The sequence below is a fragment of the Dermacentor andersoni genome, chromosome 3 (genome assembly GCF_023375885.2).
Source record: "Dermacentor andersoni chromosome 3, qqDerAnde1_hic_scaffold, whole genome shotgun sequence".
Lineage (NCBI taxonomy): Eukaryota > Metazoa > Arthropoda > Arachnida > Ixodida > Ixodidae > Dermacentor > Dermacentor andersoni.
In genome coordinates this window covers 157715588-157859766 of record NC_092816.1, presented here as the reverse complement: position 1 = coordinate 157859766, position 144179 = coordinate 157715588, and the positions used below count along the sequence as shown (strand labels likewise).

The following is a 144179-nucleotide window of genomic DNA, read 5'->3' as shown; positions in this document are numbered from 1 at the left end:
AAATCTCTGACCACGACTTCTGAGCGGAAGGAGATATATCCAAACGAATCTTAAACCTTTCGTCGGCGTTATTTTTGCGTCATCAAACACATTAAGAGAGTTTGTGTGTTGTGAGCGAGGCATAAGGTGGTTAGATCTTCCGTCACAAAACAGTGAACCGATCCCCGAGACTTATGTATATCTACCCACTACTGGGAACTCGTCCAGCCTTTGGACTCCACAGAAATAAGTCCAATTCTAATCCTTTCCCATACTCTATCAATCACAATGCGCTGTTTTCGGTGTTAAAAAACTGCTCGGCCCCACTAAACGCAGGGGTAATGAGTGCAGCTGCGACGCACCGATAACTGAATGCAGCTACCGTAAAACGTAAAGCACTTTGAAGCTGTTATAATCATGAGGTGTGGCGAGCAATTGGGGAAAGAAAACAATGGTGCCAGCGCTAAAATTCACAGAATGTATTCCTAAAATCAAAGACCTTATCGGGGGTGGAATATAAGGAAAGGTCGGCGGTATCGGAGTCCCATGGTAAAACCACAAATGTGGCACTGCAGGGTGATATAAATAAGGCCTCATTTGAACTCAGAGAAGTACAGAGCGAAATTACGTTCGATGAAATAGACAGAATACGCATGAAAAGAATGCGGTGGCTGAGGTGCGCCTTCCTTCGCACCACAAAATCGTGCATGCAAATGGTGGAAGAGGTGAAGAATGTTGGCAAACAAGCACAGGCTAATGGAAATCTGATAAAATCACGCAGTCAGCAAAATGAAAGTCAGATAAACAGAGACGGTGGCGAGGGTGCAACGGATGGGAAGGAAGTACATGCAAATTTACAAATAAAACAAGTTTCGCCCGTTACAATTGCGCCGACTGCTCCCCCAGCACGCAAATTCAAATTTCGTTTATCGCCTCTTCTCTCATCGGTCCGACCTCGCGCTCGCTTGCCTTGCAGCGCGTGTTATACCGGTGGTTGTGTTGCCACGATGCCAATTCGTACACGGTATTTTTGTGTTGTGAAGTGCCACAACAGCCTCTCAAACACGAGCCGCTGAGTCAAACTCGTCAGGCTGAACTACGTGTTTCAGGGGAAACTCAGACACGATTGAGGCAGGCGTTGCGAGCCGTGCAACAGTAAAATCGAGCTCTTTTCTGTTCGCATGCCTTCTTTTTATCCATGTGGTGCGTTAAATTGAGTGGCCATTACATATACAGCGATAAACCTTAGTGAGGTTTCTACTTGCGGGCGCACTCGCTCTATGCTGGCCGCTTTCAGGAAGAAGCCTGCTGCCGGTCTTGCTGATGAGAAACATTGTCATCACTGAGTGCACAATATGGACTTTTGGAAACGCTGTATGCAATAGCGTGTTCTGGCAGCAACTAAAAAGGCAAATCTCAAGGACGTTCTCTAGGAATTCCACCCGCAGTCCGCAAGTGTCTCAGGCGGGCGGGCGTCGAACCGACAGTAGTACCACTTTTCACAATTGGTAATTATGCACTGTTTGTCATTAAACACTTTAATTAACCTATTTTATAAGCCATTGCGAGATTTTGCTCTAGCATTTGACGGTAACTGTCGCCAAAACAAGGATAATTTCTCTTTCTTTTAAATGTGGCCTTCATCTATGTGATGTTAAGTGTTTTTGAGATGTGCGCAAGACTCCGACAACGAGCTGCATAACGTTTGCTTTTTCTAAAACGCGCAACGACGTCACAATCGTAAACAGAAATGTATGTGATGCACATTCCTTTTTAAAGTACTTTCGCGCGGTGAAACGTGCGGTCACTAGTCTATCAAGCCATTGAAATCGGTTGCACAAAACATGGCGCGTATGTATTGAGGAAAACTAGCAGAAAAAAAAAGGATATAATTTGTAAACAAACGCTCCTACCGAAAACTGAATGGCACTCAGCGCCACAGGATTTCGTTAGCAGGCTTCACATTCTAAACAAATAAACAGTACTTGCTTTTGTTTCGCACGTTTCTAAGCGCAGTGGCTTCCTTTGAATTTCTATCGGAAAGACAAACAGTAGACCTTTTTCATTCACGCATCTCTAAGCACGGTGGCTTCTGTTGCATTGAACTGGCGCATTCCTAAAACTCAATGTTTCAAAATGTCTTGCGGATTATGTGTGAAACGTATTTGGCATTTGAAAAGGCGTTTTATGTCAACATTTTGTTTCACGCTCTAGATGACAGGTACAGCAGACGCTCACCTTTATTGATATTCCGCCCCCTTCGCCCCCAAAAATAAAGAAAAGGTATTCTGCGTGGGACAGCTTCTGGAGAATGGCACTGCCGTGCACATATTGCCGTTCCCAAACCAGTTGACACGCTGCCGTTACGAAAATGTATTTCTCAGCGCGTTCCGTAAATAGAGAGGTTTAGCTTTGTCCGGTATTCCGGTAAAACGCAGGTGGACGGGGCGTCGGGGCGTTGGAGCGGAGGCGTAAACGTGAGCGGTCTGCACGGCCACCTGGTGGCGCAGTGCTCAAGCAGACAGAAACAGCTAATATTGCAGTAACCCAGTGTATTTTACTTTGTTGCGGGTGTAAATTTTTGGCAGCAACGCGATTGCGCCTGCGTTTTACTGGAATACCAGACAAGCTAAACCTCTCTAATGCTTCGTTGCGCGCCGCCGCCACGAGCAATGAGCTCGAGCAACGAGACACCGCAGGTGCGCTGCTGTTCAACAACGCGTGCGCCACGAGCAACTAAACAGAGGGCAACGAGGGCGAATAACTAGAGACAGAGCAGGGGCCCTGCCGTTTAACATATAGCGCGAACACCGCAAGCAACTTTAGAGAAAGCAGGCGCACTGCGGTTCAACATACAGCACAAGGGCCACTAGCAACAATCCGAAGGAATGAGAGAGAATATGTGCCCTGCCGTTCGACTGCGCAAGCGCCACGAGCAACTAGACAGAAAGAGAAACATGGGACAACACAACGCACGCATTGCAGTTTAACATCGCGAACGCCTCGAGCAACTATGGAAAGTGCAGGCGCGCTGGTGTTGAACATACAGCGCGAGGGCCACGAGCAACAACAGGGTACGCGCGCTACAGTTAAATAGCAGTGCAGGTACTGTGATCAACTAGAGCGAGAGCATGGGAGGTATTCTGTAAGAGTCCACCTAGGGGACATGTCCATTTCATCCTGCGGTTGAAGTGCTGATTGGCAGTGGCGCCTGGTTGCTGCGGACGCGCAGCCCAGCCCAGCCAATCAGAACTTAAACTGCAGACAAAATGGACATGTCCAATAGGTGGACTCTTACAGAATACTTTCCCAAGTGCACTACCACTCAACATGCAATCCGAGCGCCACGAGCAACTTGAGAGAGAGAAGCTGCGCCACCGCTCAACATGCACACGAGGGCCACGATGAACTAGTGAGAGAGAACAGGTGCGCTACCGCTCAACATGCAACACGAGGGCCACGACCAAGTAAAGAGAGCAGATGCGCCCCCGCTCAACATGCCCCGCGACCGCCACGATCAACTAGAGATAGAGAGAGAGGGCAGGTACGCTACCGCTCAATAGGGAACACGAGGAGCACGATCAACTAGACAGAGAGCAGGTGCGCCACCCCTGAATATGCCACGCTAGGGCCACGATCAACTAGAGAAAGAGCAGGTGCGCTACCGCTCAACATGCAACACGAGGGCCACGATCAATTAGAGAGAGCAGGCGTGCTACTGCTCAACATGCAACGCATGGGTCACGATGAACTAGAGAGAAAGAGAGCAGGTGCGCTACCGCTCGGCATGCAACCTGAGGGCCACGATCAACTAGAGAGAGACCAGTTGCGCCACTGCTCAACATGGAACGCGATGGCCACAAGGCCACGATCCACTAGAAAGAGAGAACCGGTGCGCCACAACTCAATATGCAATACAAGGGCTACAATCAGCTAGAAAGAGAGAGCAAGCACGCTCACGTTCAGCATAGAACGCGAAAGCCACAAGCAACGAGCACGAGCAACGCAAGAGAGCACTGTGCTGCCGTTTAACAGGGCGAGCGCCACGACCAACCAACAAGAGCGCAAGCGCCATGAGCAACTAGAGAGAGGTGCGCTGCCGTTCAACATACAGCGCGAGGGCCACTAGCTACGAGGAAGAGGACGCGCGCTGACGTTCAACATCGCGAGCGCCACGAGAAACTAAGGAGAGTGAAGGCGCGCTACCATTCAACCTACAGCATGAAGGCCATGAGCATCGACCCTGAGCAACTAGGTTTTGGAATCTATAGTTGTGTGTAGTGGCATGTGGCGTCCTGCATTGTTGCATATATTTGTGCACATTTCTTGCTTCTACTTCGACCTGTAAAAATTATTCCCGCCTTACCACTTTGCCATTCACGAATAGCGTGATGACTGGCGTGGTTTTTCACAGAGCCATGCATGTAGACAAATGATCGCCGTTCTGGAAAGCTCATGACCATTCCTTTGAAATTATCATTTACTTGACTGTTGACAGCATTAGTACTTTAGCTTTATGTGATGGTACCGATATAATTATGCTATTTTGCTAATCTTTGCTATTTTTAATGGTATAGAGAGTTTTGGAATTCTAGGAATAAATAATTCGCAGCTTTGCCCGAAATTCAAGGCATCGACTGTAAAAGCAAATTAGTGGAGAGCCATGCGAAGTGAAGCTATTAGTTTTATCGGACGTGAAAGTGGTAAACGTAGACATACTAACTAAATTTGCAAACATTGTATCATCCTCGCACAAGCAAACATGAAGACGTCTCACCAAATGACCGCGTAAACTCTGTCAAAACGCTGCAGTGAGGAAACGCGGCAGCTGCAGCGAGCGAATTAACCTTTGTGCTGCCGCTCGCATTAACGCGAACAACGCCGCGGAAACATAGTGCAGCCCGGACGCTGTACACCTCGCAGATGACTTTAAAGGTGCAGCGGACCCGCCGGGCGCGCGCGGCTGCCCGGGCCGCCCAAAGTAGAACTCGCCCCCACTCTCTACACTCCTCGAAGCCTTGCGCGCGACGGAATGCGGCGCGCTTCCTCTTCGCGTTTGTCCGCTGCGTGCGCGAGACTGAGGCGATCGCCGGCTCAACCTTGCGCGCTTTCACTCGCACATACAACAATCGGCGCGCGGCGACGATTTTATCGCCCTTGGGCTTGATACGGAACCCTACGGCGGCGCCGACGGTGACGGCAGAAATGCGCCTGGAGTGTCCTTATAATTGCTATCGCAATTAAGCCAGGATATTATAACTTACTGCAACTAACACAGTCCATGCATTGTAGCTGCAATGGTTTGTCGACTGGAATAAAATTGTCTCCGACGTCTAAGTTCCAGATATGACTATCGCATATTCATGGCTAAAACTAGCCTCTGTTGCACAAGGCCAAAAACATTACTTCTTTTCATTCTAAGCTCGTAACGTGCAGTGAAACATCGCCGGGATTACCTTATAGGGACCACGTGCGGTAAGACCCTTAGAATCATATAGTCAAAAGTACAGTCGATGGCTTTTTTTCACCATGGATGGTTCGACAGTAGCTCAAATATCGATAGTACTATCGACAGTTTTCCATCACTACTGTGGACAAGGGCGTTTCTTAATTTAATCTTGAGAAGAATGCAGCCTCAGTGACTGCGAATTAGGTCGGCGGTTCCTGTGCTTTGGCCACCGAGGTCATCAGCGCCTGTGAAAATTAAAATTTCGGGAGCCACGTTGTGGCATTGTGGACAACACTAGTGCGATCTGTGCGCCCAGGTCGACATGGGTGAGATGAGCATGGCCAGCCAGACGGCGTTCGCCTACGTCTTCTTCGTGTCCAAGGCGCGCGAGACGGACCAGGGACTGGCGAACATGTACAAGTACGCCATGGACGTGCTCATGGCGTGCGCTCTCACGTGGACGTTCCTGCCCGAGGATGTCGTGCCACCTTCCAGCTACGGAGCGGCCGTTTTCGTTCATTGCGCCGTCGTGACGGCCGAGGTGCAGCGGCTGCACTACATGCCCCGGCCAGCGCCAGGCGCCAGGGTCCGCATGCGCTTCTTCATGTGAAGCCCGCAGCTTCACTCCGATTGCTCTCTGTATTGTCAAGCATTAATTATCAATATCGTCTCGTCTTTTAGCGAATCTAATAATGAAATATGAGCATTTGATAAAATCAACACCTGTGTGCTGTTCGTTCAGAGCAATATGACTGCCTCTAACCTCCTCCGGTTCGTTCACAGTATCCTTCCAAGGTCAACAAACTGATTAAATGCGGCAATGTGGGAAAGTCACGTTGCTCGTGTTCTTCTATAAATAATATAAGCCTTTGGTCGATACATTCTATTGTTTCTTAGTTTTTTGTTTCCCAGGCACTTTGCGGTAGGTGGGTTCCTTCCACGCCTCTTTTGAGGTCGCTGTAAAAACACATGCGTGGCCGATGGTGCAATTCAACGTCTGACCTCCAGAAGAGGATCTCATTGCTCTACTCATGAGGCCACGATCGTTGTTTTTGTTTTCTTTATTGGCGGTTTTGAGAAAACAAAACCGATTGCAACGGTGAAAACGAGTCAACCTGTCTTTGGCTCACACGGCAGAAATAAACTGTTTTCAATACAGCCAAATCATCAAGCACCATAATCTAGGCTCTTCGCAGCTAAAGCTACACAGTAGCTATTTAAGATTCTACTGCGTTTATGATCGTCCCAGGTCAAAAAGATTTAACGTTTCATTACCGTAGTGAAAATATCATTGCCATTTTACCATAGACCGCATGCCATAGGCACAGCAGTGTACAATTGTATAACAGGTATTCATTGATGACGTCACAATTATTTGTTTCTCTCGCTTTCGCACTCTCAGTACCTTTGTAGAACCCAACAATCAGCATGTCGTAAGTTCGCGTCCAATGGCCGTCGTCGAAATCGTGCCGTCCCCATACCACGATAGTTGTCACTGTCGTCTGACTGCTGTCGTCGCAGACAGGCTCGCCTAAGCCAAATAGCGGCTCGCCTTACACAAACACGTTGGTCTACCTGGCAGCACTCTGCGTAACCTCGAACAAAACCGGGTAGCCACCTATCTGCAAACTGCTTAGCATAACATCGATACCCACAGTGCGTGGGTCCTTGGTCCTGCACATCATCTTTGTCTTTGTTGCTTTTTGAAGACAAGACCTTCTGTGGCGAGATCTCCTGAGGCAATTTGAGGCTTCCTATATTGCATGTAGGAGAAGGAAAATGCTCCAAAATGAAACTGGGAACGAAACATACTCACCAAGTTATTGTAGGGCTACGTATTCATCCGTAATGTTGAGTGATTACGGAAACGAGATCAAAATTTAGCACAGATGCTCTCGTTGAAACTTGGCGTGCCTGAAAGCTGAACCGAAAGTGTGGCTTTATTTAATAAAAAATGCGCGCCGATCCTGGACACAATTCCGTCTAAAAATGTGGGCCGCTTTCGCAAGGTAGTGCAGTCTAAAAAGAAAGAACTAAATGTGAAGGAAAATAAAGCGTAACATGTTCTATGTAAGAGTAAGATGGCAAGAAAGAAACACAAGGTCTTATGGGGGAGCCTCTGTTCGCACCCGAATAACAGACATGGAAAAACTTGGAACAACAGAACACATGGACAGTGGCAGCAGCCACGATACACGGTGAACTCTTATTGCTTGAATAAAGAAGCATTGTGTTTTCGACGTTTTCTTTCTTACGTTTTTTTTCTTATTGAGAACAAATGGTGATTAATGAATTCAGGAGACCTGTACAGTTCCAAGGCGCGTGCTGCAATTGAGGTACTGTTTGGTAAGTGTACGCCGATCTGCACTAAAGTACAATTTTTATAAACAACTTCTTTTTCACTGCCCTTATGAAAATGAACGAGTTTCTGTCGAGAACATTATGTGTTCCGAATGTAACATCAGACATTCATAAGAAATGCATCGTCTAATGTTTTTTGGCATCACAAGTACACCAGAGACTCAAATGACAAAGCACCTTATGATTTCTGATGAGAAGAGTATACAGCTTTTTTGTGTTATTTGTAATGTCAAAGTACATCATATATGAATGTGTACGATGCTAAGTCGGGAAAAATTCTTCGTAATGCGATAGCATTAAATGGCTCATGTGGCAGAAAATCCGGCCTTGTCGGTTTGAGCACACGATGTACAAAGAGGTTAGAAACTCTCAACCTTTCATGGGAGTCGAACACACGACCTTTGGTGTTGATTAAATGCACAGTTAATTAAGACAGTTATTTAAGATATAGCTAATTAATGCACTCGAACCCACCACCCGTAGTGGAAGTCGCACCCTCGACCTTTGGTGTTAATGAAGGCGATGTTAATTTAAGAAGCAGTTAATTATATAGTTAATTAAGGCACTCGAACCCACGACCTTTGGTGTTAATGAAGGCGATGTTAAGGCACTGTTAGGATAGTTACTTAAGGCTCCTGAACCCACGACCTTTGTTAATAAAGACGGTGCTAATTAAGGCACGTTTAATTAAGATATAGCAATTAAGTCACTCGAACCCATCACCTTGGGTTAGAATCGAACCCATGACCTTTGTTATGAATGAAGGCCATCTTAATTAAGGTATTGTTAATTATATAGTCAATTAGGACACTCGGACCCACGTCTTTTGTTGTTAAAGGTGATGTTAATTAAGGCACATTTAATTAATATATAGTTAAAACACTTGAACCCATGATCTTGTGTGGGAGTCGTGCCCACGATCTTTGGTGTTATTGAAGGTGGTATTAATTAATGTACAATTACGATATACTTAAAGCACTCGGACCCATGACTATAGGTGGGAGTCGAAGATATGACCACTGGTGTTAATTAAGACGATGTTAATTAAGGTACAGTTAATTAGTATATGGTTAATTAAGGCACTCGGACCCTTGGCCTTTGATGGGAGTGGTTCAGATTCATCGTTGGGAGCAGTCTAAGAGGCAAAGGGAGCGTTAGAAATGCTGCTTCCATTTACACCAAAGATCCCGGGGTTGCCGAAAAGGTGGCGATTGCTCTGACACTAATTGATTCAAGAAGAGTTTTGGTGTTTAGTGACTCGCGATCTGCGATTAAAGCCTTCTCGGGAGGACTTGTTGCGGAACCGGCTAACAGACTGCTGCAGGGTAGAAATATCACTTCGAATACAGTTACTTGGTTCCCGGCGCACATGGGGACAGTGGAGGAAGCCCCGCGTAACCTCAACGAGGTGGCGCACAGGGAGGCACGAGGAGTAGTGTGCCGTGTTCTCCCTGAAGGGGCTGAATCTCCCACTCCTGAATACAGGGACCAACTGTTAACCTACAACGAAATCGCACAGCACTATTACTTAGGGCGCAGGGCATTCCCCCTGCCACATTCTAAATTAAATAAGGCACAGGCGGTTACATTAAGGCTTCTGCAGACACGAACGTACCCTAACCCGGTCATTATGAATGAAAGTAATCCGGACTGCGGGGTTTCAGTCTATTGCAGTAAGTGTGGGGGTTTGCTCAATTTAGAACACATGCTTTGGCGCTGCTTGGCGTTGGCCGGTGATGGTTCTCGAGGTGAACAGTGGTGGCAGCGGATGCTGCACAGCGAAGTACTGGCGGACCAACTCAGGGCTGTCCAGGTGGTCCGTGTGACGGCAGAGGGGCTCGGCCTCTCTGTACCGACGTGGAAGCGGCCCGCATCAGTCCCAGACTGATCCCTCAGGACCTAAATAAAGTTCTTCATACCATACCATATAACACAGCGGGAGCGCCGAGTACTCTGGAAACGATTTAGATTTATCAGGGCTAGGCGCAAAACAGCGACGTCAATTTCTTTTCTCTTTAAAGAGCACTGTGAGTTCGTGTTACCCGGTTATCACATTTGGTAAACAGTGCAAACATATAGTGTATGCCTTGTTCTGCGTAGTTTGATTTCTCGGCTGTGTTACTTGTCTTTAAGTGGCAACCGACAATTGTGCAGATTGACATGATCATGACAAGGAAAACTGCGCGCAAGCGGCAGCGTCTATTTGCTGGAACGCACTGTAGTACTTGGTTGCAAGCGCATCGTACGCCAGCGCACATTCCTGGGACATACCACATAGGACAAATGCACGCTACCGAGACATGTCGGGTTTTCGAGGAATCATCGTTGGTCGCACGATCAACACAGAAGGCACGGAGGACAGGAGTGCAACCCGCGCACCTAAAACACAATAACACGAAAGCAAGATACGGACGACAGGGGTGTAAGCTGCGCCACACGAGCAGATGTGATGCTTTCCGTCTGACACTGTTGCAACGGGCACTGAAACATCGCCCACTGCACATGTGTCCCTCGGAGATCGCGTCAACGATGTCTGAGGCTATACAGTTGATGTTAACGACAGCAGGAAGTTATTTAAAATGAAGTGATCGCGCAGGTAGCATGGGCAGGAGCGAAATACGTAATTCACGGGCTTTAAGAGAGGTAAGCGAAGTGCAAATCGTTCTAATACCGCTACAGCGACGGCTTTCTATAGGGATAACATTTTCTGATCTCGAAGGCTATGCTTTTGCTGGCTGTATATAGCAGAAGCGACTCAAAATTGAAAATGCGTCATAGAATTTCTTTCTATGCTAAGCTATAGCTTACAATATAGACTTATCTGTCGTTCTGTTTGTCTTACAACAGCTATGCGCAGTTAGGCAGCCGCACAAGTCCTCAGATGACGCTGACCGAGGCATTGGCTGGTCCCGGTACCCAAATAAAAGTTATGTCCCTCCTGGGAGGGTTTTTCAGTAGAATGTGGAGGGCTTCTTCCGAGATTCTCCCTTTGTTAAAATTTCGAATAGCTAATTTGTTATCGCATAATATTACTCCCGCTTTTGTACCCGCGCAAGCGAGCGGGTACCGGCCCATGAAGAAGTCCCAGGCAACGAAGCCGCTCACGAGCTCGCCCGAGCACTCTACCACCGGGCAACTCTAGAGCAGCCAGTTCCAGGGATCAAAGATAGCATCATAACGTACAGGGAAATTGTCGATCACTACAAAGCAGAAAGAAGAATCTTTCCGCCTCCGCATCGGTCTCTATCTCTGGAGGACGCTCGCATTTGGCGACGCCTCCAGGGAAACATTTATACATCACCACATTGGATCTACTTAAAGGGAAGCTGAAACACTTTTCGAAAAAAAAAAAATTAGTTCTCTGCGGCATTCTACAGTTTTGAGTCTCCTGAACACGAATATCTGGTTCAAAAAGGGCGGAAACAAACGCAAGCGGCTGTTTTTCCAAGAAAACGCGCACCAGCGCCTCAGGGCATCGCGCGAACGCCGCTGTTGCCCGTGATTGGTCGGGGCCGCTGTGACGTCTTTCGCGGCAGTCTCCGGTCGGCGCCGCCGTTTCAGAGCGTAGCCAGCGTAGCACCAGTAGCACGCTGTTCTGTTCTGGCTTCATAGCTGAGTTGTAAGCATTATGGAACGTTGTCGCTGTCTCGGACAGCTTGTATTTTCGCCCTACATGTTCGAACCGACAGCCGATACGGAAAACGATGGCGGCAACGGCGGCAACGACGATGTTGAGCGTGCCAACAGCGAGAGCGATGTGTGCACCTTCTCGCGCGTTGGAAATCTTAGCTGGTACGTATGTATTTATTTTTTCATGTAGCTGCAGGTTCCAATGCCGGGAGAAAAAATGCGCGAAGTGCCACTGGGAACTTGCTGCTGGAAGAATGCTGAAGCTCTAACTTCTCATTAGATTGTAAACACGGGTGCGATTCCGCGATGTCAAGCACCTTGCCGCTGCTTGTCTAAAGTAGTCCCGTGGTTTTTTGAGTGTTGATACACGATCGCGAACATAAGTGCCGCGTTTCAAAGTGCGCACATGCAGTGCTGCGGGGCACAGTCATGGAAGTTGCTTATCATACAAATCCAGAGATGGCCAGAGGTATTATGTGTACAATATTCATACTATGGTTCGACGACTTTGCGATTGTGGCTCGATCAAGAATCGGTATGCGTGTTCCATGCTAGTGTTGACATAAAGATATTAGGCAGTTTTAGCACCGCCGTGTGGTAAACGCAATAACTGCAACCGTACGTCGAATGTCACCAGGCAAGCCTATACTCCATTGCATACCTCAGGTGCAACGCTGTGGAAGCTACGCACGAAGTCCGGTCACCAAAATTTATTACTGCGCGCGTTTCCGTCTATGCTTCGCAGCGTGCCAGCGGCGTTTGCTTGCGCGAGCATGCACGTGAAGCTGCCGCCACGGGCTGCAAATAAAAAATACCGAAAAGAAAATTGATTTAAAAGAACGTGTTAGCAGCCGTATAAGTACACGGATTGTTTCTATGGGTAAATTCTTTCTTTTTTTCATTCAGAACTGAGCTTATATATGGAAACTTTTCTCAAAAATCGGGTCAAGAAACACCGAACTTTTTCTAAGTGCGAACGCAGCCACTGCAAAAAGTATCTCAAGCCTCCACAGCGTTGCACCTGATGTATCAAACGGAGTACAGCAACGCTAGCAACAACGCGTTTCCGCATTTGTCGTAAGGCTATCCGGCTACGCTAAAACTGTGTTACCAGACGTTAACGGCTGCGAATGTTCGCATTTCTCGAGTGCATCAATGTGGGCCTAATCAGGCTTTCATTAAACTAGGTGCACCTGCATGTGCTGCGTATTGATGGAAGATGAAGAGCACAGCACAGTTGATTTCATCGGCACGAACTTATCTCTCCTCACCGCACGGACCCACTGCGCTGCAAGCTTCTTGTCCTTCGGGAACCTGGGAAACACCACATCGTCTCGCCCGCCTGTGTTCGCGCAGCCGCATGCTGCACAGAACGAGGGCATGTTGGGCGCCCTTGGCTGTAGGCACTCACGCAGCACAGAAGGAAAGAACAGTTTACGAAAATCGCAAAAGAAAGCAAACGTGAGCGGCGGCGGCGGCAGATCTCTCATAGCGTCGTTCAGTAAAGCGCAGGACGGAAAGAGGCATGCCAGCACATGCCAGCACGCCGGTCCGGCAGCTCGGTCCCCGCCAGTGACGTCACTCTCGCCGGTTCTCTCCTCTGGCAAGAACCTCACCCGGCGCTCCGGGAAGCGATGGGGGCGTGTCCACGGGGGTGATTTAGAAAGCGATTTCCGCCACTTATGTTAATAAAACGAAGAAAAAAATTACGGAAACGTAAATTATTAGGGCTGTTCTTCCCAATCCCAGCAATTCATGGAAATTGAAAACCGTTTCAGCTTCCCTTTGAAGTCATGAAAGAAAATCTAGAATTGTTATGTGAACAAACATTCATGTAATGCGCTGCTGCTGCTGCTGCGTGCGTGTACGAAAGTTTGCTCTGTTGAAGGGGTCCCTGTTATCATGCCATTCATCAGTGACTTCGAATTTGTGCTCTGTTGCCTGCCTGCACCAGTGCAGCCATTGTTTTCGTGACTGTTTTACATGCACCTTGCATGTGTTCACGATGTGACAGTCTTATTGTGTCACAGATATAAGTTAACACATAATTCTCTTTTTAGTGGTGAAGCCGTGACCCCCTACAGTGTCCACATAACCCGTGGCCATGGCTGCAGCAGCACGGCGTGTAAACTGGATGGACATGTCAGGTATGCATTATGTGTACGTGTTCACAAAAGTAGGATCTCGGTATTATTAGTGGATAAGTTTATCGACATATTACTTAATGCAGCTTGCTAAATAGGCTAAATATTTATACAGCTTTATTCCACTTGCTGCTTACTTGTGTTTGTAGACATTATGCACACATTATCTTGTTCAGTTAAAACTACACCTCACATGTCCTGACGTTTAGTATTTTTCTCGCATCAATTGCTTGGCTACTAGTTAAATTTTATTTTCGCTTATTGCACAGTATATTTTATTTCTATTTTGGTTTTATTTGCTTGGAACTGTTTCCTATGCTGTAGCATATATATCCATACTTTCCGTTCTGCTTTTGCTACACATGTGCCCTTTTTGTCCATGTAAAAATTTGAAGTGTAGTGTACCATGTATGTCACAGGTCTAAGCACGCGGTGTGCATACCATTGTTTAACATATATATTTACAATTACTTCTGTCTTGTCCTCAGAATAACTGCCACTGGCAAATACACATTTTATGAGCTCGAATTTCTTGAAATGAAATAGGAAGGCCAGTATTCATTGTGCTGCAGTTACTGAAGTAGTGAGGTGTTTCCTGGTAAGCTTGCTGTATTTTCTCTCACTTTCTTCATATTCTTTGCAAGCTGCCCCCATTCATGCTACTAGGCATTGTAGCAGTTGTGAGTGTGTCTACTGCAGCAATGTCGCAGCTAGTTTGCACACACTACAGGGTGCTAACAGATACCCATCACTGTTCTTGTGCATTTCTGAGAACCAGCCATGTCCACTCGGCGAAAGTTCTAGTGTCAATTTGAATTTGCCGGTCAGTTCATGTAACTTTTCAGGACAAAATTTAACAAGCGAGGGAAGGGAGACCATACAACATGACCTCGGCTAACAACTGACTGTTTAAGTTGATGGAAGGATTAGAGAAAATAGCTCTGGATGTGCGCTTGTATTGTGTACAAGTTACTTATAGAGGGGGGGTGGGGCATAAGTTGTAATACGAAGGCATAAAATGGCGCTAAACGGTGTTTGGATAAAAAAAGCAAGTAAATAGGTACACACTAATTTATATCCCTTGTAATCTAGAAAGGCCGACTTCATGCGTTGATAATGGGGGCTGGCTCACACTTATTGTTATTTATGTGGTGTGCCTGACTGATTTGTCTTGCCAATTTTCAACCATGGGTGAAAACAGATAAACAGTCCTAATCCGGCCTGAGACCCCATTGCGGATATGTGTGGCCAAGTCTGACGAGCATACTGGTCTTTTGAGTGAAATATACTGATCTCGTACGTACATATTTAGGCACCAGCCAGTCTGCCCTATGTACATTGGACCAGATGTGAAAGGAATACAGTACACTGCCTCTGACACGTACTGGACTAATTTGGTGCTATCATTAACCAAGCAAACCTCGCTTGCCTCCTTGCCTTTCTCAATTCAGTTGTGAACTGTTGTGCATATGCTTCCTACTTTATTTTCGCTGTAAATATATGTGCATAGCAGTCTACAAATGAATTGACAAAGGCACCCAGGCATTGGAGAATTGCTTAGATACCCAAAATTTGTCTCGTATCTGTTAGGGGTAGTGTAGTCTATTCTTTTGACCACGTACATATTTGGTCCATTGTATATCGGGCATGCAGACTAGCCGGTGCCTCAGCATGCGCCTAGGAGAGCACCATAATTCACTCAAAGGACCAGAAGTGAGGCGTGCAGACAGGACACAGGACACGCGTCATTTCTTTTTTGCGTAATGAATCCTTACCAGCAAGCTCAGCTGTCTGTCGTACAAAGGACCAGTGTGCCCGTCCCATTTGACCATGCATTGACACGACAAGCTGTGCACTGGATTTAGATTGTTCATCAGTTTTGTTCGCCTATGGCAACCGATTGATACAACAAAATCAGTGAGGAACACCACATCTAAATATGGGACGTGTGTCAGTCAACGCTCATTATGATTGCATGACAAAGAGGAATACTCTCTAATGACATGGAATAGCAATCACCATACTTAATTATTAAATTCTTTTTATGCAAGTTTGTTTATCATGCTTCTATGCATTTGTTGTTCAATTTGTGCCCTCCCTCTGAAACAGCGCTCGGGTGAAAACGATAAAGAAAACCAGACATGGTGTAGTGTATTTTTTAATTGGGGTTTATGCCATCATACCGGCGGCCAACACAGGCATGACAGTAGGCTTGAAATGTACGAGAACTATGCCAGTAGCTGATGCAAATATTCTATAACAACTGGCACTTGGTTTTCTCAAGGATGCATTGGATTGCCCGTACACGAGCACTCCCGTGCTCATTTCCATCCCTAGTAATCAGATAGTGAGATTTTCAAATTCACGCTAGCAGTCCACAGACTGGTGCCCTTTGTCAAGCAGAAACCGATACAGTCGAAGTAGTTCACAACATGTACACACGTCACAGCCGATCCACGTTGCACGTTGGTACAGCCAAGAGCGATTTCTGCTTACTGTAGTTACTGCTGCACCCATAGGCCACGCATTGGTTCCTCAACAACTTTGTGTGAAGCGACATGACATAAATTTTTCGCAGAACTAGCTATAACATCCCCAGATCGTTCAGCAGCAAGTGATACAGCATGTATTTCTGTGGTTGATTGCCAAGTTTTTTTAAATTTTCTGTCGCTTCTACACCATGCAGGGTACACGTGCAATCTCTCCAAGACAACGATCCTCCACCTCAAGAACAGCTTCTCCTCAATGATAAGTAGCGAGATTAAATAAAAGGAAAATATCACATCCGTAACCAGACTGATACTGTGTTTTCCTTTCATTTAACCTCCTTCTGCATGTAAGGAAGCATTAATATGCCCAATTATTGTTTTTACTAAATTTGTTTCGTTGAGTAATGTCTAACATGCAGCATATGTACGGGCGCACGTACATGTCAAAAGTGCTGCATCTTCGCTGGACATACATACATGCATACAGGCTGCATGTATCAAGCACCAAAGACAGTCACGCACAGGTAAGATTTTAAATAAGGTCTGACTGCCATTGGGACACATCAGAAAATGTTACCAGACGTGGTGGCCAATTTCGTTATTGCACTGCTATGAGCACCAGCAGTCTAATATATAAGCTCATTAGAGATTCATTAGGAAGACATGAGAAAGTCACCAGAAAACTAGTTTGAAGCGCACATTAGCAAGCCATTTCATGTGCACAAGAACAATACTCATCAATAATTCAACAGAAAGACGGTGGCCAATATGTTTTCTGATTGGAATACACCAGAAAATTCCAAAGAAACTCATCAGAAAGTCTAATGGCTGTGATGTCAAAACTCATAAGACTTTCGTGTAAAACTCATCTTATATTTTCTTAAGGGTAATTTATTCACTGCCAGCATTGCAAAGTCTGTTATAGGATGGGGCTTCTAAAATGCGCAACGTACAAATGCTGACGTCAATAGCACAATACCACTAACCTCTGCGATTCGTGAACAAAAGGCAAGAAGTGCAGGCAATTGCCAATTACCAAGTATTACCGATTTCGTTTAGCATGATTTTAAAGCGGCCCAAACAAATTATTTTTAATAACAAAATTATTAACGGTTATTAAAAATAAATTTAGTATCGATTCTGCCTGTAGCTAACACCCTCATCTTTTCGATATATACGACACCGACAAACAAATGCAATAATCCCACAATTATCCTGTAGCGATAATGTCAGTATTGATTTCTTCCCTGAGGAATGAAGATAATTTCTTGCTGCATGCACTCTAGCTTATTACATCTGCATTTGTGTCTATACTCCTTGGAAGCGTTTTCTAAAGCAAATTTGAAATTCTGCTTCAGTATACTTCTTTGGTAGCCACTTGGACCTGCAGAAATCGCGTGTATCTTTTTTCTTCAAATAAACGCAAGAAATTGCCATCTTTCCTGGCGATATTTGCGAGAAAGTTTAATTCTACTAGCGCATCAGAGTAGTCTACACAATGAGTTTCAGCAACTTGTCACGGATTGGCGTTCTTTATTTATATTGGCCCCTAAAACAAAGAAATTCGAATATATCGCAGCGTGAAAGGGACGGTTCCAGCTGCTCATCCTGACTTATACTAGAATGGCGGTGGGGCAAGGGCTAATGCGCAACACGTCGTTGAGCAGTAAGGACATATTCCTGCTGGAAGAGCAAACGTTTTTTAAGATGCATTAGTGATCCCAGACATGACGCATTTTTGAGGGTAGGGGACGGGGAAACAGTATATTTCGGCGAGAAAGAAAAACGCAGCAGTAGGCAGCTGTCAAAAACCGTTTTGTTTTTCTTACTTTTCTTTTTTAAAGGGCGGGCCGGTAATTTGTTAGATCTCTGGCAAAAAAATACGACATACCTTTGTTCACAACTTGACGCATTCAAATGAGGAGCAGCGTTTACATATCCATAGTCAACATAAACCATTGAGGCTTCGATCGCTCATATTCCTTAGTTAATTACTGGATCAAGCTCCCGGCGTTGTGCACATGTCATGTTGCTTCTCAGTTTAAAAAACTGTGAAAAGTTCTGCTCCAGAACGTTCACAATACAATGCAATACAAATTTCACTTACTCTCTGTGAGTCACTTATCGACTTTGCATCCTTTTTCGCTCGAAAGATGTTTGAATGGAACGCGAAATCATGCCTTTGTGGTGGGCCAGGGCTATTTATAGTTAGGGCGCCCCGACAGCAGCGCCGGGCTCGGTATCGAGGCGCCCTATTTGTAGTCCTCATGACCTGGCACCTACCGTTAGTTGGCCGAGCTCTAGAATCGACGACGCTGGCAAACCCAAACAAGATACTTTTTTCCTGTTATAGGACGCTTTGTCAAAATTAGGGCATAGGACGTCGTCATGGTGCTCGCCTCCGCAGTTCACACAAAAAAGAAGACTAGCAGCTCTGATATTATGCCCTTCTATAGCCTAAGCTGTTTCTGTCTCCTGACACCTGCCGCTGGCTTGCCTTCCTGCCGTACAAGCTTACTTGCTTTCAAGGACGTTTTTAAAAATTAAATTATGGGGTTTTACGTGCCAAAATCTCTTTCTGATTATGAGGCACTCGTAGCGGAAATTTCGACCGCCTTGGGTTCTTTAACGTGCACCTAAATCTAAGTACATACGTGTTTTCGCATTTCGCCTCCATCGAAATGCGGCCGCCGTGGCAGGGATTCGATCCCGCGACCTCGTGCTCAGCAGCCCAACACCACAAGGGCATTTTTAAAGACAAACGGAGACGTAACATGTTGAGTACCAAGTTGTTTCTTTTCTAGTCATTATAGCCATGACGACCGGAGCAGAAAAAATATAGCAAGCTCCTACTTGCTAATGCACAAACCCCGTAATCTGCTCTTTGAAAATCAGCTTGATGGGCGTTACCACCAAGTATCACATGCCGCCTCACAACAATAATTTGTTACATTAAAATGCGAAGAGTTTAAAACGGTCAAACGCCGTCAATGCAATCTTGAGGTCAATGCAATGCAAATGCTCAATGCAACCTTCAGGAAGTGATACTTCATGATGACTGAAACTCTGGCAGTCACTGTTCATTTTATTATTTTCTTTTTTATTTAATATACCTTCGGGGCCCTATGGCATTAGAGAGGGGAGTGATTACGAAGTAGTTAAGGACAAAGAAGTGTGGTGAGTTCTGGTAATTTATTAATTCTCCTGATTATACAATTTTAGCTAAGGATAGGATAGGATACGGATAACTTTAATGAAGTGCCGGCAAACGACTGTCTAACGCGTCGTGACGCTGGCCAAGTGTCGACCCGGGGTTATACCCTACTCTGCGCTAGCCCAGTTGGGCCCGTTAGTAGTGGGTCATGTGGCTTGTGCTTTTGGAGCGCACCCCGGGCCTGCTGGACGGCCCATAGTTGTGAGTCCTTGTCTGCAGACTGCAGTGCACCTTGAAGTTCGGGCGTGTAAGTCCTGGAGGTAGCCGCAGTCGGGAACCTGGCACAGTCCCACATGATGTGCGAAATGTTCTGCGAAAAAGTATTTTATCGGTGATGGCTACAATACTTGAGGGAAGGTAGTTCCATTCCTGAGATGTACGGGGAATGAAAGATTGAAAGAAAGACTTCATGTAACATGAATCAACTCTTGCCTTACTGCGATGATCGACGCATCTTGAAATGTGATGAGGCTGCACAATGAAGTCGCTGTGAAATGTGGTGTGATGAAAAATTTTATCGAATAGTGAAAGACGGGCGACATTACGGCGGTTAGCAAGTTGAATAAGTGCAAGGTTAGTTTTCATTGAGGTTATACTCGCAGTACAGTTATAATTAGAAAGAATGAAACGTGTAATTTTTTATTAGTTCAGGTGAAGTACTAAGATTAACGCGACTGGGATCCCATACTGCAGGTGCATATTCAAGTTTCTAACATATTACAGCTTTGTAAAGCTGTGCTCTTAACGTAGACAATGCTTTGGAAAAGTTGCACCATAAGTACCCAAGCATATGATTGTAGCAGAGCTGCCATCGACGCGGCATTACCCGCCGTGGTTGCTCAGTGGCTATGGTGTTGGGCTGCTGAGCACGAGGTCGCGGGATCGTATCCCGGCCGCGGCGGCCGCATTTCGATGGGGGCGAAATGCGAAAACACCCGTGTGCTTAGATTTAGGAGCACGTTAAAGAACCCCAGGTGGTCGAAATTTCCGGAGTCCTCCACTACGGCGTGCCTCATAATCAGAAAGTGGTTTTGGCACGTAAAAACCCCATAATTTTTTTTATCGACGCGGCATCGTGACCTGTGACGTCACGCTCTTGTTCTAATATATGCCAGCGTCACACCGGCAATAAAAGTTACTCTTCACCGACAACCGACCTGCTTGCATGGTGGCAGCGGTCCCTAAGGCATGTCGACGCCAGCGTCCCTTCTTCCACCGCTGAAGCCTTTGGACAAATCAGGCAACGCTTGGCGTGGATGGCAAACTTGGAAGAGTGAGTTTACGTTGTTTTCTACTGCCACTCAGCTGAGTAAACAGTGCAAAGATGTGCAGGCAGCCAATTTGCTAGTAACTATTGGTGAAGAGGCTAGAAAGGCGTACAACACGTTCAAGGTTGAAGCAGGAGAAGACGAAACAATGTCGACATCTTGTTACAGAAAGATGAGGATTTCTACAAGCCTGAACCAAATGTAACCTTTCAGGAATTCCGTTTCGGATCAAGAAACCAAAAGGAAGGCGAGAGCTTCAGTGAATGGTTGACCGAACGGCGTATGGTAGCTGAAAAATGCGAATTTGAAGCGCTAGAAGACCGCATGCCGCGCAGCCGTGTTATTCTGGGCACTCGAGACAAGAATTTGCAGCAAAAGTCGATCGCTGAAAACCCTTCATATCAGAAGACTGTCAATAACTGTCGCGACCATGAGCAAGGAAAAGAGCAGTTTCGCGAGATAAGCGAAGCAGCCGCAAGCGCTCAGGAAACGAGAGTTCATAGAGTAGCAAGTAACAGAAACGTCTGCAGTAAATGCGGTTACCAGACATATCGCAGCGGAATATGCCCTGCAAACGGGAAGACTTGCAAAAAGTGCGGCAGGTGGAACCATTTTGCCAAGTATGCAACACGCCGCCGCCATCACGAGACGCGGTTCATAGACGCAGAGATTTGCGTGAGTTGCGTGAAGAAGCAGACGAGGACTATTTCTTGGAAACTTTAACGGTGCATACCATAACAACAGACGACTAGAATGCGACGGTTCATATTGAAGCAATGACGTGCAGATTAGACACGGTCGCAAACTGCTGCGTTTTTTCGAAACGAGACGTTGAGACGCTACCAGATAAGCCAACAGAATCCTGCCGGGTCACGCTTACGGCATTTTTTGGAAACAAAACTGCATCGCATGAAAAAGTACGGCTGTTACTTTCAGCGAACAACAAATCCTACGAAGAAACATTTTTCATTGTAGAGCATTCATTGTAGAATTCGTCTTGATCGGGGACTTCAACCCAGGACTACCGCCTTTCCGGGGCAGCCGCTCTACCATCTGAGCTAACGAGGATGGCAGGGCGAAAGGGCATTTGTCAACAACTTGAAGCAAAGGCAAGAGTTTGACGTAATAGCTGTGCTTAAGCCCGTAAGGTGGAGAGAAGTAGTTATTAAAGGGAAAATGAGACATCCACCCAAGCGTAAACATTTCAGCAATTTGGTACGTTTGGGTGGATGTCTCATTTTCCCTTTATTAACTACTACTCAGTTCTGCGGAAGGCGGCAAGGTGCAATTACGTCAAACTTGGGTCATGAAAAAGTTAACTAGTTTGATGTTAGCAGACCAACATCTCGGATGTTGCAAAGTATTCAATAAACAGAACATCTAGGAAGGCTCCGCAAAGCGAGTATTTAGAAAATGCTATCATGAAAACCATCCATCTAAATGAAACGACGCCCTCGAGTGTTTTAAATCACGTCTTTTATTTTATGTACTTTTTAATGAAATAATCAGTGTAACATTTATTTGTTGCCAGAATTCAGCCCGCTTAGACATGTAACCTCACATGTGCGTTTGACGGCAGTCGGAACAGAGATTTCGGGAGAATTATTTAGGCGAACACTTCTGCGTTCGTCAAAAAACTTGTTTTGAAGTCTTGCAGGTGGCTGAGGTACAGCTTGAGCATTGCGATATCTTCAAGGACAAGGAGGCTGAAAAAGGTGAAATTAAGACAACCTAAGAAGGAGTCAATCAGCTTGCATTAACAACCGTCTCCTTTTTTGCATATAACTCAAATTATTTTATTTGTCAATTTATTGACAAAAGCGGTTGTACTTTTCAATCAATTATATACTGAGAAATCCCCCGGGCAAGCAGTCATTTTTTCAACTTGTGACAACAGGCAGGACAATGCCTTCGTAAGCATTATGGAGGTCACTTTATTGTATTAGTCATGAGAATAATTATGTGCATTTGAAGACAGTTGAGCAAGGACTTCAATCTTGCAAAATGCTCTATAAAGAAGGAGCCGGAAATTTACATAGATTTCACAATTAACGTCTATCACGGATATGATTAGTTTACGTTAATGGCAGTCTCCTGCTGTTGTCCTTCGCGCGCGTTATTCTAGGTAATAAATTTTAGGACAATAGCCATTGTACCATTGAAACCATCAATAAATCGTCGCCTAAGCGAGTATTGCCATTCCTCGTGACTTGTGATAGCATCCACGACGAAGCCCTATGGAAGCGTTATGAATGTTGCTTTTCGAATCAATCACAGGAACAATAAACTCGCTTTTTTTTAATGTTCGAGAAAATGCTTGGTAACATTTTCTTTGGAATGCTAAGCAGAGGAAACATGTACGAGGAGATGTTTGGAGTCAGTTCCTGAGAAAGGTTCATTTAAATGATCATCAGGGAAACAGCAAGCCATGCTAAAGCAATCTTCTAATTTGTATATCACTCCATGTATTCGAGGCATCAAGTTCGATCACAATAGTCATTGTACTGTTCAATAGCTGACACGATCGCTGCGCCAGTAGACAGAATTACAACTTTAGTCTCAGCAGCCAGCCATTGCTGAGCTCAGCCCGCTGATTCATCTTCGCTGGAATAGATCCGGCCCAGCCTGAGATCGTGCACTTCACGTCAGATGCAGCTGCGTCTGCTTGCCGAAACGCCGAATCGCTTCATCGTCTCTCTCATGCAGTTGGGCCTGAATTCCAGCTGTCGCTTTTTCACTTGAGAGATCCAGGAGACGCTTGATAGGAGCTCGGCCTGCTTCTCCAGCGCGAAGGGTCGTCAGGCAATAGAGAAACGAATAACCAGACTGGACCCTCCCATAGAGCCCAGCGGTCGAATTGGCTGCTGCGCACCAAGCAGCCGATGTAAACAACTTAACCACACTTCCGGTTGCTGTTTTGGGCGCGCGCAGTTTGAACGCTGGCTAATACGTCTAACGCCGGCTGCGCTGATAGGCGCGGTATTTGTTTTTGGCGGCACGAGCATCGAGTGACCCTCTTGTTTCCTGCGCAGCACTTCCGGTCCACCTCCTGAGGCGACCAGGGAGGAAATTCAAAATAAATCAGAAAAACAGTACAATACAAAATTGATGGGTTTCGCTATATATATGATGTCAGAGCATAAGTATCGTTACAAGTTGAGTTACTGAAGCGTCTCGACTGATTAGAATTAATTAGAAAGCAGCGAGACAACAGGATACAAAATAAATCTGAAAAAAATAGCAAATGATAGTATACACTGTAAACGAAAATAAACCCACCTGGGAGTTTTTAAGAGGTGATGTGCCCTAAAACCTCCCCTCCTCAAATATTTACTCCGATGTATGGGAGCAAAACAGCGCCATTCCCTCGTTTCACTCCGCTGGCTAGCTGCGGGAGTATTAAGGCGACATGACGCGATTTTACTCCGCTTAAAAATCTTGTTCTCCCGTGAAACTCCGACAGGGAGTTTTAAAAAGCTCCCCTCCGCCGGTACAGGTTGGTCATGTGGCGCTTCCCATGAGGCTGTGCGCCTCGCCAGCGACGGGGCGCGTTCAGCGGAGCGGGCAGTGCTCATGGCTGACGGTTTTTTTACGTGTGTGAAGTGTCGTTCCGTGACAGCGTTTCGTCAATTTGTGTCCCGTATTTCCTTCCAGAAAGTGTTATAGGCATGCCTGAAGCTCACTGTATCTCAGCATCAAGTACATTAGCTGTGATCACTTTGCTGACAACGATGATTGCAAGAGCCACGTTTTCAAGTGCGGAAAAAGGCTTAGGTATACCTCGAAGCTGCTCACTGGCTCGTGATGTCGGCTCACGTTCTGGCTGTGTTTTCGTGCTGCGTCACCCTGTCTTGTGTTCTTCAGTGCGTGAAATGCGACTTCTATGTCCTTTTGAGTACATGCTGACAACGTCCAGTGTAGTGTTTGAAAGGACCGCGTAGCAATGGCAACAGCAGCCACTGTTCGAGCGACGACATCCGTGCTAGTCGCGCATGAATGGCGTAACCCAAGTTCGTTGCGGTGCTGTGTTGCCAGTGAGAAAGACCGGAGTGCAAGCAACTGTTTTTATGTGTCTGTGAACGGATATCTTCGCCCGAAGAAAAACGGTAGGACATAAGTATGCGTACTGAAAATAAAGCTTCTTATTGAGCGATGTGAATCGAATTGTTATTGCGCATATAGGTTTTGGTCACGTCGTTGCTTCCGATATTGCATTAACATTACGCTCTATCCGAGACACTGATTTAGACGCATGCCTGCTGGCTCCGAGTTTAGGGATTCACTCGACAGATCAGCGATGTAGCTCCTTTTCGCAACCGAGACAGATTGCTTGGACGCACAGAAAGTAGTGCGGTGTATAAAACGTATGACTGCGCATTTTTCGGTGTTACGTCGGCTGCTGCGGGTCATGCTCACACGTAATAATTTCTTGCTACGCTACCACTACATCGCAAAAATTTAATTTTGCTATGCAGCCCATGCACTTACATTTTTCTTGCTTACTGTAACTAACGCACTACTTTTTGGCCGCGAATGCCGGCAGTGTGCGAAGTCGCTTCAGCACTCACAGAATGGTATGATAATTTTGAAAAATTACGCGGGCAATTAATTACCAACTAATTACCAACGGGCAATGGAACCCAATATGTCAAAACTGCACAAATCAAACATTGGCTACCGAAAATCACATTCTTTGGGGGTGCGAGGGCTTACGCCCACCCAGGTCGCTCCTGCCAGCTCCCTCACAACAGACGTGGGAAGAGCTGCTCAGAACGCCGGATGAAAAAGCATAAAAAGCCCTCGTTGCCTGGGGCGAAACGGTCGCTCCTCGTGAGGGGCCATTCTAGGACTTGGGCCTGCCAGATCACAACTGAGCAGAGTCTCAATAAAGTTGTTACCACCACCCCCACCACCAATAACTTTTTCTTCCTCACTATTTTGAATTAACAGTTTTGTGTTGATTAAGGTATTCTGTTAATTCCAGAGAGGCAGATCTCGTATGAACGAGCATGTGAGTCGTAATTCTGAAAACAGCACAGCTGCTCCCTAGGCGGTTTCGAGGCACACAGTATCGTGGCTATATATATTGGCACCGTTGCTTCTTGAGTATCGCGTGTACGTGGGATGTCTTTCAAATTTCTGCATTGGGCGTTTCTGAAATGTTTATGTATGTCGTGATATATGTGCTTTCATTGACTTGTTTCGTCGAATTTGACGCGGTCTCGTGTACATATTTCGAAATTTGACCAGCAGCCTCTGCATGTAAACATGTTCGTGCAAACTCACGCGATGCCTCTTTTTATACTCCCGTTGCACCTCGAAAAAACTCTGTCAATTGCAAAGCAAAAAATAAAGAAAAGACAGAAAAAAAACTCCCATAATTCCACGCAATAATTCCGCTCTTACGGAGTAAAAATTCTACTCCGATCATACGGAGCATAATAAACTCCGAACCGGGGGGTCGCTAGAGTAGAAGCAGTATACTCCCACCTCGGAGTGATTTCCGTTTACAGTGTACAGTACAACATTCATGGGTTTCATAATAGGTGTGATATCGGAGCATAAGTTTAGTTACAAGTTGACTTCCTGAAGTTTCTGGAATAATTAGAACGAATTGTAAATCACTGATTACAGCACACCAAAGCACAGAATCGTAGACCCGCCACGTGAGCACGACTTTGACAAAATTCCTGGAAACCCGTAACTAGAAAGCGGAAGTAATGGCGTCAGCAAAGGCGTCACACACATGACGGTGGAATGATACTTGGGAGGCTAATTAAAGAAAAACAGTTGCCTCCGAGTTCGGTTCGTGCGTTGCGTTCGCCTAAAGTTAAACTACAGAACAGCGACGCCGAAGTGCGAGTGCCACTAAAATAAACCTTAGTCAAAGATTAGAGTCGACTACCATTTTTTTTTACTTCTCAACCACGCACTGTCTTGATGCGAAATTGTTATTGTTTATTTGGTAAAATAAATACGATTGCGAGCTATCTTTACTCGGTTTCATCGCAATGCGCGATTTCATAAAGTAGACACAAGACAACTTGTGAAATGAGGAAACGTTTATTTTGCTTTATAAGAATGCTCGCTCCGGGATTTTTGTGCGTTGTTTCATTATTCTAGCGCAAGATAAGCAGCAGCAGCAGCAGTTCACGTACGAAGCTCCTTCGGACGGAATGAGCTGTTAAAACCAGTAATATTAGCATGTGTCGTTTTTGGCGACTGTACCATGTAGGTAACTCCGTATAGAGGCGAATCCTGCGAAACTGGTGAATGGGCGACATTACGAACAAAGGCAATTCGCTTTTATACAAGCATGTCGTAGAAAACACCTGACGCATTCCAAACAATACCATACCTAAAATTTGACGAAGACATGCGATTTTCCAAGCATTGCTTCACTCCCAGGCCTTATTTACTGCTTTTTAGAAGCACAAATACGCGAGTGACTGAGAGTTTTCGACACAACTTGGCCTCAGCCGACGCGATGGGACGCCACGTATACACAGGTGGACGCTACGCAGGCCCCTGACCAGATGCTCTCCCAATACTTTCTATGCGCACTGAAGACAAATGCGTGAGTGCGAAGCATGTTTACAGTCGCTCAGAAGATGGAATTTTCGAGGTACAAGTTCCTGATTTTTGAGCTCCTCGGCGTTAACTTTCGCGCATTATGCCAGCGCAAGCAACACGCTCCCATGTTGTCGCTCCAGCCAATCGCTCGCCGTATTTTCGACAAGCGTCAGCACCGGAAAAAGTTAAATGTTGTTAAGGGAGGCCGACGGTGCGTAAAAAGCGTCACAAGCTTGTCCCCGTAAGGATCAGTCAACGCAAAGCTAGCTTCGCCACATCAGCTGATCTGTCTTTCGCTCCGACATGTTTTCTGCTAACAAAGTCACACTGGCCGGCGCGACCAGCATGTCCACAAAGTACCGAAATAAGTTCCAATAGTGTTGGAGTCATAGAAAGATTCACTTACTTCGCCCAGTAAGATATACTAGGCGCCAAACTAACTGCATCACAGTCGTCGACCTGTCAATCGTCAACTGCTTCACAGCTACCACTGCGTCCAGCGTGCCCTGATAGTACCAAAATAAGCTATAATGTTGTTGGGGGTCGTACAAAGCGTCACAAGCATGTCCCACTAAAATTCAGTACGCACCAAACTAATTGCGCCACAGCGGCCCAGCTGTTTCTCGCTAACTACTTCACAGCAACTGCTGCGGCCACTCAGCGCTAAGCCTAAATTCCTTGAAATGCAGCGCAAATATGAAACAAAATTTCTCACCTTGCTGGGGTGAAAGGTGTCAGGAGTGCCATGTCAAAGTGAAGCAGGAACGCAAAAAGAAAAAAGAATAAAAATAGGCCTGTCCGGCGCACGCAGCACAGTCACTGTGTAAGCTGGAAGAGCGGCTCCAAAGGTGCCCCATTTTCGGCACCACGCACGACGGAGTTTTCGCGGCGAATTCTCTTCGCCAGAGATGGTGAGACCTGTCCTTGTAAGACGAGCAATTGTGCTTCCGAAAGCAGCATGTGTGTGACGATAAACGCAAGACGACGGCTTGGGGTCCGCAGATATCGGTTGACGACGAAGAAAGCTGCTTGACTGCGACGACGATTGCATGAGGAAGAAAACATTCCACCGATGACATGACAACGATGGCGACGAAGATGGCATGACGGGCCGCCGGGCTTGGCCTCTTGCTTACTGATGCAAAACACGAGGCAATAAACCAACCCAGGTATTGTACACCTACCCACTGCAAAGTCACCGCAAAACGACAGGTTTTGCATTAGGAACTACAAGCAAGCAAAACCTATTTGGTGCCCGCCGAGCACTCAGACCTGTGTCGACATCCCAAAGCCCGATGGCGATCCCTTGACATTAGTGCCGAAGGACATGCCCTCAGAAGTCAGGTGTCCGCCACGCGATCTAGGAGGCCATGTGTATAAGTGTGCTCGCTGATCATCTGCACCCGAGAAAAGGCACGGGGCTCCCATTGCTACGCCGAGACTTCGACGTATACGTCGGCGTTGCGAGGCAGTGCAAGCGCAACAATGTGCAGCTGCTGCTTTAAGTGCGACTTAGAAAAGTCAACTCCATTGGTCTGCGTGTGTCCTTCAGGGTGGCTTCGTGCAGCCATGGTGCTGCGCTGCCGATCACGACGTGGCGGCTTCGATTTGCTTCGCGGCCGCAACAGTCTATTGACGCTACCACACGCTCACGTTACCTTGCTGCTAAATGGGAATGGCAAAATTATCAATGAGTGATTATCTTTTCTTTATTTCTCTAACGGTCGCACCGGTACCGCTGCTAGGCAAGGTACCATAGCGACAAGTGTGCTTTGTAAAATCGCTGCACCCTTCAGTGGTGACCGCTTCGCATATGCTATAGGCTACGAATGCAAATTCTTATGGTGTGCTCTTACGACAAACAAACCAATAAACAAACAAAAAAATTAATCGGCTCAGAATTGCGGTCACGCGGTCTCGCGACTGTGTTAAACAAGGCCTTCTTTTTCTTCTGTAAAGTGCACGTGATTTTTGTTGAAGTATCTGTCGTGGTTTCATCTCGAGTTGACGTGTCGTACTGTCAACGTATATTCAATCGCGATCATTTTCCGAATCAATACCGATGCGTTTTTCTGTTGCGGCTCACCACAACTTGTAACAATAGCTTTATTTTTACTCCAAGATGTACATTTTGGATTAATGCATCCTTAAAAAACAAACAGAACGATTACATGTTGAAGATTTTATGTATTGCGGCTTAACAGGCTTAACAGGCGTTTTAATTCATGACGATAGCACATGGGAGGATCTAATTGCGAGTCCGTTTCTTGAAGAAATTGCAGTAACTACTGTATATCTGCCGCGGTGGTATGAGCCATGGTGTTGCGCTGCTATATAAGCATGAGGTCGAGGGATCAAACCCCGACAGCGGCTACCCCGTTTCGACGGCTGTGAAATGCAAGAATGCCCGTGTCCTGTGCATTGGGGACACGTTAAAGATTTAGCGGTGGTAAAAATAAACCAGAAGTCGCCCCCTACGTCATAATCAAACCGTGGTTTTGGCACGTAAAACCCCGCAATTCAGTTAAATTCAGTAACGACGGCAAAGGCCACAGTTAGCTAGGAAAGAGAGCCTGTTTCAGCAAAAAATACACAAAGAAGCCCCAAGTAGTCGAAACACATTCTAAAGCACCGCAAACCGGTTTATACGCATTACCACACCCATAAAACATCATTATGCAAAGTAATCCAGCGATGAAAGTTGCCGTGGCTCGACCTGACATTGCACTTGAGGATTGCAGCCCATGCGGCACCCTTGTTACCTGCAGTCACATGTGGCAGTTTTGCGTCACTGTGTTCAGGGGCTGTTAAGTGTCTGCGTCGTCACGTGCGATTTCGCGCGAAGAGAGGGCATGAGAGAGGGAACGGACGGGAAAAGCTAATGGCAGCAAAGCGGCTGGCAAAGCGGATGGGAGAATCAGCTGGTCAGCTGTCGAGATAAATAAGAGAAGTTTAGAGCACTCGTAAAAAAAAAGCAGGGAGGATATCGATTGAGCAAGCATATAGTTACAAGAATATCAAGCTGTACGATATAGAAATTAAACTTTTTGTTGTGACAGACAAGATCAAGCATAGACAGAGAAAATTTTAGGCAGGAATATGCATGGTAATAACATGAACTATACGGCAGGCGACTATTTGGCGTAGCCTCGTATCAAAGGCGATGCCAGCGCGCTTGCTTCCCCATTTCGACACGTTGCATCGTAAAACCTGTTTTACAGCGAAGCTATTTATGCGGACCCTGAGCCGTCGTTGTGGGACTTCGCTCAAACTATCCTCATCAGCAGTGGCTGGAGCCTCGTGGTCTTCTGCCGCAGCTGGCTCGTTGCCCATCCCTCGGGGCTATAGCGCGAACGCGCTCGTGCCACTGCTCCCGCGTTCATCGTCGTCCTCGTCTTCTTCCACAGATGGCTCCGATGCCGCTCGTTATCCCAGCATAGGATTTCAGTTCTCTTCTGTAGTCGTAATGGGGAGGCCGCGTTTACGGGGTATGTCTTACTTGACGGACATATTTAATATTCAAGCACAAGGCTGTGATTCTGAAATGTAAACTCCGTCATATGCCGTCAACACAAGAGCCAGGAATGCAAGACTCAATGTCTACAGACAAAGCACTGCAAGCGGATCAGGCACACCGAGCGGCGCAGACACAAGAGACAATTCAAGATCAGTGGTAGAAGAGACAACACAAGACCAAGCAAATACAACATTGCACACGAAATGAATGAAAAACACTGCGGTGAGTTGTATTTCACGCCAAACCACGCTCTCATTACTCGAGCGAAAAAAAAAAAAGGGGGGGGGGGGGTCAGAGCAACATGCACACGAAAAACAACCACGGCAAAACACAGACAGAAAAGTCACGCGCAAAAAAAAAAAAAAAGCGGCACACTTGGAGAACCGCAAAAAAAAAAAAGCATTCCTAAAGCACGCCCACCACGCGAACCACGCACAAGCGAAAATGAGGCGAAAGAATGGTGAAACAAAAGATTTACAACATAGACTGCATGCGAACTATGGCCCACATGGTGTAACACTCGGTGTAGCTAGCACAGCTTCGATGATCGACAATCTTCACGGACTGGAAGGGGCGGTCACTTACTGCATATTGTTGTTATACCGCTCTAACGTGTCTGTCTTTTTCCTTTAATACAATGAAGTCCGCAGCACCGCCGCCAGTAGGCAGGGTCCTCAGCCGGACTTGTGCTTCGTAAAATCGCTACGCTCGATGGTGGAGGCCGCTTCGCTTATGGTGCGGTCTACAGGCGAAAGATTTGATGGTGTGTATCGTGGCACCAATCACGACCGATCTCAGTCACGTGGTGTAAACCCCGACGCTTTCAAAAGCCCGAAAATACCGGCCGATAATATTTCCAGCATTTCTGCTTACGTCAGCACAAGTCATAAAGAAATTTTACTGTACAGCTTTTTAGCCTGGTGTCGTGAAGTGGCCCGGCCTTTGGCACTGTTGAAATCGAATAAGGTGCCGTGCCTATCGAAGTTCTTCCTTGGTCGTTTCAAGAAACGTTTTACGTATTACATGTATATGAGTCGATGAGAACGACGGTCGCTGTTTACCTGGTGTATTGTTCTGGCCATTAGCAACGGCAGCTGAATGACTTGTGTCTTCTTGCGCAGAACGACCAGCGCGTGCAGCTTGTCTAGTCTTGGCTAATGTACATTCACTGTCCTCTGCATTGGACCGTGAAACTTACTGATTTTCGTAGTTTGTTGTAGCAATGCTCGTCTTTGCTGAGATGTGTCTCGTGCGCGACGACCACGCTGCGCTTCGGCTCCTTTTTGTGTCCGCCATATTTTTTGACGCGACGAGTGTACGGTTGGGTTCACCGGAGAATAAAGAGGGTGGACTCCGGGGACCCTCCTGACATATCCTCCGAGGCCTGCCGCGTGCACCTCAACGCCGACAAAACTGAGTGCGCAGTTTTTTCCTCCCCATTTGCCTTCGATTTGCAGGGTAGGAAACTCAACAGACCCTTCCACCTGTCTCTCTTGTCCCCAGTAAGATGACGTCAGTCCGACTTGGCATTAGCGGCGGTTGCACTACAGTATGTCAATTTTCAGTATCCTTGTTTATATGACAGTGACCCACGATCTGTTCCTTGCATTTCCTGTGGCAAGGACGAGAACGGCGGTTTGGCACAGCTGGGTGTGCCTATCGAAATGGCTGTGCCAGGTGGTCGTGTCGACAGCGGCATATGCAAGGGGGTCCAAACAACAGTCTGAGGATACCCAAGCTTTTCTTACGAGTTGCGAATGCTAAAGGATAAATATCCAATTGAATGCGGCTGAGCGTTCCTTCGAATCATGAACTTCTTGCGTGAAAGCGAGCGCGATGAGACGCTTGGCGCGTTTTGATTTGGGTTTAACCGAGGTGCAGTAAGAACGCAGGCGAGAGCTCGTGCAGACAAAGAACGCGCAGATACCCCAGGCTTCCCAGAGCGATAATGAGGTTGACGTGGCGTCGTGGCCATGTCCTCCCCCTTCACGGCACACCTGGCGCACTGGCACACCTGGCAGGTGTCCCTATGGCCCGCTCTGCTATATCGAGGCGCGCTCGTAAGGTGGCGTCACCGCCAATCGGAATTTACGGGCCGTTTCTTTGATGCAGATGACAGACTGCAGCCTTTTCTCTCAGTGTGTCATTTGACACTTTCGCCTTAGAGAAAGAAATCTAACAAGAGGGGACAATCGGCGAAAAGTGGGAACGGGAAGTACGTCATACCATAGTATTAACGCCGACCGTTTGCGGCCGCGAGCATCGAAAAAAAGGGGAATGTGAAATGAGGTTAACAGAAATTGTTTTATTTCTTATAGTCTTTCCCGGCAAAACTAAAAATATCTGCGCATAAATTAAACTTTGCGGCTTACTTCCGTTGCCTAGCGACAGGCGAATCGGCGAATGACGAGCCAGGTGCATGCGTCATTCGTCAGACATACTGCCGCAGCGAGCGAGACAGGCTGCGCGTTCGGTCACCCGTATGCCTGTTTTTTCTATTTTCGGATTTAGCCTGGTTTGGTGGGCTCCCGGCGAATTCAAGCGGTCCTTCTGAAGTTCGACATGGCACCTATGCACCATTGGACTACGGCAAGGTGAGAAATTTTGTTCGACAGTCTGCGACGCATTTCAAGCACTCACGCTTACGGTACGGCACCTAGGCTGCACTTGTAACGCAGTTAACGGAAAAGAGCGAGGCCGTCGCGGCGCAGTTAATTTGAATTAATGAATCGTACTGGGAGATGTTTGCGATGCTTTCTATGAGCCCCAATATTATTTCAACTGATGTCAGTTGGTTTTGGGCGCGCTAGTCGCACAGGGTGCTGTGACGCAGTTTCGCGTGTTCTGAATTTTACTGCGACAAGTTTTGGCACTTTCCGTGACCGCCAACATTATTGTAACTAATTTTGTTACTTTTTGGTGTACCTTTCGAGCGCACTGGGCGCGCCTGGCGCTGTGACGCGGTTAGCGAAAAGCAGCTCGGCCGCGGTGCGCAGTTTCGCGCTTTAATGCAACGACAAGACAAGTTCATGGCGCTTTCCCTGACGCCCAACATTGTTGAAAATTATTTTCGCTACTTTTTTTGTTACTTATGAGGCACGCTCACCGCGCCTGTCGTGACGCGGCGAAAAGCAGCTCGATCGCGGTGACAAAGTTAGTTTGGCGTGTGCAGAATGTTACTGCGACAACTTTGTGGCAATTTTTATGTCATTTCAACAATGTAAGCCTTCTTTCGGTACTCACGCTTGTTGAAAACGCGACTAGCAATTGTCAAGAGTGATAATACGGGAGTGTGTTGCTTCCACTGGCAGAACGCGCAAGAGGTAACGCCAATAACTATAGTAACTCGAAAATTCTGTCTTCTGAACGGCACCCACGCATTTGTCTTGAGTGCGAGTAGAAGGAATTCTGCAAGCGTCCAGCACGATCTGGTTCAGACCCTGTGTTGTGGCCACCTCTGTGTATTGGTAGTTTACTATCGCGTCGGATGCAGCCAAATTCGCGACGAGCGCCGTAGCCTGTGTATTCGTGCTATTAAGGTGCAGGGAATAAGGCCTTGGAAAAAGGGAATGCTTGAAATTAGAATGTTTTTCTGGTATGTGCGGTATTGTTGCGGATGAGCCGGGTATATTGTACGCCGTGTGTGTAAATACGAACTCCTTTTGTTTATAATGCCACCCATTCACCACTTTCGCACGCTTCGCCGCTACACGCATTATCCTTACATGTTAATTCCAAAATAGCACTTGCTTGTAATTTAATTTTTTCAGCTGACGTCGTCTGGTGGAACTTCCTGAGGAAACTACTGCTGCTTACCTGGCGCCACAACGTGTGATGAATGCACAAAAAGCCCGCAACGGGCATTTATAAAGAATAAAATAAACATTTCCTCATTTCAGAAGGCGTCTTGCGTCTATATGAAATTGCACGTGGCACATATTCGATGGAGGGTTGTGAAGATCGTTCGCAATCAACTTGTGGGGGACCAGGTGGGCCGGATGGTCCGCCCGGTCTCGAACAAGCCCGGGGGGTTACGATGCAAAGACGCCTTGCGGTTGGCGCATGCATTTGTAACCAGTCGAGTCCTTTACTCGGCTCCATACCTCCACCTACGCAAACTTGACGAGAATGCACTCGAAGTCATTCTCCGTAAAATCTACAAGCGTGCCCTCGACCTCCCGGTCAGTACCTCCAACCTGCGCCTCCTGGGCCTGGGGATGGTGAACACCTTTAAAGAGCTGCGAGAGGCACGCTTGATGAACCAATACACGAAACTCTCTAAAACGCCGTCGGGTCGCCGTCTCCTTGCCCGACTACACATCCATCATTCAATACATACGGAAGAGCACGTACATATCCCATCACAGTGGAGGTATGCCCTGCACGTGTGCCCTCTTCCGGTCAACATGACACGAGAGGACCATAGTGGCAGACGCCTCGCGCGGGCGGAAGCCTTGGCTCGCCACTACGGACACAAACACGGAGTCTTCTACGTGGACGCCTCCGGCCCGTACCATGGGGGTTGGTACACGGCCGCAGTCGTCCACCAAAACACAGCAGTAAATGGACTCACTTTCCGTGCACACATTACACACGCGGAGGTGGTTGCCATCGCGCTAGCCGCCGCAGATAAACACTCGCGGGTCATCATCACCGACTCGAGGGGCGCTTGCCGCAATATTGAGCAGGGGCACATACCGTACCTTGCCTACGAAATTTTGCAAAACAGCGACTATCTCGGTGCCCCCTCGCACCGTACGATTATCTGGACTCCCGCTCACACGGGCCTCGAAGGAAACGAGACGGCCGATGCCGTCGCCCGCGCGCTCACTTTCCGGGCATCACCTTCGTCCCCCACCGATCCGGACCCCGAACCCAATCCCGCCTATACTTTCAAAGAGATCGTTCAGCTCTACCAATCTGGCCATGCCATCTATGCCAAGCCCTGTAAGGGCCTCACAAAGGCGGAGGAGCGCATTCTCCTTCGCCTTTATACCAAAACTCCGCTGTGCCCGGCAGCCTTAAAATACTTTGACCCCGCTTGCACGGGGGAGTGCCAGAACTGTGAGGAAAAGTCCTCAGACATTTTCCACATGGTATGGGCATGTCAAAAAGCCCCAAATCTAACCCCCCTACCCAACCCTCCCCGGGAGGACTGGGAGGCAGCCCTGGTCGGCTGCTCGGACCTGACGGCCCAACGGGCCTTGGTCGAGCGGGCCCCGGCGGCGGCCGACGCCAATGGGCTCCCGTAAGGGGGAGCCCACCTAGTGTTGATGCAAAACCTCTCTAAATAAATGTTTTTGAGACAGACAGACAGCGCTAACGAACGCTCGACACCGTGTCGATTGCGCGTCTCTCGCCGGAATAGCAGCTCGTCGTGTACGCCTGAGCGTCTGTACAGAGTGGCAACACGGCGGCGCCCTTGTGGTTGCCGATGTCAGTGAATGAGTGCTATGGGCAGGTTTTTCTCTAGAGTTGCTTATACTAACTCGATAAAGGAAGTTATTGGTAACCTGCATGGTATGACGGGCAGTGGAAAGGTTCCTACTAATACAACAAAGCTTTACCACACAAAGGTGCGCCGACCTCGGTAAACGCGGTCATTCGCACTCAAGCGACACATTGACAAGCATGGTTGAACGCTTTCCCGTAGAGAGGGAGTGCCGTCGACTCTGGAAATCGCGCTGCCACATAGGTCACATGAAGAATATCTCTTAATGCTTTGGCCTACGTAGCGATGGCGGAGAGCAAGCTCTCAGCACGAAATAATAATTAAAAAAAATAATAATATGGGAGTGTGCTGGCTCCAGAGGCCAAGGAAAACACTGACAATAGAGAAGCCAGGGAGGCCTTGCTCCAGAGCGAGGCTGAAGACGACCAGCGTCGAGCAATCCGCCTGGCCGTTGAGGCCGTGAAGACTCACCGTCCTCAACGCGCGTGGTCTGCTTCGTCCTCCCCCCCTACCTATGTATAGGTTAAGAGGCGGGCACCCCAGCTCGGTGGAATGATAAAGTTATCAATCAATGAATCACTCGGCATGAAATCGATATTGAAATCAAACTTGTGATCACGACGAATATTTACGCGTTTCTTGCATTTCCTCAAAAAATTATTAATTTCATTCGCATTAGGTTGCCGCAATTACTGAGCATAATTTTTTTCAGTTACACTGATATCATCTTCGTCTCAATCGGTCATCTATTGCACGCGCCGTTTCAGCTACGTGGCTGCAATAGAAGAAGAAGACCTCACTCAAAGAGCGCACTCCCACAATCTGCTAGAGCAAGAATACGCACGAAAAATATGCTTCCTCGCACCACAGAAGAAAGGAGCAAGAAGCTGCGCGCTTCTCGAACGCAGTCACCGGCTTCGATCACAAGCGACATATCTCGTTCCTCGAGTTCCTCGGGCAAGATCAAAGCAAAACGGAAGATCCCCAGCGGTGACATTCAAGATGGGACTGAGACTTCCCCCCAGGAATCGGTTCCACTCGCAGGCACGACCACCACCGCGGCTAACCCGGCAGCAGTCGCTGGCACGAGCGAACCTACGAAAGGCAAGGGAAGGTTATCGTCCTTCGGTGACGAGCAGCGGAAAGCGTCTGACGCCGCTGCACATCGTGACGGTTCCACCAACGGCGGTCCGCCAGATCCCACTGCCACCGCGTCACTGTCACCATCTTTCTCGAAACAACCCCTGAAGACCGATGGCCTGCCACCAGGGCTGCCAGCCGTCCAAGGTGACCGCCATTTGCTTGCACGCGAGCGCGACTCGTCGCAGCTCGAGTCTTCATCGCAGCCCGCTGCCGCCGCCGCTGCCGAGAGTACTCCCCACGCTTCGCATCGGACTTGGGTCAAGGAACAAGACGGGAGTTCTTCGCAGCTACTTTCTGCACAGTCCACTAGATCTCCACTGCATCAGGCCAGCGACGCGAATGTGACGGAGTGACGCCCGAATTTACCTGACACCGGCAGCAAGGCGACAATGTCTGTCGCTACGCCTTCAAGTACTAGCCCAGGCGCCACCGCCAAGCTGGTCGCTCCTGACACAGCGGAGCACGGACAGTATTCTAAATCACGTTACTCGCGAAGCTTGTCGGGGCCACGTGATCCGAGGCTTGAGCACCGAGCTTCCCTCTCGTCTTTCCTTCACCTGCTCAAAGAACAGCAGCCCAGGGGGTTTTCGTCCAAAGGTTTCGAATGCGACGTGAGTAGCCTCGCTTAGTTCAGTCGTACTAACGTGGCCGTTTCTGTTTCTCAGCGTGAATCCCACTACACGCGCGCGATACTAAATACGATGATAGTTACAGGGTAGTGAGAAAGCATAGCCTTTATAAAGGAAACACAAGAGTGCAAGTCACTGCGTGCCGGGAAATTGACGCGCGAGAAACTTTTACGGGTGCCGAAACTCAACCGCGTTAAACAGATCACCGTTAAAGTCTTGCTAGAAGGATGCAAGAAAGGCCCTCTCTTAAGTCACTCATACCGAATATATTGCTATAAAGTAAACTGTCTCTGTAAAAACCATCCTTAATAAGGAATGAATTTATATAACGTCTTCCCATTATTTACCTTTATTTAGCCAGAAGAGCTGCCGGTACTAGTAATTAACGCAAGCACGTACCTTTCGGCTCTTGTATTCGAGGATTGTCAACGTGATGATTATATAGTGTGGTATAGTGAATTCAGTGTCACTTCCGGTATGCACCGACTACAACGCCCGAAGCGGCGATGAAGCTACAGGAAAACGCTGCTGGCGCACCTGGTCCCGGCCCTATAGATGCCTGCTCAGTATGCAACAAAGAGGAGTTCTAAATTAAATTATGGGGTTTTTACGTGCCAAAACCGCTTCCTGATTATAAGGCACGCCGTAGTGGAGGACTCCGCAAATGTCGACCACCTGGGGTTCTTTAACGTGCACCTAAATCTAAGCACACGGGTGTTTTCTAAATTAAATTATGGGGTTTTTACGTGCCAAAACCGCTTCCTGATTATAAGGCACGCCGTAGTGGAGGACTCCGCAAATGTCGACCACCTGGGGTTCTTTAACGTGCACCTAAATCTAAGCACACGGGTGTTTTCTAAATTAAATTATGGGGTTTTTACGTGCCAAAACCGCTTCCTGATTATAAGGCACGCCGTAGTGGAGGACTCCGCAAATGTCGACCACCTGGGGTTCTTTAACGTGCACCTAAATCTAAGCACACGGGTGTTTTCGCATTTCGCCTGCATCGAAATGCGGCCGCCGTGGGCGGGATTCGAACCCGCGACCTCGTGCTCGGCAGCCCAACACCGTAGCCACTGAGCAACCACGGCGGGTAAAGAGGAGTTCTACTTCGTTCTTTAGAGCCTGCACTCGCTAGTATGCTCTTCCGGAGCGTCTCGACTGCCCACGCCGGCTACGACATAACATTTAGCAGGCGTAAATAAGACGCAAACACGCATAAATATTCCTCCGTTTGTGCGTGAGCGTGCGTGTCCGCGTATAAGTGTGTGTGTGTGTGTGTGTGTGTGTGTGTGTGTGTGTGTGTGCGCGCGCGCGCGTGTGTGTGTGTGTGTGCGCGCGCGCGCGCGTGTGTGTGTGTGTGTGTGTGTGTGTGTGTGTGTGTGTGTGTGTGTGTGTGTGTGTGTGTGTGTGTGTGTGTGTGTGTGTGTGTGTGTGTGTGTGTTTACCTTGCTGTCTTTTGCACTATCGCTGAGCGGTCTGCCTTACGCACTCGCGGAAAGGTTGGCGTTACCATACATTGCTTCCACTCTGTATGCTTTTAATGCGAAGAATTCTTCGCCAACCGCACCAACTCATGAACACACCCCGGATATTGTGTTCATGGGAGGTTTATTTGGGCATATCGAGTTTGATGTACTGCGGAGCGCAGAGAAAGAGGCAGATGTCCGCAATGATCGAGCAGCTAGGCGAGCCCTGTTTATGTCTAACCCTCAGCATATATGCCCGAGCTGCATTTATAAGCGCCTGCTCGAATTCTTCGAGAGAGTCGAAGAGCCGGTCGAGGCGTGCCTTCTCAGGGCCACTGCCATAGTCAGGTACCCGCGACATGCTTCGCAAAACTTTGATTCCCATACGCGGTGTATATTACGCGCGCACTAGATGCGGACGCGCAAGTATCCAAACAACAATTTGGCTTATAAAATATGCAGCCTTATGTGCAACGAACTCACGCAGTCTTTAGGAGGGATTTACCGATTTTATCAATCATATCTGGGTGAATACAAGGTTTAGTTTATTGTGACCCTAATAATCATGGCCTCAGACCCCGAGCTGCAAAATCTCTAAGCGTCACACACCGGCGTCCTACAGTCACAAGGCACAAGACGCCCGCCAGACATTTCACCTCGTCACGATGTCGGCTGACGCTAGACAGGCGAAAAGGAAGCACGCGTCAGACAAGTAGGCATACTCTAGTACGTTGGACATAGGCATACAAGGAAATTGCGCCCCTCTAATTGGTCCTTTACGTTTGTTGCTTGCCGAGTATAAATTAGAATGCACCCCCAAATCAGTGGCCGTTGCTCGCCTTCTGATCGAAGTTGAATCCCTCAACTGAGGCCACAAGCAGGCAGTGGGCTCCTGACGCTATAGTTGGCATGGCATGACAGCGTATGGCGCCTTTGTACCACAGTGCGGCATTCCTACCTCAATAAAGGATCCTCCTGCACTAAGCTCTACGCAGACCCTGCTACAACAACAAAGTGACGAGATAGCTTAGGCCTTGTGCAGACACAGCTCTTTAACTGGAGCATTTTTCGACCTGCAAGTATATCAATATACAGAAGTGCTTGTGCGTAATGTTTGAATTGATGTAACCAAAAAAAAAATAAGATTTTCAGCTTTAAAAAGCATTTTATGCCTCCGACATCAATGAGCGCTAAGCGTTTAAGACCTTTGAGTAAGCAAAGAAAGCCTAGTTAGCTTTTTTTTTTTCGTTCACATTTAATGTCGCCCCACTGACGTGTTTCTTCACTTAGCTGGTTAAACCACTGGGGTTGCCTTTTACTAAATGCACATTTTTCTTTTTTTAATTTATAGACATCTGTTTTTCTTTTTCTCTCTCGCTCTCTCTCTTTGCAAGAAATTCGCATCTGGTAATGCAAATATTAATTCATTACCAGGAGAGACCATTATAGTCATTGTTCAAAATCATAGAGTGCTACTTTGGACGAAGACAAACAAAAGGGTACACAAGGTCAAGCGCCGACTTTAAACCTGGGAATCCGAATTGCATAATGCAAACAAATAAGGAAGGGATCCGAAAGAAGCGCTGCACAGATCCAAAACTAGATAAAACATTGCATTCTGTTGCCTAAATTTTATTCGCACGCTCCCTCCGAAACGACAGCTCTTTCAGAGATAAATTACTACATGGTTTGCTTGCACATGGTTAGCCTTCCTGCGCAATATGGGCTGCTTTAATGATACCACAACTGAGTTGATCATGATGTTTGCTTATAAGATTCATTTGTTCAAACAAAGATGAGCAAAGAAAAATGGATAACACTTATTTACCATCGTACAAATGGTAATTTTGCTCGCCCAGGCAGTCATTTATATTTTTATACACATTCCCATGCGGCCTTACACGTAACAGCTACAACAGCGAAATGGGATCTAATGTCCAAGTTCCCTTGCACATTTCGAGTAACGAAGCCGATGGCTGATAGAACATGATACGGTTTTAACGCAATAGCGTTAAGGAGCTCGTGTCGCAGAAAATCCGGTGTCGGCGGCGTCGGTGGCGTTGGCCATGAGTGAAAAACCCTGGAAGGCAATTCATAAATAAAAAACTTGCAAGATGGGCTGGGTGGGAATCGAACCAGGGTCTCCGTAGTGTACACGGAGACGCTACCACTCAGCCATGAGTTCGATTGTTCAAAGAGGGACAAAATCGCGTCTAGTGAATGCGGTGTTGCCTTAGAAACGTGCCGTAGAAAGTTATACTGCCGTGCATATCGGTAATTATGAGCATGTAAAATACAGAAGTCGCAGTTAAACGAGTAGCGAAGTAGGTTTCCGCTACATTTCTTCGGCGCTTCGCGCACATGCAGCGCCCTCTTGCGGCAAACACAGAAGACCGCCTCCTCGCAATGTACGGCGCTGCCCCGACAGATGGCGCGCCACTCACCCACTTCTCTCCTCCGTCTCGTTTGAGCGCATTGGGGCCGTGCGGGCACCTGTTCGACGATGCCCCAATAAGCCTTCGTTTGATAAGATTTCTCGCTCTCTCCCCTTCCAACTTCTAGTGTGCGTCACTGGAACCCTCATGTTTATTTCTTTTGTAATGTAACAAGTCTTTCTCGAGATATATGAAAAAGATTTTGCACTCATGCACGAGTACCTGCCTCCTTTATTTAGCAAGGAATAGGACGCATGTGAAGAATCACTGATTCTTGGTCATTCTGTCGCGCTTCGCTTTCAACTTTATTTGCGTTTTGCTTCCCAGCAACGGTTCTTACTTATCCTGTGCATAGCTTGTGCTGCACAATTAAGCGGAATTTGTGGTTATTTTGCCGCTTCGATGCGACAAAGCTGCGCATTAAAACTACAAGCTCCAAGATGATTACTCGAATGGCGCCTTCATTTCAGCGCTGACAACTAACATAGATCCCGGCCACGGCGGCTGCATTTAGATGGCGGCGAAATGGGAAAACGCCCGTGTACTTAGATTTTGGTGCACGCTAAAGAACCCCAGGTGTTCGAAATTTCCGAAGTCCCCCACTACGGCGTGCCTCATCATCAGAAAGTGGTTTTGGCACGTAAAACCCAATAATAATTATTATTAACTAACATAGATCAAGGATCCCCGACCCATACAGTCACCTGCAGCTGTACTGTGAAACTTAGGGTAAAAACACATCTACGGGCATTGAGTAATCGCCCCAGATTTCCAGAAGAAGGATGTATATATTTTTCGAAATCTCGTTTTTTTTCCCCCACCGTACAACGAAATCGCAATGCCTATGCCATCAGGTGACAGAGTTCAACTGCGACTTTATATAAGTATGTATGGCGTAACTTATTTCTGGTATGTCTCGCCATGTCAGTTTCATATGCCTTGTAGGTGCTTCTCCTAATGTAGACAGCTGTATCTAGAATTGAAGTCTCGGGTTTTACGCGCTAAAACCATGATTCGATTAAGGAGCACGTGAAGTGGGGACTTGAGAATCATTTAGACCTCCAGGGAATCTCTAACGTGCTCCCAACGCACGGGACACGTACGCTTTTGCATTTCGCCTCCATCAAAATGTGGCCGCAGCGCCGCGATTCGATCCCACGACCTAGTCTTAAGCAGCGCGACATTATATCCGCTAAGCTACCGCGGTGGCTAATACAGAGCGTTCAAGATACGGTTTCCAAGTGTTATTGCACTACTGTGAAGCAAGACTATATAGGACCAGTCATACACACCGAGTGACGATGAATTTTAACACGAATAACAAAACAGCCATGGAGGTTTTTTTTGTTCAGTAAGTAGACTACCCAAATGAACTATTGTTACTTCTCTTTTCTATTGTTCTCGCTGCAGGCAAGGCGTGTTTCTGGTCTCGTGGTCACGGTAGCAGGGGTGCCGATAACCAAACGACAAGTCGTCGTTACCACCATCTTCGTATTTTTCATCACAATCGCGTCAATTATCGTTGCGATCATGTTCATGCGAAAAAACCGGTCTGTGCCTTCCGAGCCGCTGTGCGAGACTGAAGACTGTTTGCGTCACAGCTATCGTCTTTTCGGCAATTTAAACCGCAGTCTCGATCCATGCGACAACTTCAGCGCCTACGTCTGCTCTGCGTGGTCGCCTCCCCAGGGCTACCTCGAACACTCCAACTCGGCTATGGATGACGTACGCAAGTCGTGGTTCCCAAGATTCAATGACGTGCTACGTCAGGGGTCGAAGATCATTCGCGCCGGCCTCAAGCCACTAGCCATGTACTCGTCTTGCATGGGCGACCGCTCAGAGTACGGCTCTAACGTGGAGATATTCTGGAACTTTTTGAACGAATGCAGGCTCACTTGGCCGGAAAAATCGGAGCCAGGTAGCGCCTCTGCTCTCGAAGTACTGATGACGCTGGCGCTCAAGTGGCAGGTCCCGCTCTTCTTTCAAGTGAGGGCACTGCGCTTAGAATCTGCGCCAAACTGGCGGATCACTATGGATCCTGGTTCCCTTATACCCCTGATGTACCAACATCACCTCACGGTTAAACATTCAGGGGGATACGATAAGTACTGGGCCACGTTCTACTTCATCTTGAGCGGCAAGCACGACGGTTCTGCTGTAAACAAGACACTCATAGACTCAGCACTAACGATGGAAGGTGATGTCTATAGGAGACTCTTGACAAACATGCGGCCGGCCGTCGTGCATCCAGTGCTGGCGACAATCGCCGACATCGGAGCGCACACGCCGTTGGTGGACTCCGAGCAGTGGCTTCACGCCTTCAGGCAGTCCAAGCTCGAGCCTGAGGTGGAACATAGCGACCAGGTTCTCTTAAGCGACGCGGGCTTTTTTCGGGCATTCGCAGACGTGATGGCATCGTACAAAGACCCCGAACTGTTGTCTCTGATAGCCTGGTCTTTCGTGCAGCTGTTTTCTCCCGCGGTGGACTACAGGCTCCTGGAGAACCGCTACGACCAGGGCGTCACGATATATCGGCCGTACTTTTGCGAGCGATTCGTGGAGACCCCTTACCGCTTCCTGGTGATAGCGCTCGGCTCTGTGGCGCTCTTCACGCGAGATGAGCGTTTGACCGTCAGCGCCTGCTTCGACAGCCTCGTCTCGGCCGCAGTGGACATGCTGAACGCTTCGGAATGGCTGGACGCCGAGAGCCGGCAGCTCGCCGCCGAGAAGCTGTCATCCACGCGCCTCAAGCTGTGGCCCCCAGCGAAGCACCTGGAAAGCGATGCGCTCGACAGCCTGTACAAAGATTTTCCCAGCGCCGAGTCGTCCTTCGCGGAGTACTGGGTCAAGTCAAGCCGCTGCGCCGCTGACATCTACCGTCCGCGCCCCGGCATCGATGTCTGGGGCTATACAGTAAACTACGCATTGCCGTATCTAATCTACGACGCGGCAAGCAACTCAGTGAAGGTGGCCGTCGGCGCTGTGACCAAGCCTCTTTACTACGCTGGCGGCACAAAAGCAATGTTGTACGGCGGGCTGGGTTTTTCTATGGCACTGCAACTGGTCGCCTCCTTGGACAGTCAAGGGATCAGATGGCATCCCAACGGCACGTTCGGCGACTCTTTTCTATCGCAGTGAGTGCGTTGAAAAAATTTAAGGCCACTTTTTCGGTCCATTCGTGATGGCCGCAATGTAGCCTCATAACACGCTCTGGTTATATATGACAAATTATTTACTTTCACACTAGCTTCAGCCACTTGTGTGACAGAATCAATGAGTTCGAGTTGCACAACATTGCAATGTTGTGCACCGCACTAGTTAAAACTTTAGTCTCATGTAGTGTTTATCTTCATGCACTACGCTGTTCGCAAGTGATACCACAATCCAAACATTTTATCTATAAGCACACTTTAAGCTTCCGGCTGTGCAATGGCACCGGAACTAAAACGATGTTTGATGAAGAAAAAGTTGAAAAAACGTGGTGATGTGAGAATTAAAATCTACTTTATTAAGTTCATAGAAAAAAAAACAACGTGCAGATAAATGTACAAAAGGACATATGAGAGCACTAGGCTGTTAGGCGACTTCTGTCCAAGGTTACAAACAGTGTGGTGACCTAACTAAAACAGGATTATGACCGCAGTAAACGTAGTTTCATTAAAAGAGGAAGATCAAAGCTAAATGTACAAATATATGAGACGGAAACGCCATACAAGGAACATTATTCTAAAAGAGATGAATGATTAGTACGTAAGAACACAATCATTTTTTTAAAGTACCAAACCAAGTGATGATTGGTGTTTCTTATATCTTGGTTGAGCGTTCCAATTAGATATAGCAGAGAAATATGCGGTAAGTCGACCACGATTATTCCGTATTACAAATAGTAGCAAATTTCCATCTGACGCAAATCTAGTAGGATTTGTGTTAAGAAGATCAGCTACTACAAGATGCACTTGATCGTATAAGATGATTCAATGACTTGAACACGATAATGACGAGACGACATTTAAATAAACTAGAGATTGCGATTATATCAGAACTACGAAGCAATGAAGAGCCACTGCTGCGATGTGAACTTAGCGTTATTATTCTAATGGCTTTGTTTTGTATGTGCTGTATAGGGAATAAATTATTTAGGTAAGTGTTGCCCCATGTTGTGATACAATGATTTATGTAACTTTATGTGAATTAAGGCCGTAGTGTTAAAAGAGTGACCGGCTCTGGGTAAAATTTTAGTGCGATATCTAGTTTACTTCTGATAAAGTTAGAATGAATGAATGAATGAATTTTTATTTTCCATTGAACAATGAAGGATGGTGAAGAAGAAGCCACAAAGAGACGTATTGAGAGCCCTTAACCGCTTGGCGAAATATGGGAGCGATAAAGGGCAGCAAACATACACACCCAATGAAAGAAAAGGCTAATAATAAAAAGGACAATAAAGGCATAACTACATGGCATCATGCGAACACATGCGATAAACACCTCTGACGTGTGTAAATTGTAAATTCATAAATTTATACGGTATGCTGTGCAAATTTATCAACAAGAGCCAAGTAATGACAATGACAACATAAGATTGCAAGTTTAACAATGCTTCAACATTTTAAAGAAATCAAATAGGGGATTTCACATAACGATATCTTGACAAAGCACTCGAAACTGTTAGTATAAACTTATGTAAAGAAATTACTTAATAAATAATGGAGCAAAATCCGACAGTTTAAGCACTGAAATACCACAAAGATGTAAATAACAAAGGCATCATAGCCAAAAATAACGTACAGCGCGAAGGACAAGGACTGCGATATACGACATGCACAGCGCTGTACTTCAAACAATATTTTATTGCGTTGCCACATCGTGTGCCTATATTCAAGAAAGGGCATGCGCAGAAAATGTGAGACTGTCACATGGGGTGTTCTAACAGCAAGTCACTGAACTAAGAGCGTGGTCACCTGAAAAAAATAAAATAATGCATTAGCATTTCTATCTGTTTAGATAAGTGACTTCACCAGGTGTCAGCGCGACAGAGGGGGCACAAACGCAATTACTACCAAGTTTTCTGATAAAATCAGCTTCCACAATTTCCCGGTTGAGCTGTGAGCTGTGTCTCGCTAAAACTTTAGTATCTTCAAAGACTGGCACGCAGCCGCAGTCCCGGCAATGGATGCTCAAGTGGCCTTGTACAGTGCTGTGGACGTTATTACAGTGCTCTCTTAGTCGATCGTTTAAGCAGGTGCCTGTCTGTCCAACATACTTCCTGCCGCAAGACAGCAGAATCTGGTAGACTACATTCGTTGTGCACGTCACAAAACGTTTTCTGTGCCCGACAGAACAACTCTGATGCGATTTTGGCGCGTTTACACGCTTACAGAGCCTTGCCAATTTTTCCGGGGCTGAGAAAACGACTGTGATTCCTGCACGCTGACCAATTTTCTTTAGCCTATGGGAGACATCATGCACATACGGTAGCACTGCAGACCTGCGTCTTTCAGCCCGCTGGTTCCCTGATTGAGCATTGAATCACAATGATTCAATGATTATATATTTAATGAATCGTCTGAAATCGGCTCCCAAAGGCAGGTAATAAGTGTAGGTGTAAAGCAGTGATCTTGTAACGTGCGCCCAACAAACCGCGGCTATCGAGGTCGGTTATTGAACCTGTGACATGACTTTGAGGAGCGGACGACCCTTGCGCTGCTCTATTCACGGATTCTTGTCCGAAATAGTACGCAACAAATTCCAGGCGTGTTCGCTCAGCCGGTCGCCACGACTTCTCTACAGGCGTGGGGGAGAATACGAAGAAGTGCGTAAAATTACCGTCGTAACAATACTTCAGCGGCTTTGAAAATAGTAAAAAACATTGCTGATCTGTTAACGAGCCTCCTGTAGACATGTGCGCCAAATATTCTTTCACTGTATGCAGCAGGGGAACTTACAACGTCGTGTCAACAGCATTGAGCAGTCCCTTGCTCTCGCATCCGCAATCATCGTTCTCGAACGCAGTTGGTCCACCAACGCTATTTGTGCTGATTTATGGACTGCAATAACATTCCGAGTAATGCATAACTTCTAATCTTTAGTAAATCAATGAAAAATATATACGTCTGCGTTTTCAAAAAGGCGCAGATAAAAATTATTTCGTCTTTGCACTACGCGTAGCTGCGTCTGCTGCGCGTGGCCTCACACATGGCAGCGGTGTGCTGCATAGCGTAATATTACGCGGCCGCCAGAATGTGCCACGACGAGCCCTTTCGCCATCGTGACACTTAGCTTTTTTCATCGGTCCTTTTTGCTATCTTGCCTTCTCCGCTTTTTAGCTGGCAGCACGCTAGCGGAGACAAAAAGAGAGAGAAAGCCAGGTATCGGTGAGATAACTGCGCTTATAGGTGAAGGATTCGAAAAAAATTTGAGTCATGAGATTTGTGCGACGACGCACCATAATAGTTAGGTCATTTTATTATTAGTTAGAAAAGTGTTTCATGGCCCCTCTAATCTAAGATTTGCAGTGTTGCCTGGGCTTAAATGTGTCTTAGTGCGCTTGCCTTTGCACGAACCGTAAATCATAGCAAGCATAAAGCAAGCAATCCGTACAACCCAAGACAATATCAAAATCTTTGTGGGGACAGGGGCCATACTATTTCATCTGGGCGTTCCGTCCGGTGACAGCGTTCTGTCCACCAACGAGTTTTTGTCCGTGACCGTGACGTTAATCCCTCGATTCACTTTCAGCGATTCGGCGAAGGGCTTCGAAGAACGGGACGGCTGCCTGGCCAAGAGCCAGAGGTACGTCGGTGTAAACGCCGAGCACAACCAGAGCGGAACCGGAAAAATAGCCAGCGTCTTCCCCGAGATCCCCGCTGTCGAGGTGGCCTATGCGGCTTACCGCCACTCGTTGATCGATGGTAATGACGAAGTGCCGCGGGGCATTCCTGGTGGTCTCTCGGGCGATCAGGTGTTCTTCATGACCTTGTGCTACATGACGTGCACGTTGCCCGGAGCCGTCGGTCCGCAAACTGTGGACTGCAACAAGGCCGTGCGCAGTTCGGAGTCCTTTGCTCGGGCATTCCGCTGCCCCCTGGGGTCGCCGATGAACCCAAGGAGGAGGTGCACCATTTTCACATGATATAGGGACGTGCGCGCGACTGAAGCGGCTCGGCGGTCGCTCCCTGCTCGTGTACACGTATTTAATACGCATCGTGCACACAAGCAAGATTGAAACCGGATAGGGTTTTCTGCATAGTCGAGCAGTCCTTATCGAAGGCAACAATTAGGCTGATAGTTTTTCCGGGCCGTTGGTCGTCGCTGGGAAACATTAGTACATGGCTTGGAGCTTTTTTGTGTAGTTGAAGCTATTGTGTCGCTTTCTTTTGTGCCTTGAATAAGCGATCCTTTATTTTATCCCTACCTGCCGTGTTTGTGTTCTGTTCATGACTGTACACAGCGCATGCCTTTTGGTAACGCAAGCATTGAGAACTCGGACCATATGTAATTTTGCGTCCTTACTTGCGAAGTACTTTTGTGTTCATTATTTATTTGTAATCAGTTCACTGTGCTTTTCCGAGGTCTTGCTGAACCGGACGTAACGTTTTTGTCTTTTCTGCGGTCGTCACCTGAGTTCAATATTACGGTTTCACACCGACATCGCTCATGTGTGCATGCGTAAACACGTTTAATTGCCTGGTGACAGAGGCCCTGACTGACAGACCTTCGTGCACTGTCATAAACGCACTGCTGGTGTCCGCCGAGTGGTGCTTTGTATGTGCTGAAGTTTTCTGAACGGAACCATCACGTTCAATATACCTTGTTAAGAGCATTAATTCTCACCCTAATATGCAATGCATGCTGTGAAGAGTTATGCAGAGGGAACTGTCGCAAATTAAGATCGGAGACAGTGGATCACGCATTGACTATTTGCCTGCTTTCCTTTGAGTGGATACGCATGCTCAGTGTTTGTGGTTCAAATCGCTTGCCACGCCCTTCTTGTATTTATTTAACATGCTAAATCTGGCATAGATGATTTCAAATTGTACTATATAGATGGGAACCCAGGCTGCTTTTATCCGCTTTCCGTTTGTATGTCCAGGTAGGATAAACGAGCTTTCTCTGAAAAGAGCATTTGTGTCTGTTCAGTGGAGCTGCAGTTGCTCAGTCAAGCTAAATATTTAGCCTGGAATACTTACAAGCTTCTTGGAAGCATTGCATAGTGACAACTAACTCAAATGTTTTTCCTTCTACAGAGCCGTTGCGTTAGGTCGTAATATACGGGTTAGAAAAAAAGTTGGGTAGGCTGTACCAGGGACGCAGCCGCAGTACTGCGGAGTGAGTGTACGTACTAAGGTACAGAAATGACGTAAGCAAGTACACAAGCTAACATTTATTCGTGCATTAATAAACGTGCATGCTTAACTGACGTTACAGCTATAATGGGGGTCTCGCTGTCTTATTTTGCAACTGCGCTCGTTCACTATTCGCAGTGGGTACGTTTTCTCGCAGTGTGTGCTTGGTCACAAGGTCACAGAAATGACTCGCCTACAGGTGACGTTCGCGACTGTCCTGCGCTGCTCGAGCCCACTTCAGTCGTAGACAGCTGCGGTTCCTGCGCTTAACTCAATCTCAGTTTGATTGCGCCTCCCACGGCCATTTACACGTTGCGATAAGGTCTAAGGGAGTTAGGTATCCCTCTGTATTGCTTCCCGAGTTTCTTCTTCACGTGATTGTGTACCTAGGTGGCCGAACGCACAGGTCGCCATATCCGAGCAAGCGTGAAATTTCTGCAAAATATTCCGAATTTGTAGGAGAAGTATGAGCACAGGTTTGCGTTCCATGGTTTAGATTGGAATGGCGAGCTCGCTCAATCTCTACCACGCCTGCTCAGGTGGACAAACGTACTGCCCTGCTATGTCTCTGGACGACAAGCGAGAGGCTTATTTCGCTCCAAATCCGCTACCGGGGGTAAAGAAAACGGCGCCATCTGCGCACGCGACCAAAGCATGATTGAGTAATGGTTTCCTTTCCCTGCACTACAATACGAAGGTAGGAGCGTAGATAGTACGGTTGCAAAGTGATAAGCAATAATATTATAAATGTTTTCGTTACGTGCGGCTTTAGCAACAGATCCCTTGCGCTGAGCCAGGTGAAGGACCTTTCACGTCGGTCAGCAAAAGCGTCAGCGCACCTCTTGCAAGTATGAACACCAACCCGTAAACACGTATCGGGAATATAAAAAAAAAGAAAACGGAGTCTATGACAACTTTGCTTCTGTTTCCGACTTTTATCTCTACCTTCCCAAAAAATTGTACAGATATTTGCCATTGCGGTGAAAAAATGTGTGTAGCAGTAAGTTTAGAATCTTTTTCGTGTCATTTGCTCCCGATCAAGAATAAACGACGTTAAAAATTAAGGTTTCCTCAGTTTAATGCTGATCTGGTGTATACATGCTTGAAAGGGTAGCTTTACTTGCATATCATTCTAGAATAAACTTTGTTCAAAAAAGCCAGAGGACTCCCAAGCATTTCTTATGAGTTGTGAATGCCAAATCATTTATGGCCAACTGAACGCCGCGGAGCTGCCCTTGAAGCAGCTGTGCTGCGAGTAATCTGCCATAGCGGTACGTGCTGCCCGAGCCACCAGGCAGCAGTAGCCTGCGATGCCAGCGCGCAAAGCCCCGGACGTCCTGAGCGGCGAGAGACCAAAGAAGCAGCAGCGGCCACCAAATCCGACAGGCGCGCGCTGCAGCTAAGCTGAGAGAGGATGAGAGAGAGGCAGAGATACGATCTGTGCGCCTGCTTCGGAGAAGGAGACGGCGGCACCTGCACGCGCGCGTCACGTGACTGTCTCGCCGATGAAAACCTGGATCGCCCCGCTGCGTCGCGTCGCCATAAGTGCTCCGTCGCGGAGCGCTGGCGACGGAGCGTCGTGAAAATGCTCCCGCCCCCGTCGCAACACCTGGCGCGCTAGTGTTGCCGCATGTGTTAAAATAATTAAATTATGGGATTTTACGTGCCAAAACCACTTTCTGATTATGAGGCACGCCGTAGTGGAGGACTCTGGAAATTTTGACCATCTGGGGTTCTTTAACGTGCACCTAAATGTAAGTACACGGGTGTTTTCGCATTTCGCCCCATCGAAATGCGGCCGCCGTGGCCGGGACTCCATACCGCGACCTCGTGCTTAGCAGTCCAACACCATAGCCATTAAGCAACCATGGCGGGTGCATGTGTTCCGGTTCGGCCACTACGACGAGGCACGCACGTGACGTGGCATTGCAGCCAATGGGAATTTAAGTGCCGTTTCGATGCTACAGACGCCGGCTTTTTCTCTCAATGGTCCAATCGATGCTTCTCGCACCAGAAAGTCGGCAGAACACATCTCACGATGACTGCCGACGGTAATACGTTAGCATTCAATTAATATAGACACACAACGTATTGGGACCGTCAAGCCTAGTTATCTGCGAGACATGTACTACTGAGGGCTTCTTTAAGAATACTCGGCTCCATCAAGCGCCGCCACCGCGAAGCCTGTGGTGGCATTGGAAATGCGTGGCTCACGGGTGCGTGTGAATGCTGAGAAACGAGTCGTGAGCAACCGGTATGCTCCCTCGCACTTCAGTTTTTACAGGCTGTGCCATCTTATGGCACTGCCTAGAATTCCGCGCCTGGCCTCCGAGATGTCAAGCGCGGCGCGCCATACGATAAGCTTGGCGCGCCAGTGAGGACAAGCGAGAGCAATTGTTCCCTCGATTAGCCGAACACTCAGCGATACATAACCAGTGACCCAAATTGTCGCGAAGTTCATTGAAGAGTGACACATGGCCAGTGCCTTCATGGCTCAGCTCGCTAAAGCGCTGGCGTGAAAGGCCTTCCCCTAAAAAGCGGGACATACCCAATGTACTTGCACCGCAGCCTGATGATGCGTCGAGTTGCTGTCCATGAGGATTTGTTATGACGTTGCTTTGGTGTCGCATAGCATCGCATATATATTTAAGCGATCTTTTTCGTGATTGCGGAGCGGCACACATCTACTGGCACATAGCCATTGACCCAACACGGCATAAAAAGAGGCTGATTGCAGACTAGCACATACCTTGAGGCACATACCAAGAGCTCTAACTCGGCTTCAAGGAGTTTCTTCTGACAGCGGTCCGTGCCCAGTCCTGCATCTACAGTCACCCATGTCCGCGTGAAAGAGCTTCGTGAAGAGACGCCGATGTACACATTGCTGCATACTCATTGACACAGGTTGGCCCGGTGGTTGGTTTCGAACCCTGTTACTTAGGGTAGGTAGCGGGAAAACATAGATAGATAGATAGATAGATAGATAGATAGATAGATAGATAGATAGATAGATAGATAGATAGATAGATAGATAGATAGATAGATAGATAGATAGATAGATAGATAGATAGATAGATAGATAGATAGATAGATAGATAGATAGCCCAAGAGAAGCGCGTCAAGTACCCAAAAAAATGCTAACGCATTAAAAGTTCTGGCATAACCCATCTCAGGATGAATGTCGGCGGAAATGCCATTAGCATTTATGCAATGCAGCGACACACCGCGTGGCGGACGCCGAAACACTTATGCAGCTGGGATTTTATCTCGCGCTTGCAACTGCACAGGCTGTGCCAGCTAGTGGCTCAACCACGTAGTCCACGAGTATGCCACCGAGCACCGAAGAAATTTTAAAGGATTTTTCCAATAGCCGCCAAGAATAAGCATAGAACAGCCGCACACATGCTGTGGCACACATCGCGTTACTTAAGTTGGCTTCGAAAATATTATTGAAGAGTGGCACAGACGGGGGGGCACATTCCTAGTAATAAAAGATAGTACCAAAGAGCGGCACAGATCAAGGAACACGTATCTAGTGATCCAAGTTGTCATTAGAGAAGCTCGTTGAAAAGAGGGGCATGCCCAGTATCAAACAGCGACCCTTTATCATCAGCCTATTCTGTGTACAGTGCAGGACGAACGACTCAACCAGCGATCTCAAGTTACCCCTGCGTTACTCTAGCTGATTACACCTTGCGCCTGCAAGTTTACAAATTTCATCAATGCACAATTTTCGGCCGTTTGCGCAGCTTCCGTTTCAGTAGGCTTTTAATACGGTAGCATTGATCGGTCCCTTCATCCACTTTCCGGGGGCTATGGATGCATCTGTGTCTATCTATCTGTTGATATCTATGTACGCTTATTTGTACGTAAGCGTTTCCCCGCCTGCTTAGGTAACTGGGTAGCTCGTGGTTGAACGGGCAGCGCATCGGGCTGCTGTACCGAGATAAGAGGGTCTGAAAGCAACGATCCGACCAAGTTGTGTCACTGTGTATGTGACAATGTGTACATAGGTGTCAACCTACAACCAATTCTTTCACGTCGTTACGGGTCACTGTAGATGCGGGATATGGTAGATACCACTGTTCCAAGAAACTCCTTGACTGCTGAATTTCAGCAATGGGTATACGCCATTGCGATAACGTGCCGAGAACAACGTGGCGAATGAGCTACGTTCCTAAGAGTGGTGTGAAAGACGCGGCAGAAAGCACTCTTCAAGAGTATGCTGGTACAACAACTTTGTGTGCCATCTCTTCTCAAAATAAGGCATTTGAGGACAAAGTGCGCAGCAGGGCGAAGAGAGCAAATGCCTGTGCTCTAAACTTCCGTCGAAACCCTCGTCAGCACGACAAGCAAAGCTCGCGGGCTGCGGGCCCAAGCTTCAAGACTGCAGCGACGATCCTGCCTGTGGTCGGCTCCTGGTGACATGGCGCTGAAGGCACTCTCCTCCTGAGACTCCTTGGTCGAGCTGTGGACGATCCTAAAGAAGCAAGCTGCGACTGATCCTCACACGACCGACGCTCTGCAGTTGCACCAGAACGTATGTCAAGTAAGTGTGACCCGTCACGGACCTTAGTATTTCGTATAGTTGTTTACTTGTCTGAGAACATGGAGAGCTGTATGACCGTTCTTTGCTGGGCACGAGGTCGCGGGATCGAATCCCGGCCACGGGGGCCGCATTTCAATGGGGGCGAAATGTGAAAACACGCCTGTAATTAGATTTAGGTGCACGTTAAAGAACCTCAGGTGGTCGAAATTTCCGGAGTCCTCCACTACGGCTTGCCTCATAATTAGAAAGTGGTTTTGGCACGTAAAACCCCAGAATATAATTTTTTTAATGACCGTTCTTGTTGGCCTTTAGTTTATTTGATGGATTGTTTTGCTTATGTTTCGTTAACAATCGCCTTCGTTGTTTATTTATTTTTCCCATTCTGGATTCGCCTCAGTGATGCCCAAAACAATTGCAATCACGCAACTGTGAATACACTCCCGGGCAAACAACCGCGCGGTAATCTAAGCAAACCGGATGTGCCGCATGTCGCATAGCAAGGCGTGATAGATAGATATACCTAAATATATACGGGAATTTTCGCTCACGGGGACGCCGACGGCGACACTCGATTTCCTGTGACAGGGGGCCCTGAACGCTGTCGAGTTAACGTCTGACTTTTTCTGGCGTGTCATCGGTTTAGCCATATTGGAGAAATTCTGCACAGATCGCCCCAAAAACTTTCGGACAGCTTTCTTTTTTTTTCCTTAGGCTGGACGTTTTCTGTGAATCTTGATGTACCCCACAATTGTTGGTGACGTGGCCAAGAAGTAAAAGATTTGGTAAGCAAACCGCCACTTCTCTATTTTCAGAGTAAATTGTTAAGATTGAATTGCCTCCAACACAATCTCTATTCTGTTCAGCCATTCGTCAAAGTTTGTTGCGAAGATAGTTCAGCACAATGCGTTGGCGGGCTAGTTGGTCCGAATCCACGAATACTTTGTTTAGCGCGAAACAATAGACACAAGTCCTGTTGTCTTTCCTGTGTCTGTTGTTTTGTGCTAAACAAAGTATTCATTGATGTGAAGACATCGACGTCAATTATATAGAGGAGGCACGTCTTAAGGCTTCCCAGCATAGTGTCCACAACCGTCTCGAAAATGGCTCGCGCGGACCAAACTACCTGGCCTAATGAAAGCAGTCTTTTCTTTCATTATTTCATCGACTTCAATTTGCCAACGTACGCCCTATAGGTCCACTGAGGAGGCATATTTAGCATGATGGTGCTGTTAGAAGGTGTCGTCGATGGTTGGTAGCGGATAGACGTGTTTCTTATAATGCTGCTCAGCCGACTGTAATCAATGAAGAATTTTGTCATTCCATCCTTCTTCTAGTGTAATGCCGAGGAGCTCTGTGGTGGTTGAATGTCGCCATTGCGCAGCATTTGTTCGACTTGCTCTGTGACATCCCCGCGTTCTTGTCTAGAGACTCGATAAGAGCTTCGGCGGACAAATTGCGTGCAGTTGTCGGTGAAACTGCGGTTCTTAGCAATTGTCATTTCCTTGATTTTAGACGAAGAATGAAAGCCATTTCAATGCGTGTCATTCTTTGGCTAGCACTCGAGGCAATTTTCTGCTCCGTTCCGCTCACGTTTTGTTTCATGTCCGAAAATACCTATGCCGCCATGTAGGCTTCAACGGGTGAACTACTGTCAATACACAAACTTCTGTACGCCTACCGCCACCTACTTATAGCCGCACAATACTCCGACTTAATATTTTCTCAGGCAGGGTGGGAGTCAACTTTGTACATGTATTTGCCCAGACTTTGTCCTCGATATGGCTTCGTGACTTTGTAAACTGATCATGTTAAAAAAGCATATCAATTAATTAGGAGCCACTAAAATTCCAAGGACATCCGAGTACTTCTTATTAGTTGTGAATGCGAAAACAATGTCAAATTGAATGCCATTGAGTGGTTCATCGAGTTTTGCGCAGCGAGTAACGTTTTCCAGTTTCGCTGCAGGATATGTTATGGAGTTTTGTGAATAAATAACGTTGGCTGTAGGCAGTAATCATTTGGGCGGTATTGCTGAGAAATCAAGGACGCCACATGCCACCGACGTCCGGCGCGACGAGAGACCAAGGGAAGAGCAGCGGCTATTAACGGGGCAGCCACGCAACGCCCCGCGGCGTCGCGTCGCCGTATCTGCTGCGTTAACGCGCGCTGCTGCAGTGGCGCCACGGCGATGCATTCTTCCGTTACGGAACACCTGACGCGCGATCGCGGCAGCAGTTGTTCCGTTTCGCACACTCTCCTCCAGTCACCTACTTTTGTCTCGCCACAGACAACGAGCTGACGTGGATGCCGGCTACTAAGGCCCTCAGCACCAAGGGGCACCGAATACATGAAGCTGTGGATCGACTCCTGCAGAAAGGCCGAGGATGCTCCATGAAGTGGGCCCTGCGCCTAAACAATCCTGCAGCAACGTCCTCCTTCTTATATGCCCTGCGCACTTACACATGTCAGGACAGGTCAACGGGAGGACTTGCATAGGACGGCCATCACAAATGTCCTGGAGCTTCCTAGGAACTCCTTGATCGCCGCAGCACAGGCTGAGGCTGATTAATGGCCATTTTCACTCCTCATGCTGTAGCGAGGACTGTGGCACATTGACAGGCTGCACAGCACACCAGGCGGCTAAGCTTTTCTCACCCGGCTCCGCAGATTACAAGCTTCATAATGGGCACCCTTTGCGGCCTTTATAAGGAGTTAGTTCCCCGAATACCTACGGTAGCCGCTCTTCCTGCTCCCCGTCAACAGCCTCCTGATGTTCTACCTCAAAGGGATGGATAGACAAACAAAGAACGCCACCTGCAGCCCTGCAGCAGGCGTGCCAGGGCACCAACTTCAGTTCACAGATGGCTCGGTCCTCCTAATCTAGTCAGCAGCGCCTGCACGAATAGTTACAGCCCACGGCTGCCACAGGCAGTGCCGATTTTCTTCTGCAGCGAGCCCCACTGCAACTAAGCTTGCGGGGCTGCATCTGGCTGCCGACCTCCTTGCTGAGGATCCTCCCCAGCAGGCGGTGGCGGTGTTTTGCGAAACTAAGCTTGCGGGGCTGCATCTGGCTGCCGACCTCCTTGCTGAGGATCCTCCCCAGCAGGCGGTGGCGGTGTTTTGCGAAACTAAGCCTCCAGGCCCTCATCAACCGGCGACGGACAGGTGGCCTCTTACGTCGGGAAAGCGGTAACGATGGGGCGGACAACTACGCCAAAGCTGTCCACCACAATGGAGTCCCGGTTACGAAAGCGGTAGAGGCCTCGGACTACACGAGACATCAACTACGGTGCCTGCTCACTTCCATCCACCCGAAGCCTCGCGTGGCTGGTGCCAGAGTTCCCAAGCCGCTTCCAGAGAATGGCCTCTCTAGAAGAGACCGTTCCACGCTCCTGCGCTGCCAAACTGGCTGCACATGGATTGCGGCCCTGCTGTGTACCACGTCGACTGCCTGCGAGAGGTGCAGGGGCCCCGAGACTCTGGAGCACCTTGTTTGTGCCTGTTCATCTTTGCCGCAGGAGTGCTCCGTACAGACGTCACGGCTCTCCCGCAACAGAGACTGATCGCTATTCCCAGTGCGTCCCCTGCTTCCTGGGATGCGAAGCTTCCTGGAGCTTGTACATTCAAATTGCATCGCTACATTGTGAGCGCCCACTACAACGCTGGCCCATTTTCTCTTCTGCACATGACGTGCGAGCGTCATGTGCAGGCTCTTCTGCACAGGCTCTTCTGCACATGACGTGCGAGCGTAGCCATCACAAAAATTCACGCTCAAGCGGTAGCCATGAGCGCAGCCATGTTCGACAACGCTATTTATTAGCATCCGTAAAGATTACGAACGTTATACCGACGTCACACATACACTTCCAATCATGATCGAGGCCGATCTGCATCAAGCTTAGTCCGGATCAGGTGTTGCTACACGGTCATTTGCGATCGGAATCCTGCGGGATCCGGATCTGGGCGATCGAGATCGCAGGTTGACGTCTGCGCCCTCTCGCGCAATATACTGAAAGCGCTAAATACAAGTAGTGAAGGCAGCTCACTAAAAAAAAGTATGAAAATATTTTACCACCAATAATAAGCCGCAAAATTGAAATATTGTGCGAATTTAGCCATATTTTAAATCTGAAATTGCAGTCAATACGTTATGCAGTTCCGAGAGTTGCTGACGATTAGTAGACAATAATTCGATCCGGATCACTAGGGCCGTGTAGCGGCGACCATTCTTGATCTCAATCAAGAAATCCTATCCGGGTCGGCCCCGATTGTGATCAGACGTGCACGTGTGATACCGGTACCAAACTAGCGAACTAACGTACCTAATCATAGCGCACGTAACGCACAGAAACGCAATAACCTTCGGAGCATGCGCAGTCAGTACGACGCTATTTCTTAATGTACGTAATGTGTTTAGGTTTGCTTGCGAACGCTATTCTAAAACTGTCTAATGACTTTCCACGCTATGGTCATGTAATGACTTTCCACGCTATGATCATATAACTTCTGCTCATTCAGAATGCAGCGATTCTTGGAGCTCATCACTCATCTCGACGCCTGCTGGTGCCCCATGTGGTTCACATGAGAATGAGCTTGACCCACATTCACATTTATTCAATTCTCTCAAAAAAGAAACGTGGTGCAAATAGATAACCGCGATGTCGTAACTGTAGAGAACGGTTTGTCTCAGCTATTTATGACTCAGCTTGCCTTTCTACTCGTTGCCTCTATATCCGTGCTTGTTTTTTGATACTCTCGCGTAAAAAACCAAGTCACACACTTAAAGCTTTACTGCCGATCTATTATCGTTCATTCTAAATAACTGAGGGAAGGCGACAAGTTCTGAGCACGTGCTGGGGCGAGTTCGTTATGCATGATTACAACGAAGGCGCCAAATAAAACAACGGCCGAAGGAAGGAGACACGGCGCTTACGTGGTTGTCTCGTGTCTCCTTCCTTCGTCCGTTGTTTTATTTGGCGCCTTCGTTGTGACTACTTCTGAGAGAATATGCGTTTTCATTTGCTAATAAGCGCCCTGCGAATTTGGACCCATTTACAAGCACTTGCTGCGTCTTCTCGGTGAATCACCCTCCCTAGAAAAAAAAGGTGGAATCTTTTGAAGGGACATATTCCAATGCCTGTCTATTTATTTTTCCCGGTTGCAGCCCTTGAGCGGCTAACAAGTGTTAAAGTTATCTCCAAGCTCAAGACGCGCTCTCCTGTATCGGAAGTTTCGTGAGTGTTATGGCTCGTTCTCTGTGATCTTTGTGTTGACGCCAAGCCTTCCATTGTCAGATTGCGTGCGTGACGAGGATAGTGGTGTACATTTTAGAACTAACGCCACCAGCAGCGATTACGTTATCAGGTTCAATGAGTCATGTAGAATCAGCCGATGCATCTTGTCCGGGGATCAGATTTCGACGATCGACGCACGTTCGCCTCACTATCGTTCTGCCGAGTGTAACATTTTTTGTAACTCGCCGTAAGTTTTGTAACTCGCCGTTGTGCCGTGGTCGAATTCACCGTCAAGACAATGGGAGATCTGGTTGAGGTGCTTTTATGTTCATGTGCCGTATTCACCCCATTAAAGGCGGTGAATTTTGAAACAAACTGCGGTGCGCGAATTCCGGAGCCAACGCCAAGGTCGCCCCGCGTCATCGAGCTAGCACCAGACTACTAAACTTGCCCTCTGAGCACGGGCGCCTGCCAGATACGATCAGGAGGACCATGATCAAGTCATAAGCCACGGTGACGGACCAGCTTCGGCAGCAGCTATCTGCCTTCGACAACACAGGTACCAACCAACCCTCCACGAATCACTGTTTGAAGACAAGGAAAGCTTACTGGAAATATGTGAAAGCATCACTACCTTCAACATATGGAAGTCTGCGGCATGTACACTTCTGCTTTCAAGACGCTCCCAGGAAGTAATTCGAGAATCATGAATGCACCCTGAAAACGGGGGTGCTTTTCTGTAGAGATGGCTTGCCTCTATCGACACGCTGACTGAGACATGTTCACTGATGCGGGGCGTGAAAACAGACCTCTTTGCAGGATTAATAGACAACCCAGCCAAGACGTTTCCAGAATTTACGACCAAACCCACAGCCATGCAGAACACACTGGAAATACCCACAAAGCAATGTAACCGCCAGGTGCTCTCCCGAAGGCCGACAGCCAAGCACTACTATGCTTCGACGGCAGCCAAGAGACAATCAGAACCATTGTGCGCAAAGAACCGCGCAAGATGTTTCGCTCATTGCCGCCTCAGGTGGCCTCAGTTATTGACATTGTCAAAGACGAACTTCACCGTTCACTGGGAGTTTCCGAGGTACAGCCCGAATCGCCACAGCCCCTGCCAGAAACGATGATCGACGCTGCCGACGCCCACCGTCACGTTCCGCCGCCGCGCTAGCGCCAGTGTGGTAAAACCCCGCAATTACGTCACCAGCCGCCGCCACCAGCCTGCCCGCCTGTGAGACCACGCGGCGACCTGACAAATTTGGACGTTTGGGGTGTAGCCAGCGCCAACCGTACGCTGTTGGAACCCGTGGCCGGTCTGTTAGTCGTTATCCGGAACACTGAACGCAACTGATGAAGGCGCGAATGCTGTTCGTCAAAATTCCAAAGATCCTCAAACAGCAACGCTTATGTTGCAATATATACTATGTGCACGTCGCAGCAATGAAACACCACCAGCCACACGAAGATCTCAAGGAAAGAACACGCCGCGTAAAGATGATGCGACTACGATAGGTAACAACAACGGGACAATATGACGCAGCTCTGACCCTAGCACGCGACCTAAATCCAATGCAAACCAAGGAACCACCGGCCTCGACGTGCTTCTCGACTACCACGAAGTCACTGCCCTTTTAGACATTGGAGAATACTTCAGTCATCAGTGGATCCTTAAACGCCAAGTTGAAGAAACTCAAGACTGCATGAAACGGCCCTCAAATCCGAGCTGCTGAAGTCACTTATTAAGCCGCAATCTGCATGACCAAACTGACAGTGCATGACCGGATTTACCCTGTGACCGCCCTAATTCTGCAACAATGCTCGCGAGACATAGGTCTTGGTATGGATTTCCTGAGTCAACATGACACAGTCATCGACCTAAAGTTCAGGTCGATTATGCATGCTGTCCACAGAGCAAGCGATACCATCGGACAAAGTTTTCAATCACCATGGCTTGAGTGTACTTCAAGTCGGTGTCCCGCCACGCGCCAACACCATGATTTCCGGTGCAGGAGCAGCCTAAGACATGGAAGTCATCGTTGAGAACGGCCATCACCTGCATGGAGCGGGATATTGGTGTCACAAGAAGCAGCGTTGAGTTTCACGGAGGAAAAGCGCAGGTAATGATGGCGAACCTCAGCCAGAAGTATAATCACGTGAATGAGGGCACGAATATCGCATACATGGCTGCTGTTAGCAATAGATTTGTCCTCTCATAGTTTGCCCACCTACCTCCATGGTCCAAGTTGCTGAACCAGCTTTCCATAATAATCCGAGTATCCTCAGGTGCAATCAAGAACAGCTTAGAGGCCTCCTCAAGCCGTAAAAAGATGCTTTTTGTCGTCATCGATCAACGACAAGACGACCGAGACGAGGATGCCTTCCTTGGAACAATAAGAGCCGATTATTTCGCCGATCGAGCCCGGCGAACGGACGCGACTTCGTCCCAAGGGTGTTAAGGCGCGGATTGTCATCGTTTTGCATACGAAACGACGTGCTGGTGAAGCACTTGTGCCCAATCCGTGCCAACTCTTTTCTCGTTTTGCTATGAACACTGCGGTCAGATATTCTGCAAGCCGTTCATGACAATCTAACCACAGGGCACCTAGGTTTAACCCTTAATCTCTCAAAGGTAATGGAGAGGTATTAGTGACCACACCTTGCAGCCAACGTCGCTCATTACCTCACGACCTGCCGGAACTGTCAGCGATTCCCGACACCATACAAGGCCGGCAAGATTGCTACAGCCTATTCAATCTCTTTGCAAGCCGTTCTAGCAGATGTCGAAGTACTTATTGATGTGCTTTCTAGCGTCAACATCTGGAAACAAGCGCGTCGTCGTGGCCACCGACTACATTACCCATTACCACGAAAGGAAAGCCCTGCCCAAAGGCAGTGCGAAGGAAGTAGCTAAATTCTTCGTCGATGACACCGTGCTACGATATGATGCCCCAGAAAACTTCATCGCCGACAGAGGAGCGGCTTTTACAAGGCAGCTTACTGAAGGCGTTCTGCAATCTATAGCTAGGCAAGCCACCGCAGAGCAACTGCCTACCACCTGCAAATGAATGGACTCGTGGAACTCCGGAATTAGACGCTAGCCGAAATTGTTATTCATGTACGTCGACATCCAACAAAAGACGTGGGATGCCGTCCTTCTGTACGTGACCTTCGCCCAGAACTCGATAGTCTAAGGTACAGCGCAGATGAAGCCATTCAAACTAGATTGTGGAAAAAATTTAGCCGGCGACGCTCAGCGCCATGCTGCCGCCCGTCACCGACGAAGGCAATGTCGACGTCGCCGCCTATCTCCAGGGTGTCGCGAAGCTCAACAGCTTGCCTTCTTGAGCTTCAATCCTTTGCGAAAGATGCACAGCAGCCACTACAACCCTTGGCGACGTTATATGGGCTATACTAGCCTGGCGACCACGTTTGAGTTTCGATCACCAAACGGTGGGCGTGAACTGCGTGAAAAGCTAGGTCGACGTTATTTCGGATCATTCAAGATCCTCCGACGCAGTGGCGTATTGGAATAGTAGGCCGTGCAGGACGGCCTTACGCAATCACAGCGGCTGCACGCGCGACCTGAAGTCGTCCACGTAGTGCGTCTTAAGCCATTCTACGTGCGCTGACGAACTTTGGAACTCTATTTTTTTTTTCAGGTGACCAATCAGAACCACGAACCACTGTTATTTCGCACGCCTGCATTTGGACATTCGTTCACTTCTTAAAATTTACTTCACTTCTTAAAAGCGTCTTACACTTACTTTTAGAACCTTTACAGCAAGCTCGTATTCTATAGTTCGGATCGTTCAATATAAGACCTTCTACTATTACATGGCTTAGTTTTCAAGAAGGATACTTTGAAGTGGCCTACGTCTGCGCCTCTCGCACTGAGTCACATCTAAAACACACTAGCTAGGCCACTTCCACCGTCTGCAACTTCGCAGAGAAGCGCCTTCGAGATTCACTTCCACTAACCGTTCGGTGATACAACCGATAGTGACAGACAAAGCCAAATTCGCTGTTCTTTTTAATTTGCAAACTAGGCAAGAAAGAACGCGAACTGTTACACTGAACGACCTCGGCTACAATATGCAACCTGTCTGCGAAATTCTAGGAAGGACAGAGCTGCGGCAAGCACATACGTTTTTTTCTGAGGTTTTAGGAGAAAGACGCAAGTCCCTGTGTAAGACACTTGCCGACGGCGCTTCGAGTAACAAACTACTCAAAAGATGCTCACCTACATGATCTTCCAAACTTTGAAGTGCGATGAGTGGGTTTTTACATGCTCATATAGGAAACATTCAATCAGCTAGCGCATCACTTGCTGACCAGAGACAACAAAACCCTGGCGCCCCTCAGAACGCGCATGCAAACACGTGGCGGCAGCAGACGACAGCGGAGCCGGCGCATCTTTATCCGGTATGCCGCTAGAGACGTGATCGACTCTCTGAAAAGGTCCATTACAGAAATACGCGATATCGTCTATTCATAGCAGAGCAACGGGAAACAAATTTTCGTTCTTACATTATTCGGTTGTGGCCAGCAGCACTCGAGAGGAGAATTTTCGCTCTAGCCGAATCGCACTTTAAAGGTTGAGGCAAGGTCAAGGCATAAGAAGGACAAACGGCGAGCACTAAGAGTTTGCAGATACCTGTATTGCTGCAATGCTGAAGAAGAGTAGACAAAGACACGTTTGATTGCAAGAAAGTGCGGATGTCTAAATGTAGCGCGTAATAGCCAAGTTACCTTGAAATAAAATGTAAGTAATCAGAATCTTACAGGAAAACGGAACCGTAAGATTTAGGATCGCTAAGCACAAGATAACAAAAGCTTTGACAACTGTAATTGCTCCCAATTACGTAGCATATTAGGTTGCCTTGATCATAAAATGCTACTGATAAAAATCTGACATAGCAGATGATATTTCCGTCTTCATTTCTCGCGCAGTGGAAGAGGTTAAACATAAAAATGATATGAAAGGCAAAAGCGCCGAGACCAGGGAAGCACTGCTATCAAAAGCACGCACGAAGACGCAAATTCGTACAATATACAATGGAAGTTATAGCATGGAAGCAGACAGGCCGTGAACCTTTTAGTAACACTGGCTTCTTCTCACGGCAAAGTGGCACTGTCAACGCCAGATAGAAAGCACTCTGTAAATATCTCGCTATGGATACAGAAAAAAACTGTAAGAAAGCACAATGATTGCACTCCACGAAAACTGCGCCTGCCTCGTCATGGAGGGCAAACAAAGCTTGGCACTGCAATGAATTTCAAATGGTTTCCGACAAACGGTTGATAAGGGGCGCGTATCGGCAAGGCTAGACATCAGATAAAGATGCAGCTATGGTGACGCCAGTGGTATTACGCACTGTAGGCAGCAGCCAGTTTTTCACTTCTCCTAAAACGGCCGGTCTGACTGAACGGTGGCTGTACCATCTCCCATACTGAATCACCGGATACCCAGCACACAACGCATCCAACCTGGAAAGCCATCCGTGGTCGCAGGCTCACATCACAAGCGCAGAGGAAGGTGAATCGTAAACTGCTGCCACCCTGAAGCGGATGAATGCTACTTTCAGCAATCCCTTTACAACAACTAAAAGTTAGGTCGTGATTTATTGCGCATTATCCAGTTGTCACAGCGGTAGCAATGCCAAAATGGTGAAGAGCTCAGTTCTACATTTGGAGTCAGGGTTATCTTTCTTTGCAGGGAATCTTGATGGCAGTACAAAGGACGCCTCTGCGAACAGCTATGGAAAGTCGTCCTTAGACTACGAGGCCAGAAGAGACCTTAGGGTCGCGGAAGCTGGCGCGTTCCAACGACACGATATTATCGCTTGCGCGGTGCCTTTCTACTCTACTCCAACAGGGCGAATGCTGCACGCGCTGTCAGAAAACAAAAGGCCAATGGCGCTCGTAGATCACAGCGAACAGAAGCCGGCGTGAACAAGCTGCTATACCCAAATGCCGACGGCCAGTCCTCTACCAACAGAACGGCGCAGCTGGGCAAGCTTGAATGCCGTCTCGCTTCGGTGTCTCTTAGTTTGCTTATGTCCGAGCAAGGCTCCGTTTCGCTACTAGCAGCGGTCGACCACCTTCAAACCAATGCCCGCCTACCATCTTCAACAACACTGTCCTTTCGTTCGTCACCTAACGCCGACTCTGGGCAAGGAGGTCATGCCGCTGAACAGTGCCGACCTCAGGAATGCCGGCCGCTCAGAACGCATGGTAACAAATGTCAACAGTTCCAACTCCTTCCAGGCGCCGGCAGTGTACCGTGCACTTCACCACAAAATAGTTGCCGGTTTTATCCTCACGGCAACTTGAAATCTGGCACGCCATCCATAGCAGAACGTTGGCATGCAGCTCCGACCATTACAAATTCTCAAATAACTAAGCAAGAAGAGCCTGTCAAGGATGTCCGACATTGTCCGTCGGCCGACATCATTTCGTCTGACTCACGTGCAGCAACACGGGATGTGCTGCAAAAGAGGTGCTACTCTGCTTCGCACCAAAGCCATTTGTACGATGTGATTACACCCGCGTCTTCTTCTCTAACATGGATGCCTGATCGTTTAGCCATCAGGGTCAGCCGTGCCTGCTACTACTCCAGAGGTTACGTCGAAGAAGTGTGGAGCCCTACGTCAGAGGCATCGGGCTACGCCTTGAAGCTGTCTGTACGATGCGGAACTAGACGCGGTTGTGCCGTGCTATGCTTCTGTGCTCAGTTGAGCGCCAGCGTCCATAACCGCGCCGTTGCGTGGCCCTTTCGTGGTAGACTGGAGTTTATCATACACCACCCAACGTGTTCAGCAAAGAGCAGGTTTTACATAGTGTCGGTCTTGCAAAGAGAAAGGACTACGGTTATCGGCGGTCTTGCGACGATGCTTTTCCGCCTCACCAGTTTAATACCAGCAATGACTCTCCATAACGAAGGATTTTGGTCCGCGGGAACCCTTCGGCTTTCCATTAAGGTTTGCACATAACGCCTCAGTGCCTTCCCGTGCGAAATGTTCCCGCAGGTTAAATACCATTGTTTGTCACGTGGAATCTACCTAATGTGAAGGCAGTCAAATCTTTATTACTCGTGTCTAAATCCTTGCTTTTACTGCAACTGTGTATGTGCTTGCCAGGAGCGAAAACTTCATGCACGCTACAACACAGCATTTCTATTAATCGTGCAAAAAATGTAGACGCCTTCTGTTTTGACTTGTATCACTCCATGTAAGGCATTTATGACAATGCTAGTGACTGAGCTGCCCTTACTCAGCTGACAGGTTACTAAGTATGAATGTAGAGTCAATATTTGTCTTTACAACAGTTGCTGGTACACTACGGATCTTATTGTGTTTATTATTCTGTGCCATTCCAGCAGATCATATTTTTTCGGGTACCAAATGCATAGTCTCAAAACAGAATACAGGGGAGTGTCAGTCAGGGTGTATAATTAACAGCAAGCAATATTTAGGATAGATAACCTAGGTATCAGATTGTTTTGTACATAAAGTCGTCATTGGTACTGTCGATAGCGTTTTTTACTCGAGCTTACGTAAGCTTAACAGCACTTGTAATTGCGTTCGATGTTTATTCGAAGTGTATTCAGGGTTTTGAGAAGTTATCGCAAGAAAACATCGAGACTTGAAGAAAGGGAAAACCACTTCGTGTTGTCCCTTTCTTCGTGTCTTGTGTTTTCTTGCGGTAACTTCCCAAAATCATGAATAACCAACCGGCCTACAACCACACTGTGCTATGAGTATTCAGGAACGGACGCAGAAAGCCCTGAAATCTCTGCGCACCTGGTAAAAGATCATTGCTAGATATAGCCCTGTTCCGATACCTAATAATCCAAGCCAGTTTTAGGCAAATTGCTCTGGGGGCTGTGCTGCACTTTGAACGTGAGCGGCGCAAGCGGACTTCATATCACTCTAGCCGTTATATACAATGCGCCATGTTTACCACTTGTGCGGTCACCAACCTCGTTATCGCTTCGGACGACTGTATTTGCTGTTTCGTTTGGCACTGCACTGAAGGCGACATGACTGTAAATAACGCTGCGACCTGCCTTTCTCGATCGACGCTAACTATTCTTTTGTTACCTGCATAAACATTTCCTCATGGTCGTAGTTGCATTCACGGCTTAGCATATACCTTGGTAGAATTGCATAATTGCTGGATTTACGTCTCCTAGGTACACTATAGTGGATGACTGTAACGGAGCTCGGCTGATAATTCTAGCCAATTAGGCTTGATGTTGCTGGTGCGTCCCTAAGAATGTAGACACGCTTTTAGTGTTCGTATCCTGGATTGTCCTGCTCTCTTGTTTTTGCCATGTCTGAAATGACAAACTCGTTTATAGTGTTTGGGAACGTTCTGACTTACTGGCCCCCCACCTATTACTATAAAAAAACTTAGCAAAGCGACGACATGTCGCACAAACTTGAGATGATCATTACGTGCATTTGAGCAGACATCAAGGGCGTAGCTGATGACAAGACATCATTAAACGAAACGCAAGAAATTAAAGCTACGATAACATTCACAAACTCAACTTTAAGCAACTTAGCGAGGGATGTGCAGCACGCCGCTCTAGAGTTGTCCGAGGTGAAAAAGTACGAACCAAGAACAGCGAGGAAACCCGGGACATAAGCAAGCAAACCTAAGAAGTGTGTATGGGGGTCATCGACTTGAAGCAGTACAGCCGCGGTAATAAGCAGAAGATAAAAGGTCCGCCGTCGAGCTCTGCTCATTGTCTGAGTGACATGATATTAAAGTTACAGTCGTCAATGCAATGTAAGATTCGTATTTAAGACATAGAGGCTGTTCACCATGTCATTTCGAATAATTAGGAGCACCCGAACATTGTCCTAAAGGTCATCTCTAGGGTCTCCGCTACGGCTCTGTTGTAGAGCGCTAAGCGGTGCAGTATCACCGCAACAGTTTTAGGTTTCGAAAATGATGAACCGATTTGTGCCCATAAAATATGGCCTTGGCGGGCGAATCCATTCAGGCTCTGGCGCGACAAAGAATGGCAATTCGCCGGAGTACCGCAAGGAATTATGGGATAAAAAATGCCAACGAACTGGCCCTTTTGCATTCTCAAGGGGGCAGTTGCAATGAGTGGATACCGGGGGAACGCTGCAATTTCAAATCCTTCCAGAACTATGCATGCCTGTGCTACTCGCACTTCACAGTGTGTCACTTAGGCGTTAAATAAATGTGCTGTCACTCAAGATATAAAGCCACGAAGCAGAATGCTTTCGTCGTTCATTCTTTAGCCACAATTATTACAACGAACGGAGTCATGACGACCTTCTTCAACCGTCATATACAATCATAGGCCAACAAAATAAAACACGCACTACTGTTCAAGTATCTACCAAGTAGATAAAAAGGCTTTAAAATCTTGTGCATCATACTTTTTTGGCGAAGGTAATCCTTGTGTGGTCGCTAACACAAGAATGACCTTCGCAATCTAAACAGACCACGCAGTGCTGCGGCAGAACACTGCGAGCTTTTTGATCGCCGGTTTAGCCTCCATGGTGCTGCCTTCTTGAAGAGAGAAAAGAACCACAGGCAGAGGCTCCTTGGGGAATCCCGGCAGATCCAGAAGGCGCCAGGTAACATCAATTGTTCGCCAGGGGCACTTCCAGCCGTTTACGCACCGAGTCTACGAATGGTTTCTGCGCGCCTGTCAAAGCGCCAAAAACGCATATAAGCACTGTTACGCCTTACGCCATCTCTACTCTGAAGGAGGAGCCGGTCGGGCTCCGAAACGTCGGGTTCTTAAAATAAATTTTGGTTGGAGTTTTCCTTCTCTTTCATACAGTCACCGATGAATGACGTTCTTCTGGAGCCTGCAATGGCTTCTGACGTCAGCGCACGCAGGCAGTTACGTTTTAAACCAGAGTGTTTCATCAATGTGTAAATGAAAGCTCTTTTTGTCTTTGCTTTAATAAATAATATGGCATTGAAATGTGGTGCTCAGCCATGGTTCCACTGTGGTAGAGGCTTAGAAGCGGGTGGCCCGAACAAACCGTGAAAATAAAAACTGCGTCATGGGAACGAACAAAAAAACACGCAATAAGAGATTTGCCAACAAGTAAAAATTATGCGTGATTGGGAATAGAAACTAACTCACTCTATCAATTACGTTAAGGATTCCTTGATAAAGGACTGCTATAGTAAAGAACTAAGACTTTAAAGAAATCCATGTCAAGAAAACATCGAATAGAAATGGCGAAATCCTAAATCAAAGAAACTACCACAGTAGCCATTTTGTTTCACACAGGAAGTAATGCCTCAACAAGCATTCCTATCCGTAATTCCCGATGCTCAGAGTGCAATAGACAATAGTAAAACAAAGACACCATAAAATAGAATCATCCGCTGCCACACGGATCCTGGCGAATCCCATATATTTGGTAGGCCCCACAGCCTATAGGGGCATCATCATTATGATGGCATATATGAAGTGAACTGTCTTTTAGATCGTGAAAAAGAGGAAGCACTACTGTTCTTTTTCATTTTAATTACATTTGTCCTCTTGAAATGAGAATTCTCTGAAGCTACCTCCTGACGCCCGATACGTAGCCTAGCTCCCTTAGTGGGCATGCGCCATAATATAGGAAAATCATCATCATGATCTCTGACCTGAAGCGTCGGTGTTGAGATCTTGGTTAGGGCAGTAGTCTGAGAAACTTTGCGAAGCTATATACGCGACACAAAAAGATTACCCAAATGATAGTTCTCGTTTACAGGATTCGCTTATTCGTCTTTTATTGAAATAAACAATTGAAATGACAAAAGACAAATCATAATAATAGAGTCAGGGTATTCAAAATTTACGTTATTGCTCACATCAACCATTTTCTTTACTCGTATGATAACTAATGTTCTATTTACATGTATCTGTTTATGCAATGCCGACTATCCTATTATACACTGCGTAATTTGATTTATTATCAGTTTCTTTCATACCTTCGTTGACATCTCTTTTTGTTTCGCTCATGGATTGCAGCTCACGGATTCCTGGAATTAGCAAGCCGCCCACCTGAAAGCGAAGAGAGAAAGTCTGTGTCTCTCTCTGGTTCACTAACAAACATTTATTTATTTCGCTCTCTCTCTCTTCACTTATTAAATTACCACCCGATTCATGGCATAACCCCTACAGCAAATTTTTGTCAATGCACAAGGAATCATCATCATTAAAATCAAGAAGAACAGCAGACTTCGCCATGAAATCCGAGGACGGCGAGACCCAAGTACTCAGCCCATGGTCTTCCTCGCCACGGGGACCCGCGGCGGCTCCGTCTGCCACGACTTCGGCGTCGCAGTCTACGTGGCGTCGCTGGGTGCGGCTGCTCGCCTCGTTTCGGCCGCGCACCCACGAGCCCACCACTATGACGGTCACCATGCCGGCCACGGTGGCCGCCATCATGGACAACTCGTCCGTGCAGGTGAGCCCTTTATTGTTAGCAGAGGGTCTCATACCCCTGACACACGGGCAAAACTAAAGTCCTTTCCAGTAAACCCCTTTTGCTACTCTGTAGGATCCTTTGCAGAAAGGAGTTGCACCGATGACGCACGGCACCGCACTGAACTTCTTTAGGTAGTTCTTCAGATGAACGCCGCAAGAAAAATAGCGCTGGCTGTTAAAGCCACAGGAGAGAAAACATTCCTAAAAAGCTGCGTATTTAACTACACCTAGCTACTGTACAACCTAAATATATACTGTTTTCATTGTTGATGGCTAATAATGCTTATAGTCGTTTATTTTATTCGCGTTTTTGCGTTGTTAGCAGCCATTTAACTTGGTCCAGCAACTATGTGCAGCCGGTGTTTACTGTGCGTCACGGCTACAGTGGCTAGAATTCTGTATCACGGCTGTGCGTACTGTTTATTCTGGTGATGAACACGCTTCTGTCGTCCTTTTTCACGTCTTTGTCGTGAAAGCTCAAAACAGAATCTTTCCTTCCTCTGCATCTTCGATTCATGCGTAGCTTCTTGCTCAATCCCCACACGTAGACAAGAATTTTACTTTCTTCCATCTGTAATGAAGTTTACTTACACAAGCGGTAATAACTCTAACAGCAGCCTAGCAGCAGCGAACAGGACGAGGTCTGTCCTAATCACCGCACGGGTCGTCGTCATCGTCTCTGCGATGCAAGTGGAACCCCGAAGCGCGTCTCCTTCATTACATTGGCGCCGGGTCGAAAACGGAGCCATCCTGGCGACTCAGAGAGCAGACAAGGTGAGGGGCTCGTAATATGGCTTTAGGCAGTTAACATTCACTGTCTCGCGACCCCGACAACGAAGTTCCGGCGATTGGGTGACTGGCTCAACGATATAGTTCACAGGTAAGGTGGCCTCGATGATACGGTACAGACCGTGGCACCATGCAAGTAGTTTAGAAGGAAGGCTAGGGGCGTGATGTGGTATCCAAAGTCAAACAATCGGACCGGCAGGGAAGCTGGGTGTCACCTGATGACTGTCACATCGTGTTTTCTGATGCCCTGTATCTTAGCTAGTTTGCGAGTAAGCCAGCTGGCGTGGATCTTCAGCCTATCGGGCAACATCTGGAATTGTAGTGCACTTAGACGCGTTAGCTCGGCAGAATATGGTGCGTTGATAAAGGCGTATTTCGGGACACAATGACGAAAATAAGAACAGGTCTATGAAACTTCGCAGGACCTTGATAAGTGTGGGCTTTAGAAAATCGGCGACTGCGCTAAGCTTGTCGGGATCGGGAAGGATGCCGCCTTTCGAGACAACGTGAACCAAGAGAGTTAATTTTCGGGCAACGAAATGGCACTTCTTCAGGTTGAGCTGTAGGCCAGCTGAAGTGAGAGATGTTACGATGTCATGCCGATGGACGAGATGTGCCGCAAATTCCCCGAGAAAACAACTATGCCATCCAAGTAATATAAACAAGTGTTCCACTTGTGGTCGCGAAGGGTGGTATCAGTCATGCGCTACACCGCAGCGGGCGCATTGCATAGCACAAATGGCATAACGTTAAACTCGTACAGGCTATCTGGAGGGATGGAAGCTGTCTTTGGGCGGTCCGCCTCAGCCATGAGAGCCTGCCAATAGCCAGAACGGAAACCTAAAGATCAGAAGTGTTGTGGACCTTGCAGACAATCAAGAGCGTCGTTGGTCCAAGGCAGTGGGTAAACGCTTTTTCTTGTATATTTGTTAAGGCGGCGTTAACCAATACAAAATTGAATGGAGCCATCTTTCTTGAGCAGTAGAACGACAGGTAATGACCAAGGACTCTCAAAAGGTTGCATGACGCTGCTCTGCAGCATGCCGTCCACTTCTTCCGTGATAAGTCGGCGCTCCCCTGGTGAAACGCAATACGCACGCTATTGCAAGGGGCATGTGAACCAGTGTCAATGATATGAGAGGCACTTATCGTGCGACCCAAGGATGGTGGATGGCAGTCGAATGAAGATGCCAACTCGTTAAGGATGGTAATAAGTTGGGTGCGATGAGATTGCGTAAGGTGACATCACCGCAGTCGAAAACGGCTGAATGCGTTGTTGAGCCAGAATTTATGCCGTAAAGATGCAAACGGGTGATGCCATCGTGAACGTCAAGATTTTTAATACACGTGACAGCTTACACATATTATAAGGTCTCACCTCGCAGGATGGTCACTGGACACAGGTGCGGATTGGATATGGGTATCAAAGCGGATTCTGCCATAACAGTGATGATAGCGAACGGGAAAGATAAGAAGACATGGTGGAGTCTCGCATGGCAGTACACGATAATGTGACAAGCACAGACATCTCCAGAGGAAAAGCAGTATCAGAATCAACGAAGACTTTGCAAACACCGAGATCACCTCCATCCGCTGGTGAGTTGCATAACGTCGAAAGGGCCACTTGCGTGCGAGAACAATCGATGATTGCGCTATGACATGACGGGAAGTCTCACAGTGAAGCTGTTAGAAGCTCCATGGGTGTCTCTTGACGTGCGCAGCTTCGCCAAGCGGGGGGAGAGCGCGGAGAGAGAGTTGAAAATGCCATTGCGCAGCATAGCGACGCGGCGAGGGTGGGTGGAGCCTAGCGGGGGAGACGGAGCGTCGCGCACGCGAGCGAGGAACGCGGCGCGGATGGTGCCGGTGCCTCTCCGGTGCCGCGCGACGCAGGGGGGCCCGACGAGGGAGGAGGTGCATTCTTCCCCGGCGGCTGCTAGGATACCTCGATGTCCTCCTCTCCCGCCGCCGCGTAGAGTGGAGAGAACCGCCCCGTCTACTACAGCGTTCGCCACGCGAATCGCGGACGCCGTAGTAGGCGCCTTTGGCGGACCCCGTTGGACGCTCTGCCGGCGCTCGTGGGTCTTGTGTGCGGATTGGCACTGCTTTACTGACCTTCCCCCAGCTCCACTGGTCTCTGGTGTTTGCGATCGCAGATCCGCGCATGTTCTTTAGCCTGATTTTGTTACGCGATAGCACTAACTATCATCGCTGGACGAATTTAGCCAAGGGGATGTGCACGCTAACCACGGCAGGAGCGAGGAAAGAAAGGGTTGCCCTAAGCCGACTAACATACAGGGGCTAGCTGTGTCACGTTGGAAGTAATGCATTTTGATTAAATATGATCTGTAGGTGAATACTGCAGCACAAGACGATATAATTTTGTTTTGCAACTAATTTTGTCCGTGCTTCCATCAGACGTTCCAGACGGCATTTTACTGCAATGCCGCTAAAGCAGTGCACGCATTCACGTACCGCAGTGACCACATAGTTTCCTGTAATTGCGTCAAACTTCTTTCATTATACACTTAACTCGTTGAGCAGCAACAAAAACGGAATGTCTGTGACAAACGGAGTGGGCGACCGAGCACGCAGCATGCGCTGATCAGAGAAACAGACTATTAGAGCACAGGGACCGCGGCTGAATGCGAAATCCTGCAGTTCATTTCCAAAAAAGGGTCGACGAACTATGATGAGTGCGCCATGAAACCGAACAGCAAGGGCGAGAAACCAACGTTGAGCACGTGTACACACTGATAACTAGCAGACGACACCACGAGCAACCCACATTGAGCATGGTGACGATGACTACTCCGCTGATGTTGCAGGGAATAGTGTCCTGGTACACTTCGGACATGTTGGTCCGAGCAAACATGTAGACTGACATTTTGAAAACTCGAGCAGAGGAGGTCGGCAGTCAGCTTCAAGTCGCCTCCAAGTAGCGAGCGCGCGCGCGCGGTGCGGCAGCGGAGTCCTCCCATTGACGTCATACGCGAGAAGGCGCCACTCAAATATCTCTAGATTAGTACTTCTTCTCATCCCAAGTAACTCTGCGGAAGTACGTAAATAGTGCGAGGATAGTTTACTCTCAATCGTGACTCTTTCCAATTGCATTGTTCGGTGTGCAACGTTGTCATATATTTCGTATATTTCAAGTGAAAGTTGCAAAAGTGCTGATACGTCACTTGGCCTCTCCTGGGGTACGTCATGCCGCCGCGACGACGTCACAGCGTACTGTGCGCCGGTACACGTGCAGGGATCCTGATTGTCAAATCAAAGCCGCCGCCGGCTTTCTGCGTGGTGCAGTAGCACATTGTATGGGGTAGGTGGGCGCCACGTGAAGGCGCTTTTTTTTTTCTCCTTTTACGTGAACCTCCACAATTCTTTTGTTAGCCAGATTAGCTGTATTTTGTGTCGGAGAGCATCGATGTGTGGTAAACTGCGTGATGAAAATCTGGTGACGCTGGAATTTTTTCTTTGCTTGTGAACTTGAGCCACGTGGTGGTCTGTGATGGATTGCGCAATGAAGAATATTGCCTTTTCCATGACAGCGTACTACGTTTGTTGTGGTGAGGGAAAGTCTGCGACGAAAAACAATGGCGATGACGGCTCATCTTTGCGTAGGGAAGCGGACGTTGTGCGTGCGTGCGTGCGTTTGTGTGTGTGTGTGTGTGTGTGTGTGTGCATGTGTGTGTGTGTGTGCATGTGTGTGTGTGTGTGCGTGTTTGAGAGAGAGAGAGAAAAGAAAGAGACTGTCGACGCCTGTTGCGTGTAAGAGGCCACTCGTAGTCATCAGGCGCCGACAAAACTTCAGGACACGTAATTGTTGAACAGGCAAGAATGAATGAGACGCGATGATTAGAAAAAAAGATTTATTTCAGCATATTCTATCGACTGAAAGTTAAGACTACGAAAAAGCTCGTAGCATGTTCTGATCACTGCCGAAGCTCCGTGTATACCCTCCGCCACGGGGAATGCACAAAATACAAACAGCTGAAATTATCGCGTTTTAGCGCAGATCCGATGGGTCTTAAGTCAATACGAACTTTATTTTTTTCCCTTTGTTGTTGTACTTACCTCTACGGCGCGAAATTTATGCTGGGATGATGCACTAAACATACAAAAATTGGGTCTTTTAAAGTTGAAAGCAGCAAAGGGAGGCACCTGACACTCTGGAGGCATCAGCTAAGCGAAGGTGCTGCGCAGCGGATTGTGTGAGCTTTTGCTTTGTACGCTCACATGACCATGGCTAACAAATAAAATTAAATTTTAGTGTTTAGCATCCCTAAGTTGCACAGCGGTTTATGGCGGACACTGTAAGGAAAGGCTCCGGATGAATTTTGACCATGTGGGGTCTCTTACCATGCTCCGAAAGCCCGGTAACAAGTGTTTCTGCATTCATGCCTCGTCTGAATTCAGGCGCCGCCGTGATGGGTATGGCTCATTGTTTAGAAGTAGTTAATGCTGTAGCTCGTTTAACACTACAGTGTAAATGGGGCGCCAATTAGTACCTTCATGACAATACAATAAAACTTTTTGGCCGAAGGCCAGTCATTAAGCTCAGTATCACTTCGGCACAATCAAAATGTGCATCTTCTGTGATGAAATGTTCCCTGTCGAATAGTAATAACTTTTTGTGGCTGTTTGTTCTACCGAAGAGGCGCATCCTTACGAATTCACTGCATGCTAACTTAAGGGAACCGTGCACTCAACAACAACGCTACGTGGCTGTGCCGGTAAAGCCGGAACGATTATACTTTATAAGCACAGTTCACAGATGCCATTACTTCAAAAAATAGCAATATGACGAAATTACAATCTCGGCAGTGGATATACGATCTCTTGAGCAGCAAGAACATGACGCATAACGTTTTTTGTCAACCAGTGCCCACTTCGAAGGTGGGGCAGACGAGGAGGGGGGGGCATCCGTAGTGACGTCGCGCTGTTTTCGAACAGGCAGATGTCTATTCACACGTATTGTTTGCGTACTGTCGTGCTTTCACTGGGCGGCGTACTACGTTTTGTTCACGAGCGCGAGCTTTGAGTTGTGGCCGCTGGCTGATGAAAATGAATCCCTCCGCTTGCTTGACGATAAATAGGTTCAGATGTGCCATGATTTTTAAGGAAAACTTCAGGATATTATCCTGACTGGTAGCTAACCTCTGTCATCGAAAAGAAAAGTGCACAATCATTGCATTCTACTAGTGCTAACGTACGGGACAGAACCTTGGAGGTTAATAAAGAAGCTCGAAGGCAAGTTAACGACCACGCAAACAGCGATGGAACGAAAAATACCAGGCGTGTCGTTAAGAGACAGGAAGAGAGCGGTGGGGATGAGGGAGCGAACCGGGATAGCCGACATGCTTGTTCTCAGTAACAAAAAAGATGTGGAGCTGTGCAGGCCATGTAAGGGCAGACAGCCGGTGGACCACTGGAGTTGCAGAGTTGGTGCCAAGGGAAGGGAAGCGTAGTCAAATACCGCAGAAAATTAGGTGGTGTGAGGAAATTAAGAAAAACCGTGAGCCAGATGAATTACCAGCGAAGCTGTTCAGCGCTCGACACAGAGGTGACGCAGAATTTCGAACAAAGGTACCAACACATTTCCTCTCTTGATCGGTGGTCATCGCGACGATATATACGCACACTCATTTTCGTACCACCGCTGTTATTAAACGCGCAAGCATGTCCATGCCTACCCAAAGAGAAATTTCTCTCTCGCTTAAGACAATGGATTACTCATGCGCTCTTAAGCAATGGCTCATATTCCCTGAGCAAGCAAAAAAATATCTACCTGAAAGTCTACAGATTCCGAAAATGGTGTCTATTTATAACTAATCTACTGAAAATGCATATTCAAGTGATGAAATGCATAAGCTCTTGCATACAATGAAGCGATTTAGCATTAAATTCGAGAGCTTAGTTTTTGCACAGGCAGATTTGTTGACTGACACGAAAAATCCACGAAACGCTCAACATGAACTGCTTGTCTGTAAAATTTGCAGGTGCAAGTACGTAATCAGCTAGCACCAGACATCACTGATAATGAGAGGATATTAAAAATGTCGAGCGCCGTATAACGACTTGCAGCAGAGCGCAGACCGCCACCTTTGTAACGGCACGGAAAAACGAGACTGCTCGCTTCACAGCATAGCTGCAGGCATAGCCGCTGCTTGCAACCGTGTTCTGTGGTGTGCTCCCACTGCTGTTCGTTGCTATATGCTTAACAAGAGGTTCAGGGCAGAGTGGGCAAAAAGCTCGACATATTTTCTGTCTTTTTTGCAATAGACATAGAACACGGGCGAATAATTTGAAGACCGCATAAAACATTGGCCAAAGCTGCCGACGTTTTTAATCTCATTCCCTTGTGCCTGTTTGTGCACTTGTGATTACAGCAAATAGCACACAACAAACTAAAACTCGTAGCACATAGCAAACTTCTTAGCATTGAGTTTCATATCAGTATAACTAGAGGTAAAATCTGGCGCTGCGATCGTTCAACCATCATGGGAATGATGGGATGTACAGGCTACGGATTGGCATTCTGTTGACTGGCGAACGAATCTACAAGTATATTTTGGCAGTTTTGGTTTCGCTCCAAGCGCAATTGCTATAACCTGCAGTGGGACAGTGCAACGGAAAGCTCTCTGCCTTTGTTCTGTTGCTCGAGGTGGCGATAGCGTGCTGGCCCAGCGGCTGGGACGATGTCTGTGTGGCGGTGTGGTGTCGAAGCTCTGACGAGAAAGCGATGGCATCGTAAACGTTGACAGAATATGTTTTGACCGTTTGCACCTTGGTTTGTTATTTGTGTTAGGTTGGCGCTGTAGCGCTACGTCCTTTATGAAACTTCAGAACAGGAAAAAGAGGCGCTACTGATACAAGACATAGACAGTTGTACAATTGTCGCTTGACAATCAAATTTTATTGAGGGTTTCATTGTGAATTACGTGTCTAGGTGCTGATTGAAATGCGTGTTTTAGGACTTTAAGAACACAAACTTACTTGTGGTAGGAAAGGTTGCTACTTCCTGGCTGCAGTCTGGTGTCGCAAAATGGGCAAGTGCAACGCCATGCCGTAAAGCTTCGGAAGCCGTGCGTCAACGTAAAATAAAATGAAGTATACTCGTAGGAGGCCTCAAGCATCCCTGCTAGCAGTGCAGCAGATGTGCTTAAAAGTACTTGAAGACGTTCAGGAATGGTGACAGCCGACGTAGCCTTTCGAAAGAGCGAGAGAGTTCACAAATAAGTTCGTGTCGTCTGAGAGAAAAATCTCGCGTTCGCAGCGAGCAGGCGTCGTAGCAGACGACACTTGTAGCATTCCTCTCAAGGGCGCAACACTTTCTCACAATAAAAGATTTTTCTTCCCATAAACATTTGATGAGTATTTTTATATAAGTACATGCACGGTTGTTATTGCTGTTGTAAAAATAAATAAAAAATTATACTCTGGCACTAAATCGGGAACAGAATTGCACAAGAATGCATACCCTGGTGTGTCCTGGTGTAAACTATAGTAAAACGTGCTTCAATCTCAAAGTCATACAAAGTTTATGTACCGTGTTGCGCATCATATATGACTCTGCAGTGATAAAATTCAATTTTACGAGATAATATTTTAGTATAGCTTGGTTTACTGCGCCTTAATTAAACGCAGACGGTCTAAAGATCGAAGTCATTCCGAAGCCGAATCCGAAGCCTGTACTTACCATCATTTCCATGTAGGCTGAGGCACGCTCAGGAGAGCCCCCATAGGCACAAGTGTTAATTTCCCTCTACAGTAATTATTTAGGAACTCTATGCTCCATAGAAAATAGCAATGAATAAGGTTCCGAACTGCGTTTGTATCGCTGTTTGATTACCGATTACCTGTTGCATTTTGTATTGATGCGGAGTGTAGACGTTTCACATTCTTGTTGTGGACATTTCGTTCGAAAAGAAACAAACGCATTTGAATTGCAGTTTTCTTCACTGGAGTCTGCGTCTTCACACGAATGCGTGTGCGCGTGTGTCAGGGCAGTGTATTACGATGACGGTGATCATCAACTCAAAATTGATTCGCCGCCCGCCCTGTCATGCTGACGCAACGCAGCGCATCACGCTGATGCTGGGCTCCAGCCTCATGTGGACCATGCTGGCGGTGCTGGGCCGGCGCAGGCACTCGGTGGAGCACACGGCCCGCCTTCTCTTCTTCGTAAGCCTGGGCGCTTTCGTGGGCGTGCTCAGCTGCACGTTGCGTATGACGCGCCCCCACGGATCCATCGCCGTCAACGCTTCCGTGGTCGTGCGCGGCTTCACCACCGCCTTCGCGTTCGCTGCCAGGTACGCTTGTGCATTCATTCTTCTGAGCACGGTTTTGAAGAGGAAGTTATAGCTCGCCACCGAGGCCATTGCTGCCTTTCCGGAATTTGGTGAACGTAATGCGTAGAAACGCTTTATTGCACAACATAATGACTGACTTGGGTGAAATGTTCTCCATTGAGAGATAAAGTTAAATACTACTTATTGTGGCAAGTAACGTTTTCACTGAGGCCCCTTAATATTTGCAAGAATAGTCAGCCAATTTTAAGAAGTATGTGCACATACAGATATCAAATCCATAACTACACACTAAAAAAAAACTGAAATCGCAGTTTTCTAAATTGCATATATTATAGTTGCTTAACCGGAGAAAGTTCACAAAATATTTACAGCTTACGTCAATTAGTTACAATGTGTATGACAGTTCTTCACATATTACCTATGTTTACCCTCCCATTACTTTGTCCTCAATATCGTATTTCAAAGCGATGTATATTACAAAAGCTTTGTTCTCTTTAGATGCATTACGAGGTGCAGTCAACAGAAGTGCGATATTATATTTCATTGCTCAGTATGGAGTTGTGAAACTAAGTTTCGTTTTTCCGTGTATTGTGGTTTTCAACAACCTTTATTGAACAACTTTACGGCCTAATGTTACGGTCTAATGTTAAGGCCTAAATAACAATTCTGCTTTCAACAGTCACTACATTCCAACTTCTTTTTTCTTTTTATTACATAGAGCTTCATCGCTATAAGTGCAGCGGTTGCAGAGAAAGACAATTTATCCGTTCCCATGTATTTAGATAAAAGCCTTTGAGCTAAAGCTACGTCTTACAGCGTGGAGTTAGCTTTGGGCCAACTTTCGTTATGCCATAGAAATTTATAAAAAGCGTTCATTCAGCACTAAGTTAACACACTTGGATGATAACTCTTGTACGTCTATTCAACCGTAAGCATTTTAATATATCATTGCAAAAATCTCGTTATTGGCTTTGAAAAAAGACCACTTTTGTCGCTTTCCATTACTTTTCGCAAAATGTCTGGAGCTTGAAGTAAAACTCATTAGCGAAGTTCGTTGCAAGATGAATAATTTTTTGCAATCTGTAAAGGTGGTGATGACGCACAAGATTAGCCAACAGGAGGTGGTCTTCTTAACTGAGAAAATGATTTTTCATGCCTACGCACAGCAGCAACAATCCTAGCGCTTGTAGGCGTACTGAAATACACTGCTACCGGGATGTCGGCACCAGTGGAAGGATTCTAACCTCTGAAAAATGTAACAGTTTCGCCGTAAGGGCGAAGCAATGAACGCGATAGCAAATATGTTAGAATAATAAACGAAGTGGGAGGCCAGTAGCGCTGGTGGAAGGATACATTTAAGTAACCGTAGGCTGACTAAGTACTGTGAATTTAAGTAAACGTACGCTGACTAAGTAGTATGAATTTCAGTAAACGTAGGTTAACTAAGTAATGTGAATTTAAGTAAACGTAGCCTGTCTAAGTAATATAAATTTAAGTAAACGTAGGCTGACTAAATAATACGAATTTAAGTAAAGGTGGGCTGACTAAGCAGTATGCATTTAAGTAAACGTAGGCTGACTAAGTAAGATGAATTGAAGTAAACGTAGGCTGACTAAGTAGTATGAAGTTAAGTAATCGTAGGCTGACTAAGTAGTGTGAATTTAACCCTTTGAGGGTCGAATTATTTTGAAGAAAACTTTCCCGGGTGGTCAAATTATTTTATTGCGGATATTGAATGTACAAGATGTATAAAGTCGGGAATAAATAGTAAAAAAAATTAGGGAACAGTATTTTGGTGTCGGCATCACTCAGAACTGCAATATGTTCAATAGTATTTTAGAGTGTGGTACTCCTTGAAACACGAGTCTCCGCGCAGCCGCAGAGAGCGAGAATACCTCATGAGCGGCGGTGATAAACGAGCTAAGAGCCGTGCCAATCAAGATAGAAATCAACTTCCGCCGCCCCCGCGATAGCGTGCCGACAAAGATAAAAATCACGTTTCGCGCGCCTCCGTTGCGGCGGAACCGAAACCGCGAAAGCGCGTTGCCGCTGAGAGCGAGAATACCTCGCGAGCGGCGGTTATAAACAAGCTAAGAGCAGCGCCAATCAAGATAGAAATCAACTTCCACAGCATTTGCAAGAGAGTGCCGACAAAGAGAAAAATTACGTTTCGCGCGCCTCCGTTGCGATCACGCGGCGAAACCGAAACCGCGAAAGGGGTGTGGCCGCAGTCTGCGCGACGCGCTGAAGCTTGAAGTCAGTTCTGTTTATCTCCCCAAGAAGGTAGCACAAATTTCAAACGCTTCTTGTAAGACCTAAGAGGTGGCAGCACCTCCCAGTAAGCGTGCATCGTCATTATGGCGCGAAATTTCAAACGGAGGGTCGAAACCGTACCCGTACGGCAAAGACCTTGCGGGACAGAAAACCGCCGCCGTACATGTACGGCGAAAACCGTCAAAGGGTTAAGTAAACGTAGGCTGACTAAGTAGTATGAATTTAAGTAAACGAAGGCTGAATAAATAGTTTGATTCTAAGTAAACGTAGGCTAAGTAGTACGAATTTAAGTAAACGTAGGCTGGCTAAGTAATATAAATTTAAGTAAACGTAGGCTGAATAAGGAGTATGGATATAAGTAAACGTAGGCTGAATAACTAGTATGAATTTAAGTAAACGTAAGCTGACTAAGAGTAATGAATTTAAGTAAACGTAGGCTGACTAAGTACTATGAATTTAAGTAAACGTAGGCTGGCTAAGTAGTATGAATTTAAGTAAATGTTGGCTGACTAAGTAGTATGAATTTAAGTAAACGTAGGCTGACTAAGTAGTATGAATTTTAGTAAATGTGGGCTAAGTAAAAACGAGCTGTTGTGCTAGGGCTTCTCTGCTTGAATCCTGGTATCGGACAACTTCACGTATTTATTAATAAATGCCAAAGTCTTTCTTAACGATTTTACCACCACTTTTCCGTATCGTGTATGCTTCGAACCTCTGCTGGGCCGATCCCGGAGGCTGAGCACAGCCGCGCTAATAAAATGATGTAATTTTCAGGTTTCACTTCTGTTATTGTTTGCGCTTTTATTATTGAAGTATGAGAAGATAAAAGGCACTCGCTATCGGTGTTTTGTTTTATGGCATTTGTTTGTTAGGTGCCATTCTCAAAGTTCAGAGGAATAATTTTGGCGGGAATGTAAGTTACAGCATAGGCAACATTAGTGATAAAATGGTGGGGCAGTATAACCCGCATATACCGCAAGTTATGTAGCATGGCATCGCGTATGGCATGCATATAGCTAAATATATACGCAAGCTCATGGCAACAACAGTGGCAAACATTGGGTTGGAGTGTCCATATAATTGCTATGGCAATATCATAAAGATCAGGCGGGCTGGCTAATCGAAAACGACTTTCAGCAAAGAGTGCTTTAATGATGACGTTTATGCGAAAGATCACCTTGCTTTGATACACGAGACATCTCAACCACACCTTTCTAGAGTGGTCGAGCGGCCAGATAGGGACTGCGCCAGCGTCCGTAGCTGCTACCTCACTGTAGGGGCTTGTTTCCACATATGCTTTACGTATAGCCCATGGCTACAGCTTGCGGCACGACCATGCATGGCCTCATCGCGGCTTCGGCCTGTGCTTTTTTTTTTTTTCTAAAGGTGGTGGACAACTCTTCCCTTTGACCACTCCTGAAAAGTGTGATTCAGACAGTATGTACCGTTACTTAACAGAAAAATAAGTCCTGGATAAACAGGTGTTTTGCATTTAACTAATGACGAGATGTAGCGATGGCCACGGGCAACCCGCATTTTATCTGATGATTCCGTTCCGCAGCTCTTAACTCGTTCATGTCACCGTACTAAGATGTGTGGATAAACACTGCTACTTGTTTTGGTTTAAAGTGAACCACTTATCCTGATGCCTTTTAACACATAGGACAAAAACAGGAAGGGCCGAACAACCGCTAGCTCATTCCCATAAATATCCTGTAACATGTATGTTACATTTATTCAACGCTGCACGACCAACCTTACAGCACACAGAATAGTTCCAACTCTTGAAATGCTTTACTGCAGTTTATCGCGAAGCATGCAGGCGTATAGGCTGCATACTTATAGTGGCACGTCCCGTTGCATCAGCTCACATGTGCTGTGGTGCATCACGTGTTCTCACTGCTCTGTAACTGCAACGTGACCGCCGTCATGCAGGGGTCGAAAATCAACCCGTTCTCAACCCAACACTCGTGAATTCAAAACGCACTGGGAACAGGTATTGTTGACCCGGAGATTCATTTGCCTCTTTCCCCGCGATTCTCGTTATACACAGAATTTCGACCGACAAAGTAGTGGCAATGAGTGTACCTGTGTGCTACACAATTAAGAAATGAATTACGGTACAGGGTAATCATTTCTCAGTTTCATGGATTAAAAAAAATAGCTTGTTGCAGATAACATAATTCTAGTCCTTAAGCTGGATTATTCAGAGAGGCTCACATTACTGTCACGAGAAGTCAAAACACATATTCTACTAACTAGTAAAAGCTGTCATATTAACTTCTAAATAATTAGTTATGGCACACATTGTGCCATAAATAATTGCCAGATTGTAGCTGATGAGAATGCGAGGCGTATCAACTTGAAATTAAATTCCAGAACGACATCAGTTTGGGAGAAATGCGCCATCAAACTCTCTGTAAAATAGACTGTTGTTCAATTTACTTTTTTTAACACAACGCTCTCTTATGCACTGAAGTAAAAAATTAACTGGAAATCCCATTTATTTGGTCCCACACTTCGGTAAATAATGTCACAAAACTGCTGTCATCCTAGATATTCATTTGAAGTGGATGAATCTTGCGAGCTCACCGGCTACAATTCGTAAATAGCGACATTTGTCGTCGTGAAGTAATCAATTAAGAAGTAAATTAGTCAATTACTGTTAATTAGTAGTGTACGTGTTTTGATTTCTCGCGCCAGCAATGTCCGGCTCTTGGAATAATCCTGCTTGACAACAAGAAGTCAGCTTTCTGCCACGGGCGATTTTTAAAAATTCCGTAAAGCTTGAGTACGACTACCCCGCACAAATACTGAGCATATCATGGGCTCACAAGGGCCTCTAGAGAACGATGTCTTTGTTATCAAGCTAAGTGTCTATCTGAATGAAAAAGAACGCTCATGATGATCAGCAGCTCCTTTGATTTTCATAAATTTCCTACATTCGAGTTACACCATGCTTGGGCCATTGTGGTAGCTGCCACTGGGTATGTTTCCACTTCATGTCCGATTCCCTACTATTGTTACGCATGCCACTGTGACTGAAGGTGCATGAAATGCCTAACTGTATTTAGATACCAATGTTAATCCTTTCACTTCACTTGAAGTAGAGAAATAGAGAAATGTGCAGAATATAACCAACCCTTATATATAGCTTTCATTGATTACGAGAAAGCGTTTGATTCAGTCGAAACCTCAGCAGTCATGGAGGCATTACGGAATCAGGGTGTAGATGAGCCATATGTAAAAATACTGGAAGATATCTATAGCGGCTCCACAGCCACCGTAGTCCTCCACAAAGAAAGCAACAAAATCCCTATAAAGAAAGGCGTCAGACAGGGAGATACGATATCTCCAATGCTATTCACAGCATGTTTACAAGAGGTATTCAGAGGCCTGGAGTGGGAAGAATTGGGGATAAAAGTTGATGGAGAATACCTTAGCAACTTGCGATTCGCTGATGATATTGCCTTGCTTAGTAACTCAGGAGACCAATTGCAATGCATGCTCACTGACCTAGAGAGACAAAGCAGAAGGGTGGGTCTGAAAATTAATCTGCAGAAAACTAAAGTACTGTTTAACAGTCTCGGAAGAGAACAGCAGTTTACGATAGGTAGCGAAACACTGGAAGTGGTAAGGGAATACATCTACTTAGGGCAGGTAGTGACCACGGATCCGGATCATGAGACTGAAATAACCAGAAGAATAAGAATGGGTTGGGGTGCGTTTGGCAGGCATTCTCAAATCATGAACAGTAGGTTGCCACTATCCCTCAAAAGGAAAGTGTACAACAGCTGTGTGTTACCAGTACTCACATATGGGGCAGAAACCTGGAGGCTTACGAAAAGGGTTCTGCTGAAATTGAGAACGACGCAACGAGCTATGGAAAGAAGAATGATGGGTGTAACGTTAAGGGATAAGAAAAGAGCAGATTGGGTGAGGCAACAAACGCGGGTAAACGACATCTTAGTTGAAATCAAGAAAAAGAAATGGGCATGGGCCGGACATGTAATGAGGAGGGAAGATAACCGATGGTCACTAAGAGCTACGGACTGGATTCCAAGAGAAGGGAAGCGTAGCAGGGGGCGGCAGAAAGTTAGGTGGGCAGATGACATTAAGACGTTTGCAGGGACAACATGGCCACAATTAGTACATGACCGGGGCAGTTGGAGAAGTATGGGAGAGGCCTTTGCCCTGCAGTGGGCGTAACTAGGCTGATGATGATGATGATGATGATGATGATGTTAATCCTTTCCCCGCCTTTTCTCTTTCCCCGACGAGCATCACCCATTGCCTTCTTTCTCGTGGCCTCGATGCGTCGAAGTCTCACATTGCGCGTAGCGCTGATTTGGCGTTTGCTTTCCGCCACAGATTGGGAGCGGTGCGGTGCCTAAACACAAGCTTGGACCGTATTAGTGTGAGCGTGGTGGCCTCTGCAGTGCATAAATGTAAACATTGCATGAGATTACATGAGATCCCAATTACAAGTTGCATGCGATAAAAGCAATGCGCGCGTCGCATTTATTTAGCATATCATTTATTTACCGCCTCACTAAGGCTGAAGCTTCACATGCGTATTTCGACATGTGCATTGTAGCTTAATATTTTTTTTTTAAGAGGAATAATTTTCTTTGTGGTTGAAAACACAGCCTTCCAAGGATCTGTTCGCCATATGAAAAGCAGCTGTTTTCACTTAAACCCAATTGCTGCGTTCATTCTCGCAGGTTCATGTCCTTGATACATCTCCGCATCGTAGACTGACAAGCATGGCACCCGTTCTGGCAGGCCTACCCACCATGGCGGGGTCAAGGACACAGAGACCTGTATGGTTCGTCTTCTCGCTGGTGAGTAAGGCATGCTTGCGATGTTGGGCGTTAACTCCGGTTTTCCTACTTAAGCGCGCGCAAAACGTGTAAATCTTAGGGCCTTCATTACATTGTTGATTGACTTACAGAAGCTATGACTACTTACATAATGTATGTACACTTAAAGGTCGAGTGTATGGACTATCTAATAGTTCGCACATGGAGTGACTACGTGCTCATGTTTACCTTTGTGACAGCCGTCGTTCCTCTCGTCAATTTTGTTTGTTGTGTAGCAGTGTTATTGGGCAACCGCTGAACCGATTTCAATGGAACTTATTACATTTAAAAGGAAAGTAGTCAGCGGTCAGAGCATACATTCTATATTTTTCATTTATTATTTCCACATTTTGAGTGGAAGGTGAGCGGAAACAAATTTTAATTGCCATGCTTACCAACACGGCAAGCCTGTACGAAAACAGCCGTCCCAACTTCGTGAAATCCTCTATGAAAGCGTTTAAAGGTACGAATTCAATATATTCAGATTCCGTAACGTCATTGCTTTCTACATTACTTTTGAAAAAGTGACATTCACGAATTATTTTATAAAACTGACTGGTGGCAAAATTTGTCAATATTGTCCACTGTACACGTCACAGTAGACGCGGTTTAAAAAACTGAGACTTTAGGTTTTTATGTGCAGACACATGACTTTAAAGTTCACTTCCCGTCTTTTTATTTTATTCTTGTCATATTTTGTGAATGCTCTGAAGGACTAAACAAGAGTCTGCTCCTAAGAGTCGCAATTTCACGCTTGAATTATTTTAAGTTCACCATTCCAGGATGAGAACATCAGAGCAATTCTGCATTCTACATGTATATCAAGCACTGATAGGAAGCCTTCCTAACCGTTTAGGTTGCCATACACAAGATGGCCGATCTCACGACTACACCTCCATTCAAGCTGACCGCTGTGTGCAGACATCAAGGATGGAATGAGGAAAAAAATGCATAAACTCTACCAGAGTTGCCTAAGTATGCGTAAGCGTACCCCCAAGTGTTGCCGTTATGTTACATTCTACATGTTGGAGCACAGGCCCGTATGACAACCTGCGCAGCCAACAAACTGGTGACCCTTATCATAGCCCTTCATGGCGCCAAAAATTTTCGTACTCCATTATAATTGACAGGTGTTGTCCGCTCGAAAGATGCCACCGACACAAAAGAGTATGCGTACGCTTTCCTTTACCGCAATTAGCTACAAGAGGACTCATGCTAGGATTATTCGCTCCGTTCAAAAGGTGTATTTTCTTCGCAGCATCACGCTTGTTCGAACAGTCCACATGATTTTCGGATTAATTGTGGTACATGATTTTATTTGCCAGCTATTTTTGCTATGTCCTTGTATTAACATCAGACTCCGTATCATAGACGTCTTGTAGTCCGTCGTACGCATACCTTTGTCCACACCTTAAGCTCCAGGATCAGCAAAGCCAGGAGCCCAAACGCTGCGACACTTCAACTTAGTGCTTAATTGAAATATGAGTAAGATAATGAAAAAAATGAGGCTCACAGCAAGCAATACAACAACGGATTGCCCAACAGCAAAAAGATTTGATAATTAGCAATGTTTAGGCGTTTCTGCGTTTATTCGTCTGCATGGGGAAGTGTAGCCTCGAAAGCGTGTCGAAATATAATGATTCGTAGCGATATGACCCAGGAAAGTCCAAAGTAAAAAAAGATGATGAAAATGCTCAAAACACATCAATGAAAAACATCATGTTTTTCAGTGACGGACACCGCACTGCTACCCCATAAACTGTCATGAAGAGTGTGAAAAATCCGGCAATTGCGCAAATACAGCAACAGCTAGAGAACACCAGAGATTAAGCAGAACTTCGGCGCACACCCTTAATGTTGCTGGCTTCAGCAGCAGCGCACGCCAAATACACTTGTCCCCCGTTCGCTTTCGGCGCGAAGTCGTCGACGGGATACACAAGCCGGTTGGTCGTTCTGTGCACAAGCGAACACAGCAAAGATGTCAAAGTCCCGAGAAAGACAGAAAAAAAATATTTATCGACTGGCAATCACACGAAGATTGAAAGAAACACAAGATACACAAGAACACTAACACACATGCAGCTAATCTAGATCAATGATGAATACAAAAGAAATAGAACGAACAGTTAACAGTAAATATAGAGATTAACACTCCACAAAACGCACTTAACGGTGGTCAACTAAACAGAGTTCAAAAGAAAACAAATGATGGCATACGCATGGCCGGGCAGCAGCAGCATGTCTATCAAGCGTGGAGTCGACGGCAGAGTTTTCCCGAAGAACGCTGGCAAGCCGATCTCGTTTTACGGTGGATGCGACTGCTGGCCTGGGTTTCCAGGCAGTCTAGGTCTGACGTCTTCCCTCAAGCAGGTTGAGCTAACTTGAGGGGAACTACGGTGAGCTTGGATGCAGACGTTGGTTTGTCGTCTCCTACGTCAACTCTCGCAGTTAAGAGCGGCTAGCGGCCCCGGCAATACTCGACGGCACTAGCTCCTTGACGCTATTCAACATATTGTAGGCTCAGCTTCTAGACTGCTTACTTCAGTCTAAAACTTGCGATTAAATAACTTCTCCTTTCCTTAGTTCCCTGTGTCGGGGAACCGGAGATATTGGTGATGATCCAATAAAGTTCACCCAGTTGGATGCCGGCTCCTCCCAAGGTCTCGGCCACGCCCCATTTAATTAGGGGTAAGAGAACGGGTGATTCCCCGGGGCATTTAGAGGTCCCGCACTCGTACTGCACCACACACGCACACCTTTGACTCCGTGGCGGGCCCCTATTGTTCATTCACAAACACAGGAGAAACGACGGCGTCCGGCCATACGGCGCTGTCGGCACACATACACTGTCAGCACTGCGTGGACAAAGGATTGCACAGACACACCACATATTCCGGAGTATTTGCACCCCCGCCGTGTTAGTAAGCTTCTCAATGCGGGGCAGAGAATACACAGGGGTTCCTACAAAAACCTGTCGGGGCGTCAGGGTCGCTACGACGACAAAAAGATAAGAATCTCTAAACCTGCTTTCAACTTCTTTCGGCCCCAGTGGCCCGAGTGGCCGGCAATACGCTTCTTGATCGCCGCTCCCCATTTCCACGACCTTTTGGCACCCGTTGATCGGTGCTTCGCCGAATAGAATAATGCCGCACTATGACATACACTTATGCACTAAAACTACTCAATGCACTTTGATATGACAAATGAGAGCGCGCTACAAAGATGAAAGCACGCGCGATCCCCGGCTATCAATTGTGGCCTCTGGCCGATCAGCTGCAACAGCAGGTTCCACCGCTTAACGGCGTCAATTCAAGCGGCCCATACAAACATAATTATGTTCGTAAGACTGCTGCCCGCCTATCGCAGGAATTCCTTCTTACGTCGGCAACTGCGACGGCTGCTTAGTTTTGTCAATCGACTTACTGTTACTATTGGGGTAAGCATTGAAGTTCGCACCCGTGCTACCATCACATACGCGGTTCTTGTCGACTACAGCGCAAATTCCTTGCTACGGTGCGCATCGCAAGCTTTTTGATCTTACTAACGGCTTTAGCATTGCGAATACGCTTTTTTCGTAAGATTTTTCTAGCACCAAAACTTGCTGGCAAGATCGTTTGGTCAACTGGGCCACTTATTATGCCATATTTTTTTCTTATGATCTCCTATAGGATATAAGTACATTTAAGGACAAAATATCCAAGTAACTCATAAGGGCCGTTTATAGTCCGACGTAACGCCCGCGCGCGCGCACGCTACGTCACGTCGGCGAAAACGACCCCTCTATAGTCGGGCGCACCGGCGCAGCCAACGTAACCGGCAGCTTCCGACGCGCCCCGACGGGCCCGGCGCCGATATGACTCCTGAGCCATTCGCGCGTCGGAGTCGGCGGAACTCTCGCACCACAATGCATTGCGCGCGAAGAACAAGGCGCCAACACAAGTCCGCAGACGGCGTTTGCGGACGGCGCGCCACATGGCGAACGTTCTGCGCATGCTCCGAAGATAGCAGCCGACGGCGCGCGCGTTGAAGTATAGAAGAGATGGCGTCTCGGCTGGCGCAGTCGCAACCGACGCAGCGTGACTGACCGCGAACGAAGCTCACCCGCGGGCCGATAACGTCGGACTATAAACGTGCCTATAATCAGGCTGCGCTATAGAAGTCACATCATCAGGTATAAAGTGCTTCAAAAAGCGCGGCCACCGTTTCGATAGGGGGACCTATATCTAGTTCGTGAAGGATTATTATAAAAATGGCAGGGAGACATAGACACGGACAAGTAATAGGGGATTATCAGTTCTATTATCTGTTCTTTCTAATAGCGGGGACTCTTTTATGCATGACAATATTCAGCTCACGTTACGTGTACTTTGTTTATGCTTGTCTATTGCCGTACTTTCTGTTGTTCTGCTGCCGCACACACAGCAAATTACCACGCGCGGCTGAATAAGCTTGGCCACTCTTAACCCCTGCAGACGTGCCTGGTAACGGCCATGGGGCTACTGTTGTACCAGGACGAAGGGATGGGTTCGCAGAGACTGCAGAGCTTCGGGTGGGCCTTCCTGTCAGCCTGCTTGGTCGCTGGCCAAGAGTTTTTCGCGCACACCACGAAGGACATCCCCCAGGGGGTGCTGCTGCTCCACTCGTCCTTCACATCGCTCCTCTTCTCAACCCTGCTCGCCGGCAACGTACTCGAAAGCCCCAAGGCGCTGCTGACCAAGGTAACCGGGCCCTTGCGTCGACTACCACTCGTATCGCTTTCATTCGCTTGGAAGCTCTACCCACCCGCCGCTCTGGCTGAGCATACATGGCGTTCTGGCGAGGAACACGAGGTAGCGTGTGCAAATGTGGCATTAATGACGTCCGCATCCCAACGATTGCGTAATGCAACATGCAACTTCCTATGCTTTGCAGGTTAGAGGCTAACTGCAAAAAAACCTGTACTTCGAGTTACTGACTAGTAGAAATTATTTAACCAACCTTGACAAGGTTGTAGGGCTGGTAATTCAGCAATTTCCAGTCGCCCGCCTTTATGTATGATTTAGGTAGATGATCGTGCCCCCTCTTGCTTAGTGCATACGACGGAAATCTCTGACCACGAATTCTGAGCGGAAGAAGATATATACAAACGAAGCTTAAACCTTTCGTCGGCGTTATTTGTGCGTCATCAAACACATTAACAGAGTTTGTGTGTTGTGAGCGAGGCATAAGGTGGTTAGATCTTGCGTTACCAAACAGTGAACCGATCCCCGAGACTTATATATACCTACCCACTACTGGGAACTCGTCCAGCCTGTGGACTGCACAGAAATAAGTCCAATTCTAATCGTTTCCCATACTCTACCAATCACGATGCGCTGTTTGCGGTGTTAAAATACTGCTCGGCCCCACTAAACGCAGGGCTAATGAATGCAGCTGCGACGCACCGATAACTAAATGCAGCTACCGTAAAACGTTAAGCACTTTGAAGCTGTTATAATCATAAGGTGATGCGAGCAATCGGGGAAAGAAGCAATGGTGCCAGCGCTAAAATTCACAGATGGAATTCCTAAAATCAAAGACCTTATCGGGTATGGAATATAAGGAAAGGTCGGCGGTATCGGAGGCCCATGTGGGCACTGCAGGGTGATATAAATGAGGTCTCATTTGAACTCGGAAAAGTACAGAGCGAAATTAGGTTCAATGAAATAGATAGAATACACATGGTGCGCCTTCATTCGCACCACAAAGACCTTATCGGGGGTGGAATATAAGGAAAGGTCGGCGGTATCGGAGGCCCATGTGGGCACTGCAGGGTGATATAAATAAGGTCTCATTTGAACTCGGAGAAGTACAGAGCGAAATTAGGTTCAATGAAATAGATAGCATACACATTGTGCGCCTTCATTCGCACCACAAAGACCTTATCGGGGATGGAATATAAGGAAAGGTCGGTGGTATCGGAGGCCCATGTGGGCACTGCAGGGTGATATAAATAAGGTCTCATTTGAACTCGGAGAAGTACAGAGCGAAATTAGGTTCAATGAAATAGATAGAATACACATGGTGCGCCTTCATTCGCACCACAAATACCTTATCGGGGGTGGAATATAAGGAAAGGTCGACGGTATCGGAGGCCCATGTGGGCACTGCAAGGTGTTTTAAATAAGGTCTCATTTGAACTCGGAGAAGTACAGAGCGAAATTAGGTTCAATGAAATAGATAGAATACACATGGTGCGCCTTCATTCGCACCACAAAGACCTTATCGGGGGTGGAATATAAGGAAAGGTCGGCGGTATCGGAGGCCCATGTGGGCACTGCAGGGTTATATAAATAAGGTCTCATTTGAACTCGGAGAAGTGCAGAGCGAAATTAGGTTCAATGAAATAGATAGAATACACATCGTGCGCCTTCATTCGCACCACGAAGACCTTATCGGGGGTGGAATATAAGGAAAGGTCGGCGGTATCGGAGGCCCATGTGGGCACTGCAGGGTGATATAAATAATGTTTCATTTGAACTCGGAGAAGTACCTAGCGAAATTAGGTTCAATGAAATGGATAGAATACACATGGTGCGCCTTTATTCGCACCACAAGATTGTGCATGCAAATGGTGGCACAAGTGAAGAATGTTGGCAAACAAGCACAGGGTGATGAAAATCTGATAAAATCACGCAGTCAGCAAAATGAAAGTCAAACAGGCAAACAAGCACAGGGTAATGGAAACCTGATAAAATCACGCAGTCAGCGAAACGAAAGTCAGATAAACAGAGATGGTAACTAGGGTACAACGGATGCGAAGAAAGTACATGCAAATTTACAAATAAAACAAGTTTCGCCCGTTACACCTGCGCCGACTGCTCCCCCAGCGCGCAAATTCAAATTTCGATCATCGCCTCTTCTCTCATCGGTCCGACCACGCGATAGCTTCCATTGCAGCGCGTGTTATATCGGTGGTTGCGTTGCCACGATGCCAAGAATGGCCTCGTCATCCCGCAATTCGTACACGGTATTTTTGTGTTGTGAAGTGCCACAACAGCCTCTCAAACACGAGCCACTGAGTCAAGCTCGTCAAGCTGAACTACGTGTTTCAGGGGAAACTCAGAGACGGTTGAGGCAGACGCTGCGAGCCGTGCAACAGTAAAATCGAGCTCTTTTATGTTCGCATGCCTGCTTTTTATCCCTGTGGTGCGTTAAATTGAGTGGGCATGACATATACAGCGATAAACCTTAGTAAGGTTTCTACTTGCGGGCGCTCTCGCTCTATGCTGGCCGCTTTCAGGAAGAAGCCTGCTGCCGGTATTTGAGAAACATTGTCATGAATGTGTGCACAATATGGACATTTGGAAACGCTGTATGCAATAGCGTGTTCTGGCAGCGATTAAAAGGGCAAATCACAAGGACGTTCGCTGGGAATTCCACCCGCAGTCAGCAAGCCTCTGAGGCGGGCGTGCGTCGATCCGACAGTAGTACTACCTATCACAATTGGTAATTATGCACTGTTATCATTAAACACTTTAATTATTCTATTTTTAGAAGCCCTTGCGAGATGTTGCTCTAGCATTTGACGCTAACTGTCCCCAAAACAAAGATAATTTCTCTTTCTTTTAAATGTGGCCTTCATCTATGTGACGTTAAGTGTTTTCGAGATATGCGCAAGACTCCGACTACGAGCTGCGCAACGTTTGCTCTTTCTAAAACGCGGAATGGCGTCACAATCGTGAACAGAAATGTATGTGATGCACATTCCTTTTTAAAGTACTTTCGCACGGTGAAACGTGCGATCACTAGTCTATCAAGCCATTGAAATCAGTTGCACAAAACATGGCACGTATGTATTGAGGAAAACTAGCAGGAAAAAGGATATAATTTGTATACAAACGCTCCTACCGAAAACTGAATGGCACTCAGCGCCACAGAATTTCGTTAGCAGGCTTTTTTTACATCCTAAATAAATAAACAATACGTGCTTTTGTTTCGCATGTTTCTAAGCGCAGTGGCTTCTGCGCCTTTGAATTTATATCGGAAAGACAAACAGTAGACGTCTTTCATTCACACATCTTTAAGCACGCTGGCTTCTGTTGCATTGAACTGGCGCACCCCTAAAGCTCAATGTTTCAAAATGTCTTGCGGATCATGTGTGAAACATATTTGGCATTTGAAAAAGCGTTTTATGTCAACATCTTGTTTCACGCTCTAAATGACAGGTAACTCAGACTCTCACCTTTATTGGCATTCCGCCCCCTACCCCCTTCGCCCCCCAACATGAAGAAAATGTGTTCTGCGTGGGACAGCTTCTGGAGAATGGCACTGCCGTGCACATAATGCCGTTTCCAAACCAGTTGACACGCTGCCGTTACGAAAATGTGTTCCGCGTGTGTTACGTGTGTTAAAATGTGTTACGCGCGTTCCGTAAATAGAGAGGTTTAGCTTGTCCGGTATTCCGGTAAAACGCAGGCGAACCGTTGTGGCGTTGGGGCGGAGAGTAAACATGAGCGGTCTGCATGGCCACCTGGTGGCGCAGTGCTCAAACAGACATAAATAGCTAATATATCAGTAACCAAGTGTATTTTACTTTGTTGCGGGTGTAAATTTTTTGCAGCAAGACGATTGCGCCTGCGTTTTACCGGAATACCGGACAAGCTAAACCTTTCTAATGCTTCGTTGCGCGCCACCGGCACTCGCTCGCGCGAGCGTTCTCGTAAGGCTGCCCCAACCGGCTGTAAACACAAATAAAAAAAACTACGGAAAGCTAATTGATCTATTACAACGGATTAGAAGCCGTATTCCACAGTTAGGACGAAACATTTATCCATTCAATACTGAGCCTATATAAAGAACAGTTTGACACAACTATGGTGGGAATCCTAAATCTATTTCTAAGTGCCGACGCGGCAACTGGAACAAGTCTCTCTCGTCTCCACAGTGTTTTATCTGATGTCTGAAACAGAGCATAGAGAGAGAGCAGGGGCGCTGCCGTCCAACATACAGCACGAGGGCCATTAGCAACGACCGACAGAACATGTACACGCGCTGCCGTTCCACAACACCGCGAGTGCCACTAGCAACTTGAGAGAAAGCAGGCACCCTGCGGTTCAACATACAGTGCGGCGTCCACGAGCAATAACCACGAGCATCGAGAGACAGCACGCATGCCACCGTTCAACAACAGTGTGCGGGGCACGGGCAACTAGAGAGAGAGTAGGCGCGTTGCTGTTCAACATAGAGCGAGGGCCACGAGCAATGAGCCCGAGCAGCGAGACACCGCAGGTGCGCTGCTGTTCAACAGCGCGAGGGCCACGAGTAACTAAACAGACAGCAACGAGGGCGAACAACTAGAGACAGAGCAGGGACCCTGCTGTTTAACGTACAGCGCGAGCACCGCAAGCAACTTCAGGGAAAGCAGGCGCGCTGCGGGTCAGCATACAGCACAAGGGCCACTAGGAACAATCCGATGGAATGAGAGAGAATATGTGCCCTGCCGTTCAACTGCGCAAGCACCGCGAGCAACTAGACTGAAAGAGAAACATGGGACAACACAACGAACGCATTGCCGTTTATCATCGCGAACGCCTCGAGCAACTGTGGAGTGCAGGCGAGCTGCTGTTGAACATACACCGCGAGTGCCACGATCAACTAGAGGGAGAGAGCAGGTGCGCTGCCACCAAACATGCAGCACGAGGGTCACCATCAACTAGAGACAGCAGGTGCGCAACCGCTCAACATGGAACGCGATGGCCACGATCAATTAGAGAGAGCAGGCGCGCTACTGCTCAACATGCAAAGCCTGGGTCACGATCAGCTAGAGAACAAGAGCGTAGGTGCGCTAGCGCTCGGTATGCAACAGGAGGGACACGATCAACTAGAGAGAGACCAGTTGCGCCACCACTCATAATGCAACACAAGGGTCACGATCAATCAGAAAGAGAGCAGGTGCGCCAACGCGAAGTGAAGATATTAGTTTCATTGGCCGTGTAATGTGGTAAACATGGACATACTAACTAAATTAGCAAACATTGTATCGCGCGCGCACAAGCAAACATGAAAAGGTCTCACTAAATAACCGCGTAAACCCTGTCAAACAAAACGCTCCAGTGAGGAAACGCGACAGCTGCAGCGAGCGATTTAACCTTGGTGCTGCCGCTCGCATTACCGCAAACTATGCAGCGAAAACATAGTGCAGCCCGGACGCTGTACACCTCGCAGATGACATTCAAGGTACAGCGGACCCGCCGGGCGCGCGCGGTCCCCCGGGCCGCCCAGAGTAGAACTCGCTCCCACTCTCTACACAACCCGAACCCTTGCACGCGACAGAATGAGGCGTGCTTCCTCACCGCTTTCGCCCGCTGCGTGCGCGAGACTGAGGCGATCGCCGGCTCAACCTCGCGCGCTTTCACGCGCACATACAGCATACAGCATACGGCGCGCGGCGACGATTTTATCACCCTTGGACTTGATAATGAACCCCTCGGCGGCGCCGACGGTGACGGCAGAAACGCGCCTGGAGTATCCATATAATCGCTATCGCAATAAATCCAAGATCTTATAACTCACTACAACTAACACAATTGACGCATTGTAGCTGCAATTGTTTGTAAACTGAAATAAAATTGTCTCCGACGTCTAAATTCCAGATATGACTGTCGCATATTCATGGCTAAAGCTAGCCTGTGTTGCACCAGGCCAAAAACATTACTTCTTTTCATTCTAAGTTCGAAACGTACCGTGAAACATCGCCATGATTACTTTATGTGACCACCTGCGGTAAGACGCTTAGAATTCTACAGTCAAAAGTACAGTCGATGGCTTTTTTTCACCATGGATAGTTCGACAGTAGCTCAAATGTTGATAGTACTATCGACAGTTTTCCATTACTACTCTGGTCAAGGGCGTTTCTTAGTTCAATCTTGATCAGAATGCCGCCTCAGTGACTGCGATTAGGTCGGCAGTTCCTGTGCTTTGGCCACCAAGGTCATCAGCGCCAGCGAAAATTAAAATTTCAGGAGCCACGTTGTGGCATAGTGGACAACACTAATGCGATATGTGCTCCCAGGTCGACATGGGTGAGATGAGCATGGCCAGCCAGACGGCGTTCGCCTACGTCTTCTTCGTGTCCAAGGCGCGCGAGACGGACCAGGGACTGGCGAACATGTACAAGTACGCCATGGACGTGCTCATGGCGTGCGCTCTCACGTGGACGTTCCTGCCCGAGGATGTCGTGCCACGTTCCAGCTACGGAGCGGCCGTTTTCGTTCTTTGCGCCGTCGTGACGGCCGAGGTGCAGCGGCTGCACTACATGCCCCGACCAGCGCCAGGCGCCGGAGTCCGCATGCGCTTCTTCATGTGAAACCCGCAGCTTCACCCCGATTTCTCTCTGTATTTTCAAGCAATAATTATCAATGTCGTCTCGTCTTTTAGCCTGTGTTATCATTGTGAAGCGAATCTAATAATGAAATACGCGCATTTGGTAAAATAAACGCATGTGTGCCATTCGTTCAGAGCAAGATGACTGCCTCTAACCTCCTCCGGCTCGTTCACAGAAGCCCTCCAAGGTCAATCAACTCAGCAAATGCGGCCATGCGGGGAAAGTCGCTTTGCTCGTGTTCTTGTATAAATAATATACGGCTTTGATCGATACATTCATTTGTTTCTTACTTTTTTGTTCTCCAGGCACTTTGTGGAAGGTAGGTTCCTTCCACGCTTCCTTTGAGGCCGCTGCAGAAACGAATACATGCGTGGCCGATAGTGGAATTCTGACCTCCAGAAAAGCATCTCGATTCTCTACCCATGAGGCCACGATTGTTGTTTTTGTTTTCTTTATAGGCAGTTTTGAGAAAACAAAACCGAGTTTCACGGCGAAAACGAGTCAACCTGCCTTTGGCTCACACGGCAGAAATAAACTATCTTCAATACAACCAAATCTTCAAGCAACATAATCTAAGTTCTTTGCAGCTAAAACTACGCAGAAGCTATGTAACATTGCTGGCTTTATGATCGTCCCAGGTCAAAAAGATTCAACATTTCATTACCGTAGTGAAAATGTCATAGCCATTTTACCATAAACCGCATGACATAGACACAGCAGTGTACGATTGTATAACAGGTATTCATTGATGACGTCATAATTATTTGTTTCTCTCGCTTTCGCACTCTCAGTACCTTTGTAGAACCCAGCAATCGGCATGTCGTAAGTTCGCGTCCAGTGGCCGTCGTTGAAATCGTGCCGTCACCGTTCCACGATAGTTGTAACTGTCGTCTCACTGCTGTCGTCGCACACAGGTTCGCCTAAGCCAAATAGCAGCTCGCCTTACACAAACGCGTTGTTCTACCTGGCGGCACTGCGTAACCTCGAACAATGCCAGGTAGCCACCTATCTGCAAACTGCTTAGCATAACATCGATACCCAGAGTGCGTGGGTCCTTGGTCCTGCACATCATGTTTCACTTTCTTGCTTTTTGAAGACACGATCTTCTGCGGCGAGATCTCCTGAGGCAATTTGAGGCTTTCTATATTGCATGTAGGAGAAGGAAAAGCCTCCGAAATAAAACTGGGAACGAAACATACTCACCACGTTATTGTAGGGCTACGTATTCAGCCGTAATGTGGACTCATTACGGAAACAAGATCAAAATTTAACACAGATGCTCTCGTTCAAACTTGGCGTGCCTGAAAGCTGAACCGAAAGTGTGGCTTTATTTAATGAAAAATGCGCGCCGATCCTGGACACAATCCACTCTGAAAATGTGGGCCGATGTCGCGAGGTAGTGCAGTCTAAAAAGAACGAACTAAATGTAAAGGAAAATAAAGCGTAACATGTTCTATGTAAGAGTAAGATGGCAAGAAAGAAAAACAAGTTCTTATGAGGGAGCCTCTGTTCGCTCCCTAATTACAGACATGGAAAAACGTGGAACAACAGACCCCATGGACAGCGGCAGCAGCCACGATACTCGGTGAACTCTTATTGTTTGAATAAAGAAGCATTGTCTTTTCGACATTTTCTTTCTTACGTTTTTTTTTTCTTATTGAGAACAAATGGTGATTAATGAATTTAGGAGACCTGTACCGTTCCAAGACACGCGCTGCAACCGAGGTATTGTTTGGTAAGTATACGCCGATGTACACTAAAATAGAATCTATATGAGCAACTTCCTTTTCACTGATTTATTCAGTGCCAGCATTGCACAGTCTTGTATTGCATGGAGCTTCTAAAGTGCGCAACGTACAAATGCTGAGGTCAATAGCACAATACCACAAACCTCTGTGACTCGTGAACGGAAGGCAAAAAGTGCAGGCAACTGCCAATTACCAAATATTACCGATTTCGTTTGACGTGTTTTTATAGTTGCCCAAACAAATTATTTTAATAACAAAATTATTAACGGGTAATAAAAATAAATTTAGTATCGATTCTGGCTGTAGCTAACACCCTCATCTTTTCGATACATACGTCACCGACAAACAAATGCAATACTCCCACAATTAGCCTGTAGCGATAATTTCAGTATTCATTTTTTTCCCTGAGGAATGAAGATAATTCCTTGCTGCATACACTCTAGCTTATTAGATCAGCATTTGTGTCTATACTGCTTGGAAGCGTTTTCTAAAGCAAACTTGAAATTCTGCTTCAGTGTACTTCTTTGTAGCCAAAGTTTATTTCTACTAGCGCATCAGAGTAGTCTACACAATGAGTTTCAGCAACTAGTCACGGCTTTGCGTTCTCTATCTATATTGACCACTAAAAAACGGAAATTCGTATATATCACAGCGTGAGAGGGACGGTTCCATCTGCTCATCCTGACGACTTTTACTAGAATGGCGGTGGGGCAAGGGCTAATGTGCAACACGTCGTTGAGCAGTAAGGACGCATTCCTGCTGGAAGAGCAAACGTATTTTTTTAAGACGCATTAGTGATCCCAGACATGGCGAATTTTTGGGAGTAGGGGACGGGGAAACAGTATATTTCGGCGAGAAAGAAAAACGCAGCAGTAGGCAGCGGTCCAAAACCGTTTTGTTTTTCTTTCTGTTCTTTTTTAAAGAGCGGGGGGTAATTTGTTAGTTCTTCGGCAAAAAAAATATGACTTAGCTATATTCACAACTTGAGGCATTCAAATGAGCAGCAGCGTTTACATATCGATAGTCCACATAAACCGTTGAGGCTTCGATCGTTCATATCCCTCAGTTAAGTACTGAGTCAATCTCCCGGCGTCATGCACATGTCATGTTGCTTGTCAGTTTAAAAAACTGTGAAATGTTTTTCTCCAGAACTTTGACAATACAATACAATACACATTTTACTCACTCTCGGTGAGTCACTGATCGACTTCGCATCCTTTATCGCTCAAAAAGATGCTTGAATGGAACACGAAATCATGACTTTATGGTGGGCCAGGACTATTCGTAGTTAGGGTGACCCGACAGCAGCGCCGTGCTCGATATCGAGGCGTCCTATTTGTAGTCCTTATGACCTGACACTTACCGTTAGTTTACCGAACACTAGAATCGACAAAGCTGGCAAACCCAAGCAAGATACTTTTTTTCTGTTTTAAGACGCTTTGACGAAATTGTGGCATATGACGTCGTCATGGTGCTCGCCTCCGCAGTTCACGCAAAGAAGAAAGCTAGCAGCTCTGATATGATGCCCTTCTATAGCGTAAGCTGTTTCTGTCTCCTGGCACCCGGCGCTGGCTTGCCTTTATGCCGTACAAGCTTACTTGCTTTCAATGGCGTTTTTAAAAATTAAATTATTGGGTTTGACATGCCAAAACCACTTTCTGATTATGAGGCACGCCGTAGTGGGAGACTCCGGAAATTTGGACCACCTGGGGTTCATTAACGTGCACCTAAATCTAAGTACACGATTGTTTTCGCATTTCGCCCCCATAGAAATGCGACCGCCGTGGCCGGGATTCGATCCCGCGACCTGGTGCTCAGCAGCCCAACAACACAAGGTCATTTTTAAAGACAAACGGAGAAGTACCATGTTGAGTCCCAAGTTGTTTCTTTTGTAGTCATTATAGCCATGACGGCCAGAACAGAAACAATATAGCAAGCTCCTACTGGCTAATGCACAAACTCTTTAATCTGCTCTTTGCAAAGAAGCTTGATGGGCGTTACCACCAAGTATCACATGCTGCCTCACAACAATAATTTGTTACATAAAAATGCAAAGAATTTTAAAACGGTCAAACGCGGTCAATGCAATCTTGAGGTCAATGCAATGCAAATGGTTAATGCAATCTTGAGGAAGTCATACTTCATGATGACTGAAACTCTGGCAGTCAATGTTCATATTATTATTTTATTTTTTTATTTGAAATACCCTCAGGGTCATATGGCATTAGAGAGGGGAGTGGTTGCAAAGTAGTTAAGGACAAACAAGTGTGGTGAGTTCTGGTAATTTAATAATTATCCTGATTATACATTATTAAGTAATGTTTTGCGAAAGAGTTTGTTATCGGTGATGGCTGCAATACTTGAAGAAAGGTAGTCCCATGCCTGAGATGTACGGGGAATGAAAGATTGAAAAAAGACTTCATTTAACATGAATCAAGTCCTCCCTCACTGCGATGATCGACGCATATTGAAAAGTGTTGAGGCCGCTGTATGAAGTCACTGTGAATTGTGCTGTGATGAAAAATATTATCAAATATTATCAAATAGCGAAAGACGGGCGACATTACGGCGCTTAGCTAGTTGACTAAGGTCAAGGTTAGTTTTCATTGAGGTTATACTCGCAGTACAGTTATAATTAGAAAGAACGAAACGAGTTATTTTTATTAGTTCAGGTGAAGTAATAAGATTAACGCGACTGGGATCCCATACTGCAGGTACATGTTGAAGTTTCCAACACATTACAGTTTTGTAGAGCGGTGCTCTTAACGTAGACAATGCTTTGGAAAAGTTGCGCCGTAAGTACCCAAGCATATGCTTGTAGCAGAGCTGCCATCCATGCGGCATCGTGACCTGTAACGTAACGTTCCTGTTCCAATATATGCCAGCGTCCCATCGGCAATAAAGGTTATTCTTCACCGACAACCAACCTGCTTGCATGGTGGCAGCGGTCCCTAAGGCATGTAGACGCCAGCATCCCTTCTTCCACCTCTGAACTCTTTGGACACATCAGGCAACGCTTGGCGTGGATGGCAAACTTGGAAGAGTGAGTTTACGTTGTTTTCTACTGCCACTCAGCTGAGCAAACAGTGCAAAGATGTGCAGGCAGCCAATTTGCTAGTAACTATTGGTGAGGAGGCTAGAAAGGCGTACAACACGTTCAAGGTTGAAGCAGGAGAAGACAATACAACGTCGACATCTTGTTACAGAAAGATGAGGATTTCTACAAGCCTGAACCGAATGTAACCTTTCAGGAATTCCGTTTCGTATCAACAAACCAAAATGAAGGCGAGAGTAGTAAGATCTTGATGAGGGCTAGTTGGTTCGTACTTAGAACTGAGGTTAAACAGCGCGAAAAAGACGAGGACACGAGCAAACAAATACCACAGACAAGCGCTGACTGCCAACTGGAAGTTTATTTGAAATTCACCGGACATTTATACCTTTTTCAGCATAGGCATGCCCACAAGACGTGCGTGTAGTCTGCAGTCTCCCTCCGGCAGACTCTGCACATATCTGTCGGATATGTCTCGGGGTACATACGATTCATCAGTTTCGGGCTCGGTAGCGATCCGGTCTGGAGCTGTCTCAATACTACCGCCTCAGCTCGACTCAGTCTCGGGTGCGGGGGTGGGAGAGTCCTGCGAGCCAGGCGGTAGGCCTTCGTGATTTCACTGTAATCTGTCATGCGGTCCTTGGTTCCGAACCACGTCGGACGGTCTGTCGCCGGGGCGCGGTTGGTTAGCGCTCGCGCCGCGGCGTGTGCCGTCTCATTATGGTTCTCATTGCGTCCCGATGCGTCGCCCGCGTGCGCCGGGAACCACTTGAGTCGTACTTTTCGTTCCTTTAGTTTGACCGCTCGCAGTACGCGCTCAGCCTCCCTGCAGATTTGGCCTTTGGCGAAGTTTCGCACCGCCTGTCTTGAGTCGCTCAGCACCGTGTGGCAGTCTGCGTCGGCGATGGCCAGGGCGATGGCTACCTCCTCCGCTTGTTCCGCTCCGGCGCTTCTCACGCTCGCTGCCTTCCTCACGCTCGCTGCCGTCCTCGTGGCGCCGGTTGACGCCTTTATGATGACCGCTGCGAAGGCGTTCCGTTGGTATTCGGCCGCGTCCACGTACCGCGCGTGTTCGTCGTTGGCATGCTGGTCAATGAGAGCCTTGGCCCTCGCCGCTCTTCTTCCCTTGTTGAACTCGGGATTCATGTTCTTCGGTATGGGGTCGATTCTGGTCTGGCGTCGGACCTCTTCGGGGACGGGGAGCTTCATCTCCACCTCGCTCGAGCGCCTGATTCCCAGATCGTCCAGTATCGTCCTCCCGGCTTTGGTCATGGACAGCCGCTCCAGTTGAGAAGTCCGTTGCGCTTCGGCTATTTCTTCGAGCGTATTGTGTAATCCGAGTTGTAACAAGCTGTTCGTGCTCGTGGACTCGAACAGGCCCAGCGCCGTCTTGTACGCTCTTCTGATGAGCACGTTGATTTTGTTTCGTTCGTGTTGCAGCCATCTGTGGTAGGCTGCAACGTACGGGACGTGGCTGATGACGAAGCCTAAGTAGGCTCTCCTCTCTCATGCCAGCCTTTCGGGAAGTGACTCGTTTTAGGAGTCGAATCGCGTTGGCTGCTTTTGCCCCCAGACGGGTGATAGTTTCACCGTTTCTTCCGTGCTTTTCGATGACCATGCCTAGGATCCTAATTTCGCCGACCTCAGGGATCACGTTGCCGGATTTGGTGACGATTCTGATTTTTTCGTTTTCGCGTTGTCTGGTCTTGCTTCTGCTGTTTTTGGTAGGTGGGAGTATGAGACGCTCCGATTTGCTCGGCGAACATCTCAGTCCGGTGCCTTCCAGCTGGTCTTCTATTGCGTCGACAGCGGCTTGCAGCGCACCCTCGATGTGGGCGTCGCTGCCACCGGTCACCCATAGCGTGATATAGTCCGCGTAGATGGTGTGCCTGACGTCTTCGATGTGCCCGAGCTTCTCGGCCACTCCGATCATTACCAGGTTGAACAGCATCCGCGAAATGACCGATCCCTGCGGTGTGCCGGTGCTCCCGAGCTTCTTCTCTTGAGTCTGTAGGTCACCTGCTCGTAGCTCGACGGTCCTGTCCGTGAGGAAGTCCTTGATATAGTTGTAGGATCTTTCGCCCATGTTGAGCTTGGAGACTTGGGACAGAATCGCCGAGTATTTCACCTTATCGAAGGCGCTCTGCAGGTCCAGCCCTAAGATTGCTTTGTTGTCGCGGGTGCTGCCGCCATCATCAATGATTTGGTATTTGAGCTGCAGCATCGCGTCCTGCGTGCTGAGGTGCTGTCTGAAGCCGATCAAAGTGGCCGGGCACAGCCCTTCTCGTTCCAGGTAGTCTTGCCACCTGTTGAGCAGGACGTGCTCCAGCACCTTGCCCTCGCAGGACGCGAGCGAGATGGGCCGCAGGTTATCCGTGTCCGGCGGCTTCCCCGGCTTGGGGATCAGGATGGTCTTGGCTGTCTTCCACAGGTTTGGCAGCGCGCCCGCTCTCCAGCACTTGTTGTAGTATTTTGCGAGCTTTTCAATCGACCCGTCATCGAGGTTCTTGAGAGCCTTGTCCGTGACGAGGTCCGGGCCGGCTGCCGACCGGCTGTTGAGGTCGTGCAGGGCCGCGCGTACCTCCTCGACCTCGATGTCACAATCGAGCTTCGCGTTAGGCAGGCCGCTGTACGGCGCGTGTTGTTCGGTAGGTGTAGTCGGCAGGTATTTGTCGTTAATGCGCCTGGTGACTTCGTCGACGCTGTGTGCTGAGACCACCTGATGCATGAGCCTGGCGAGTCTGTCCCTTTGGTGTGACTTGGTCTTGGTTTCGTCGAGCAGGTGCCGCAGCAGGTTCCACGTCTTCCCGCTGTTCATCTGCCCGTCTGCCGCGTTGCAGATCTCGTTCCACTGTTGCGTGCAGAGAGCGCGGCAGTGATCCTCGATCGCTCGGTTCAACTCCGCCACCTTCTTTCTCAGTCTGCGGTTAAGACGTTGTTTCTTCCAGCGATTGAGTATCGACTGTTTGGCTTCGGTGAGATGCGCAAGCCGGCTGTCTACTTTGTCGATCTCCGCGCCCGTTTCAATCTCTTTAGTCGCGTTGCGTACGCTCTTGGTGATTTCGGCCGTCCACGAGTCGATGTCTTTGATCTCGTCGTCCCCGTCGCCCTTCTGGCTTCTGGCTTCTCGAAATGCATCCCAGTCTATCCATCTGTGTGTTTTGATACTGGTGTCGTTGTGTTCCGGTATGCAGTTTTGAACGATGGTGTGGTCGCTACCTAGGTCGGTCCCCATGTTGCTCCAGGTGATCGCGCCCCGCATGTCATTCTTGACGAACGTGAGGTCCGGAGTGGTGTCCCGGGACACGGAGTTACGAATTCTCGTCGGATGTGTCGGGTCCGTGATGAGGGTGAAGTCGAGTTCCGTGGTGACTTGGTACAGGTCGCGACCCTTTGCTGTGTACTTGTTGTAGCCCCAGGCAGGGTTCATCGCGTTGAAGTCTCCGCACGCGATCAACGTGTTGCGGCCCGCTGCGGTGCGGGCTCTGTGCAGTAATGTCTTGAATCTGTTTTCTCTGCGATGGGTTGCTGTAGACGTTGAGCAGAAATATGCTTCCTTTTTGCTTCTTGCCCGGGATGATTTCGGTGAGCGTGTGCTCGATCTTGATATTGCTGTGCAGCTCGTGTTCGACGAACGTGAGTCCCTTCCTGACCAGGGTGCACAGGCCTCAGCCGTCGGGCGGTCCCTTGTGCACTCTGTAGCCGGGGAGGGACGGTGCGTCGGTGAGTGTTTCTTGTAGTAGTATAACGTCTGGTTTGCGCGCGGCATGTACGATGTGCTGTTGGATGACTACCTTCTTCCTTGCGGAGCCGCGACAGTTCCACTGCCACGCGGTTACACTTGCTGCTGCTGGTGTTGCGTTGGCGGCCATGATTGCGTTGGCGTGTACGGGGCTCCCTGGTTGGGTGGATGATGCGCGAAGAGGAGCGCAAACGTCGGGTGGCTTACCATCGGCTGTAGGCTCCTTTCGATGTAGGCGAATCTGTTCGTGTTCTCGGCTTGGTAGGTCTCCATTGTTTGTTTCAGTGCTATCACTGCTGCGATGTTTGTCGTGATTAGCTGTTCGAGTTTGCTGAATGTCGCTTCGAATTTCGCTTCGAGGCTGTCGATGCGATCGTTTTCTGTTTGCGTGCTCGTGGCCTCGATGGCTCGCTTCTTCGGTGCCGGTTCCTCTATGGCTTTCTCCTGGATGTTCGTAGTCGTCTCCTCGATCTTGCTTGTGCTTGGCGTGGGTCTCTGTAGAGGCTCGTTGTTGCATAGCAGCAACTGACGGATCTCGGCGATCTCCTTCGTGAGGTTGTTGATGGTTGCTCGCAACGCCGCGTTTTCTTGTCTTAGCAGCTCATTTGCCTCCCGGACCTTATTAATATCTTCTTTCTTCGTGGTTTCGGTGATTTTCTGCGCGCTCCTTATGTTGTTTCCTTTCGCTGCGTCGACCCAGCTCACTCCCTCACGTGATGGTGACGTTTTCCTGCTGAGGCTTCTCTTGCAGCAACTGCTGTCTCTGGATTTGGGCGCGCGGTTTTCCGATGGGGTCCTTGACTTTCGCGCAGCTGGCGGCTTGTCGAGTGGCGGGAAATCGCTCTCCGACAGCAGCTGGCGTTCGGCCTGTCGGCGCTCCCATTGTCGCTTGCGCACTACGTAGGGGATCTTGTATTTCGCCTTGCACGTTCGGTCTCCGGTCGGGTGTTCGCCTCCACACAACTGACATTTTGGGGTACAGCGATGGTCTTCTGTAGGGTTCGCGAGTCCGCAGGCCAGGCACGTCTTGATTGTGGGGGTCGGGCACAAGTCCTTGCGGTGTCCCACTCGGCCGCACTGCTGGCAGACGTCGATCTGTTTCTTGTAGAGGCGGCACGGTATCAGGGTGACTCCGTATCAGACAAAGTTCGGTACCTTGGGCCCCTGGAACACCACAATCGCAGTGGTCGTGCTTCCAATCCTTTTTGAGGCCACTGCTAGCGGGTTCCTCTCGTTGACGATCTTTCTATCTAGCTCTTCGTCGCTCGCGTCGATGGGGATGCCTCTGATGACGCCCTTCACGGTGTCGTGAGGTGCCGTGCGATATGCGCTGACCTCGTAGGGTTTGCCTTGAATAGATATTTCCTGGATTTTAGCGTACCTTGCCGCGTTGTCTTCATTCGGTGTACTTACGACCATGATGTTCTGTTGTGTGCTGGGGCAGATGGTGTCCGCAGCGCTTTCCTCGCTCGTGATCTTGGCCGCAGCGAGTATGGCCGCAGCGACGGTGGTGGTGCCGGTCTTGACGATGTCCTATCCCCCTCTGGGTCTGACAACTATCTTGGTTTCTTCTAGTGGCATGGTTGGCATGCGTGCTGCCTTGATGGCCGAGGCTCTGACCTTCTTGTAGAATTTTGACCTCGTGCTTGTTTGACTCCACCGGGTCCATCGGGCTTGCCGCTGGCGGGGGTCCGCTGGCGCAGCCTCGACATGCGTTCCCCCGCGAGCGACCATCCGGCGTCGCTGTGGTATTCCTCGGGTGATATCTCTGTTCCCTGAACTTGAACGCACATGTGATTGTCCACGATCATTGTTGTTTCAGAGGGCGCCTCCATCTCGGAGCTGACGAGTGGCAGCGCCGGGATGTACGGCAGGCCGCTGTCGGTGCGACGGTGTTGTTGGGCCTAGTGTCCGCGGAACACGCCTAAGCCTAGCAATCCTCCGCACGGCGGCAGTAGAAGCAGTCACGAAACGTGGCAAAGAAAAACGCACCTCTGGGGTCAGCTGGTATCGGTCGATACCGCTCGCCTTCACGGACACATTGGTACAAGCAAAACTTTGGTACGAGGTAATTAGCACTGCGTAATTGGCTAGCAATCACGGAGCCGATCTCTGACTAGGGACGAGCGCTTCTTCTTCGTCGTCGTCCAGCTCCTTTTCCTATGAATTTTGTCTTTTCAAATATGGGGGTGCAGTGACACTTATTACAGTGTCGGAATCAGAATCAGAATCGGTTTTTATTGAGATGATCAGAAAGATTATAAGTTGTTCATATTCAGAAGGAGGTTCCGAACTCAGACTGGAATGGGTACTCATTCACAAAGTAAAGGTAATAAAACAAAATACAGCAGTTTCAACAAATTGTTAACAGAAAAATTACAGGTTTTAGTATGAATAGCATGATTGAAGAATTACATATGCATAAATATTATGAAAGAAAGCACTGTAACACGATCTCGTTGACAACTGATAAAGTAACAGCGTAGGTGACATGACGAACACAGTATATATTGTTAACTCGAATGTATGTGGCAATGACAATGAAATGAAGGCACCCTGAAAGAATGGTTGTGAGTATGGACTAGGCATCAGTATTCGAGAGAATGTAATCTTTTAGTTGTTTCTTCAATTCGTGAATTTTAAGTGTTTTTATGTATAATGGTAGTGTGTTCCAGAAGGCGATGGATGAAAAATGGACGCTCTGTTTGCCATAATTAGTATGTATTTTGGGTAAAATGGAGTTCCTTATTTGTTGCAAACCTGGTAATATTAGTATTTAATAGAGAAGATTGTGCAATTAAGCTGTCGCATCGTGTGTAATTGATTTGACGGAACAAAAAGGTACCTAGTTTATATTTAACGAATTGTGTGACTGTAAGAATGTGATTAGTTCGTAAAAGATATCAGGCGTTGTTCTTATATGGGCTAAATATAGTTATCCTAATAGCCTGATTCTGTAGGATTTGCAATTAGTTTAAATGGGTTATGTAAGTGTTTCCCCAGCAAGTAACGCAGTAGTTAATGTGGGAATGAATAAATGAAAAGTATAATGATAGTAATATTTGATGGTCAAATATGTTTCGCGCTTTTAGAAGTACCCTAATCCCGTAGGTAGTCTTCTGTTTTAGTTTGGTTAAGTGTTCAATAAATTTATTATGTCTGTCTACTTCTATCCCAAGATAAGTACATGAAAAACTTGCAGGGATAGGACTTGCGCCCAAAAAGATTGCAGGAATGGAGTGAAGTGTTCGTTGGTGGGAAGGGAATCCAACAAATTTTATTTTCGACGGATTTATCTGTAGCTGGTTAGTATGGCACCACTCCAGCAGGCTGTGTAAATCGCCGTTAAGGTTAGATACTAAGGTTGTAATACATTTATTGGAATTCATGATAGTAGTATCATCTGCATAAAGTATACATTTCGAAGAGGACAGGCAGTTAGGCAGATCATTGACGTATAATAAAAATAAAAGCAGACCCAATACCCTGAGCGGACCCTGAGGCACGCCAATATTAGTGAACACGGTTTTAGAATGAAAGCCTGAAATGGTTACTACCTGCATTCTGTCTACGCATCAGCTATTTCTTTGGCGGTCTTGTATACCTTACCCTGATAACCAATTTCTGTTATAGCTTCGCGATTATTTGCCCTCTTTAAGAAGGAGTTAACAATTTCCAATTTCTTTTTTACGTTTTTACCGCATTCCATAATTTTTCATTCGTACCATGTTTTTTTTAGCTTTTTTCAATGTGGCAGAAAGCTGGTTAGAAAACTTCTTGTACCGAATGGCTAAATTCTTCTTAAATGGTTGTCGTTTGGTTTTCGTATAAACATTATCCTTATTGCGCATGAACGCTAAGAGCTTATCTGTTATCCATGGATTTTGAGGCGACGCGAATTTCTTTTTGCATTTCCTTGAACGGAATGACGATGAAGACATGACTTTAGCATAGAGATAAACAGTGTAAATGCTTTTTGTGGATCATTTGTAGAAAAGATGGGGGACCAGTCAGGGTTCGACATGGCTTCAAGGAATGATTGTTGGTATAATATAAACTACTTGTGCGGGATTTTTTCGGAGCCATGAGTATAGTGAAAGTTTAAAAATATAGGATAGTGATCAGTTATGTCGGTCATTATAACACCTGCCTCTGGTGAATATGCCAAATTTGATAATGCATGGTCAATTAATCTAACCTATGGACGGGGAAGAAACTCGTCCATGGTCTTCGGTGGGCTCCGTACCATTCCAGCGAAAAGTTCCTCCTTTACACCACGCATCAGTAGGCGGACTTTCTTTTCCTCGGACATTTCTGGATCGGCGTGGCGGAATAGGTGGCTCATTTCTTCTGTAGAAATCGCGGTGGTCTCATTAGGCAGCTGCACTCGGGTTTCTAGTAGTGCTTGGGCTGGTTCTCGGGGTACGACGCTTGTGAATGTCTGCAGGAAGACGTTTCGGAAAAGGTACCAGGTCGTTAAGGTGGCTTCTCGGTTCTCGAATCTCGTCCTGGTAGCGTCTTCCAATGCGAAGAAGACATGTCGCAGTTTGTCGTCGCTGTTCCAGCTGTTAAATGCCGCGGCCCTCTCATACGTCTCAAGCCAGGTTTCCGGGTCGTCGAATGTTGAACCGCGGAGCGTCGGAGGCTCCCTGGGCTGCTGCAGGGCGATGGAGGACGCTGGGGCTGCCATTGAAATTGCCTTGGCCACAATCTTCTTGGTCTTCTCAGGTAGAAGTCCGTGATCCGGGGGCAGCTGTTGAAGACGGCGGCTTGCTGGATGGTCCGGGACTACGTTGATGTTCTTATTACGGTCCGGGCTTAGATCACCGCTTGTAGGGGGCATCCGGTACATGAACGAAAAGCACCCCCACCACTTTTCACAGTAAGAAGACAGTACTGCTACTGTGTTCTTCAACGTCACCACCACGTGACAATATTGAGAGCGACAAAGAATTCACAAGTTGGCTTTGCCGCAGGTAATTTTCAGTTCGCTGCAAGAATTTTCCCGCAGGATAGCTTTGGACAGCTTCACTAAAAATTTGCGATTAGAACATTCGTGTAAAAACGTTTCAACACCTTGTGGTTTGGGGAGCGGTCGCAAGACGTCGCTATTAGTGGCGCTACTAATATTGGTGTTAGTTATCATAAATCGAAACAATTTAGGTTAACTCTAAGGGAAGCTCATTACTTTTCGAAGCGAGATCGGGATGCCTTAGAACACACACCTACAAAGCGAGATATAAGAAGGAAGAAGAAGCATGTGCTTGGTGTGGTAAAGCTATGGAAACTATAGAGCATGTTTTATTAGAATGCGAAGACGTCTACCCAGCGGTCGATTTAGGCACCACTGGCCTCCTTGAAGCCCTTGGGTTCAGCGAGAGCAGTGCAAAAGTAAACATGTCCGCAATAGGTATTAGGTGATCGGAGGATTGGTGGAGGAAAAGTAGGGAAACGACAGAAAACGGAGACGTACGAAAGCATAGTTCGCAATGGGGGGGTCAGAAAAATTGGTTGTGGAAGTTCATTGTGTTTTTTTTTTATTGTTTAACCTCGGTAGGACGTTAGGCAGTATAATAGCAAGAGCTTGGTGGCGCAACCCACCGCCCCGTTCTAAAGGGGACGCTCATAACATCCATCCATCCATCCTGCCGATAGAAATCCAGTAAACCGGCATTGCGTAACGTGCAACACGTTTACAGAGAAGCTTAAACCTTTAGCTTTGGCTTATAGGCTTCACGGAATAGCGTCTGATCGGAGACAGGCAGCAGGATAACCTAAATCCCCTTAAACTTCGCAAAGTAGTGCCACGCTTTGAGGAATGCCGCCTCCTCCTCGCGCGCTCTGGCCGAGGCCGACGCCGCGTCGCTATTGGCCTAATAGCATCATGTGGGCCCTCGCGCCGTGCATCAGCGCCATTTTTGCTCGAGAAGCGTCTACAGAGTGGCGAGGAGCGCACGTTGGCGGCGCCGTTGCTACGCGCGAGCAGTGTAGGCGGCGCCACGGTTGAGGAGGGAGCGTGAAAGAGAGGAGAAACGAAGAGGAGGGAAGGTGGAGGAGGAGAAGGTCGCTACTTTACGGCGTTTAAGGGGCTTTAAAATAAGCGCGCTTATGGCGACATCTTGTGACGCTTTGTCCAACTGCAACACCCTACCAACATTGTTGAATTAAGTGGTTATTTTCATGGAAGGAACACAAAGAGTGGACTGCACATTAACCGTTATGTCAGTGACCACTCCTTCTACCAGCACTTTAATGCAGCATCATTGATCTGTGCCATAAAACTGTTGCTAAGCTCAGCGTCACCGCGGTTAAAACCAGCGCCACAAGCTGCCGACACAAAAATAGGCTGCTGTCTAGGAGGAAGATAAAAAGAAGGTTAAAGAGACGTATACACAAATGCTAGAGTGAAAAGCACAAGTAGCGTACCTGAGCAACTCAAGCAGGCTAGATGACTATTTGTCGCCGCACCGTTTCAAACGTAATACCAATAAATCATCATTATCATCATCATCATCATCTGGCCATAGAGGTCATACTGACTGCGGAGGAAAACCTAGGTGAAGAAAAGTGGCAACCGCAAAGACGCCGTCATGTTACTACCTCTCATATTTGTAAAGCAAGAAATAATCAACATATGATGCGAAAGCAAGCATTCACGCGTAGCACATACGTATGGGCAATGTGTAAAGTTAATTCCGTATATTTTTGAGAAATATTCTATGGCTGTTTATAACATTTCAATGAAAGAAATTACGGTGCATGAAAGGATGAGTTTGCAGGCGCCTGAACTAGATCGCATCGCCGCGCTAAGAAACGCTCGACATCGTGTCGATTGCGCGTCTCTCGCCGGAATAGCAGCTCGTCGTCTACGCCTGAGCGCCCTTGTGGTTGGCGATGTCAGTGAATCAGCGCTATGGGCAGGTTTTTCTCTAGAGTTGGTTATACTAACTCCATACTGGAAGTTCTTGGTAACCTGCATGGTATGACTGGCAGTGGAAAGGTTCCTACTAATACAACAAAGGTTTACCACACAAAGGTGTGCCGACCTCGGTAAACGCGGTCATTCGCACTCAAGCGACACATTGACAAGCATGGTTGAACGCTTTCCCGTAGAGAGGGAGTGCCGTCGACTCTGCAAATCGCGCTGCCACATAGGTCACATGAAAATATCTCTTAATGCTTTGGCCTACGTAGCGATGGCGGAGAGCAAGCTCTCAGCATGAAATAATAATAATAATAATAATAATAGAGGCCAAGGAAAACACTGAGAGTAGAGAAGCCTCTGAGGCCTTGCTCCAGAGCGAGGCTGAAGACGACCAGCGCCGAGATATCCGCCTGGCCATTGAGGCCGTGAAGACTCACCGCCCTCAACCCGCGGGGTCTGCTTCTTCCTCCCCCCTACCTATGTATAGGTTAAGAGGTGGGCACCCCAGCTCGGTGGAATGATAAAGTTATCAATCAATGAATCACTCAGCATAAAATCGATATTGAAATCAAACTTATGATCACGACGAATGTTTACGCGTTTCTTGCATTTCCTCTAAAGAATATTAATTTCATTCGCATTAAGTTCCCGCAATTACTGAGCAGAATTTTTTTCAGTTACACTGATATCATCTTCGTCTCAATCGGTCATCTATTGCACGCGCCGTTTCAGCTACGTGGCTGCAATAGAAGAAGAAGACTTCACTCAAAGAGCGCACTCCCACAATCTGCTAGAGCAAGAATACGCAAGAAAACTATGCTTCCTCGCACCACCGAAGAAAGGAGCAAGAAGCTGCGCACTTCTCGAACGCAGTCATCGGCTTCGATGACAAGCGACATATCTCGTTCCTCGAGTTCCTCGCGCAAGATCAAAGCGAAACGGAAGATCCCCCGCGGTGACATTCAAGATGGGACTGAGACTTTCCCCCAGGAATCGGTTCCACTCGCAGGCACGACCACCACCGCGGCTAACCCGGCAGCAGTCGCTGCCACGAGCGAACCTACGAAAGGCAAGGGAAGGTTATCGTCCTTCGGTGACGAGCAGCGGAAAGCGTCTGACGCAGCTGCACATCGTGACGGTTCCACCAACGGCGGTCCGCCAGATCCCACTGCCACCGCGTCACCGGCACCGTCTTTCTCGAAACAACCCGTGAAGACCCATGGCCTGCCACCAGGGTTGCCTGCCGTCCAAGGTGACCGCCATTTGCTTGCACGAGAGCGCGACTCGTCGCAGCTCGAGTCTTCATCGCAGCCCGCTGCCGCCGCCGCTGCCGAGAGTACTCCCCACGCCTCGCATCGGACTTGGGTCAAGGAACAAGACGGCAGTTCTTCGCAGCTACTTTCTGCACAGTCCACTAGATCTCCACTGCATCAGGCCAGCGACGCGAATATGACGGAGTGCCGTCCGAAATTACCTGACACCGTCAGCAAGGCGACAATGTCTGTCGCTGCGCCTTCAAGTACTAGCCCAGGCGCCACCGCCAAGCTGGTCGCTCCTGACACGGCGGAGCACGGAGAGTATTCTAAATCACGTTGCTCGCGAAGCTTGTCGGGGCCACGTGATCCCAGGCTTGAGCCCCGAGCTTCCCTCTCGTCTGTCCTTCACCTGCTGAAAGAACAGCAGCCCAGGGGGTTTTCGTCCAAGGGTTTCGATTGCGACGTGAGTAGCCTCTCTTGGTTCAGTCGTACTAACGTGGCCGTTTCTGTTTCTCAGCGTGAATGCCACTACACGCGCGCGATACTAAATACGATGATAGTTACAGGGTAGTGAGAAAGCGTAGCCGTTATAAAGGAAACACAAGAGTGCAAGTCACTGCGTGCCGGGAAATTGACGCGCGAGAAACCTTTACGGGTGCCGAAACTCAACCGCGTGAAACAGATCACCGTTAAAGTCTTGCTAGAAGGATGCAAGAAAGGCCCTCTCTTAAGTCACTCAAACCGAATATATTGCTATAAAGTAAACTGTCTTTATAAACGCCATCCTTAATAAGGAATGAAATTATATATCCTCTTCCCATTATTTACCTTTATTTAGCCAGAAGAGCTGCCGGTACTAGTAATTAACGCAAGCACGTACCCTTCGGCTCTTGTATTCGAGAGTTGACAACGTGATGAATATAGTGTGGTATAGTGAATTCAGTGTCACTTCCGGTATCCACCGACTACAACGCCCGAAGCGGCAATGGAGCTACAGGAAAACGCTGCTGGCGCACCTGGTCCCTGTCCTGTGCATGCCCGCTCAGCTTGCAATAAAGAGGAGTTCTAAATTAAATTATGGAGTTCTTACGTGTCAAAACCACTTCCTGATTGTGAGGCACGCCGTAGCGGAGGACTCCGGAAATTTCGACCGCCTGGGGTTCTTTAACGTGCACCTAAATCTAAGCACACGGGTGTTTTCGCATTTCGCCTCCATCGAAATGCGGCCGCACTGGGCGGGATTCGATCCCGTGACCTCGTGCTCGGCAGCCCAACACCGTAGCCACTGAGCAACCACGGCGGGTAACAAGGAGTTGAACTTCGTTCTTTAGAGCCTGCACTCGCTAGTATGCTCCTCCGGAGCGTCTCGACTGCGCATGCCGAATACGACACAACATTTAGCAGCCGTAAATAAGACGCAAACACGCATAAATATTCATCCGTTTGTGCGTGGGCGTGGGTGTGCACGCACGTGTGTTTGTGTGTATGTGTGTGTGTGCGTGTGCGTGTGCGCGCGTGTGTGTGTGTGTGTGTGTGTGTGTGTGTGTGTGTGTGTGTGTGTGTGTGTGTGTGTGTGTGTGTGTGTGTGTGTGTGTGTGTGTGTGTATGCGTGCGTGTTTATCTTGTTGTCTTTTGCACGATCATTGAGCGGTCTGCCTTACGCACTCGCGGAAAGGTTGGCGTTACCATACTTTGCTTCCACTCTGTATGTTTTTAATGCGAAGGATTCTTCGCCAACCGCACCAACTCATGAACACACCCCAGATATTGTGTTCATGGGAGGTTAATTTGGGCAAATCGAGTTTGATGTACTGCGGAGCGCAGAGAAAGAGGCAGGTGTCCGCAATGATCGAGCAGCTAGGCGAGCCCAGTTTATTTCTAACCCTCAGCATATGCCCGAGCTGCATTATAAGCGCCTGCTCGAATTCTTCGAGAGAGTCACAGAGCCGGTCGAGGCGTGCCTTCTCAGGGCCACTGCCATAGTCAGGTACCCGCGACATGCTTCGCAAAACTTTGATTCCCACAGTACATAGTATCTGCGTAATGTTTTGCTCTTCTTTTATTACCGTAGCGGACATCTGCGAAACTATCGTAATCGTCTGTCCATTGTGTCACACGTTAATGTGAAAATGTGTTACTGATATCTTTCATCGCCTGATTAACGTTGGAATACGGGGGCATGTCCCTCTTGGCATTTCTATTATAGCCGTAAGTTCTTCTGTTGACTAGATTTATATTCCAACCACAATGTGCCAGCGGAGCCTACATTGGTTTATATTACGCGCGCACTAGATGCGGGCGCGCAAGTATCCAAACAACAATTTGGCTTATAAGATATGCAGCCTTATGTGCAACCTACTCACGCAGTCTTTAGGAGGGATTTACCGATTTTATCAATCATATCTGGGTGAATACAAGGTTTAGTTTATTGTGACCCTAATAATCATGGCCTCAAACCCCGAGCTGCAAAATCTCTAGCGTCACACACCGGCGTCCTACAGCCACAAGGCACAAGACGCCCGCCGGACATTTGACCTCGTCACGATGTCGGCTGACGCTAGACAGGCTAAAAGGAAGCACGCGTCAGACAAGTAGGCAAACTCTAGTACGTGGGACATAGGCATACAAGGAAATTGCGCCCCTCTAATTGGTCCTTTACGTTTCTAGTTTGCCGAGTATAAATGAGAATGCACCCCCAAATCAGTGGCCGTTGCTCGCCTTCTGATTGCAGTTGAATGCCTCAACTGAGGCCACAAGCAGGCAGTGGGCTCCTGACGCTATAGTTGGCATGGCATGACAGCGTATGGCGCCTATGTACCAAAGTGCGGCATTCCTACCTCAATAAAAGTATCCTCCTGCACTAAGCTCTACGCAGATCCTGCTACACCAACAAAGTGACGAGATAGCTTAGGCCTTGTGCAGACAGAGCTCTTTAACTGGAGCATTTCTCGACCGGCAAGTATATCAATATACAGAAGTGCTTGTGCATAATGTTTGAATTGATGTAACGAAAAAAAAATCAGATTTTCAGCTTTAAGCATTTTTTGCCTCCGACATCAATGAGCGCTGAGCGTTTAAGACCTCTAAGTAAGCAAAGAAAGCCCAGTTAGTTTTTTTTTGTTTTAGTTCACATTTAATGTCGCCCCATTGACGTGTTTCTTCACTTAGCTGGTTAAACCACTGGGGTTGCCTTTTACTAAATGCAGATTTTTCTTTTTTTAATTTATAGACATCTGTTTTTCTTTCTCTCTCTCTCTCTCTGCAAGGAATTCGCATCTGGTAATGCAAATATTAATTCACTAAAAGGAGGAGAGACCACTAGTCATTGTTCAAGATCATAGAGTGCTACATTGGACGAAGACAAACTGAAGGGTACACAAGGTCAAGCGCCGACTTTAAACCTGGGAATCCGGATTTCATAATGCAAACAAATAAGGAAGGGATCCGAAAGAAGTGCTGCACAGATCCAAAACTAGATAAAACATTGCATTCTGTTTGCCCAGATTTTATTCGCACGCTGTCTCCGAAACGACAGCTCTTTCAGAGATAAATTACTACATGGTTTGCTTGCAGATGGTTTGCCTTCCCGCGCAATATGGGCTGCTTTAATGATACCACAACTGAGTTGATCATGATGCTCGCTTATAAGATTCATTTGTTTAAACAAAGATGAGCAAGGAAAAACGTGAAATCAATGGATAACACCTATTTACCATCGTACAAATGGTAATTTTGCTCGCCCAGGCAGTGATCTATATTTTTATACACATTCCCATGCGGCCTTACACGTAACAGCTACAACAGCGAAATGGGGCCTAATGTCCAAGTTGCCTTGCACAATTTGAGTAACGAAGCCGATGGCGGATAGAGCTTGATACGGTTTTAACGCGACAGCGCTAAGGAGCTCGTGTCGCAGAAAATCCGGTGTCGGCAGCGTCGGTGGCGTTGGCCATGAGTGAAAAATCTCGGAAGGCAATTCATAAACAAAAACAACTTGCAAGATGGTCTGGGTGGGAATCGAACCAGGGTCTCAGGAGTGTACACGGAGACGCTACCACTCAGCCATGAGTTCCATGGTTCAAAGAGGGACAAAAGCACTTCTAGTGAATGCGGTGTTGCCTTAGAAACTTGCCGTACAAGTGCGCCATCTGCCCGACAGATGGCGCGCCACTCGCCCACTTCTCCCCTTCGTCTCGTTTGAGCGCATTGGGGCCGTGCGGGGACCTGTTCGAGGATGCCCCAATAAGCTTTCGTTTGATAAGATTTCTCGCTCTCTCCCCTTCCAACTTCCAGCATGCGTCACGCGAACCCTCATGTTTATTTCTTTTGTAATCTAACAAGTTTTTCTCGAGATATATGAAAAGTTTCTGCACTCATGCACGAGTACCTCCCTCCTTTATTTAGCAAGGAATACGACGCATGTGAAGAATCACGGGTACTTGGTCATTCTCTCGCGCTTCGCTTTCAACTTTATTTGCGTTTTGTTTCCCAGCAACGGCTCTTTCTTATCCTGTGCGTAGCTTGTGCTGCACAATTAAACGGAATTTGGGGTTATTTTGCCGCTTCGATGCGACAAAGCTGCGCGCTAAAACTACAAGCTCCAAGATGATTGCTCGAATGGCGCCTTCATTTCCGCGCTGACAACTAACATAGAACCCGGCCACGGCGGCTGCATTTCGATGGCGTCGAAATGGGAAAACGCCCGTGTACTTAGATTTAGGTGCACGCTAAAGAACCCCAGGTGGTCGAAATTTCCGAAGTCCCCCACTACGGCATGCCTCATAATCAGAAAGTGGTTTTGGAACGTACAACCAAATAATTATTAATATTAAGTAACATAGATCAAGGATCACCGACCCAAACAGTCACCTGCAGCTGTACTGTGAAACTTAGGGTAAAAACACATCTACGGGCATTGAGTAATCGCCCCAGATTGCCAGAAGAAGGATGTAGATATTTTTAAAAATCTAGTTTTTTTCCCTCGCCGTACAACGAAATCGCAATGCCTATGCCATCGGGGGACACAGTGCAACTGTGACTTTATATAACTATGCATGGCGTAACTTATTTCTGGTATGTCTCGCCATGTCGGTTTCATATGCCTTGTAGGTGCTTCTCCTAATGTAGACAGCTGTATCTAGAATTGAAGTCTCGGGTTTTACACGCTAAAACCAAGATTCGATTAAGGACCACGTGAAGTGGGGACTCGATAATCACTTAGACCTCCAGGGAATCTCTAACGTGCTCCCAAAGCACGGGACACGCACGTTTTTGCATTTCGCCTCCATCGAAATGTGGCCGCAACGCCGCGATTCGATCCCACGACCTAGTCTTAAGCAGCGCGACATTATATCCGCTAAGCTACCGCGGTGGCTAATACAGAGCGTTCAAGATCAGGTTTCGAAGTGTTATTGCACTACTGTGAAGCAAGACTATATAGGACCAGTCATACACACCTAGTGACGATGAATTTTAACACGAATAACAGAACAGCCATGGAGGTTTTTCTTGTTCAGTAAATAGACTACCCAGATGAACTACTGTTACTTCTCTTTTCTATTGTTCTCGCTGCAGGCAAGGCGTGTTTCTGGTCTCGTGGTCACGGTAGCAGGGGTGCCGATAACCAAACGACAAGTCGTAGTTACCACCATCTTCGTATTTTTCATCACAGTCGCGTCAATTATCGTTGCGATCATGTTCATGCGAAAAAACCGGTCTGTGCCTTCCGAGCCGCTGTGCGAGACTGAAGACTGTTTCCGTCACAGCTATCGTCTTTTCGGCAATTTAAACCGCAGTATCGATCCGTGCGAGAGCTTCAGCGCCTACGTCTGCTCTGCGTGGTCGCCTCCCCAGGGCTACCTCGAACACTCCAACTCGGCCATGGATGACGTACGCAAGTCGTGGTTCCCAAGATTCAATGACGTGCTACGTCAGGGGTCGAAGATAATTCGCGCCGGCCTCAAGCCACTAGCCATGTACTCGTCTTGCATGGGCGACCGCTCAGAGTACGGCTCTAACGTGGAGATATTCTGGAACTTTTTCAACGAATGCAGGCTAACTTGGCCGGAACAATCAGAGCCAGGTAGTGCCTCTGCTCTCGAAGTACTGATGACGCTGGCGCTGAAGTGGCAGGTCCCGCTCTTTTTTCAAGTGAGGGCACTGCGCTTAGAATCTGCGCCAAACTGGCGAATCACTATGAATCCTGGTTCCCTTATACCCCTGATGTACCAACATCACCTCACGGTTAAACATTCAGGGGGATACGATAAGTACTGGGCCACGTTCCACTTCGTCTTGAGGGGCAAGCACGACGGTTCTGCGGTAAACAAGACACTCATAGACTCAGCACTAACGATGGAAGGTGATGTCTATAGAAGACTCCTGACAAACATGCGGCCAGCCGTCGTGCATCCAGTGCTGGCGACAATCGCCGACATCGGAGCGCACACGCCGTCGGTGGACTCCGAGCAGTGGCTTCACGCCTTCAGGCAGTCCAAACTAGAGCCTGACGTGGAACATAGTGACCAGGTTCTCTTAAGCGACGCGGGCTTTTTTCGGGCATTCGCAGACGTGATGGCATCGTACAAAGACCCCGAACTGTTGTCTCTGATAGCCTGGTCTTTCGTGCAGCTGTTTTCTCCCGCGGTGGACTACAGGCTCCTGGAGAACCGCTACGACCAGGGCGTCACGATATATCGGCCGTACTTTTGCGAGCGATTCGTGGAGACCCCTTACCGCTTCCTGGTGATAGCGCTCGGCTCTGTAGCGCTCTTCTCGCGAGAGGAGCGTTCGACCGTCAGCGCCTGCTTCGACAGCCTCGTCTCGGCCGCAGTGGACATGGTGAACGCTTCGGAATGGCTGGACACCGAGAGCCGGCAGCTCGCCGCCGAGAAGCTGTCATCCACGCGCCTCAAGCTGTGGCCCCCAGCGAAGTACCTGGAAAGCGATGCGCTCGACAGCTTGTACAAAGATTTTCCCAGCGCCGAGTCGTCCTTCGCGGAGTACTGGGTCAAGTCCAGCCGCTGCGCCGCTGACATCTACCGTCCGCGCCCCGGCATCGATATCTTGGGCTATACAGTGAACTACGCATTGCCGTATCTAATCTACGACGCGGCAAGCAACTCAGTGAAGGTGGCCGTCGGCGCTGTGACCAAGCCTCTTTACTACGCTGGCGGCACAAAAGCAATGTTGTACGGCGGGCTGGGTTTTTCTATGGCACTGCAACTGGTCGCCTCCTTGGACAGTCAAGGGATCAGATGGCATCCCAGCGGCACGTTCGGCGACTCCTTTCTATCGCAGTGAGTGCGCTGAAAAAATTTAAGGCCACTTTTTCGGTCTATTCGTGATGGCAACTATGTAGCCTGATAGCACGCTCTGGTTATATATGACAAATTATTTACTTTCACACTAGCTTCAGCCACTTGTGTGACAGAATCGATGAGTTCGAGTTGCACAACATTTTTCTCTTGCAATGTTGTGCACCGCACTAGTGAAAACTTTATTCTCATGTAGTGTTTATGTTTATGCACTACGCTGTTCGCAAGTTATACCACAATCCAAACATTTCATCCATAAGCACAATGTAAGCTTCCGGCTGTGCGATGGCACCAGAACTAAAACGAGGTTTGATGAAGAAAAAGCTTAAAAAACATGGTGACGTGAGAACCAAAATCAAGTTTATTAAGTTCATAGAAAAAAAAAAACTTACAGATAAATACACAAAAGGACGTCTCAGAGCGCTAGGCTGTTAAAAGACTTAAAAGGCTTTTTAGCTGGCAGCGCGCTAGCGGAGACAAAAAGAGAGAAAGCCAGGTATCGGCGAGATAACTGCGCTTATAGGTGAAGGATTCGAAAAAAAATTTGCGTAATGAGATTTGTGCGACGACGCACTATAATAGTTAGGTCATTTTATGATTACTTAGAAAAGTGTTGCATGGCCCCTCTAATCTAAGATTTGCAGTGTTGCCTGGGCTTAAATGTGTCTTAGTGTGCTTACCTTTGAACGAACCGTGAATCAGCAAGCATAAAGCAAGCAATCCGTTAAACTCAAGACAATATCAAAATCTTTGTGGTGACAGGGGCCATACTATTTCATGTGAGCGTTCCGTCCGGTGACAGCGTTCTGTCCACCAACGAATTCTTGTCCGTGACCGTGACGTTGACCCCTCGATTCACTTTCAGCGATTCGGCGAAGGGTTTCGCAGAACGGGACGGCTGCCTGGCCAAGAGCCAGAGGTACGTCGGTGTAAACGCCGAGCACAACCAGAGCGGAACCGGAAAAATCGCCAGCGTCTTCCCCGAGATCCCCGCTGTCGAGGTGGCCTATGCGGCTTACCGCCACTCGTTGATCGATGGTGGCGACGAAGTGCCGCGGGGCATTCCTGGTGGTCTCTCGGGCGACCAGGTGTTCTTTATGACCTTGTGCTACATGACGTGCACGTTGCCCGGAGCCGTCGGTCCGCAAACTGTGGACTGCAACAAGGCCGTGCGCAGTTCGGAGGCCTTTGCTCGGGCATTCCGCTGCCCCCTGGGGTCGCCGATGAACCCAAGGAGGAAGTGCACCTTTTTCACCTGAACTAGGGACGTGCGCGCGAGTGAAGCGGCTAGGCGGTCGCGTCCTGCTCGTGTACACGTATTTAATACTCATCGTGCACACAATCAAGATTGAAACCGGATAGGGTTTTCTGTATAGTCGCTGAGTCCTTTGCGAGGGCAACAATTACGCTGATAGTGTTTCCGGGCCATTGGTCGTCGCTGGGAAACATTAGTACATGTCTTGGAGCTTTTTTGTGTAGTTGAAGCTATTGTGTCGCTTTCTTTTGTGCCTTGAATAAGCGATCCTTTATTTTATCGCTACCTGCCTTGTTTGTGTTCTGTTCATGACTGTACACAACGCATGCCTTTTGGTATTGCAAGCATTGAGAACTGGTCCCATATGTGATTTCGCGTCCTCGCTTGCGAAGTACTTTTGTTTTTTTATTTATGTGTAATCAGGTCACTGTGCTTTTCCGAAGTCTTGCTGAGCAGGACGTAATGTTTTTTGTCTTTTCTGCGGTCCTCACGTGAGTTCAATGTTACTGTTTCACGCCAATATCGCTCATGTGTGCATGCGTAAACACGTTTAATTGCCTGGTGACAGAGGCCCTGACAGACAGACCTTCGTGCACTGTCATAAACGCACTGCTGGTGTCCGCTGAGTGGTGCTTTGTATGTGCTGAAGTTTTCTGAACCGAAGCATCACGTTCAATATACCTTGTTAAGAGCACTGATTCTCACCCTAATATGCAATGCTTGCTGAGAAGAGTTATGCAGAGGGAACTGTCGCAAAATAAGATCGGAGACAGTGGCTCACGCATTGACTATTTGCCTGCTTTCTTTTGAGTGGATACGCATGCTCAGTGTTTGTGGATCAAATCGCTTGCCACGCCCTCCTTGTCTTTTATTCTCAAGGTGGCGGTTGCAAAGATTGGATACCGGGGGAACGCTGCAATTTCAAATCCTTCCAGAACTGTGCATGCCTGTGCTACTCGCACTTCACTGTTTGTGACTTAAGCGTTAAATAAATGTGCTGTCACTCAAGATATAAAGCCACGAAGCAAAATGCTTTCGTCGTTCATTCTTTGGCCACAATTATTACAACGAACAGTGTCATGACGACCTTCTTCAACCGTCATATACAATCATAGGCCAACAAAATTAAACACGCAGTACTGTTCAAGTACCTTTGGGCACACGCTCACATGGATAGAATAGAATTGGTACGTTGGACCCCAAGATTCAATCACTCAAGTCTGATTGAACTCCCGCACAACAGCAGCACAGCAAGGACCTAAATAAATCAAAATAACTTTTAGTGATAGTAAGGTGAAAACTCTTCGGCAAGGTAATGCTTATGACTTGTTATTCGATGTTTCGGGAGGCAAAAAGTGAAAACATAGGAACAGAATAGGTAAATTATGCTCAAACTATGAAGGCGACCAACGGAAGCATAGTGTAACACATACGTTGTAGCTGCAGCAGCTGCATGGCTAATGCACCGTAGCCTGCTTTGTCTTCCGATCCTCCATTACTTACACTCTTTTTCAGCCGAAGCTGTGGTCAAACTAGTCAATAGCTGCTGCGTGGCATACGTTACATGCTTTATAATCGCCTGAACGTGCTAATAATAATAATAATGTCCCGCACATGTTCTGTTCTCGCTTTGTTTCGGTCGGACTGAGGCTAGAAGCTCGAATTCCTAGAAAGTAAGGAAGACCACGTTTGCTTAAAGAATGCTGATCATCTTTATGTTCCCTTCACGCGGAGTTCACACCAAAATAGCACAGGTTTACAATTCCCAGGAGCCTTGCCCGCTCACTGAAAAAGCTCGCGGCTGCTCCCACAACCCATCGAAGCTCCTCAATTTTGTTCGCAATTTTTTATTGCCGCGTTCCCTGACAGAATTAAAGGGAAGCTGAAAGGTTTCCAGAAAAAATGAGTGAACATCTGTACATAATGGTTTTCAACCCTCCGAATTCGAATATCGTATCGAAATTGAGCGAAAGAAAGCGCATATATATTTTATTTCGAAGAAAAGTGCAGCAGCGGAAACGCCCAGCTCGCGCGTCTCGTTTCCGCCTGTGGTTGGTCGGGCGCCTCGTGACGTCAACACTAGTGTTCGTCCGAACCTACCGCTGCCGCTACACATGAAGCGTGGTGCCAGGTAGTTTGGTGCTGTTTTTCTGAGACGGTAATGGAAAATTTAGAGAGACTGCGTTCTTCTGAGGAGTTCGGCGTTACTCCCTACATGTACGAGCCGATTGCGAAGAGCCGGCCTCTCGAAGAAGCAAACGATGCTGGTGCGAGCAGTGCTTTCGACGCGAACGAAAGCGAAGTCTTGAGATCTCCTCGTGTTGGAAATGCTCTTTGGTGAGTATGTTTTTTGCAAAGCGATCTAGTGATCTCTCCGATCTTTCGCCCATCTAGTGAGCTCGTTTCCGGTCAAACAACTGTAGTGTTGTGTTTCTGCATGCCTCCTCGTGGAACGTAAGCGGGTATGCGATCGTCGGCATTTGTGCGCTGTCCAAAGCTGTCGGCAATCTACAAAGACGGTTTAAACGCGTGAAAAGCTTCCCGGTTCATGCAATACGTGTAGTGACCTTCATCTCTGCGCCATCCGCACACTACTCGTAACCGAAGTCGTAAAGGCGGCGAATTCCGTCGGCTAAGTGAGACGGTCGGTTTCTCGCTGTGCGCGAGAGAAGGGGGGAGCGTTGCATCCTGGCGTGCGCCGGCTTTCCAGCACATGCAAACTCTACATTTGCACTGCGTTATGGTAGCTGCATGCAGGCTGTTTTGCAACACACGTGCAAATAGAAAATTCGCGGCGCTTTGCGACGAAACCTGCGTCAAGGGCGGGAGATAAACATGCGCCTTCCGTTCAGCGTGCTAACACGAAGGAGCTCGCAGTAAATCAAAATCCAGGTTTGGGCGAATTCGTGTATTAATAAGGCCTTCCAACAGCAGTTATCATCAGCCAGTCCACACTCGTGCCATCTTTGTTTTCGTTGCTCCGATCTTTTCGCGCTGCGTTTAGAAAGCCTGCTAGTGGCAAGTAGTCCTCTGTCATTCTGTGGCCATTTACAGCGACTGCTCAGGCCGAATTGCAGGGCTGGCCGTATACGTGCTGCGTGCTTGATAATGGTTGGAGCACAGCACTGTTGTTCGTGACGGCTTGAAATTCTTTCGCTTCACAGCAGCCTCCCACTTCGTTAAGGGATTCTTGTCTTGTGGGAAGTAATGGAAGACAACATCGTCGCGGCCGCTGGTGTTCGTGCAACCGTAGGCTGCACAGAAAGCCGGCATGATCGGCCCACCACTTCAGTTGATGCTGCGCACGTTGACTACCACTGTACATACACGCAGATGCACCGACAAAGGAATGCAGGGTCGATCGAAGCAGATTACGATGGCACGCACGCCGAAACAAGCACGGACAGGCACGGTCGCGGAGGCTGCGAAGGAACGGAGCACTAGTGTTGACGTCACAACACCGCGGTTTCCGGTCTCCGCTCGCATCGTCAGCGTCAGCAGCAGCGCGCGGCATTCGACGGGGGGCGGAGCTATAGCGCAATTTTAACCGACGATTACGTCGCTCCTAAAAAAAAAACCCCAAATTTTACCTACATGGTTTATAAGGTTCCCGCATCCGTATATGAGCGTCCTCTTGAATTCGACAGACTCTTCAGCTTCCCTTTAATGAATGCAGAACAAATACATTTGGCAGAACGGAAGTCATCAGTGCTCCGCATTCTGAGATGTTCTCGAAGACAAACCAAGTGAAATGCCACAGAGGTTTAGTGATTCCACAATAACCACCACGTGATGTCACAAAAGAAATCCACGCGACTTCCACAGAATCCGTGGATGAGAGAAATACAGAGAAAAAAACTTCAGAATAACTATAGAGCTTACCCCAGCATGCTTAGCATTATATACTCCAGGTAAACTATACCATGACAAATGAAATGACAGAAAACAAGAGCATGCGGACGCCCACGTATCAGTATACAATACATAACAAGCGCCCCATCACAGCGAGCGCTTGAATACATCATTTAATGCAAAAGCTGTAACTAACCCTAGCCCTCGGTAGCTCGCATATGCTTTACGCATAACAGTTAGCCTATTTTCACTAAACATTACTTAAGTACTTCGTCTAATTCACCAATGACACCTCACCACCTGACAAGAAACATTGTATAAAAGCAAAACTAAGGCGAAAAGGACGCTTAAGTACTTATTCATAAACCTCACGATTAAGACCTGCCACGCTGTAGTTTCGCCTTTACTGCACCTAACAAGCCTTCGTTTTCACAATCTGTAAACTGGGGATGACTTGGGGTTCTCTCACAACACTAGGAAATATAGCAGACAGCGGTCATATAACACTCTTGAGCACCTGATTAAGCTTATTTTTTGCACACACCGCCATTACCTCACGGCCTTTCTACTTTCTCCACGCGTTACGCACAATATTCCGTCTAGTCCCGCAAAATTGCAATTTTCTGGCACATTGAGGTCTCTGAGAACAATGGCTAAACTTCCTGTGTGGTTCGTGAGGTACACTTGTAAAGCACATGAACGTTTCTACAAGTAATTTTCTACAAAGTCTATCCGCTTTAAAATAGACAGTAGTGCCGATTCTCCTGTGTAGCAGTGCATTTGGTGGGGCCAGCTAATATCCTAGCGTTGAAGGCACGGTGATCTCAGCCTCTGTTCGCCTCCTCGATTCTTCTTGGCTTTTCAATGCACTTTCCTCCTTCTGTTCCTGTGGCAATGCGGGGACTACTCAGTCAGGGCTGTGTCATGTCACCAATGCTCTATGTACTATAAGTTTGCGTACTGGAGCGAGCACTTGTAGCAGCTCGAGTCGGCTATTCCTTCAGGCACACGTACGATGGAGCCTCCGTGACTTAGACGTTGTCTGGTTTGCCTGACATTTACGCTATAGTACTGCTAGCAAAGAGCGCCGGTGGCCTTCAGCAGCTAGCCACACTATCTCTGACGTGCCAAATCCACCTTGACCAGGGCTTTAATGCCAAAAAAGTGTCGTGATCCAGCTGTCAGGCCCGCAGCCCAATGCCGACATGTCTCTGCAAAGACGTGAACGGATAGAGTGGACCACTCAATACCGGTACCACGTTATGGTGTTAATGACGTCAAGAGACCTGCTGGTGACTCAGAAGGAGAACCTACTCAAAGCATCACAGAAAGCAGCAAACGTTCTATGTTGGAAAAGCTTATGTACGAATCACCGTTTCCTGCCAATCCGCAACACGTAGAAATCTGTTCATATGTTCCTATGGGTGGGCAACGCAACCCGGACGAAGGACGATACGAAGTACACAGTACGAGCGCAGACTAACAACTTGTTTATTTTTTCAAGAAACGGGCTGTAATGTACAGAAAATGTAAACACGTGAAAGTTACGTTTACAAGGGTTTAGCCTATCTTGCCATTCAAAAAATCTGTTTCTTTATCCTGCTTAGTGATAGAAGTCTGGCTGACGCATGCGCCCGAGTTCACATGCATGAAGTAGGCCTCTACAATCTTGCGGTTGATTTCATTCATATTTTTATACAGTATTTCCGTTTGTTCAAACATGAGTTTGCATGAGCAAACTCTACAATCCGCGGCCAGATTAGAACCGGTTTCATTCCTGATCGCACATTGGTGCTCCCAAAGGCGGATGTTAAGGCAGCGTCCCGTCTGCCCAAAGTACTTTCTGACGCACGAACGTTGAATGACGGAGACCACTGCCACCGAGCATGCCACAAGCTGCCCCGAGTGTTTGACGCGGCACGTAGCTTTGGACGCCTGTTTAGGTCTACTGACAAGATTGCAAATCTTATTTAACGAGTTCTTTGCTGAAAAGACTACTTGAACACCATAATTTCATGGCTGTCGTTTTTAACTCATGCCCTATCTGATGTACATAAGGGATGACTGCGTGCTTTCTAACTTTTTCGATCTGTGTTTGGGGTGCTTCCCCTTTTTGTGGCATGCTCGGTGGGAGTGGTCTACGTCATTCCCCTTTCATGCGGCAAAAAGTACTTTAGGCAGACGGGTCACTGCCTTAACATCCGCCTTAGGGAGCACCATGTGTGATCAGGAATGAAACAGGTTCTAATCAGGCCGCGCATTGTAGAGTTTGCTCATGCAAACCCATGTTTGAACAAACGGCATTACTGTATAAATATATGAATCAAGTCAACCGTGAGATTTTAGAGGCCTATTTAATGCATGTGAACTTGGGCGCATGCGTCAGCCAGACTTCTATCATTCTGCAGGATAAAGAAACTGATTTTTTTGAATGGCAATATAGGCCAACACCCTCGTAAACGTCACTTGACACGTGTTTACATTTTCTGTATATTATAGTCCGTTGCTTGAAAAAATAAACCAGTTGTTAGTCTGTGCTCGTATTCTGTACTTCCTCTCGTCCTTCGTCCAAGTTGCGCTGCCCACACATAGGAACATGTTCAATCACCAACTCGCCCAGCTTGCCGTGTTAATTCTCTTTGTATTCCTGGCCTTACATCCGCAAATTCAATCTCCTGTTTGACACCAAAAATCAGAGCGGTTGGCGTGAGGGCTACGAGGAATGGACCGCATGACCCTTGGCTGTCATGGGCGCGATGCCATCAAGGCCATTCAAGGTGACCTGGGTTGGGTACGTACGAGGCGTGTGAAGCAAGGAGCAAGCTCTCTTCCGAGCGACGACTGCACCTCATTGACGACATACGGTGGCCCACGCGTCTGTTCAGATACATGTACCTGACAAATAAACGCAATGGTGCAAGTGGGTGTACTTTGTGCGCCGAAAACTCAGATTTCTTGGAAAACAAGCGTACGAGGGCCGGGAGATCTAGTATACACGGGCCGTAAAAACACAGGTATGTAAAGAGGAGACCATGAGGTTGGTGAATGCGATCGTGGCGAAATCTACATTGCTGAAGTACCGCACTCACAAAAGCGACATTACTATGGAGAAGTTGTGCCAGAACTGCGGTGGCAGTGTGCTACTAGCACTGGGATTTGCGAGCGAGGACGGAGTGAAGGAAAGGGGTTGCTGTCGTTTTCAACGCATTGTGCGTAACCAAAGACAGATTGACACAGCAGTGGGTGTGTGACTTGGCAACAGCGCAAAATTAAGAACTCTGTAGGGAACAGGTGAACTCCAGTGACTCTAGGTCAATCAGTATTCTGAGCAGGTCGGGTGGCCAACGTACTAGCGGAAGGGTGGGGGCACACTCTTCCCCTCTCCGTCCTTTTCTTTATCACTACGTATAAATGTTTATCTCTGCCGACGCCGCTTTAAAACAACCCACCCGTTAACAAAACCCTCCATGAAAATTCATCATCTCGATTATTATCGTCATCATCGTCATCAGATGCCTGTTTTCGGATAACACAGCAGTAGCGGGCCGTTGCGACGAAGAATCTACTGTTTTCTTGGCGTCTTCCGTCGTGTTAGTTTGCTTGGAACAATTTCTATGCGCCTTCAAGTGATAATGAATAGGATGGGTACAGCTGATTCCAACAAACGTAGCACAGATGCGGCTAACCGACTAAAACAAGTTACATGCGCTGACACGGCTGCATTATCTGGTGTAACAAGAAAAGCAATGGACCAAAAGTAGAAGAGAAGTAATGCACTACTTGAATCTTCGTCATGTAACATAATTTGCTTGGTCGTGATGCTTAGTTTCCCTTTGTTTTTTCGCGTTTCAAGTGTCCTCAACGTTATATAGTACACTTGTGAAAATGACGTTGCAATCAATCATTTTGTCTTTTTGTACGTTTTTCTGCTTCCAAGAATAATAAAAGAGTGCATGCACCCTGTACCCAATCAGTGTTCTTTGACGTGTACAAGACAAATAGAGTCGTACAAGACTTTTGATAGCTGATCAGTTCTGCACAAAGTACATTTCGTACAGACATTCATTGTTCGGCGTTCGTTCGGGTTGTGAATGGAGAAGTCAAGTTAAGCAAAGGAACTGATTTATAAATCACGTTTGTCCGCTAGTACGTCTCTTCAAGGAGGATGATGTAAATAGTTCTACATGCAATGAGCGAAAGCTGGCATTGCATTCGTGCGCACTACATCAAAAACATAAAGCAGTTTGGTAAGTTTGTCTCTTTACAGGGTTGAAAGTAGATGAGGCAGCGTGCTACTTCTTGTGGGCACTTTTTCTTACACCCTCTATATGCTCATTTTACACGATTCAACGTACAAGAAAAATCAGCTGTCCCTCTGCCTTTCTTATGCATTATACCGAAAGTATATGCTTTATATGTTTTATTGTTACGTCTCCCGAGCACAAAATAATCACAATGCATCTCTTGCACGTTGTGCCCATTCTTGTGCATGCGTTGCAAGCGCCGTTGCATCTTTCTTGCAAAGTTTGACTTATAATTCGCAACCGGTCGTTACGTACTGCTTCTTAATAGTACTGGCAGGCGTCTCACAAGCACTATAAGCGAAACCTCGACGAGTGCCGGCTTTAGCAGCGCACTCATCGAGCGCGCCGCGCGAGCACGTCGACCTAAGTATGGACAGCAGCGCTGCCTCTGTTGGGATTATGTGGTCCTACTTTCCGAGGCCACCAATGCTTCTGCTTTCGCTTGTGTGCCCTTGCCAAGAAATTCGCCACCCTTCTGCAGTTGACACCCATGGTGATATTTGAGTTCAATGCAACACTTTGTATTAACAACTGACTTAAAACTGACCACCATGTCAACTGTGAACTGTCCGTGTTAGAGACTGACGCATAAAGGCGTTGCTAAAGTGTGCAGGGTTTTCAAATAGCGAACCTATAGTAAATTTCTGCGTTCGCGCCTACTCTGAGCAAACGTAGAAAGGGTTTCGCAAACCCATACACAAACACACACACACAGCGTGGTAGTGTACAATCGTTCGATTGTTTACGTGACCTCCTACTGAAATTTCATTTTCACAAGTTATTGGTACAATAGGGAGGAGTTTATAACAGGTTAATTTTACCCACTTGAGATTTACAAGTAGGTGCAACTTAGAATATTGTGAACAGCGTTTCTCTTGCCCTTACACAGACGAAGGTTTGGTTTGGTTTGATGCCTATGGCATGTCTCAACCCACTGCGGCAGATGGGCCATGAATCGGGCGGCAGTAGATAAAAAGGCTTGAAAATCTTGTGCATCATACTTTTCTGGCGAAGGTAATCCTTTTGTGGTCGTCAACACAAGAATGACCTTCGCAATCTAAACAGAGAGCGCAGCGCGGCGGCAGAACACTGCGAGCTTTTTGATCACCGGTTTAGCCTCCACGGTGTTGCCGCCTTGAAGAGAGAAAAGAACCACCGGCGGCGGCTCCTTATGCAGTCCCGGCAGATCCAGAAGACACCGGGTAACATCAATCGTTCGCCAGGGGCACTTCCAGCCGTTTACGCACAGAGTCTACGAATAGTGTCTGCGCGCCTGTCAAAGCGCCAAAAACGCATATAGGCACGGCTACGCCTTACGCCATCTCTACTCTGAAGCAGGAGCCGGTCGGGCTCCGAAACGTCGGGTTCTTAAATTAAATTTTGGTTGGAGTTTTCCTTCTGTTTCATTCAATCACCGATGAATGACGTTCTTCCGGAGCCTGATATTGCTTCTGACGTCTGCACTATGCAAACGCATGGTCTTCGAGATTGGTTTCCTTAAACCAGCGTTCCCAGAGGCAAGTCACTCAGGTAGCGCGGCCTATAACACTGGCTCGGGGACTGCCACATCTACCATAAGCGACGAGTTCGTTAAGTTTATCATTGACTAATCTTATCAGCTCTACAAGCGCTGTCGAAAACCTCGCGAACAAATCGGCGCCGTAGAGGAAGATGAACCTCCACCATGAATGCTATCAGTATGAAGTCCGAGGTATTTAACAAAAGTCGCATGGGGAACAGGGTTGTAAGCGCACAAGGTACATGTGCGGAGAACGAGGTGTTACGCTGAATTTTTCTTGGGCAATGACGTCATTACTTGAGCATGAGCGAAAGCTGGCATTGCCTTCGTGCGCACTACATCAAAAACATAAAACACTTTGGTAACTTTGTCTCTTTACAGGGTTGAAAGTAGATGAGGCAGCGTGATACTTCTTGTGGGCACTTTTTCTTACACCCTCTATGTGTTCATTATAAGCGGGGACTGACGGAGACAAAATAACGCCACTCAATGTGCTCAAATTACTTAATTTTGGCAAGCTGTTGATGCTGATATTGATGCGGCAGAACTCTTCTCAGGCCACTCACGAAGCAAATAAGTCGTTCCTTACTTTAACGTCAACTATGTTAATTTAGACCAAGTTATTGACTTAGTGGTGACACTTTAAAATTTCGAAATGAAGTTCACAAACAAACCTGATAACCGCGGCGCACTAGATACTAGAACTGTGTCATTCGTGCCTTGGTACACTTGGGAATAAACTAAGTAAGATACATGGTGTCGTAGGCGTGGAACAGCATAGGGTAATATTGGCCATTTACTGTTGTCCAGAAGCTGTAAATACTGCGGCCACCCAGTCCACAAGCCTTCTTTAGCAAAATAGCATGGCGGTGACTACTAAAGGTTTTACGTTCACTTATAAACAGCGCACGCAGACAGTTACGTTTTAAACCAGAGTGTTTTATCAATTTGTAAATGAAAGCTCTTTATTTCTTTGCTTTAATAAATAATATGGCAATAAAATGTGGTGCTCAGCCATGGTTCCACTGTGGTAGAGGTTTAGAAGCGGGTGGCCCGACCAAACCGTGAAAATAAAAACTGCGTCATGGGAACGAACAAAAAAAAAACACACAATAAGAGAGATGCCAACAAATAAAAATTATGGGTGATTGGGAATAGAAACTAACTCACTCTATCAATTAGACGTTAAGGATTCCTTGATAAAGGACTGCTGTAGTAAAGAACTAGGACTTTAAAGAAATCCATGTAAAGAAAACATTGAAGAGAAATGGCGAAATCCTAGCTCAAAGAAAATACCACAGTAGCCATCTTGTTTCACACCGGAAGTTATGTCTTACCAAGCATTCCTATCCGTAATACCCGATGCTCAGAGTGCAATAGACAATAGTAAAACAAAGACACCATAAAGTAATATCATCCGGTGCCACACGCATCCTGGCGAATCCCACATATTTGGTAGGCCCCACAACCTATAGGGGCATCATCATTATGATGGCACATATGGAGTGAACTGTCTTTTAGATCGTGAAGAAGAGGAAGAACTACTGCTCTTTTTCACTTTAATTACGTTTGTCCTCTTGAAATAAGAATTTCCTGAAGCTACCTCCTGGCGCCCGATACGTAGCCTATCCCCCTTGGTATGCGCCATAATATAGGAAGATCATCATCATCATCTCTGACTTGAAGCGTCGGCGTTGGGATCTTGGTTAGGTCATGAATCTGAGATACTTTGCGAAGCTGTATACGCGACACATAAAGATTACCCAAATGGTAGTTCTCGTTTTCAGGATTCACTTCTTTGTCTTTTATTGAAATGAAAAATTGAAATGACAAAAGCTAAAGCATAATAATAGAGTCAGGGTGTTCAAAATTTAGGTTATTGATCACATCAACCATTTTCTTTACTCGTATGGTAACTAATGTTCTCTTTACATTTATCTCTTTATTCGATGCCGACTATCCTATTATACACTGCGTATTTTGATTTATTATCAGTTTCTTTCATGCCTTCATTGACATCTCTTTTTGGTTCCCTCATGGATTGCAGCTCACGGATTCCTAGAATTAGCAAGCCACCCACCTGAGAGCGAAGAGAGAAACTCTTGGTCTCTCTCTGGTTCACTTATAAACTTTTATTTCTTTTGCTCTCTCTCTCTCTCTCTCTTCACTTATTAGATTACCACCCGATTCATGGCGTAACCCCTACAGCAAATTTGTGCCAATGTACAAGGAATCATCATCATTAACACCAAGAAGAACAACGGAGTTCGCCATGAAATCCGAGGACGGCGAGCACCAAGTACTCAGCCCATGGTCTTCCTCACCACGGGGACCCGCGGCGACTTCGGCGTCGCAGTCTACGTGGCGTCGCTGGGTGCGGCTGCTCGCCTCGTTTAGGCCGCGCACCCACGAGCCCACCACTATGACGGTCACCATGCCGGCCACGGTGGCCGCCATAATGGACAGCTCGTCCATACAGGTGCGCCCTTTATTCTTGGCAACGGGTCTCACCAGGGCCTGGATGCACTAAACGCTCGTTTCCGCGAAAACAGAAAACTAAATATTCACCTAAGAGCACAGACCGCAAAGCTCAAAATAGAATCTTTCCTTCCTCTGCATCTTCGATTCATGCGTAGCTTCTTGCTCAATCCCCACACGTAGACAAGAATTTTACTTTCTTCCATCTGTAATGAAGTTTACTCACCCAAGCGGTAATAAATCTAACAGCAGCCTAGCAGCAGCGAACAGCACGAGATCTGTTCTAAGCACCGCACGGGTCGTCGTCATCGTCTCTGCGATGCAACTGGAGCCCCGAAGCGCGTCTGCTTCATTACATTGGCGCCGGGTTGAAAACGAAGCCATCCTGGCGACTCAGAGAGCAGACAAGGTGCGGGGCTCGTAATATGGCTTCAGGCGGCTAACATTCCCTGTCTCGCGACCCCGACAACGAAGTTCCGGCGATGGGGTGACTGGCTCAACGATATAGTTCACAGGTAAGGTGGCCTCGATGATACGGTACGGACCGTGGTACCGTGCAAGTCGTTTAGAAGGAAGCAAGGGGTGTGATGTGGTATCCAAAGTCAAACAATCGGACCGGCAGGGAAGCTGGGTGTCGCCTGATGACTGTCACATCGTGTTTTCTGATGCCCTGTACCTTAGTTAGTCAGCGAGTAAGCCAGCTGGCGTGGATCTTCAGCCTATCGGGCAGCATCTGGAATTGTAGCGCACTTAGACGCGTTAGCTCGGCAGAATATGGTGCGTTGATAAAAGCGTATTTCGGGACACAGCGACGAAAATAAGAACAGGTTCATGAAACTTCGCAGGATCTTGATAAGCGTGGGCTCTAGAAAATCTGCGACTGCGCTAAGCTTGTCGGGATCGGGAAGGATGCCGCCTTTCGAGACAACGTGAACCAAGAGAGTTAATTTTCGGGCAACGAAATGGCACTTCTTCAGGTTGAGCTGTAGGCGAGCTGAAGTGAGAGATGTTACGATGTCATGCCGATGGACGAGATGTGTCGCAAATTCCTTGAGAAAACAACCATGCCATCCATGTAATATAAACAAGTGTTCCACTTGTGGTCGCGAAGGGTGGTATCAGTCATGCGCTACACCGCAGCGGGCGCATTGCAGAGCACAAATGGCATAACGTTAAACTCGTACAGGCTATCTGGAGGGATGGAAGCTGTCTTTGGGCGGTCAGCCTCAGCCATGGGAACCTGCCAATAGCCAGAACGGAGATCTAAAGATGAGAAGTGTTGTGGACCTTGCAGACAATCAAGAGCGTCGTTGGGGTAAGGCAGTGGGTAAACGCTTTTTCTTGTATATTTGTTAAGGCGGCGTTAATCAATACAAAGTCGAATGGAGCCATCTTTCTTGAACAGTAGAACGACACGTAATGACCAAGGACTTTCAAAAGGTTGCATGACGCCGCTCTGCAGCATGCCGTCCACTTCTACCGTGATAACTCGGCGCTCCCCTGGTGAAACGCAATACGCACGCTATTGCAAGGGGCATGTCAACCAGTGTCAATGATATGAGAGGCACTTATCGTGCGACACAAGGATGGCTGGTTGCAGTCGAACGAAGATACCAACTCGTTAAGGATGGAAAGAAGTTGGGTGCGATGTGATTGCGTAAGGTGGCATCGCCGCAGTCGAAAACGGCTGAAGGCGTTGTTGAGACGGATTTATGGCGTAAAGATGTAAAGGGGTGGTGCCATCGTGAACGTCAAGATTTTTAATGCACGTGAAAGCTTACACATATTATAAGGTCTCACCTCGCAGGATGGTCTCTGGGCACAGGTGCGGATTAGATATGGGTATGAAAGCGAATTCTGCCATAACAGTGAGGATGGCGAACGTAAAGATAAGAAGCCATGGTGGAGTCTGGCATGGCAGTACACGATAATGTGACAAGCACAGACATCTCCAGAGGTAAATCAGTATCAGAATCAACGAAGACTTTGCAAACACCCAGATCGCCTCCGTCCGCTGGTGAGTCGCATAACGTCGACAGGGCCACTTGCGTGCGAGAACAATCGTTGATTGCACTCTGACATGACGGGAAGTCTCACCCGACGATTTGAACGCGAGAACAGGATGGCATCACATAAACTCGATGATGCAGGAAACGTCTTGTATGACTACGTTGGTGATGCATACACCTTCAGGAGTAATGCGCTGCGCGCTAGCAGTGCAGAGTTCCATGCCAAAGAGGGGGGTATTGACTTTTACAGTGAACCTGTTAGAAGCTCCCTGGGTTTCTATTGACGAGCGCAGCTTCGCCGAGCGGGGGTAGAACGCGGAGAGAGAGTGAAAGCAGAGAAATAAAATACCATTGCGCAGCATAGGGACGCGGCGAGGGTGGGTGGAGCATAACGGGGGAGACGGAGCGTCGCGCACGCGAGCGAGGAACGCGGCGCGGATGCATGCCCTCTCCGTTGCCGCGCGACGCAGGGGGGCCCGGCGAGGGAGGAGGTGCATTCTTCCCTGGCGGCTGCTAGGATACCTCGATGTCCTCCTCTCCCGCCGCCACGTAGAGTGGAGACAACCGCCGCGTCTACTAGAGCGTTCGCCACGCGAATCGCTGACGCCGTAGTAGACGCCTTTGGCGGACCCCGTATGGACGCGCTGCCGGCGCTCGTGCGTCTTGTGTGCGGATTGGCACTGCTTTACTGGCCTTCCCCCAGCTCCACTGGTCTCTGGTGTTTGCGATAACAGATCCGCGCATGTTCTTTAGCTGATTTTGTTACGCGATAGCACTAATTATCATCGCTGGACGAATTTAGCCAAGGGGATGTGCACGCTGGACGATTTAGCCATGGTGATGTGCACGCTAACCTCGGCAGGAGCGAGGAAAGAAAGCGTTAACCTAAGCCGACTAACCTACAGGGGCTAGCTGTGTCACGTTGGAAGTAATTCATTTTTATTAAATATGATCCGTAGGTCAATACTGCAGCACAAGACAATATAATTTTGTTTTGCAACTAATTTTTTCCGTGCTTCCAACAGACGTTCCAAACGACATTTTACTGCAATGCCGCTAAGGCAGTGCACGCATTCACGTACCGCAGTGACCACACAGTTTCCTGTAATTGCGTCAAACTTCTTTCATTATACGCTTAACTCGTTGAGCAGCAACAAAAACGGAATGTGTGACAAACGGAGTGGGTGACCGAGCACGCAGCATGCGCTGATCAGAGAAACACACTATTACAGCACAGGGACCGCGGCTGAATGCGAAATCCTGCAGTTCATTTCCAAAAAAAGGGTCGACGAACTATGATGAGTGCGCCATGAAACCGAACAGCAACGGCGAGAAACCAACGTTGAGCACGTGTACACACTGATAACTAGCAGACGGAACAACGAGCAACACACATTGAGCGTGATGACGACTACTCCGCTCATTTCGCAGGGAATAGTGTCTTGGTACACTTCGGACATGTTGGTCCGAGCAAACATGTAGACTGACATTTTGAAAACTCGAGCAGAGGAGGTCGGCAGCCAGCTTCAAGTCGCCTCCAAGTAGCGAGCGCGCGCGCGCGGTGCGGCAGCGGAGTTCTCCCATTGACGTCATACGCGAGAATCTCCGGATTTGTACTTTTTCTGATCCCAAGTAACTCTGCAGAAGTACGCAAATAGTGCGAGGGTAGTTTACTCTCAATCGTGACTCTTTCCAATTGCATTGTTCGGTGTGCGACGTTCTCGTATATTTCGTATATTTCTATTGAAAGTTGCAAGAGTGCTGATACGTCAGTTCGCCTCTCCTGGGGTACGTCACGCCGCCGCAACGACGTCACAGCGTACTGTGCTCCGGCACACGTGCAGTGATCCTCATTGGCAAATAAAAGGCGCCGCCGGCTTTCTGCGTTATCCAGTAGCACATTATATAGGGTAGGTGGGCGCCACGCGAAGGCGCTTTTTTTTTCTTTTTTCTTCTTTCCTTTTACGTCAACCTCCAGAATCCTTTTGTTAGCCAGATTAGCAGTATCTTGTGTCGGAGAGCATCGGTGTGTGGTAAACTGCGTGATGGAAATCTGGTGACGCTGGAATTTTGTAGCTTGCGAACTTGAGCCACGTGGTGGTCTGTGATGGATTGCGCAATGAAGAATATTGCCTTTTCCATGGCAGTGTACCACGTTTGTTGTGGTGAGGGAAAGCGTGCGACGAAAAACAATGGCGATGACGGCTCATCTATGCGTAGGGAAGCGGACGTTGTGAGTGCGTGCGTGTGTGTGTGTACATGTCTGTGTGTGTGCGTGCTTGAGAGAGAGGTAGAGAGAAGAAAGAGACTGTCGACGCCTGTTGCGTGTAAGAGGCCACTCGCAGTCATCAGGCGCCGACAAAACTTCAGGACACGTAATTTTTGAGCAGGCAAGAATGGATGAGACGCGATGATTAGTGAGCGCATGTATGTCGGTGCCATCTGCGCTGTTCGCTGGAAAAAAAAGAAAAGAGATTTACTGCAGTATATTCTATCGACTGAAAGTTAAGACTACGAATGAGCTCGTAGCATGTTCTGATCACTGCCCAAGCTCCGTGTATACCCTCCACCACGGGGAATGCACAAAATACAAACAGCAGAAATTATCGCGGTTTAACGCAGATCCGATGGGTCTTAAGTCAATACGAACTTTCTTTTTTTCCCTTTCTGGTTATACTCTACGGCACGAACATTATGCGCGGATGATGCACTAAACATACAAAAATTCGGTCTCTTAAAGTTGAAAGCAGCAAAGGGAGGCACCTGACGCTCTGCAGGCATCAGCTAAGCGAAGGTGCTGCGCAGCGGATGGTGTGCGCTTTTGCTTTGTACGTTCACATGACCATGGCTAACAAATAAAGTTAAATTATAGTGTTTAACATCCCTAAGTTGCTCAGCGGCTTATGGCGCACACTGTAAGGAAAGGCTCCGGATGAATTCTGACCATGTGGGGTCTCTTACCATGCTCCTAAAGCACGGTAACAAGTGTTTTTGCATTCCTGCCTCGTCTCAATTCAAGCGCCGCCGTGGTGGGTACGGCTCATAGTTTAGAAGTAGTTAATCCTGTAGCTCGTTTAACACTACAGTGTAAATGGGGCGCAAATAAGTACCTTCATGACAATACAATAAAAGTTTTTTGCCGAAGGCCACTGATTAAGCGCAGTATCACTTCGGCACAATCAAAACGTGCATCTTCTGTGATGAAATGTTCCCGTTCGAATAGTAATAAATTCTTGTGGCTGTTTGTTCTACCGAAGAGGCGCGTGCTTCCGAAATCACTACATGCTAACTTAAGGGAACCGTGGACTCAACAACAACGCTACGTGGCTGTGCGGGTAAAGCAGGGACGATTATACTTTCTAAGCACAGTTCAAAGACGCCATCACTTCAAAAAATAGCAATATGCCGAAATTACAATCGCGGCAGTGGATATACGATCTCTTGAGCAGCAAGAACATGTCGCATAACATTTTTTGTCAGCCAGTGCCCACTTCGAAGGTGGGGGAAACAAGGGGGGGGGGCATTCGTTGTCACTTCGCGCTGTTTGCAAACAGGCAGATGTCTATACACATGTATTGTTTACGTACTGTCGTGATTTCACTGGGCGGCGTACTACGTTTTGTTCACGAGCGCGAGCTTTGAGTTGTGACCGCTGGTTGAAGAAAATGAATCCCTCCGCTTGCTTGACGATAAATAGGCTCAGATGTGCCATTCATTTTAAGGAAAACTTGAGGATATTATACTGACTGGTAGCTAACCTCTGTCATCGAAAAGACACGTGCACAATCATTGCATTCTACTAGTGCTAACGTACGCGGCAGAACCTTGGAGGTTAATAAAGAAGCTCGAAGCCAAGTTAGGGACCACGCAAATAGCGATGAAACGAAAAATGCCAGGCGTGTCGTTAAGAGACAGGAAGAGAGCGGTGGGGATCAGGGAGCGAACCGCGATAGCCGACATGCTTGTTCACATTTACACAAAAGAAGTGGAGTTGGGCAGGCCATGTAAGGGCAGACTGCCGGTGGAAAACTGGAGTTGCAGAGTTGGTGCCAAGGGAAGGGAAGCGTAGTCAAATACCACAGAAAATTAGGGGGTGTGATGAAATTAAGAAAAACCATGAGCCAGACGAATTACCAGCGAAGCTTTTCAGCACTCAACACAGAGGTGACGCAGAATTTCGAACAAAGGTATGAACACATTTCTTCTCCTGATCGGTGGTGATCGCGACGATATGTACGCACACGCATTTTCATACCACCTGTGTGTGCGTATCATTAAACGCGTAAGCATGTCTGTGCCTACCCAAAGGGAAATTTCTCCCTCGCTTAAGACAATGGATGGCTCATGCCCTCTTAAGCAATGGCTCATATTCCCTAAGCAAGCAAAAAAATAATATCTACCTGAAAGTCTACAGATCCCGGAAATGGTGTCTATTTATAACTAATCTACTGAAAATGCATATTCAAGTAATGAGACGCGTAAGTTCTTGCATAGGATGAAGCGATTTTGCATTAAATTCGAGAGCTGAGTTTTTGCACAGGCAGATTTGTTGACTGACACGAAAAATCCACGAAATCCTCGACATAAACAGCTTCTCTGTAAAATTTGCATGTGCAAGTACATAATCAGCTAGCACTAGACATGGGTAACTGGGCATCGCTGGGGGAGGCCTCCGTCTTGCAATGTACATTACAATTCACTGATGATGAGAGAATATTAGAAATGTCAAGCGCCGTGTAACGACTTGCAGTAGAGCGCAGACCGCCACCTATGTAACGGCATGGCAAAACGAGACTGCTCCCTTCACAGCATAGCTGCAGGCATAGCCGCTGCTTGCAACCGTGTTCTGTGGTGTGGTGCCACTGCTGTTCGTTGCTATTTGCTAAACAAGAGATTCAGGGCAGAGTCGGCAAGAAGCTCGACCTATTTTCTGTCTTTTTTTTTGCAATAGACATAGAACATTGGCGAATAATATGAAGTCCGCATAAAGAGTGGCCAACGCTGCCGACGTTGTCAATCTCATTGCCTCGTGCCTGTTTGTGCACTTGTGATTAGAGCAAATAGCACATAGCAAACTAAAACTCGTAGCACATAGCAAACTTCATAGCATAGAGTTTCATATCAGTATAACTAGAGGTAAAATCTGGCGCTGCGATCGTTCAACCATCATGGGAATGATGGGAAGTACAGGCTACGGATTGGCATTCTGTTGACTGGCGAGCGAGTCTACAAGTATTTTTGGCAGTTTTGGTTTCGCTTCAACCACAATTGCTATAACCTGTACCGGGACAGTGCAACGGAAAGCTCTCTGCCTTTGTTCTGTTGCTCGAAGTGGCGATAGCGCGCTGGACCAGCGGCTGGGACGATGTCTGTGTGGCGGTGTGGTGTCGAAGCTCTGACGAGAAAGCGATGGCATCGTAAACATTGAAAGAACATGTTTCGACCGTTTGGACCTTGGTTTGTTATGTGTGTTATGTGTGTTAGGTTGGCGCTGTAGCGTTACGTGCTTTATGAAACTTCAGAATAGGAAAAAGAGGCACTACTGATACAAGACATAGACAGTTGTACAATTGTCGCTTGACAATCAAATTTTTTTGAGGGTCTCATTGTGAATTACGTGTCTAGGTGCTGATTGAAATGCGTGTTTTAGGACTTTAAGAACACAAACTTACTTGTGGTAGGAAAGGTTGCGTCTTCCTGGCTGCAGTCTGGTGTCGCAAAATGGGCAAGTGCAACGCCATGCCGTAAAGCTTCGGAAGCCGTGCGTCCAC

At 47.4% G+C, this 144179-nt stretch overlaps 4 protein-coding genes across 5 annotated transcripts in view; all 4 read left to right on the top strand.

Moving 5' to 3' along the window:
- Positions 1-6090, top strand: part of LOC129383002 (uncharacterized) — a 10901-nt gene extending 4811 nt beyond the window's left edge. Inside the window, exon 3 of the mRNA XM_055067192.2 lies at positions 5745-6090. Coding sequence (XP_054923167.1) covers positions 5745-6038 — 294 coding nt within the window. The 3' untranslated portion in view covers positions 6039-6090. The remainder of the gene's footprint in view (positions 1-5744) is intronic.
- Positions 6091-43282: 37192 nt separating this feature from the next.
- Positions 43283-48884, top strand: LOC126524223 (endothelin-converting enzyme 1-like). The gene is made up of 2 exons (XM_050172558.1): positions 43283-44886; positions 48491-48884. Exons 1-2 carry the CDS (start codon positions 43283-43285, stop codon positions 48882-48884), a joined length of 1998 nt encoding a protein of 665 aa, XP_050028515.1.
- Positions 48885-71123: 22239 nt separating this feature from the next.
- Positions 71124-99078, top strand: LOC129383003 (uncharacterized). 2 transcript variants are annotated; one of them, XM_055067193.2, is made up of 3 exons: positions 71124-71351; positions 80243-80472; positions 98641-99078. In XM_055067193.2, exons 1-3 carry the CDS (start codon positions 71168-71170, stop codon positions 98932-98934), a joined length of 708 nt encoding a protein of 235 aa, XP_054923168.1. In that variant the 5' UTR covers positions 71124-71167; the 3' UTR covers positions 98935-99078. The 2 variants fall into 2 exon arrangements, with proteins under 2 accessions (XP_054923168.1, XP_054923169.1); XM_055067194.1 differs by lacking the exons at positions 71124-71351; positions 80243-80472 and adding an exon at positions 92112-92326.
- Positions 99079-115304: 16226 nt separating this feature from the next.
- On the top strand, positions 115305-124250 carry LOC140216574 (endothelin-converting enzyme 1-like). The gene is made up of 3 exons (XM_072286942.1): positions 115305-116138; positions 121250-122973; positions 123857-124250. Exons 1-3 carry the CDS (start codon positions 115305-115307, stop codon positions 124248-124250), a joined length of 2952 nt encoding a protein of 983 aa, XP_072143043.1.
- The last annotated feature ends 19929 nt before the right edge of the window (positions 124251-144179 follow it).

Bases quoted from the DNA above. Each gene is read 5' to 3' on its own strand.
- LOC140216574 (XM_072286942.1), top strand. From the start codon at position 115,305: ATGACAAGCGACATATCTCGTTCCTCGAGTTCCTCGCGCAAGATCAAA. The intron at 116,139-121,249 runs GTGAGTAGCCTC...TTCTCGCTGCAG, and splicing joins CCAAGGGTTTCGATTGCGAC to GCAAGGCGTGTTTCTGGTCT. The intron at 122,974-123,856 runs GTGAGTGCGCTG...ATTCACTTTCAG, and splicing joins GGCGACTCCTTTCTATCGCA to CGATTCGGCGAAGGGTTTCG.
- LOC129383003 (XM_055067193.2), top strand. From the start codon at position 71,168: ATGGTCTTCCTCGCCACGGGGACCCGCGGCGGCTCCGTCTGCCACGAC. The intron at 71,352-80,242 runs GTGAGCCCTTTA...GACGCAACGCAG, and splicing joins TGGACAACTCGTCCGTGCAG to CGCATCACGCTGATGCTGGG. The intron at 80,473-98,640 runs GTACGCTTGTGC...ATGTGCTCCCAG, and splicing joins GCCTTCGCGTTCGCTGCCAG to GTCGACATGGGTGAGATGAG.
- LOC126524223 (XM_050172558.1), top strand. From the start codon at position 43,283: ATGTTCATGCGAAAAAACCGGTCTGTGCCTTCCGAGCCGCTGTGCGAG. The intron at 44,887-48,490 runs GTGAGTGCGTTG...ATTCACTTTCAG, and splicing joins GGCGACTCTTTTCTATCGCA to CGATTCGGCGAAGGGCTTCG.